General features: G+C 42.5%; 7 protein-coding genes and 2 long non-coding RNA genes across 13 annotated transcripts; 3 read left to right on the top strand and 6 right to left on the bottom strand.

Annotated features, from left to right (window-relative positions):
• The first annotated feature begins 4,382 nt into the window (after positions 1-4,382).
• noto (notochord homeobox) lies at positions 4,383-5,430 on the top strand. The gene is made up of 3 exons (XM_048971683.1): positions 4,383-4,740; positions 4,866-5,047; positions 5,217-5,430. Exons 1-3 carry the CDS (start codon positions 4,383-4,385, stop codon positions 5,418-5,420), a joined length of 744 nt encoding a protein of 247 aa, XP_048827640.1. The 3' UTR covers positions 5,421-5,430.
• Positions 5,431-20,960: 15,530 nt separating this feature from the next.
• Positions 20,961-27,150, top strand: LOC125704810 (homeobox protein EMX1-like). The gene is made up of 3 exons (XM_048970853.1): positions 20,961-21,429; positions 23,984-24,168; positions 26,022-27,150. Exons 1-3 carry the CDS (start codon positions 21,084-21,086, stop codon positions 26,187-26,189), a joined length of 699 nt encoding a protein of 232 aa, XP_048826810.1. The 5' UTR covers positions 20,961-21,083; the 3' UTR covers positions 26,190-27,150.
• Positions 27,151-27,231: 81 nt separating this feature from the next.
• LOC125704809 (sideroflexin-5-like) lies at positions 27,232-48,186 on the bottom strand. Its single transcript, XM_048970852.1, has 14 exons — positions 48,032-48,186; positions 46,928-46,996; positions 45,333-45,410; positions 44,901-44,927; positions 44,193-44,247; positions 42,891-42,916; positions 42,715-42,768; positions 42,012-42,068; positions 40,419-40,484; positions 38,861-38,951; positions 37,358-37,473; positions 34,031-34,116; positions 30,690-30,807; positions 27,232-28,896 (listed from the first exon to the last, which is right to left on the bottom strand). Exons 1-14 carry the CDS (start codon positions 48,086-48,088, stop codon positions 28,819-28,821), a joined length of 978 nt encoding a protein of 325 aa, XP_048826809.1. The 5' UTR covers positions 48,089-48,186; the 3' UTR covers positions 27,232-28,818.
• LOC125704812 (uncharacterized) lies at positions 31,952-34,024 on the bottom strand. Its single transcript, XR_007381255.1, has 2 exons — positions 33,451-34,024; positions 31,952-33,370 (listed from the first exon to the last, which is right to left on the bottom strand). It is a non-coding gene; the product is annotated as an uncharacterized LOC125704812 (long non-coding RNA).
• On the top strand, positions 40,149-41,889 carry LOC125704811 (uncharacterized). 2 transcript variants are annotated; one of them, XR_007381253.1, is made up of 8 exons: positions 40,149-40,255; positions 40,667-40,730; positions 40,795-40,954; positions 41,211-41,306; positions 41,403-41,466; positions 41,531-41,626; positions 41,691-41,754; positions 41,819-41,889. It is a non-coding gene; the product is annotated as an uncharacterized LOC125704811 (long non-coding RNA). The 2 variants fall into 2 exon arrangements; XR_007381254.1 differs by lacking the exons at positions 40,149-40,255; positions 41,691-41,754 and having other exon boundaries at positions 40,723-40,794; positions 40,827-40,954.
• A 1,392-nt stretch (positions 48,187-49,578) lies between the features above and the next one.
• Positions 49,579-84,261, bottom strand: LOC125705046 (rab11 family-interacting protein 5-like). 2 transcript variants are annotated; one of them, XM_048971363.1, is made up of 6 exons: positions 83,128-84,261; positions 63,855-64,354; positions 62,526-63,141; positions 57,013-59,838; positions 53,332-53,488; positions 49,579-52,425 (listed from the first exon to the last, which is right to left on the bottom strand). In XM_048971363.1, the coding sequence occupies exons 1-6, from the start codon at positions 83,502-83,504 to the stop codon at positions 52,174-52,176; spliced, it is 4,728 nt and encodes a 1,575-aa protein (XP_048827320.1). In that variant the 5' UTR covers positions 83,505-84,261; the 3' UTR covers positions 49,579-52,173. The 2 variants fall into 2 exon arrangements, with proteins under 2 accessions (XP_048827320.1, XP_048827321.1); XM_048971364.1 differs by lacking the exon at positions 57,013-59,838.
• Positions 84,262-88,427: 4,166 nt separating this feature from the next.
• LOC125705275 (uncharacterized) lies at positions 88,428-92,801 on the bottom strand. The gene is made up of 3 exons (XM_048971738.1): positions 92,732-92,801; positions 90,338-90,487; positions 88,428-89,846 (listed from the first exon to the last, which is right to left on the bottom strand). The coding sequence occupies exons 1-3, from the start codon at positions 92,771-92,773 to the stop codon at positions 89,055-89,057; spliced, it is 984 nt and encodes a 327-aa protein (XP_048827695.1). The 5' UTR covers positions 92,774-92,801; the 3' UTR covers positions 88,428-89,054.
• A 913-nt stretch (positions 92,802-93,714) lies between these two features.
• On the bottom strand, positions 93,715-103,719 carry LOC125705276 (PACRG-like protein). 3 transcript variants are annotated; one of them, XM_048971740.1, is made up of 8 exons: positions 103,677-103,719; positions 103,053-103,182; positions 102,653-102,720; positions 100,422-100,512; positions 99,720-99,854; positions 96,899-97,006; positions 95,559-95,639; positions 93,715-95,325 (listed from the first exon to the last, which is right to left on the bottom strand). In XM_048971740.1, the coding sequence occupies exons 2-8, from the start codon at positions 103,158-103,160 to the stop codon at positions 95,269-95,271; spliced, it is 648 nt and encodes a 215-aa protein (XP_048827697.1). In that variant the 5' UTR covers positions 103,161-103,182; positions 103,677-103,719; the 3' UTR covers positions 93,715-95,268. The 3 variants fall into 3 exon arrangements, with proteins under 3 accessions (XP_048827697.1, XP_048827696.1, XP_048827698.1); XM_048971739.1 differs by having other exon boundaries at positions 103,053-103,221; positions 103,677-103,717; XM_048971741.1 differs by lacking the exon at positions 103,677-103,719 and having other exon boundaries at positions 100,849-102,720; positions 103,053-103,133.
• Positions 103,720-106,868: 3,149 nt separating this feature from the next.
• On the bottom strand, positions 106,869-120,408 carry LOC125705102 (butyrophilin subfamily 3 member A3-like). Its single transcript, XM_048971458.1, has 7 exons — positions 120,229-120,408; positions 119,626-119,736; positions 115,117-115,182; positions 113,131-113,181; positions 108,848-108,874; positions 108,508-108,561; positions 106,869-108,256 (listed from the first exon to the last, which is right to left on the bottom strand). The coding sequence occupies exons 1-7, from the start codon at positions 120,353-120,355 to the stop codon at positions 107,730-107,732; spliced, it is 963 nt and encodes a 320-aa protein (XP_048827415.1). The 5' UTR covers positions 120,356-120,408; the 3' UTR covers positions 106,869-107,729.
• Positions 120,409-144,179: the final 23,771 nt, after the last annotated feature.

Here is a 144,179-nt window from a genome sequence, read left to right on the forward strand (position 1 = left end):
ACCCAGCTAGGTATAAGTGAAACTATGCTTTCCCAGGTATACAAATCCAGTATGCATAGAATGCAGCGTTACTATCCAAAGGGATTTGCCGGTCACCGTCTTAATATTTCTAGAGTTTTGTAACCATCTGGTGACCTGCAGTCTATTACACCCAGTGTCTCATTCAGATTTAATAATAGGTCAACTGGACTTTTCATAAAAAGAACATAACCTTAAGTAAACATTTTGTATAAGTAGATGGGCTGATTAACACATAGTAAAGAAGTAATGGATAGTAATATAATTTTACCACTTAAGCTACATACTTAATTATGGGCAGACATGCCCCAACAAGTGGAAACCGAAGCATGGGTACGTTCACACGTCCTCTCAAAATCTCCCCCAGTTATGCCCCCATTTCCATAAAATACATTTGCACAAAACATTCAGGAGTGTATTTGGGCCAGACAGTAAATAAATGCTTTCATATGCCTCATTTCTTAGTCAAAGTGACTGGAAAGGCCTATCAGTTGTCATTGTCCCACTGATGATTGCCATGGCAACCAGGTAATGGGGACCAAAGAATCCACAAGCCTAAACAGGGTGTGGTGTTCAAAGCCATCAGCTGAGTCCCTCATTAGTGGCATGTGGCTATTAATAAGAAAAGAAAAGTCTGAGAGACCTGATAAAACAGTGGATCAGGTGAAGACAGTCCTTTCATATGGATCACAATTATGCAGCCATAACATGACAAGCAATCACATTGGTATTGCAGATGAGGTACTTGTCACCTACGCCTGTTTGTCCTGTGCAGAGTTATGGGAATCCAGAGCCAATCCCAGTAGCTACGGGTGCAAGGTGGGAAATAGCTCAGGTTGGGGTGCCAACCCATCTCAGGGTGCACACACCATTCACACACATATATACACCTATTGACAGCTGGATTACTGCAGCTCACGTCAGCATGTTTTGGACTGTGGGGGGTGGGGGACCTGAGAACCTAGAAGAACCCCCCCCCCCCCGTCCACACACACACACACACACAATAGCACAGGGAGTTTCAGTTTGGAGAGTAGTTTCAATCATTAACGTGAGGATATTATAATGACCATATACTCCATAAGCTGATATGGGAGATTGATTGGTGGATGGATGGATGGATGGATGGATGGATGGATGGATGGATGGATAATTGAGAACATTGATTTACTGATTTACAGTACTCTGGGGGTAGTCAGACACCTAAACCTAGGGCCAAAATCTTACTTTTAAATATTTTCTTGACATATTAAGCATAATAGTTTTAAGAGATTATCATCCGTCCGTCTTCTAACCACAAATCCTGCTCAGGATTGTATGTTTTTGGGTCCCTGATTTACCGGTGCGAGTCTCATAACACCTGCAGGACACTAGGCCACAGTGAAACCACATACTCGATGGACTGGTAAGGTTACCATGCTTCCTTGTTCATCTGTGGGAATCATGTGACTCCAGGAAATGACCCAAATATTTATGATCTGCATGCTTTCGGTGCTGGTCGCCATGCTAGAGGCCAAAGGAGGTATTTGTCAGCAAACTTTAAATATTGTCACATTGATTAATTTTGAATTTTGCCCCCCAAAATAAGGAAGGTGTCTCCCCTTATTTACAGGCAAAATACAAGCAACAGAAATTAGTTTAATATTCACTTCTTATTTACTGGATTTAATTTATTACTATTGGTACACTTATAGAATCAACCATAGACATAGTGTTTACCCAGGTTCATTTATTTTGTAACAACCTATTTTAAATTTTGTATAATTAACCTGGGATAAAACATGTAATGAACTAAAACAAACAAGTGGATGGGATAAAACAGTTACATTCTTAAAATTGCTAAGGAGATATAGGGAAAAGCATTTAGTATTCTAGCATTTAGAGCATTTAATGCCGTGTTAGTGCATCCAGCAATAACCAGCACCATCTTAAAAGTTTGTGTATTTGAGGCAGACTGCTGAGCAGCGTATCTCACCGTATGAAGAACATCCTAGTCGCCTTCATTGTCGCCGTTATCCTGTCCCTCCACCTGCATGCTCTCTCACTACAGCTCCCGATCGTCCAACTCACCCTGCAGGGTCGTTCACAAGACCCAAGCTGTAAAAGAAAGTACTGTTGTTGTCCTTAATTATGTGACAATTATTTGAATATTTCCTAAAGTATCACCTCTCAGCCGAAGTTTCACTTAGTGAAACAGAAATGTGTCAATATATGATAAACGGAAATCGTGACAATCGACTGCATCCAAATCTAAGTAATACTGATCTCAATACTAACATGATTTTTCAAAGTATAGTTTTCTGATGTCCAGACAGAAAATATCATGTTAACACTTCTGTAGCAGGTATTCACAATCTGTGTAGACCAATGGGCGGAGACAGCAGCATGTCTCTTTACGGTCTAAACCTCTTTTGCAATAGGCTGCCTTCGTCTTCTTTCCAGTTGTGAGAAATCCGCTAGCAAACTTCAGGACGGGAGGGGTGAATGGGAGTGAGATACGGGTGGTCGTACTCAGAAGTCCTGTCTTTGTTTGGACACTCCCGACCGCTATGTTTGTCCTGTCCATTAAGCATTCTGGTGTCAAGGAAAGGCCCATAATTAGAAAAGTCCGAGAGTCAAAAGAGAATCGCTGTTCCCGAGGCTGTTTGAACGTGTTTTAACAGTCATTTAAAGACCTAGCCTGGCTCTTTTTCAAACACCACTTCCAAATGATGGAAATGAGGTTGGCAAAGTTTGCAGAGCTGGCCATAATCTCGATTGAAAGCGAGGACGCGTCACCCCCTCGCACTGTCAGCAAGCAGACCGAGTCCTTTAAACACACCGCTGCGCGTTTCATCTTTTCCGCTTCGAGACTAATTACCATCTAATCATGGAAAATCACTTATGATTATAGGCTATTTATACAGGCCTTCTCTATATACTCAACGTGGTTTACAGATAAATATTCGTTGATGCCATTAGCCTATTTATGTGATTGCATATTAGGCTCGTAACATGATAATGCATATTGTTTAGGCCACTTCACGCACTAGTTTAGCGCTGCGAAACTCAAGTCTCATTTTCTATTGTTCTATACAATACAGACTGTAATGTACGGCATGAGACTCCCCACCACCCCAATATGCAGTGAACGAGCATTGCATGTTACTTGTTAATACAAAACTTTTTTCAATGAACTGGTTCCTTCGCTTGAGCTCAGTGTAACAATGCGCTTGTTAGCAGTTAATAAAATCAGTAATGTCCCCCTCTCATCAAGAGCAGGCCGTCGGATTTGACGCCTGGACGAGTCTTCGTTTTCTCCATTTTCTGCCAACACGGCAGATGTTAAAGAAACACTGTCAACAAGGCTCTACTTTCAAAGTCATCAGCGAGAGGAGGAGCGGCTGACCAGCCTGTTGACTTTAGTACACCCCACATGCCTCCTAATACACCCCCACGGAATTTAGCGTGCAGTTTAAGGATTATTTCAATTCAATAATAATAACAAAAAACTTGGTGCAAGCGCGTATGGAAAATTTACGGATGGATGGACTACTGTGAAACGAATCCATATATACGTGTAAAGTACATTACATTTCACGTGTAGTTCTACGCTTCTCTGTGTTGTATAAATGGATGATTGACGGACAGGTTTTATATTATCCTGTCTAAAATAATAGCCTACTATAGTCTGTGTCACTTTAAGGCTAATATAATGATGAAATACAAAAATGTGTTTTTCCGTGTTAGTAACCTATTGCATGAAACAAGTGAATAAAACAACCTCGTATTAAATGTTCTAAGTATTTGTTGTACTTTTGTAATTTGTATCTAGTTTTTGTCTACTTAAAATAGACCCATATTATAAATTCGCTCTTACAGTTTTTAGTGTATCATCCCATAGTGACCGAGTTTATTTGTTCCGCTGTTTGAATAGCATCTGCCGGCTTGCTTTGAGATTTAGGGCACGATATTACATAATTGCGCAACATCAAGGTTCCCTCAGCGGTAATGATTGCTTTTGGAGTTAAGATCCTTTCAAGAATTTGTACAAACCTCTCCCTCTGCCCCTATAGCCTTTCTGCGTCTTAGCTTCCTCCAGTAACTTGTCATGGAAAGGGCCATTAGAACATTGACAAGCCCAGCGTGTCACTAGTCAATCAATTAATTGGATCCCTTGTTGGGCCGGTCGTTTTCCTCATCGGCTACTTAGGAAGACAAAGGCGCAGCGGGGGTGGTTTGACACCTCTGAACTGAGTCTGGGTATAAAATGGGGCACCGGTCTTGGCAGAGAACTAGTCTAAGTTTCCTTGCAGTGGGCGAACACCTGAAATCCTTCAGAAAATACGCCTCTTTCTGAAGACTTTTGTGACGCATTTGAAGACATGGAAATCTCCGCCAGCGCCTTTGGAAATTACGGCTACAGCTGGCGCCCGTACGGCACCATCTATCCAGACTGCGCCAGCAGACAGTGCGCTGCCCCCACCAAGCCAAACAACGGGAAATCCTTCACCATCGACGCTATCCTTGGGAAGCCTGAGCAACCCGCAAATGGACAGGCGAACCCCTTGCGCAGCGGAGGATACCCGCCTGTTGCTTCTCCTTTGGCGCATCAAGGACAGATGTGTTCACCGCTGGCACAATACGTCTACACGCCGCACATCGTGCACTCTCAGCCCGGCTATCCTGCTTACTGCTCGCCATTCCAATACCAAGCTTTTCGTGGAAGTCTTTACGCCCAAGGTATACATGTTATCTTGATTATTTTCTCTTTTTTCACTTCACCGGAAATACTGTCCCATTATTATTAACTTAGTGAATCATAACACCATTCGTATAAACTGGATGATTTTCTATTCTCTCCTCAGAAACCCCATCAAAGAACAGCCTGCAGCCCCTTAAGCACAGAGGAGGGAAGTCGAAAAGGATGCGTACCAGCTTTACCAACGAGCAGCTCTCCCGTCTGGAGAAGGAGTTCGCCCGTCAGCAGTACATGGTGGGATCGGAAAGATTCGTTCTAGCCTCATCGCTGCAGCTTACCGAGGCTCAGGTAAACATCTTGATATTATGTTTTGCAAACACTTAGAATCTCTTTAATATAGGTGTGTGAAATGGCTTTAGGGATAAATGTTTTTAAATTGCATGAACGTTTGATGTTGAATTGGAAAAGGTTAACCCGTTTATAAATCTGATGTTTATGACATTTGTTTCCGTTGCAGGTTAAAGTCTGGTTTCAAAACAGACGCATCAAGTTCCGGAAGCAGAGTTTGGATCAGCAGCATGCGAAACTTGCCAAGCTGGGTCTGGCGGCCCCGCAGAGCAGCAAGAGCTCCCGAAGTCGTGAGGAAGAGGGTGAAGAAGATGAAGAAGAAGTCAGATTATCTGAGGAATCTGACGTGGACATTGAGGGGTCTGATCAATGAAGCAGCCCATATAGACCTTTAAACTCCCTTAACTGAATACGAACAACTGTATATAGACTATCGTACATAATTGTACATAATGTATAGTAACCTATTTCTATTTGTATGCATATTTAAAATAAATATATATATTTTCACCAAATTAAATCGTTTCTGTCGTTGTAATTGTACTTAAAACGCCAATCAATTGTACAGGCAAATATACTTTTACGTTCAAAGTGGGGGCAATAGAATTTCATCGGCGGAATAATACCTGTGCTGCGCAGGCGCGTACGGCTAATACGACATCCAAGCATTATTTATGGAAGTGGGCCTATAATTCATGTGACCAAACGTCCTATAATTTCGATGAGGATTTTAATGATAGTGATTAGTACTGATGCTTCCTGTCTCATCTTAAACAAACCAACATTTATAATGAGTGGTTCTAATTAGCCTAAGTATTATTCACAGTTTTTGCAGTTAAAATATTCCATCGGGAAATAACGAAAAATGTCTCTGATTAAAATGCCATGGTACTGTGAGCAACAATGAACAAATATTTCGCCTTTAATAATATGTCAGGTCTGTCCCGTAATTTACAGAAGATTTTATTTAAATAAAAAGCGAAAGTTAGGCGATGTGTATTCGATAAAAGCATTTGGTCTGTAATAAAGTCAAACAGGTCAAAAAAAGGAAGTGAACATTTTGCCCATCCAGACTATTATATAAATTAGAAAAAATGGTAGCCCTTTGTCGGACAAATGCTACTGTAGCTTAAGAGAATTTTTCTATTAAAGCAAGACATTACCACGACTTGCACAATGACATAATTTTGGAAAAAATGGTACTTTGAGATGTCAGCCATTTCCGATAAAAAAATCATGAAATAGGATTAGTATAGGCTACTTTTTCTTCGTTCTGCGTTATTTTTTCACATTAACCATCCATCCATTTCTATCCGCTATTTTATTTTGATGATTCCTGCAGTTACAATAGGCCTACCTACTAAAAAAAAACGAAGACGATTTTTTTGTTAACACTAATCATCACTAAAGCATAATGGGTGAGAGTTTAGTGATTACTGAAAAAGCTGACACTGGTTGGATCAGGACTATGCTATCAATTAGCTGATTTAATAATTAACGAACAACTTGGCCTTGCTTCAAAGGCTTCAGACTTATTTCTACTTACATGTTACGGTAATCTATTTCCCGATTACAGTAGACGATAATGCTTGGGAAGATGACTGTTTTCCTAGATTTGACTTTTACCCTCCCCGTCCTAATAAATAGAATAAAATTTGTATACGTACAATCCCAAACAAGATCGATCATCAAGTTTTAATATGTTCCACCATGCGATTATAATTTGTTATTATTTGACAATAAATCCACTTAAACGTTCCTTTGAAGAAAGAAACGGTAACAAAAGTTAGGAAAACAATCTCATGCGCCTCAACACAGCAGTACTAATCCGATTTAGTCCCTGATTCGCCTCATTAACCCGAACAGTGGACCCATCTCTTACCCGACAGAGCACAGTCTTTCGGGGTTGCGTTACTTTCGGGGGATAATACAATCGATACCGGAAGGTAAGTCACGGTTCTGCAATCTGCAGTCTTACAGCAATGTAATTATCCATTAATACATTTTTTTTATTTTTGCTGTTTGTCTTTTATTAGGCACCTAACTTAAAAGTCACAGACAAATATTTAACAGAGAAACAATTAACTCATGATCGTAATGCAAACTTTCATTAAGATTTTTATGTTTCAGTTGAATTTGTAAAAAATGCTCACTCAGTCTTTCTACTTATAGTTAGGCCTGTTGTTTCAGTGTTGCAGGTTATTTTTTTACCAGCATTCTTCTGGCTATTTGTTTGATTACTTCTCATACAACAAACTCGTTGTTATGATGTTAAAACTAAAATTCGTTCTTGCTTTTATTACAACTAAAATGGCTGACACCCTTTTTGCAAGAGTCCCACAAAACTTAGATACAAATGTGGTAGTTTATAGATATCACTTTATGTATCACTTTATGGAATCACTTTATGTAATTACTTTATATATTATTTTATGGAATTACTTTATGGAATCACTTCATGAAAAGTTCTAGAAAATCTTGAACAGGCAGAGATTCATTTATTATTTAATTGACTATCTACACCCAGATTTCTGTTATCTTTCTATCCAGGTTCCAAAGTGAAACACTGTTTAAAGCAGGGATATGCACAGGCTGAAACCATTTACATTAACATTTATTTCTTGAGCAAATGCTTTAGTCCAAAGCGATGTGCAATTGAGAATGAAGGGTCAGCTAGTGCCAGGAGAAGCTGAGGCTAAGGGCTGTGCTCAAGGACACAACAGTACAATCACTCTGCTAATGAACGACCTTCCGATCGTGACCACAGGACCTAACAAAACTGAACAAAGTGCGGCAGCCTGAGACAGCAGATGTACTATGTCTGTGGAATAAAAGACAACGAGATGTCTGAAACAATCACCTGCACTTGTATAGCGTTTGAAGTTTAAAGGATGATTACTGGTCGAACAGCATGATATATCCCTCCACCAAAAGCCCCTGGCTTAGACCACTGGTGGCAGTGTTGCTCTGGGCTACCATGGATAATCTGGGATACCCTGAGCCAGAGACGCCCGGCCGAGCAGCAGCGTATAATGTGGTTACAGTGGCCATCCGTGTGTCTCTGCCCACTCGGTCTGTAGGGACCGCCCACTCCGGGTTCAGTGCTGATCTGATCTCTGTGCAGGAAAAGCTGGGATCTCTGCTAACATATTAAAAGCTAATGTCCTTTTCCAGCAACAATGTGCCACCTGGGGACTTGGCAGACGGGGGCTGAATGGGGGGGGATTGGCGGAAGGAGATTCAAGGACTAAGAACATGTGAGTCCATCTGATATCAGTAGGAGAAGCGAAGAGAGGGGCATCCCGCCTGTCAGTGGAAACAGCAATGGCAGAGAGCCCCAGGGCTACGATCAGCAGGGGAATCTGCCAGAGGTCCTGCAGAGAGCCCAGCAGCATCTCAATAACATCACAGTTTCCATCAATTTACAAGAAAAAGATTAACTTTTCATCACCTCACCATATAATTTGAGGAGGATCCGATGCTGTAGCATTCCCAGCTACTTCATTCATTCAGTTTTGAGAATAATTATTTTCTCTTTGAAAAGGTGGATTACAATAATCCTATTATAATTATTGTGTTATAAAGTACAACTAAGGACAGAGACAGGGACATGGAATAAGACACCAAGTAAAATGGGACTATTTGACCTCAAAGACATATTTACATAATTATTCAATCTTAAAAGGAATGGCTGGGGGAAATCCACATGGTTTTATCCAGAAAGAGGCTGCATGCATGTATGGCCAAAACAATCAAATTATAATAAGCAAATGAAATCTATGGGGTCGCATGGTGGTGATTAGTACTGTCGCCTCACACCTCTGTGCCCAGGGTTTGAGTCTTCACTATGGTTCCACGTTCTCCCCGTGTCATTGTGGGGTTTCCTCCGGGTATGCCGGTTTCCCCCCACAGTCCAAAGACATGCTGAGGTTAATTGGAGTTACCAAATTGCCCAGGTGTGAATGTGTGAGTGAGTGATGTGTGAGTGTGCCCTGCCATAGATTGGTGCCCTGTCCTGGGTTGTTCCCTGCCTTGCTCCTGTAGCCCCCAGGACAGGCTCCAGGTGCCCCGTGACCTTGAATAGGGAAAGTGGTTACAGAAAATGGACGGAAGTAAAGGGAGCCTGAAATACATAGGAATGGTATCAAAATCACTTATTTCTCAAGAAGAGGGAAACAGCCAAATGTTTGCCTGTCTCCACTATTGTTTAGCTGGGTAATTAAAACAGAGGCTTTGGGTTTTAGTACAAGGGATGCAGCAAACCCCCTTCAGAGGGCAACTCTGATGTGATCAGCCTGGCTTTTCCCCGGCCAACCATAATCCCATTGTAGAGTGGAGCCATGTACCCTGCAGGCTTGTGGGAAGAGGCTGGGAACACAGGGGGCGCGTCCAGGGCCACCCCAATTAGTAAGAGGGAAGCAGATACTGAGTCTCCATCAGCTTAACCCTGCCTATGAATTAGGCTGCACCATAATCACATTGGGCCAGCGTTACATCTTCATTAGTCAGCCATGTCGCAGGAATGCCTAGCTTTGATCACCGTCACTAATGCAGCCGGTGTGCAGTCTGCAGACACATCAGGATAAGGGCATGGCTCCAGCTGTATCTGGAACGGATAGGTACAGAACTCATTGTGGAGACGGAGAATCCTGGAGGACTGAGTCAGCTTCTTAGGGGCATGATTATGACACTGTCAGTATTTCAGCCAAATACAACTCATTGCGGAAGTGTAAAAGTGCGTTGAGGTTTGTTTAGTAATATTGCATGTTTAAGTTCTCTTATTCACGTCGTATTTTTTTGGGGAAGGGGGCGGGCATAATTACCCTCATTAATATTAATGCACTTAATATTTGCAGGGTGAAAAAGTTGCCGTTCAAAGGCGAAATTAGGAATAGTTCACACGAAAAAATGGTTTTGAGATAAGTACTACTCACTATTAATATAGTCTATTGTGCGTACAGTCATCACAATGCACATATGAATTTGGATGCAATAGTTCAAATCCATTTTCAGTTTTTACCATTTTTACTTTTTATTCATTCTTGTGTGTGTGTGTGTGTGTGTGTGTGTGTGTGTGTGTGTGTGTGTGTGTGTGTGTGGCGGGGGGACATACACCCTTCATGTTATGACTTCTTTGTAATCTCACATCTTTCTCGATGTGTCGCATATCAGGATTTAGAAAGTCAAGGGATCGATTGATCAACGTATCAATGGCGCGATAACTGTTCTGAAGTAATTATATATCAGAACACTTACCACTTATTGCAGTTTAAGAATTTTAAATACAGAATGATACACGTTTTTCTTCTTTCTAGTGTAAACGCAACCGCTCATTTAAAAAACCCCAACTAACATTCGTCAGAGACAATTTGACGAACTATTTAAAAATCGAGGCGATCATATTCTAAATAGATTTTTAGGAGTAGCCTAGTTTTCACGTCAGCTTGCCTACAGGTGGAAATACAATTTTAAACTTCTACAGAAGACACTTCCGCTACAATCTTCTTCAACTTTTGGGAGAAAAAGAGCGTAAATTCTGCCTCGTATCAAATGGAAATTGGGGCCCGGGGTGCGATCAGAGAGGTTAGGTGTGAGAATTCACATGGAGCTAACATGTTTAAAAACTGCATGTGGTCCAACGGTAGCTGTTGGGCAATCCAGCAGGAAAAATGTGGGTCATTTTGTCTTGGGATTTTTTAGGGTAGGCTATTGTAAAATTCCCCTGGTGCATTTTGTTTGTGGTCCATGGGCGCGCAGTTCATCTAATAGTCATTAACATCCATTAGAATCGTTTGAAGTGGTGGAACTCCTTTGTCCCTTTGCAAAAGGTTTAATATGAAATACAATGACTTCTGACGCCAGGACAAGATGAGTAAAACGAGCCTGACAGAGGCCACCGTGTGGAATAGCCCCTCAATGGTAATGGAGAATTCCAATCAATTCGTTTTAACGCGTTTTTCAGGAAATAGGATGGTTCCTGTTGCCTCGGGAATTCAAAAGGGACCTGATAGTTTATTTGAAGGACCCATACGAGCCAAGTGCCATCTGTAAACAGAAGTTTTAAGGGGGATTTTCAAGTGGAGGATCTGTAGCGGAGTTGCAGTTTTCGCTGTTTACTTCTCCACAACAAGTCACATCTGCCGTCTCATACATTCACAAATCACATAGGAAATGGTCCAAAGATCTTAGTAAACTAACCCAAAATATGCCAGCCCAACGTCAAAATCACTCCGCTGACGTGATGAGAGAAAAGGATTTAAACTTCGCGATGTGATGGTGAGGTGATGGTGAGAAGTCCCTCATTCTCACACGACTGGCGTGAAAACAGGAAAGTGCTACTTTTACCATCTCATTCTGACGGGGTGAAAACTTCCAGGTTTTTAAGCGAAAAGGATTAGCTGAACACACTTACGTCCCGAGAAACAAAATAGTCAATTAGTTTATTTATGAATGTCACCCGAACGTTACCCATAAAACTGCATCTTCACCTGTCTCAGCCCGCAGGATGATTTTATTTTCATTGTACTTTCTGGTTAGTTTTTGGGAAGCGGATGAAAAATAAAATCGTATGGTTATGTAACAAAGGATATTCGTAATTAATTGATATACCACAGCAATTACTAACAACCCATTAAAGAGCATTTTATCGTATTATGTCTTAAGTAGCCTACGAAATCATTCACATGCTTTAAGTATAAATAGAATGTATGAAACATTTGAGTTTCATATTGTAGCCGCATATTGAGCATTAATATTGCTGGTTCCCATAAAAAGAAAAAAAGACAAACGGGCTGAACTGGTTTTAAGGATTTTCTTTTACACGAGACAAACAAAAGAGAAAAAACGTTCAGTATAGTTCAGTATAATTGTTAAGTATAATTTGATATATATTTTTCCGTTTCATACGCATCAGTCGAAATGGTAATTTGTAAGTAGATTATAAAGAATTTGCCGCAACATTTTGAATTAATCCTGCTCGACGGAAACACCGGCACACATCTGATGCTCCATTTAAATTGCATAGTTAAATGCAATTTGTTCTTTATGTTTGGGTGGCGGGGGGGGGGGGGGGGGGGGGGGCACAGCGAATCTGTTGTGCGAATTGACGTTGCGCTTCACACACAGTGTTACTTGTAGCCTACTTTCTATTTACATTAATCAAAAGAGCCACTATTAACGCTTCCGATAATGTACCACCAAATGTGATGAATTCATTCATTCATTATTGTTTTTATTAAGCATATTATTATTATTATTATTATTATTATTATTATTATTATTATTATTATCAGCAACAACAAAACAACAACAATAATAGTAGTAATAATAATAACAACGAAGTAGTAGTATTCACGCAAATATTAAAGTATCAGATGCTATTGCTTATGCTACATTAATAACAGCAGATGTCTGCAGCCAGTGGCGCTGCTAAGGCTTACCGTTAAGGGCATGAGCCCCAGTTCTTTTCAGTAGTATATTTAGCCGAATATTTTTGTATCAGAAAGTTAATTTTGTGTCATCCAGTTATAGTACATATTATTTAAGTGCTGCAGAGCGGAACCGTATAGATATCAAGAGTATTACAGCACACAGGCCTATTTTATGCCGAGGAGCTCAGGCGACACAACCTATATATGACAGCCAAAGAACAAGCCTGCCTTGTCGGATATTAAACGAAGACGATGTTTCTCCATCCTAGTCATGCCTTTCCCGTTTTATTTCTTTCCTCGCTAAATGTCGATAATTTATAAGCACAGAGACAATATTTTAAAAACACTAATCTTTGAATTATGAGGTATCGGTTATGTCTATATAAGTCCAATTTAATAAGCAAAAATGGGCAAAATTAGCCTGGATTGATTTTTAAACATGTTGATATATACTGCCGGAGCTCAGAAGTGTGTGTTGCGTGAGTATATTTTACGGTGGTTTTTTAAAGTTCCTCAGGCTCTGCCGATCACACAGTGATGGAAACAAGATGCTTTTGTAATTCACATTAGTAGGATTAGGGTTAGTTAGAAGATCAGAAGAATGGAACTTTTACAGTAAAATCATTTCAACCACAGTAAAGCAGTTATTGCGATAACTGTCATGATTTAGTTGATCACAATTGAATTGTGAAATTACAAATAAATATACTTGAAAGGTGAAATGTCCAGAAGTGAATCATACAACTTATACATTTCACAGTAGACAGAGTGTGTTATTTTGATGCTTTAATACGTTGATTTAATGGAGGGAAATAAAAGTGAACATTGTGAAGCAGAGCTGGAACGAGCAGGAGGGTTAGGGTTGTGGGGGTTAAGGTTGTTATAGTTAGCGTTAGCATTTTTCCCATAGAAGTGAATGAGTGGCCCCCATAAGGATAGCTATACCCAACTGTGTGTGTGTGTGTGTGTGTGTGTGTGTGTGTGTGTGTGTGTGTGTGTGTGTGGCCATATATATATTGCATTGTAGGGACCAAATATCCCTACAATGTGACAAAACTCTGTTAGCTTGAGATTGTGGGGGCAAAATTTATCTTATAAATCTCTGTGAAAGCAATAAAAAGATTAAAAATGTCAAAAGTATTTTGCTTGGTTACTAATGGCTGTTATAACCATGGTTGTTTGTTTAAGGGTATGGTTGTTTAAGGGTTATGGCCATAAAAATGAATGGGGAGTCCCCACACAGATATGAATGCAATCATATGTGTGAGTGACTGAGAGAGAGAGACAAGGAGAGACTAATGTTTACAATTTTATTATTGATATGGTACTTGTAAGTGGTATAGACTGTAAATATTCTTTTCAAAATGGTTCGATATGGGATTTGTAGATCTATCTCGGACTCCAGTACAAGGGTCAGAGAAAAGCCCTAGATATTATGGGATGTGCCCCAAATGTTTTTAGAAGCTAGAAATGCCTTGGACTGCAACTAACATTATAACATTATTATAAAAAGGCAGTGTTAATTCATTTAAACGGATTACGAACCTATTAATCACCACTTATTGCCCAATAAAAAGCTAGTGCCTCTTGTTCACTTTCTAATATTGAATTTTTATGGCTCTCAGGGGTGTCAGTGAAGAGCATGAACATTAATTCTTAAAAGAGAAACCCTTTTAGCTTCAAATGTCAGCTTAAATTTTAGCGTAAGCAGCGCAGCATCTTTCACGTTAACGGTGCATCATCAAAGCCCAGCAAGTTTGGCCACCGCTGCACAGGCTGTGCCTAGTAGCCCTCAGAGGGGAGATACAAGACTGATTCCTGCTCATCCCCTTCCCCCGACCGCCCATCTGAACAGGTCCTGAGGGGCCAGGGAGCGGCTCCCACGAAGTGAGGTGCCCAGGAGACCATCGGGCCAGCTGTCATCACAGGCGCCTAGCCCAGCTTTCTGTTTGCACACATTTCCCCAGGTGTTGGGTCATTCTTAGCTGTGCAAACAGGAAGCGTGTGAAGGTCCACACAGCCATAGCAGTCCCCCTCAGCACCGACATACTGCCCGCACCTGACAGACACTGATGGATCTAGAAGCTCATGCCAGATAATAAAAACTGTCCAGTCGGAGGAGAAGCAAGAGCATCACTAGAGATTTTGTAGCCCCATGAAAACATGTCATTGGGGCCAACAACCGAGTAATGTTCCAAGTTTTTTAGGGCTCCAGGAATCATCCTAACTCCCCCCCCCTTGTGGTGCTCCTGAGGGGAGGTAAGTGACATTCCTAATGGACAATCCATAAATTTGGCTTAAATTACTTGGCTAAGGAAAACAAAATGCTTTGTGAAGTCCTTAATCTCCATATTTGTTGACTGTTTTTGCTTTCCCTGTAGATCTGAAGAGTAAACCCCAATTACACACCGTTTTCCACTTGCCTGTGTAATGCTAGACTAGATAAATCACATTTTCACTAATGATGATGTTTGTTTTAGTGATTCTTTTAAAATAATTTGATATACAAGTTACAGTCGCTCCTCCACTTACAAACAAAGAGGACTGTAAGTCCAAATTGTGTTCCTTGGGCTCATGGGCATCGTTAGGCCTATTTAGGGTGGGCGTCAGCCCCCCCCCCCCCCCCCAAAAAAAAAAATATGATCCCAAGCCCTCCCTAAAAATATTTATCATACTATTTTTAAATTTTATATCCGTACATTTCGTACAAGGTATCACTGAGAGCAGGTACGCACTTAACAAATAGAAGCAAGACTACGAATTGAAATTAACAATAATATTGTAAGACCAGCTATCATTATTTAATTAAAATGATGTACTGACTGTTTAAGCTGCTATAGGTAGACGCGGGCATTAGGACCCAGGCGGAAGCTACATGTCGCTGCTTGTTAGCGAATAGCAACATTTATCCGCAGTTCAACAGAAAGAAGCGGCCAGATAATTATTAATTGTAAGACTAAATCCTCATTTGGGAAACTAAATCTTTGAGAAATATTCATGCTTCTTTTGTTCTGTCAGATTTTACTAGGAAATAAATTACCAGTGAATAAACTAATGATTGTACCACATCATTATGTTATCTTCTGTTCTGTGTTGGTAGTCTGTCTTCAGTTGCATAGAGAAATGGTTAATCAGTGGTAAAAACAAGCAAAAAGAAAGAGGAGTTGTGAAACTACATATTATATTATGTTTTACATTTAATATTATTAAATGCATTGTTGGATGTATTTGCTGGCATATTTTTAATAACAGAACGCCAACATGTAGGCTGTTAAAAAAATCTCATGGACTCATTTAGACTGTAATTAAAAAAAAAAAAAAAGATATACATCCTAAAGACTAAGGAGACCAAAGACAGAGAATCTTCCAGAGAAGCATGTGAAATAACGTGAACCAGATAACAGCATAATTTCTGTACATGAAATAATAAAATTAAAGAAGCCTGTTTAGGTTTGGTGAAAAATGTTCAACCCTCTATACGCACTAATTCGTTCTTACAACCCTGGGGGCTACACGCCCCATGTCTTCCAATCAGAGTGACGTCACTGCTCCCGTTTCCTGTCCGCAACATCATTTTTTTTCTGCGCGCCAGTTCCGCCCAGTACGACTTCTGGCCTCTACTCCCACCGCGCAGCGTAGTGTGCGTACTCCCAGCACCCTAGTTCGTTATACTTGCGTATCCCCTTAAAATGATGCTGAATAACGACTTACGAACATTTCAAGTTACGAGCGGCCGTTCGGAACGTAACTCATTCGTAAGTAGAGGAGCGTCCGTACACAGATATGGGAGAATTCAGTGACAAACTCATTTAATGACTTTGTGTAATTAAAATCAAAGGAATATCTGTGATTGGAATCTTATCGAGGCTTAGTTATCATTGTTTTAAAACGAAATGTTCTTTGTTGAACGCCGTTTCAAACTAAGTTGTTCAAATATTAATAAGACAATACCGCAATAAAAATAGCGCATTGAATATGGACAGTTTTCCATGACAGGTATAGCAAGCAAAATAATATTATACTTATTCCCCAAGGTTTCTTCCTTCTAGGGAGTTTTTCCTTGCCACTGCAGGATCTGGCTTGCTCCCCCGGGGGGGGGGGGGGGGGGGGGCTTTAAAGCGCTGTAAAGTGCTTTGAGACAAATGTAATATCGTGAAAACGCGCTATACAATTTTTTAAAAAGAAGACAGGAGGCAAGAGTTAAGCGGGAAGTTATGTTCTCTTAAGATTAGTTTTGCTTCCTTTTACTTGCATAGCAGACTAGACGTTTACGTGAAGTTGTTCTGGTTGTGTACATTATCCAAATGCACCACTTGCCTGCTTATAATAACGTTTCGCTTGGGCTGCAATGAGAAGTAGATACCGTGTGCTTGATTTTGTGGGAGTTTTTGATTGACATGTATGTAATACAGCTCACGGATGGACTGTTATCAGCTGTAATACTGTAATGCCACATAGGTTGTTCTGGACAAATAACTATTCAACAAGCTAGCCTTAGAAATTCTGCATGTCTTGTATTTACCCAATCAGTACATATCTTTGTGCAATAGCTACACCGATAACACCACATCGTTAGGTCTATATGTAGCTAATTTCCATTTGGTTTACGCCTATAATCAGAAAAAGACTGACTCACAGAATTAATAACTACTTGTATTTCTATTACCGTAAATTAAATTATATTTAAGTTTTACTGGAACTATGGCGACATCGTGTGGACAGTTTAAGTATTGTCAAAAACAACGAACATACTTATAAAAGCGACCACGGCGCCGCTAGAGATTTTGGAAGACATGAAATCACATCATATTGGGCCCTCAATCTAGAGCAATCGAATTATGTACAAGATTTTTTTTAATCATCCTAATTACCGTGCATTAGTTACGTACTGCCACATGTTCGTTAATCACTAATTATTCTATACTGTTTGTTCATGATTTGTACTTGAATAATAACTGAGTTACTAAGTTACTTGTGCCCTGAAGTGAAGTGATATTCGTATCAAACCATGATATGTAATACCAAATGAATACCAAAAATTATATGTAATATAATACACATAATATACAATATTATCAGAGCAAATTACGTCTAAAATAATATTTTAACTCGCATTAATTTAAAAACCATACATTAAAAGCACAACTGCTTATTAGCCTTTTTTTGAGGATAAAAGAGGGTTTTTTTTTACTCTTATTTGACTATCCCTGCCGCCCCCTGGAGGATGGGCTCCCCCTTTGAGTCTGGTCCCTCCCAAGGTTTCTTCCTTCTTGGGAGTTTTTCCTTGCCACTGTCGCCTTTGGCTTACTCACTGGGGGCTTTGGGCGAGGATACTGTAAAGCGCTTTGAGACAATGTAATGTTGTGATAATGCGCTATATAAAAGTAAATTTGTTGTTGTTGTAATTCAGTTCCCTGGCTGTACCTAGATAATTCAGTTAAATTGTATATGTCGGGTGGCAGAAAAGGCAAGCAAAGGTGGATGCAAATGCGAAAAAGCACTATGCATGGTGTCGGAGCTGTTATGATGTGGAAATTGCTATTAATCCTACACCCCTACCATTACCGTAAATGGGCTTTGTTACTTAGTGTTTTGTTTACTATATAGGCACAGTACTCAGAATTGTCTAGTATGATCTTTTGAAATATTATATTCTTGAACAGGGCTTGTCAATCCTGTAGAGAACACAAGTGGCTGCCTAGAGCTCCAACTTCTGAAGGATGCTTATGGGAGCCAATTTCATGGGCTGAGACAAAATGGACTTGGCTGGCCCTTGAAGTACTCACATCCTCTGCAGTGCTGGGACAGAACAGCTAAGTAATATATGGGAAGGGAGAAGGTATCAAGAATGCTTTAGTCACCAAAAAAAAAAATACACACATATAAACAACATTGTAAGTGAAGTGGGCCGTCACACGATTACTCACGATTAATGTGGCTGAGACGCAGTTGGCAACGAAGCTTGCCATATTCGAAAATTAAAACCTCTATCCATATTCCAGGCATTAATTCTGGTCAGAGTCGTGGGGGATAATTAACCCCGATGTGTTAATATGTTACACACCCTCAAAAGGCAGTGTAGTGGAAAAACACTGACTATTAGTTTAAAAAGTATTTTATTTGAGCAATAATTAGTTGTGTCTGGGTAACTCATTATCAGATTTATTGTTCCGGTCACCGAGTAATGTTACTCATTAAAAGGGCCACAATGAAGATTAAAGAAACACATATGCACTGAAAAGTAGGACAATTACAAATATAAATGTCCGTCTAGAAACAAGAAAACAACAGTTTCGATTACCTATACCGTTTTTTTTAATTATCTGGGCCCGGTTTATCGAAGCTTTTTAATACTACGTCGTTCATAAGTTCTATCTTTTAACATAGAACTGTACATCCATCAAGCGTCCTTAGGCATGTAGTCCAAATTTTTGTTGTTTTTAGTCTTGCCTTTTTTCTGGGGTGGAATGGCGGCGCAGGGCTATAGCACGTTGCTTCACACCTCTTGGACCAGGGTGCAGTGTTCATGTCGTCCCCGTGTGTTAAAGTGAAGTGGAGTTAGCAAAGGAATTCTGTCGTTTTCTTTTGGAAAGCTGATCAGTACTTTCAACTGATACGCTCTTCTATAAAAACGTTTTAATGAGACAAGGAAGCTACTATTCCTTTTCTTTTGATGAAATGTCGGATATGCCGGCAGAAGCTATAAACCTATAAAATGCAGAGTAATCATCATTAGGGGGCGCTATAACATAGCTCTGAACGTAGGTTCCATGCATCTCTTCAAAATCATTTGAGGGTTATGACTTTGACGTGGAACGTCAAAAAAATTAGTAAGTGGAATAATAAATTACTGTGCTAGAAGGTAAATGTTTTTCTTGAAGATTTAATTGTACAAGCAAGGAGATGGATACGCATGGCAACTTACTATTGTGAGTCTATGGTTAACTGGCCTTTTTTTCAGGATTTGGATAAAGCTACACTTTAACGAGACCATACGCTTTTTATAAAAACTGTTTAGCTGAAGGTGTAGTTTTAAAGTATGTCAAAGATTTCGTTTCCCTTGACTTACTGCAGCTGGGTTTAACGGTCTTGGGATAAAAAGTTCCAGGATTCAAGAAACAAGTCGTGGTCTACAAAGGAAACTCACCAAAAGCATAAACTGCTCCTGATCGTCTAGCAGTTAGGATTTGGTGATCTCCCCGCAGTCTAGCTTTCATTACAGTTCATTATTTTTTTGTTATTGCATTAATGTTAGCATTTAATAAAGAAAACAAAGAACACCTATACCACTGCACAAAATCACAGAGCAAGCGCGAGGCCGTCTTCCCAGTTTTACTTCTTATTATTTGTCTGATTTTAAACAATTTGAACTCATTTCAGCGCCACCAAATACTTTTGTTGGGATTTTGCTGTGAAAACCGAGACTTGCTCCTACGATCGAAATACTGAATAGGTTCCAAAGATTTCAACAGCGTGACATGATATCTGTTCATTGCTAAGGGATGTTTGGCTCTTTTGGGAGAAATATCACCTTTCTGTCTTTCTCTCTCACTTTTGTGTGCCGATGAACACTGATTTGCATGGCGTCCTGTCTGGTCAGCAATAGCAATAGCTGTCTATCTGTAGCTGTGTATGCATTTTGTAGAGACACTGGTGTGCCTGTACCTGTAACTGTTTAGTGTCCCGCGTCCTGTTGAGGGACTTTGGCGTATCCTTTGTCTTGCCGTATTGTAACATTGTATTGTAACAAGAGATTATACCTTTGTTTCTTACTGCAGTCTATTATTGACAGAATTGTTAAATAGTCTCTAATGCAGTGCCAGATTTGAAATCGCAGGCAGTAGACAATTTCAATGCCACCTGAGAGTTAGGAGCATTGAATGATAACTGTGGTATGATATGCAGACTCCATACACAAAAGCAAAGATGGCATTCCAGCCCCCAACCCTGGAGGTGAGGCAACAGGATGATGATAATGATGATGATGATGATGATGATGTTGATTGTTGTTGTTGCATGTTGGCTCAGTGGGTAGTGCTGTCAGTGTTGCGTATATGTCCCGTGATGGATTGGCATCTCGTTCATAACGTACCCCAACCTCGTACCCTATATGCTGCTTGGCATATGCTACATCAGTCTCATCCCACCTCCAACCCACGATCACGTACATGACAACCGTTTGAAAAATGAATGGAGAGTAAATGTTAAAAGCTACCACTAAATCTTAGCACATTCTCATTCCGGAAAGAACTGCTATTTTGGACAGAAGTCGTTGTTAAGTCATTAATGTAAAGCGCCGGCAAAGGCATTGGCTGCTGCAGACGCTGACTGGGAAGCTTCCCAAAGCACCGTGTGCCTGATCCACCCTTTCAGACAGGTATCGGTATCCAATCAGAGAGACTCTGCCAGGTGTCACTCGGCTCTCGCTCTCATTCCCGTCACTTCGTTGACCTTCCTGCAGATCGTAACACGTGTCGGCTTCTAATTGTCTTTAATGCTCTAACCATTTTCCACCCACCGTTTTCTGTATGAATCATTTGCTTTAAAATGCACTGAGGAGTGCACGAGGAAGCACTAACTTTTCCCTAGGACTTTTCAAAACGACAATGTTTCCGTCGGGTGGGAAGCGCTGCTTCACTATAGAGTCTTTAGTGTCTAAGGAGTCTCCAAAGCCGACTGAGAACCACATGCTGCCACCCGTTTTAAATTATCCCAGCTCGACAGAGGCCTTCGTGAACAGACTCCAAAGTCCAGCGGGTATTTCGTTAAACCCGAGCCCGGAATTTATCTACCCCGAGACGCTGAACTATCCATCACTTACAGTACACCCTCACCAGCTAGGGGGGCCACACATCCAGCACCCTGTCCCGTTCTTCGGAGTACAGCAACGCGACCAACTCAGTTTCTATCCATGGGTCATACGGAACAGATATTTCGGCCACAGAGTTCAAGGTAACGGCAAACCTCACCAGTCACCTTCTTTTTGACTTTGCATTATAATATTTTTTTATGATATACCATGTCCCATGAATTGCATTAGGCGCCGTAGTTGGAATAATATAGTAGTCGATAGTAAAATGCGGGTAAATCACATTTGATTAATGACAGGAATACCGAGATTGCTACAAAAAGAGTCGGAAATATAGAAATAAACTAAACGGCTATACCGTTGACATCTTTACGTAAAAAGTAAAAATGTTTTGAATAAAAGTGACAGGTTGAATTATAATTACAACTTAACAGTGTTACTTGTCTAAACAAGTTTAGGTGCAACGGTTGCTATACTTAAGAATTTACGTTAAAATCTGAAACTTGAAGATGCTTTTGAATAATGTATTCTGACGCAACCTAACTGAGAACATAATACGTTTCATTCGAAAGAAAGGGTTACTTTTATATTGTTTCGATGCATATAACTCATGGATAGCACCTGAAAAATAACTTTATTTAACTATATTTTTAATTTATGTTTTATACAACAAGCTAATGTTAATTCTGAACAGGTATCTGCGCGATCGTGCAAACTTCCTCATCGCGCTTTTGCCCGCTTTATCGAAAAAAACAGCAAAGTGTTATTGTGTTATTTCATAAAAGAGTTATAATCATTAATTATCAGTAGCGAATTTCACACATGTGAACAATTCGCCCGCAGTCATGCCTGCTCCGGAAACGAGCTGATGCAAGTTATAGATAAAAGGACTTTTGCCAAAAGCAGCGATGAAACAGTGCGATTAGCTTCAGTATCGTGGTAAGATCATGAGTATTTTATAAGGCACTTGCAGCAATCACACACGAACCCCCCATTCTTGAATTCAATCTGGCGGATAAAAATAAGATTGGGTCAATTATAGTTTATTAGAATTGATAAACATCTTATTTAATTCGGGAGGGTTCCCCTTCATTATGATTAAGAAAAACAGTTACGTGTACGAAACTGTATAATTGTTGTATTGTATTTCATTCAACCCTTTTTAAAATTCCATTGGAATTGTGTCAAATAGCTGGGGAACACGTTAAATAGGTTAAATAAATCAAAATGCACTTGGCAAATAATTGTAATGCGGTCAATAATTTATTTTCTTTGGTCATATTTACCTGATTTAGATCGAGTCAGTGGCCTTCTATCTTACTGCTTCGATTAATAATAAATTATCAAGTTGTGATGGTTTTCACATATTTTTGTTTCTTTTGGATTTCCTTTATTATTCTACGCTTTATTTAAACAACATACATCAATTTACATCACATAATAGACACGTACAAATTAGGCTAATTACTGCAAATTGGTTATTTTGTGCAGCATCGTGATATTCTAATCATTAATTTTATAATGGTCGAGCAGAAATACAAGGTGTAATATAGTATAATGCTTTAATCTCCGCTCTGTTCATTAAGATGTAGTGAAGCGGAGAAAGCAGGGTTGGGAAATAGTTGGTTATTTTCTCTCTGCATAGTCAATTTGTAAAGAAAATATTGTCTTTCCCGAAGACGGGGGTATTTCGCCTTTAATTACTCCACATTCCTACCCTCGCTGATTTACAACTGCTATTCGAATATAAATTACCTCGGATGGAGAAACTGGTTGAGCTTATCCTTTACAGCACGTTTTTCGCAGACAATTACTTTATACACTGAACCCTGTATATTTTACGGAATTTATCCGGTATCACAGAATCTGGTAACCTGCACTTCGTAAAATGTTCATAATAGAAATATTTGATTACAAATTAAAGAAACTAAAACTATATTAAGTGTTTTTATAGGCCTATAAAAGCGTTTTTATGTTTTGTAAAAAAGATTTTATATTTTGTAACCAAAATATTGCACGATTATGTTGAAATGAACGTTTTAAACATAAATTGATTTCGCCTTCAAACGTAACTGTAAACTTCACTCAGAAAGTCTAAATTTTCTAAAATTTAAATTTACATTTATTTTTTTAATTGGAAATCGTTGTTTTTGGTTTTATTTTACGTTGTAACATGTAAAATGACGTCTACGCTGAAGACAAATTCAAGGTTTTTGTATATTCATATTTCCATAATTATGCTGCATCGACCGATTATAGACATAGTGCAATTTGGCATAACGGTGAAACAACCTCAGAAATCAGCTTTTATTTTTTTAAATAATAATAATAAATGTGATGTTATTTTGGGATAACGAATGGGCAGTCATTGGTCGGTGTATGACGCAAATTGAGCACACTGGAAATTATTAGTACTACTGAGGAGTACAGAAAAGTTTCGTATCTGAACAGCAAGAGAAAGTGGACAATATTTTCGCCTAAACTGGATCGAAGTTACTCATTATTGTGACCTATATGTTGTGAACTATCTGATGGTAATCTCGGGTAATATATAATCCCCTTGATAATTTGGGAATTATGGGAGCATCGCTCAACCTGTTTCTAGTAGATTAATCGCCAAAAGGACGCCTTTCCCACGAGTGCAGGTGGGCGTATCCACGGCAACCCTCGCGACTGGTGCTGTGATTGTGTTCCCAGGAAACTGCGTCTCCCAAGACAGTCTACTTCTGCACGGACCCTTCTCAAGGAAACCCAAGCGAATCCGGACCGCCTTCTCCCCATCACAGCTCATGCAGTTAGAGAGGGCTTTTGAGAAGAACCACTACGTGGTGGGGACTGAGAGGAAGCAGTTAGCCAACAATCTCAGCCTATCTGAAACTCAGGTAACGTTACGCACAAAATGGCAATAAAATAATGTGGAACATGTATCTTATCTGACCTACAACACAGTTTGTCGGTCACCCCAGCTGTTCCTGGGAATCAACATTCTTCTTATAATCTGCTTTAATGTTTAATTGCTAGCGCAATATTTGTTTTTGCATTGGAGGTTTAGTGGCATTTTTATAGTTATTTTAAACACATTATGAATGCATATTTGAGTGAAGTAACATAAAGCCGGTTATAATAAAGGGGCAACTAACGAACTTACTGCAAATGATCTTACAATGGCACCATTCCAGAGTCACCCAGTCAAAATACTGAATATGCACATTTAATTTTCGTACGATAGATCAATAGGCATTCAACATAAGGCAGAGCAAAAGGCAATGTCTTCCCTAGAGTACTTTGCTGACGATGTCAAGCAGGGGATTTGGATGCCATGACATATGATAAAAGCCCGAGATCATCAATAACAGTTTCTCAGCCGAAGCAGGAAAGATTCCGTCTGTAAAGATACAAACAATTGTCTGCTGCCTGCACTCATCTAAAATTCACATGCATGTGACTCAAAATCTGTTTCTACATTATACTAATTTTATCGTGTTAGCCTCTATTACGGAGTCCGTTTATCCACTCTTAGGATTTCTGTTCATCACGGTGGGATACTTGTATTAAAAAAAAATCAGAAAATATCAAAGTGGAAAAGGCTGAAAGATAAATTATGGACAAGTTATTGACAGAATATATAGGACTGAACTATAGGACTGGATGTAAACTATAATGAGTATGACAAAAGCATAGGTTAATTCTTATAGTGACTTTCATGATGAAGGAATTATTCTAAATATTCGCTAATGACCGAATTACAGGAAGATTGGGTAAAACTCGGAGTTAAAGGAGAAATGGAGGTGAAATGGAGGGCGTGCAGTGAGTCACTTTTTCCTCACCCAATGGGCTTTCATGCAAACCCTGGCAAATACAAAACAACAGTAACCTAGAAAGATAACTAGAATCCATTGAGAGGCTGCTTTCCAGGATTTCAAAACTATAAACAATGCAGTATAAGCTCACAGTATAGCGGTCTCGCGATCACAGTCTAGAAATTTGCATAATTTAATATGCCAATAAGGTCGGGTTAAATTTTGCCGTAAGGGAAACAACAAAGATTTAAATATATTACAGAAACAATAATAATAAAGAAAAAAACAATATACTTTTCAGTAAAATCTATTGTTAGGTGCAATAGTTTGAAAATTATTTGTTAATTTTTTAGTGCATTTTAAAAATGCAGTTGAAAATCATGAAGAAATATCCGATGCTTACTAATGATAATTATCTTCTAATATGTATAATGTCTACTAAGTATCTTATATCAGTCTCATATCAAACAGTGTTTTAAAATATACAATGCAGAGCTACAGCAAATATCAGAAAAATTTGGCGAAGTTTTATGGTTTATACTGACTTGTATGATTGGCTGACGGCGTAGTTGTTGGGAAACTGCATAGTATGTACATTACTATATTCGATTATGGATTAACTGATCTAGTTACACGAGTACCTGCATGCCAAACATTAGCACCCTATTTTTTCTCTCTCATGAATACGTGATACATTAGACTCATCTTAGCTGCTTCAGTGTAGTTTTAATTACTTTAAACCAAAGAGACCCATAGTGTTTTATACTGTTTAAAAGCCTGCGACCTGTTCTATGACCTGGAAAGGATCCAGACCCATTACCTTAAATACTCTCACCTTAGCGTGCTCCAGATGAACACTGTGTAACACACACAGCCCCCCACCTCAGATGTAGGGGGGTGGAAGAGCTTCAGCACTCTGTTCTCAACACCTCCAGGTGAAGGTCTGGTTTCAGAACAGACGGACAAAGCACAAGCGACAGAAGATGGAGGAGGAGGGTCTGAGTGGACAGGAGAAGAACAAGTCCAGCCACCATATCAGCATGTGGAGACTCGCCACCGGGCAGGACAGCCAGAGCCTCATAAACGTTACGTCGGATGACTAGCCCAGCCACTCCCTCACTGCAGTCTCCGCCTCATTCACCTTATTTATTTCATAAATATAAAGACCAATGTTTCCAAATCCAGTGCTCGGGGACCCACAGACAATCCATATTTTTATTCCCTGGGAGGGAACAAAAATGTGGACTGTCTGGCAGGGAGCTGGGAAGGAGCAGAAACGTGGACTGTCTATGGGTTCCTGAGGACCAGCTGGAAAACACTGGTATAAATGTATGCGAATATGTCTGAGCATCCCTGAATTGTTGGGGGTTGTTCAGAAATCTTTCACTATGTGTGGGCAGCCCCCTTATTTCGTGAAGATTTTTAATTTTACAACTACTTCAGTTGCTTTGGCTAGAAAATCCACATATTAATGGTCTAGTGACACAAATTTAACTGATGATGTAAAATGGCATTCAGCCAATAAAGATGTTCATAAACGACAAGGCTCGGATTAAATGGGTGATTTCACAGATAGCTATGGAAGAACATTGTATACAAGGGTCAGTGCACGTTGTACTTGAGAAGGACTCCTGAATTAAAGTGTGAGATGGTTCTCCTTGGGATTAACACTGGTGAGTGTTGGTGTGCATTTGACCCAGACATGGTCATCTGTACTCTGAACCAGGTCAGTCCGAGATAGATGCTGAAGAACGCAACACATCCTCAGAATGGGAAGACAGACATTCAGACAGGTTCTTGAGAGACCCTGAGTTAGCACCAGCTCTCCAGGCAGTTTGCTTAAGTCTGGATTAGCCGCCTGTTTTGATTTTGAACCTTGGTTGTTTTGAAGTCTTCATTTGGCATAAAAGGATGTCTACTTCCTGATTATTTCATACCAGTCTGAGTCATCAGTGTTCGATTTGAAAGGTACTCTAATGTTACCATATCAACCACTCAAGCTCTAAGAGACTGAAATACTGCAGCAATTATGTAAACCTTTAGATTTAATAAACAACTGAAAATATAAAAGATACAGAAAAAATATCCATGACCCTTGCCAGGGGTAAACAACTGGAAAGTGGATGGACGCACAGACACAAAGGATTGGTGTACAAATATATTGCTTCACATTAGTACATTTTAAGACAGTGGTCAAAGTTAGCCAGATGCAGTTTTCCTCAGTTTTTAGCCACCAGAAAAAAAAATCAGTTAAAGTCATTAAAAACAAGTTAACTGCTATGATAAGATTAGAGCAAAATATCATTAACAGTTATTTGGTATGTATCACTGCATAACAAGTTCAGTATTTGTGAACGAAGCACAATGTTATGCACAATAAAGCAGGGTACCCACTTAATGTTCTGTCCTTTCTTTGTGTCCATGGATACTAAATTAGTCCTCTGCGATGTGTGAGCAAAACAGAAAACTTAAGTCTGACACAAAGTCTCTTACCCTGTTTGTCACTCCTCACTCTAAGTATCACGAAGCGTCAACAATGATCACGGTAAGAAGGCGAATTAAAAGAACCACAAGCTTGGAGAACTGGAATGCTATGTGGTTATAGCATGCTTTCTTTCACCATACAAAATTAAGACTGTTTACAGAAACAAACCATACTACCGACGAATAGTGATTTGCAGATCTTAAAAGAAAGAATTTTGAACAGAGACACAAATTGCCTAGCTGGACAAATCGATTAGTGCAGAAAAGCTATACCTGCCCAACTAGCTGATCCTAATGATGGTTAATGAATCAACTGAGAAAGACCCATTTCGACCTGGTTAGTGTGAGGTTATCCCTTAATTGCTACCCTGGACTATTCAGCATGTCTGAATAAGGGAATACATTATAGAAAACATGTATTCTTAAAAAGTAAGGATCTTCTCAGTGTGTAAGTTCCAGTCATTGATCTTTAGACTTTTAAAGTGCATTAGTGTGTATAATTTTACCTGAACACCGGTTAGAGAGAGAGAGATACCAGGCAGTGGTGGACACAAATCGGGAAGGAGCTACTGGAGCAGGCTGAAGAGGTTGAACTTAAAGCTGGAAGCCTGAGTCTAAGCTCCATCACAGAAGGTATTGCTACGCTGGCTTGTTGTTTTAGCACAGAGCTTGTGGGTGACTGCCACCGTTTCAGTGTACCTACCTGACCCTGCAGCTGCGTTCCTTCTTGCATAGCTGTCGGTAAAGGTGCAACTTTGACTTCTGGGTGAGGTTTTCCATGTTGGGTACGGACATGAGGGAAATCCACCAAGAAACAGCAGTATGTTAACCATCTCTCAACAGGACGTCTCTAAACTCCCTACACAACTTTTCGAACCAATAAGGGGGTTGATATGTTAATTGGCTTCCTCGTGTTATGGACCTATTTGAGGCCATATTGGATATTCAAGCCCGCCCACTCACCTGATTTCCATTCTAGTTTGTGCTGCATCCAAGTGTCAACCTAAGAAAGCCCAAAGAATTCTGTGTATCGCCTCCCTGCTCCGAATGAACTCTCACTGCTCAGTGCTGCATGAAATAAGCGTACTACTGTACGGCCAGCTGTGTTAGTCCGCGTCTCCGTTTAAAAGGCTTTACACTCTAAGTACCTGAACCCAATGGAGGCTAACTGGCTAATACTGAAGAAGTGCATACAACAAAGGAACTGGGCTTTGTTCCGTCTCTTCTGTTCCCCCTTCTTTCCACTGGCTACAGGCCCTTGTTGTAGGTCACCACCTTGCAGTCCGTTGCCAGGCCAATCTCAGGCTCCAGTTGGGACACCTCAATCTATACATTTTAACAAAAACAAAAAAAAAAGATTAAAGCTATTAACTTGAAGAATAAAAAAAAAAAAAACCTACTGGTGCTCCAGAAAACATCTTCAGCATGTACCACTGGAATCCTGGAGCTGTCTATGTGTAATTGAACATATCCATCCATCCATCCATCCATCCATCCATCCATTCATTACCATCTGCTTATCCGGGGTTCGGGTCGTGGGGGCAGCAATATCAGGAGACATATCCAGATCTCCCTCTCCCCAACTACCTCTACCAGCTCTTCGGGGGAGATGCCAAGGCGTCCCCAGGCCAACCAAGAGATATAATCCCTCCAGGGTGTCCTGTGTCTGCCCCGGGGCCTCCTCCCTGTAGGACATGCATGGAAAAACCTCTCCGGGTAGCCGCCCAGGAGGCATCTGCACCAGGTGTCCAAACCACCTCAACTGGCTCCTTTTGACATGGAGAAGCAGCAGTTCTACTCTGAGACGCTCCTGGATATCCGAACTTCTCACCCTATCTCTAAGGGAGAGCCCAGACAACATGCGGAGAAACCTCACTTTGGCCGCCTGTATCCACGATCTCATTCTTTCGGTCATAGCTCATGACCATAGGTGAGGGTAGGGACGAAGATGGACCAATAGATTGAGAGCTTTGCTTTCCGACTTAGTTCTTTCTTAGCCAGGACGAACCGGTTAAGCGCCTGCAAAACTGCAGACACCGGTCCGATCCATCTGTCCAGCTCTCGATCTCGCCTACCCTCGCTCGTGAACGACACCCTGAGATACTTTAACTACTTCACTTGGGGCAGTACCTCCTCCCTGACCTGAAGAGAGCCAAAATGAAATTTTGGAATAGTTGGGGAGTGGCAGAGAATTGAGAAAAACTCTAGAGAATGGTAGGTAGTAAGGCCAAGGTGAAAAGGTCTTTAAATCGATGATCTATATCACGGGTCACACTCATGGACAAAGCCCCTTCTCACTATGCCGATCTCAGAGTATCTTTCCACTGGTGCACGGTCATGTGTCAGGGTGTGTGTGTCAGGGTGTGTATCTGAGGAAACTCATTACCTGCCACAATCTAATGGAGGGAATGAGGGTGTAAATTAGCACTGATTGTGGGTGTAAATTACTTCTCTTGATTGGGGAAGAATGCACATCAAAGAAAGCCCCATCTGTCAAGTCCCCCAAAGTCCCTGAGGGGAAGGGGGGGGGGGGTGTGGCCCAAGATACCAACCCAGCTGCAGAACCACAATAAGTCCTGGGCAACATGAAGTGTATAATTAATGCAACATCTACTCTGGACAGACAAGCAAATTCACCAGTTTTTCTTAGGGTCTGCACAATCTGGAAGTACGTAGGATTATTAACAATGGGGCATAATTGCACTGCTAGTTGTAGTGGACCAAACTAGTTAGTTTTACACAGAGACGAAGTCCCATATTGCCATGTTGACAATGTTTGTGCAAATAATACAGGTACAGATAAGGCGATCAGCACTCGCAAAGTGCGTTTCCTGTGCACTCTGGGCCAAAATATGGGACAAAGATGAATGTTGTGCAGGTTGGGTTTGACCCATGTTTTTTTGTTCAGGAGCATACATGGAAAACACTCTAGTGGTTGGGATATACACGCACTGTTCCTGTATCTGGGCTATACAGTACACACATGCATCACAGTTGTAGTATACTGAAGAGTACACACACATCATACTTCATTATATGCACACATACTGCATGGTAGATATGGTATTAGTCTTACTCTGCCAATTGAAGGCAGGAAGCTTAAGTATCCATAGCAGTACCTGGGACATCTGAGGGAAGAGGCTGATGGCTAGAGGCAGGGCCAGGCCAAAGGCAGCCAAGCACACCAAGCTGTGGACGGGGAGCACCAGCCGCTTATGGGTCTGAAGGAGAGGAAGCCTGGGCGAGACACGGGGAGACATAGATCACTAAGCATAAATGAGACCAGAGCTCTGGTTACCGAAGACCTGAAAACACAGTCACTGATATGGACTGGAGATATACGAGTAGGACAGGAAATAGACACAGACACATGTGCAAGTCTTAACATGGCTAAAAATCCTGGACACAGATGCTGGCCTCATGCACAAATGTGACCAAGGGTAAACAGTTCCATTCCAATAATGGAAGCTATGGTCCAAATAAAAATACCTGGATTCAAATAATCTGAGGGATAGCCAACATGTACTTAGGAGAGGTAGATCCTGTTTAACGAATTTACTTGAGTTCTTTGAGGAAACTACAAGAGAAATTGATCACAAAAAGGCCTACGATGTGATCTACTTAGATTTCCAGAAGGCCTTTGATGTTGTCACCCACAAACGGCTCTTGATCAAAAATATATATAATATATAATAATATAAAAAAAATATGCAGTTTAGGAAATAAATGTGAAAGCAGCAAAAACCTGTAGTGGGTAAAGACTTTTGACACACACACACACACACACACACACACACACACACACACACACACACACACACACACACACACACACACCTCCCTCAAATCGCTCTCTGTAAGATGGAGAAAGCTGGCTGCGAAGGGCAGCCACCTGTAGCAACACCCAGGGAGCTGGGGGTTAAGGTTTGAGGCAGGGCCTTGAACCGTAGATGGGCTGACACTGGCTGCATAGCGGCACAGAGGCTTAGCCCACTGAACCACACACCACCCCCATGCGCTCAACGGGCTAAGAGTATGTATATATAATGTCCTTGTGAAGAGAATCATACAAACTGTCCAGTTCATTGCATTGCATTGCATTGTAAGGTATTCACCAGACAAATGACTTTGGCACACTGGCTACAAATGTGGACTTGCAAACGGATGGTTCCTGGTTCAAGCCTCAGGAAGGTGCTGCTGTTGAACCTTTCAAAGGTACTTAACATGAACCCTGTCAATTACACATCTAGTGAACATGTGGTTGAAAAGTTTCTTAAGAACATAAAGTTACAAAAGAGAGGAGGCCATTCGGCCCATCAAGCTCGTTTGGGGGAGAATCTAGCTAATAATCTAAAGTTGGCTGGATTTAGTCAATTTCAGATTTGAAGGAATCTAGGATTTTAGCTTGCACTACCAATTCAGACAGACTATTCCATACTCAACAAACACGGAGAAGTTCTTCCTCAGATCCTAACTAAAGTCTTACCTAACTAATTTCTTAGTGTCCTTTGCTTGAGGCTGAACATCCATCCATCCATCCATTTTCCACACCGCTTATCCTATTGGGTCGCGGGGGGTCCGGAGCCTATCCCGGAATCAATGGGCACGAGGCAGGGAACAACCCAGGATGGGGGGCCAGCCCATCGCAGGGCACACTCACACACCATTCACTCACACATGCACACCTACGGGCAATTCAGCAACTCCAATTAGCCTCAGCATGTTTTTGGACTGTGGGGGGAAACCGGAGTACCCGGAGGAAACCCCACGACGACACGGGGAGAACATGCAAACTCCGCACACATGTGACCCAGGCGGAGACTCGAACCCAGGTCCCAGAGGTGTGAGGCGACAGTGCTAACCACTGCACCACCATGCCGCCCCCTGAGGCTGAACATATTCTTTTATAAATAAACTCATACGTTTTGTATTTATTAGCTGTGGGAAATTAGAGAAAATCATAAAACCAATAACTTCAGACATGAGTGACTTTGTAATTTTAGAGTATGAGTAGCTGTGTCAGTGTGAGTGTGTGTGTGTGTGTGTGTGTGTGTGTGTGTGTGTGTGAGAGAGAGAGGCAGAGAGGCCAGAGTGCTCAGCGGGGCAGGTGAAGATTGCCAGCATCCTTGGCACCTAATGGAGGGGAGCTGTTGCTTAATGATGGAGCTAATTAACACATATGAGGACAGGGCCTAATTGGGGTCCCCATAAACACGGGAGGGAGAGTACGACGGCCTGACCATATCCACCGATTCTAATCAGAAAGTGTCCTGGGCTTCTGACAGAGATGGAGAAACAGCAGGTAAGTCGGATCTGCGATGAGGTCACTGGATTCGCTCAGAAACCCAAAATGTGAGCATGAGCGACATGGCAATCAGCTGGCAGCGTTTCGATACGCACAATCATGAGAAGGTCCAGGATCAGAGGAAAGCTTGACATGGACGACCAAAGGAAGACCAAAGGTAATCTCTCGTCAGAATACATTTCTATTATTATTACATTATTATTTTTTTTTTATCTTGGTCTCTTTTCGCTGGAACTCGAAAATTGCCTAATGAACACAACTATAATTCAATAGCCCTGTCACCCAGAGTCAGAGCTTCGACCTAAGTACCAGAGCCCGTCACCCAGAGTCAGAGCCTTGACCTAAGTACCAGAGCCCGTCACCCAGAGTCAGAGCCTTGACCTAAGTACCAGAGCCCGTCACCCAGAGTCAGAGCCTCGACCTAAGTACCAGAGCCCATCACCCACAGCCAGAGCCCCAGCCTAAGTACCAGAGCCCGTCACCCAGAGACCCGACCTAAGTACCAGAGCCCGTCACCCACAGCCAGAGCCCCGGCCTAAGTACCAGAGCCCGTCACCCACAGCCAGAGCCCCGACCTAAGTACCAGAGCCCGTCACCCACAGCCAGAGCCCCGACCTAAGTACCAGAGCCCGTCACCCACAGCCAGAGCCCCCTCACCACACAGACTTCACCCAGCATGAGAGACCCCTTGACCAACTCTAGAACCCCCTCACCTGTCTGCATCAATTGTACCTTAATAATACAGCAGCTGCAGAAACCATACAAGCTGTGAAGAGATGCAAGGTGATATCAGAGCAGCAGGCCCCCATTTTTCCCCTGTACCTCTTGCCTGGGAGGGGGCAGTCTTGCTGCAGAATCTATGGAGCAGTTTAAGTTTGGCTTCACAGAATGCAGGTGAGACTGAACAGGCCAAATGAACCTGGGGAGCAGACTAAGAATGGGGAGGCCTAGTGCTCCGCAGGGGTACAGTGAAGCACTGTACCTACAGACACGTGGGTACAGCCCAGTGGACACTACCACTGCTAACCAGCCTAACTTAGGACGTACTTGGGCTTCGCAGATTAGTCAATTTCCTTACAATCTTCCAAACTGAGTGTGAGTGTGCCTCCTGTGGATCAGAACAGGAAGTGGGAGACGACCTTGGGCGAAACCTACTTCTCCAAGAAGGCCATTATGATGGGTGGGAACACCAGGATTGGCATAGGGAGGACCACTCGCGTCAGGGCCGTCTCCATTAATGCCTGAACAAAAAAAACACACATTGCAAAGGAGCATTTTTACACGTCATAAAAGTGAATATTTCGGAAGATAAACAGCTGTTCACCTTGTACAGCTGGACTGCTGTTTGTGGTTTTGTAAGGAAAAAGAGAGACACACTTAGATACAGCCTGTCACTAACTAATGAGCACCACCTGACTGATTTGTACCTTGTATGTGCATGTTTGGGCAGCAATACACCACATCCAACTTTCTGGCACTGCACAGCTTGATTTTTCATTCTGCCATTTTACAGTAAACCATGTTGCCTAGATGAAGAACAAACTACACCAGCTGCTTTACCGTTTAGTGAGAAATGGTGTTCATAATTCCACTGAATGAAAACAAATCTCTTTTCCTAGTGTGTCGGTTTAAGTGTTCACCCTTTGGTTCCAGTTATCTATTTCTAATCTATTTTCTTAATGTTAAAAAATGTTAAAATATTAATTTATATTTCCATCAGTTGAAATTGCTGCTTTCTGGTGGTATAGTATCTTACAATACTTGTAGTTTTGGTTCATTCTGGGCTGAAATATAATGTTTAGTGTATTTTGCGTTGGTTGCAGCTATATTTTTATCACTCCAAATGAGTGGAATCAGGAAAAAAGTAACATACATGTCTGTAGTTATTTGTTTTATTGGCATAATCTACTGACTCTGCTGCAGCATACTGGCAGCTGTTAGGGACATATACAGTTACCCCACAATGGCTACCTAACAAGATAGAAAAATACACATGCAGACAGCTGCAGGCGCTATGCAGAACTTATGTTAGTAAGGGAACATGAAATAATCCAAAATCTGAATATCTGGCTTTTCATTTCCAAGTCTCCTAGGTAGAAACAGATGGACATTTCTCATCCATCCTTTTTCTGTACATTCTGTACCTGCTTGTCCAATGCAGAGATGCAGGGACTCCAGAAGCTAGAGGCTGTGGGTGCAAGGCAGGAAACAACCCAGGATGGGGCGCCAACCCATCGCAGGGCATGAGGCAGGAAACAACCCAGGATGGGGCGCCAACCCATCGCAGGGCATGAGGCAGGAAACAACCCAGGATGGGGCGCCAACCCATCGCAGGGCATGAGGCAGGAAACAACCCAGGATGGGGAGCCAACCCATCGCAGGGCACGAGGCAGGGAACAACCCAGGATGGGGAGCCAACCCATCGCAGGGCATGAAGCAGGGAACAACCCAGGATGGGGCGCCAACCCATCGCAGGGCACGAGGCAGGGAACAACCCAGGATGGGGAGCCAACCCATCGCAGGGCATGAAGCAGGGAACAACCCAGGATGGGGAGCCAACCCATCACAGGGCACGAGGCAGGGAACAACCCAGGATGGGGCGCCAACCCATCGCAGGGCACGAGGCAGGGAACAACCCAGGATGGGGAGCCAACCCATCGCAGGGCACGAGGCAGGGAACAACCCAGGATGGGGAGCCAACCCATCGCAGGGCATGAAGCAGGGAACAACCCAGGATGGGGAGCCAACCCATCACAGGGCACGAGGCAGGGAACAACCCAGGATGGGGAGCCAACCCATCGCAGGGCATGAAGCAGGGAACAACCCAGGATGGGGCGCCAACCCATCACAGGGCACGAGGCAGGAAACAACCCAGGATGGGGCGCCAACCCATCGCAGGGCATGAGGCAGGAAACAACCCAGGATGGGGCGCCAACCCATCGCAGGGCATGAGGCAGGAAACAACCCAGGATGGGGCGCCAACCCATCGCAGGGCATGAGGCAGGAAACAACCCAGGATGGGGAGCCAACCCATCGCAGGGCACGAGGCAGGGAACAACCCAGGATGGGGAGCCAACCCATCGCAGGGCATGAAGCAGGGAACAACCCAGGATGGGGCGCCAACCCATCGCAGGGCACGAGGCAGGGAACAACCCAGGATGGGGAGCCAACCCATCGCAGGGCATGAAGCAGGGAACAACCCAGGATGGGGAGCCAACCCATCACAGGGCACGAGGCAGGGAACAACCCAGGATGGGGCGCCAACCCATCACAGGGCACGAGGCAGGGAACAACCCAGGATGGGGAGCCAACCCATCACAGGGCACGAGGCAGGGAACAACCCAGGATGGGGAGCCAACCCATCGCAGGGCATGAAGCAGGGAACAACCCAGGATGGGGAGCCAACCCATCACAGGGCACGAGGCAGGAAACAACCCAGGATGGGGCGCCAACCCATCGCAGGGCATGAGGCAGGAAACAACCCAGGATGGGGCGCCAACCCATCGCAGGGCATGAGGCAGGAAACAACCCAGGATGGGGCGCCAACCCATCGCAGGGCATGAAGCAGGAAACAACCCAGGATGGGGCGCCAACCCATCGCAGGGCACGAGGCAGGGAACAACCCAGGATGGGGAGCCAACCCATCGCAGGGCACGAGGCAGGGAACAACCCAGGATGGGGAGCCAACCCATCGCAGGGCACAAGGCAGGGAACAACCCAGGATGGGGAGCCAACCCATCGCAGGGCACGAGGCAGGGAACAACCCAGGATGGGGAGCCAACCCATCGCAGGGTACGAGTCAGGGAACAACCCAGGATGGGGAGCCAATCCATCGAAGGGCACACTCACACACCACCTCTCTCCCTCACACACACCTATGGGCAATTTTTTTTTAATCTCCAATTCACCTTACCATGTCTTTGGACTGTGGGGGGAAACCAGTGTATCCTGAGGAAAGCCCACGATGACGCAGGGAGACTCGACACACACACACACACACAGATTGGAACCCAGGTCACAGAGGTGTAAGGCGACACTGTGCCACTGCGCTGCCCTGCATTTTCATTGCAGATCATTATTAATATCGGGGCTGATGTATTCATTAAAGAAGTCCTAACATTTAAATGTCTTCAAATTCAGAACTTGAATGAAACCTAATGATCAGGTGCAGGGTAACATGAGCCTGATGTCGTGAACAGAAAGGATAATGCGATTGTCTGTCACCTAAAGGAGAACTTGGTAAAATGTGCTGGAGGGGAAGGTCCCTTGGTGAATTTTGCAGTGAGCCCCCCCCCTGCCATGATGGCCTGCTGCTTCCTCGGCCACTGAGTGAAACGAAGCGCCACAAATCAGGTACTATCATAAAATAGGCCGCAAAGTGTAACACTGTCCATACAAGGTACGTGTGAGGTACAAATCGGGCAGATGGTGCGGATCAGGCAGTCGCGCAGTCCCCTGGGTGTTGCTGGGGGCACCACTCACGTGCTTGGCTGCGATTCTGGATGTCCCCACCACGTTGCCGCTGCTGTCCAACACGTCGATGCCCTCCTTTAGCTCGGTGTGCCTCATCAGCCCCACGTTGCAGATATTAGCACTGGCTGTGGAAAAGAGAAGGGTCACCAAGACAGGCTGATGGGGGGGGGGTGTGGAGCAATACGAGGGAGTGCAGGGGGGAACAAGCACTGCCCAGAAAGGAGCAGAGGGGCAATAAAAAAGGCTATAGGGAACTGGGGGGTAATAAAGATGAATAGGGAGAAATAGAGGGGTAATAACTACTTGCTGTACTGGGGAGAGGTATGGAGGAGGAGACACGGCATGCAGACAACTTGGCAGGATGTGACATCACAGGATATGATGCAAAGGCAGATTTCTTATACTCTCTAAATGCCATGTTATGTTAGGAACATATGCAAACCTGATAGACACCTAGAGAGTAAGATTAGTAAGACGGGGCTGTTAGGGAGGCTGGACTGAAGAACACGGAGGGGGGGGGAAGAGGTTCCATGAGGAAAAACCACATTCTGTAGTGTCTGGTGTTTCTGGACTGGTGGCTTTCACATGCTTGAAATGAATTTTAAAGTTTTTTTATGGCGGCTGCTGTGAGGTACTCAACCACGTCTGAGTCATTCAAAAAGAAAAACACACAGGAGATGCAGTAAATGTTAATAAAATAAGTGCACAGCTTTCAACTGCTATGATAATACTGACAACACTGATTCCAGACTCTGATTCCAGGTTTTCTAACAAACAGAGTCCTGTTCTGTCTGATGAAAATCATTCCCCATCAATCTTCATGCAAAAATGAGGCACTGAAAAACAAATCCTGTTCTTCGCTTAATGCACCTAATCTGTTGTTTTAGCCCTTTAATGTGAGATAAAAGGTACTAATACAGACTAGTACAAATAAACAAGGGGAAAAAACAAACAATTATAGCTGAGCTAGTAACCACAGCGGGGTAATTAGGCAGGTCGTTTGCTGCCTCCCTGACCTAACGACGTGATGATTACCAGAAAGGCCTGGGGAGAGGGAAACCTGCTTATTTTATTAAGAGGACGGCAAACAATTTAATTACAGCCGAGCAGCCGGGGATGGTGTCCTGGGGAGACACCTGTAACCCCACCTGGGGGAGGACAGGAGCAAGAGGGAGTCCCATGGAACGATAAAAGGGAAGAAAAAATAATGAATGAAATGTCTGTAACACAGGAGGCTAACTGAGAATGCAGGTGCACCGGTTACATGGACTAACAACTGACAGAACATTAACTGACCAAACTGATATAAGTCTAACACTGAGAACTAATACATCTGTAGCACCAGAAGATAGCTGATGAAACACAGAAAGCCAACTGGCAGAGTCAGTGGAACTAACACAGAGTGACAGCTAACAGAAACCTACACGGCGACATGTAGCTCACGATCCTTGGTCACCAGTGACAAAGCTGGTGGGTTGGGTTGGGGGCATGGGGGGGGGGGGGGGTACATACCCACAGCTGGAAAGGGGACCAGACGCTGGACCATCACTCGTGTGGCTGGGCTGAACCTGGCAGCTCTCTCAATCAGCATGTTCAGGCCCACCTAGGAAGCACAAACGTACAATCGCTGCCTTAGCTGCTGAACACAACAGCTGATCAACAGGAGCCTGGATACAACCAAGCACTGGTTTGTTGGTCTGTCAAATCTGTATTTCCTGCTGTGTTTTCATGTATTGAATAAAATACAGGCAGCCCAGTGCCCGATTCAAATGGTATACTATACTACTATATATTATACTACAAAGGAGTATTTATTCAAAATAACTGTGCAGAAAACTACCACGAAATAATACTCATTATCAATGAATGGAATGCTAAACAAATCCGCCAATCACGAGGCTATAAGTATATAAGTTTTCTAAGTACACAGTACAGTCTTCACACACATAAGGAAGCAGGCTGGACAGTGTGAAGATCTGCACATGTCCAATCCCGGCCATTTCTCTCCACAAATGAAACATCTCATTTCCACGCACCACTCTAACCCCGTTGCCCGTTTCCCCTCAGCTGGGTTTACATAAAGAGAGCTAAGGAGCCCAAAACTACCTGATCCTGTCAGTAGGTGGCGTAACTGCTGACAGTAGTGGGATAAACCGGGGTGAAAGAGCAGGCAGACAGAGGCAAAGACGAAGACCATGTCCTGCCATCCGCCATCATGGGAGCCGAGCTCCAAGTCACAAAAGGGTTGGCGGTTGTTATGACAACTAGCGCAGCAGGAAGTGAGGCCAGCTTTGCGGCAATCAAAAATAAACGTCACCTTGGGAGCAGCTCGTGTGGAAAACATGAAAAAAATCCTTTCCTGGTATCTTCCTATCCATGTCTCTTAGTTTTTTTTATTCCTTATACATTTTTTTTTTTTTTTTTTTTAAAGTAACACACACAATTCTATGCTAGTTGCCCACATATGCAATATGTTGCCCACATATTGCCCCATTCTGCCTTCATCACCCTTCTAGTGTGTATCCGAAATGCTCCGATTATGTCAAACCCCAGCAGAACTTTTCCGAGATCCCACCTTAACGCCCTGCATGGCAAATCCAACCAGTGGGTGACCACACTCCAATTAAACTTGGCTTCGTCGTAAAAGACTTCCAGGCTTGACCATCACCCATAGCCAGATTCCCAGAGATACCCTCATTACCTTCCTGGGGCAGGGGGCTGAGGGGTGAGTGGGGAGGTTGTTTTTAATTAGTCTTTGGCCCGGGAGGCTGAACAACACCAGGCATTTCTTCGCCCTGTGGGTCTAACAGCCCCCATGGTGAGCAGCTAATTAGTTCCCTCTGGCTAAGCGCTGTGATCAATGGAAGTCTGCGGGCTAGCTCGGACATGCCCCCCCAAGGAGGGGGGGTGGGAGGGTCACAATGGCTCCACCTGTGAAAGTGGAGAGGAGGTGGCACCCAGAACACCCTGACTGCCCCCCTGCCCCCAAACAGCCACCTGCCATCTCTCTCTTCACCTGTCACCCTCTATTGAATAACACCTTAAAGAAAACCAGCTTGTGAGGACTCACCGCAATGGAGACAGCACTGCTTACTGCACCTATATAGCCTTGGAGAAACTTGGAAGCTGGAGTGGGCTTAGGAGGACAACACAAGACACAGACAGACATCAAAGAGAGTCTGATCACATGTTCAACAGCTGAGTGAGAGTGGTCTACTCAGTAACCATGAACATGTGAGAGGAGCATCACTGAATGATAGAAACTATGGCCATGACCATGAGAGAGGTGGTCTACTAAGGGCCATGACTGTGGGAGAGGTGGTCTATATAGGGCCATGACCGTGGGAGAGGTGGTCTATGTAGGGCCATGACCCTGGGAGAGGTGGTCTATATAGGGCCATGACCGTGGGAGAGGTGGTCTATATAGGGCCATGACCGTGGGAGAGGTGGTCTATGAAGGGCCATGACCCTGGGAGAGGTGGTCTATGTAGGGCCATGACCCTGGGAGAGGTGGTCTATGTAGGGCCATGACCCTGGGAGAGGTGGTCTATGAAGGGCCATAACCCTGGGAGAGGTGGTCTATGAAGGGCCATGACCGTGGGAGAGGTGGTCTATGTAAGGCCATGACCCTGGGAGAGGTGGTCTATGAAGGGCCATGACCCTGGGAGAGGTGGTCTATGAAGGGCCATGACCCTGGGAGAGGTGGTCTATGAAGGGCCATGACCCTGGGAGAGGTGGTCTATGAAGGGCCATGACCCTGGGAGAGGTGGTCTATGTAGGGCCATGACCGTGGGAGAGGTGGTCTATGTAAGGCCATGACCCTGGGAGAGGTGGTCTATGAAGGGCCATGACCCTGGGAGAGGTGGTCTATGAAGGGCCATGACCGTGGGAGAGGTGGTCTATGTAAGGCCATGACCCTGGGAGAGGTGGTCTATGAAGGGCCATGACCCTGGGAGAGGTGGTCTATGAAGGGCCATGACCGTGGGAGAGGTGGTCTATGAAGGGCCATGACAATGGGAGAGGTGGTCTATGAAGGGCCATAACCCTGGGAGAGGTGGTCTATGAAGGGCCATGACCCTGGGAGAGGTGGTCTATGAAGGGCCATGACAATGGGAGAGGTGGTCTATGAAGGGCCATGACAATGGGAGAGGTGGTCTATGAAGGGCCATAACCCTGGGAGAGGTGGTCTATGAAGGGCCATGACCCTGGGAGAGGTGGTCTATGAAGGGCCATGACCCTGGGAGAGGTGGTCTATGAAGGGCCATGACCCTGGGAGAGGTGGTCTATGAAGGGCCATGACAATGGGAGAGGTGGTCTATGAAGGGCCATAACCCTGGGAGAGGTGGTCTATGAAGGGCCATGACCCTGGGAGAGGTGGTCTATGAAGGGCCATGACCCTGGGAGAGGTGGTCTATGAAGGGCCATGACCCTGGGAGAGGTGGTCTATGTAGGGCCATGACCCTGGGAGAGGTGGTCTATGTAGGGCCATGACCCTGGGAGAGGTGGTCTATGTAGGGCCATGACCCTGGGAGAGGTGGTCTATGAAGGGCCATGAGCCTTGGAGAGGTGGTCTACTGAAATGCCATGGACCTGGGAAAGGTCTACTGAAGGGTCATGACCATATGTGAGGTGTCAAATTAAATGATGGTAACAATTCCCATACCTTAGTGGCATTCCTGTTAGAGTAGTTCACGCAAGCGTTGTGACTCTGGTTTAACCACTAAGGAGAAATGGAAACCGGTTTTCTTGGTTAGTACCTAACCACTTATGTTGGGTAGCAAGTTTGCTGTTTTTGACTTCTTCAACCAAAGACGAAAGAAATGGCCATTTGTTACTTATGATAAGTGATAATATGGATATTTTACCAATACTGTAATTGAATAAAAAAAAACACACACACACACATATCACACTGTCAAGCAGTAGTGGAGACCCCTGACAAATTACATGCATGGCTAGACTGGAATATGGAGAACGAGAGTGTAACAGGATACTCAACATAACAAAACAAGTCACTGCGATGTCGAGCCACCTGAGAATATGGTTTTAATAATTCCACTTATACGTAAGAATAACAGCCGAACAGATATATTCGCTACCTACGTGCAGTCAACCATTTTAATGCTATCAGACACTTAGCTCACAGCTTTGGTAGGAAATGAAAGCAGACGTAAGATTTATTCCACTGTAAACATTAGTATGACGTGTGTACAAAGACCTAAGCCCTTGTTTTTTTCCTCTGGGTTTTTTTTTTCCAGAGACAAGACATGAACCCAGGTGTGACAAGGATGCTATTAGATAATTACAACTGACACCTGACACCATATTTGGACTGAGCTTAACAGCCAGCACAGATGACAGTCTACCTGCCAGAAGACTGTGGACCCGAGCGTCTGGTTTGGCAGGAGCAGACCCACAACCTGCAGGAAACCAAGAGGAAGTGATGTCACTAGGGCCAAGACACCGACTGGCTACTAGCATATGGATAAAAACATATCAACAGCATTCGGACAACAATGCAGTATTACAATGCAAAGCTTACTATTGGCGTTCCAAAAGGCACATAACCTGTGAAGGCCAAAATAAAAAGCAAAAATTTCGCTTTAATTAAAAATGAATGCAACTTTGTACATTGAAACAACAGCCCTGGTCACTTACTCTCAGGATATTTGTCATGGACACATGGTAAAGCAAAACAAACCAGCCCTGAAACACGCAATTAAGCAGATATACGGAGACAAAGGCTAAATTATGTCAAATTAAAAAATCATTTATATGTTCGTTTACTGGGTACAGTTACCCAACACTTTTTCATTCATTGCTATAATTATTTAAACATGGTTCTAGTAAACAGCAAAGAAATATGAGGAAGGAGCCTACAGTTAGGCAGGTGACTCACAGAGGCACAAACCTCTCAGAACCTGCAATCTCTAAAAGACTCATGAAAACACACTGATCATTTAAACCGGGATACTGCTGCCCTCCAATGAAAGGGCCGTGACCATGGCAACTGACCTACAATGACAATCACAGACATCGCTGCCCCAGTGTTTGGCCATAAATCAGAAGTGAAAGATGCCAGCACCGAGTGTCACAAAGTTCCTAATCAGCTGTATACCTTCTAAATGGGCTGTAAAACAAACTGTCTGAACATTTGGACAAAACATAAGAATATCACGAGCATGAAATTGAATGAAAAACTACCTAATATTTGCATAACTAACTTCCTTTTCTCCTTCTTACCATCCATCCATCCATCCATTTTCCAAACCGCTTATCTTACTGGGTCACGGGGGGTCCGGAGCCTATCACGGAAGCAATGGGCACGAGGCAGGGAACAACCCAGGATGAGGGGCCAGCCCATCGCAGGGCACACTCACGCACCATTCACTCACACATGCGCACCTATGGGTAATTTAGCAACTCCAATTACCCTCAGCATGTTTTTTGGACTGTGGGGGGGAAACCCCACGACGACATGGGGAGAATATGCAAACTCCGCACACATGTAACCCAGGCGGAGACTTGAACCCGGGTCCCAGAGGTGTGAGGCAACAGTGCTAACCACTGCACCACCATGCCGCCCCATCCTCCTTACTATTCCATCTAAATATTTTTTACATATTTAAATACAGGCCTGTTTATTATCTGCTCCAAATAACAAGGCCACAGAACATCACTGTCCTTTGGCCGATTTGAAAATGTATTTTTGTGGTGAAATGGAGCCCTCTTATTTGGGTCTGTGAGTGAGGTTTCATTGGCTCTGATGACAAAACAAATCCACCAATTAGGAAGCCGACAGACCCCACATTGATAGGAATAAGCTTGCGACCAGCTGGCGTACCTGACATCCGAAACGGCATGAAGATCTTCTCCCCAGTGTCGGGGTGGATGATGGCCTGTAATTAGCAGGATAACAGACTCACTGGCGTAGCAGAAATTTCTCATGGCGACCAGAGGGACATGCTAGGTGTCGTCATTAGCCAAGCTAGCCTCCAGATCTAAGAGAATAACACGCAGTACGGCCCCACAGGCTCTGAGGTACTGCATAACCGTTAACCATTAACAACTAACATGTAGCCCTGGTGAAAGGTGGCCCCCCCCGTCCCAGGAATGAGGAACAGGATGTTCACACTGAACTCGTGAACTTGTTGCTAACGACCAGGGCAGTGCAGATGTTCAGAGTTCAGCCGCGATGTCGCAGAATTAATTATGACCTGCAATTTCACTGGCTTACCTTTTATCTTTTAATCATTAGTAATGCATCTTAAGTGTCAATAACCTTATCTGGATTTGCATTCCCACAATCATCTCTCTGTCAATATTTCAAAAAAGATTTCTCTTTTGGAGGTAACCGCACATATGAATAAGACCTTCTCTGCAATGAGCTCTTGGTCTCTGACAATGTCAGGAAGGGTATTACAGAGATACTACAATGGTCTCAGGGGGCAAAACTCCACGTACAGGGGGTTCTAATGTCAATGCGGTGGACAAAAATGGACTTTAGCTCCAAACCAGCTGATGCTTGAGTAGTTTTCATTCATTCTCTTACCTGCTTTATCTTCTGAGCTTCCCAGAGCTGGGGAGACAAAGTCAACCAAGATGAATCACACTTAATAGCATTTAATAGCAGCTCCAGTTCATGTTAAACATGCTACATGAAAAACAAAGTGGCAGAAACCTGGGACTAATGACAGCAAAGCAGCCTCAGTCAGTGAGACGTTTGGGGAATGTCTAAGTAAAGAGGCCCCACCCATGTGACCTTCTCCTACACTGTCCTGTAAGCCCCTAACCCCTCAGAGTTCCACCTGAGGACACTGGAATTTAACCAGATGGGAGGAAATTGCCTCCTCCACTCTTTAACATCAAAAACATCACCACTCCCCCCCCTCCCCCACAGCCCAACACCCCTACTCGCCTCAAGCAAGGTGCTTACAAGTTAGTCCATCCTTATCTGTGAGTGTCTGCTTAATGCCATTCTCACCTGCTCATTTGACACTCCGGGTGGAAGAGTGCCGTGCTTAAAGTCATCCAGCAGCTTCATGCACTCTTTCAGACGAGTCTAAAGAGACAAACCAGTTTAGAGAGACTCTTAAATCACCGAGGACACCATGGCACGCACACTCCCCATTTGTACAGATGGGTCGTAGGATTATTAAACAGAGGCACACTCTGATGAACAAAGAATAACTAACCAACCAACTAACCAATTAACCAACCAACCAAATCAGCCAACCAACAAACCGAAGCATTTAAAAGAAATAATAAACTCATTCAGGGTTTTTTCCCCCCATATAAACTGAGCTCTTCATTTGTATTCCAGTAAAGTTCACATTCTTATTCTGCATGAATACTTAAGCACCTCACTGACCTAATTATGTCACTCTGCCTTCTGTGAGGAGAACTGTGTTGTTTTCCCGGCTATCATGTTTTGCTCGAAAGAAAGCGATAAACCGCAAACATTTCGACCCTGCCCCATACCAAGAACCTCTCCACACCAGCTGTGCTGGAGATCACCTTCAACCAGCCATCATGACACATTTTGGGTTAAATACCACACCTTCAAAGAGCCCAGAAAAGTCTTTAAAAAGGATTCTTTTATAGGCGGAAGCACTCAAGTCCAATACTTCAGCCCTGTTGCGACTGAAATTTGGCCGACTGATAATAAATTGAAGAACAAAAAGCTTTAGAAACCTAGTACCTTTAGTAATGTACAGCTCTAAAACCAGCTATGGAGAATGTAACTCTACTTCATGCCAGTTAAATTTTATGCCCTCAGAAAGAGCACAAATGCCCATACGAAGGTGGCACTAGATACACAGTCCAGAAATACGCTAGGCTGCTGTCGTTGAATTTCTCTGAGTATGACTGCATGTCCTGTGATGGACTGGCATCCCATCCAGGGTATACACCAGCCTTTTGTTCTATACTCCATGGAACAGGCTCCTCCCAAGCAATCCTCAGGATAAGTGGCTGGGTGGATGTGTTCAAATGAAGATGAACGCACAAGTAAGCGACACCCTCTAAGCACCACAGTCAGTAAAGGGCTCCATCACACTTGTGTTCATAGGCCTCAGGTCAAAGAGGTGGGCAGTGATTTATTCCTTGATCTCACCACTTTATATAAAATATTTATCAGAAATAATTTATTCTTATGGATCTAGATACCTGCACAGCATGCAGATCATGACATGAAGTCTCCAACAGCAACAGCCCCCAGCTCAGGGGTCAGAGGTCAGGGATAGGGCCCTCTCAGCCTATCGTGTGCAGAATTTTCATTTTCCTACTTTAATCGGTTGATTTATTTGTTATGAAAGATTAGGATTTTCATTAAAATGTTACAACTGAAATGCATCACGAGCTGGATCACTCTGCAGATACCAAGAAACATCTGTAGAAAGTGCAGTGACTTCTCAAAAATGCTGTGGCATGTCTGTCAACTCAACCTGTTTCTCCAACTCAACTTCCAAATATGATTGGTTGGCTTGGGTGCCTTAAGTCACACTATCATAATACGGACTTATTAAGGTTGTTGTAATTGGTAAGCAGGTAGGCCAGATCTGAGATGTTCTTTTGTACCTCAGACACAAACAGAGTCCGAGGATCGATCACATCCAGGAAGTGTCTCAGTCGCCCAGAAAAGGTTTTCTGTATGGGGGACAAAAAAAGCATTTTCAGGTCACTGCGTTGGAATAGCACAAGTGTAGAGGTTTGGGAATCAAGGGAATTTCACCAATACAAGCCCAAAATAAACAATTTAACATCTGAACACACATGAATATCAGATTTATTAATAGCCTAAAATAAGTTGAAGATTATAAATTATAAAAATGCAGAGGTTAAAGTGACTGGAGCAGACCGGTTGTTTCAGCTGTGTATCGGCACCAACACTATAAACCCTATACAGTGTGACAAGTGAGTGGGTACTGGTACCAATCCAATGATCTGAACGTAGAATTGGCACCAACCACGTCATCTGAACTCAGCATGACAGGTGTGTATCAGTACACATACCTTCTATTCTCATATCACAAATCTCTCCAAAATCTGAAATATACAAGAAGGCGACGAAATGCTTGTAGAGTGTAAAGTCTGGCACAAGAATGGTGTCGAAATGAACAAAGACGGATTAAGCGCGGTTCGCTCCTGCAGTCATCACATCATCCCAGTGCTAGTAACGGGGACAATCAGCAAGGACGGATTCGCTGGGAAACACCTGACCAAGCCGGGCGGATGTTTATGGTGTCCTCTGCGCTTTAGAATTAAATGCATGCAATAGCGCAGATCACAAAGTAAAAATTACGCTTTTGAATGAGATGATGACAATTAACAATGTAACATACGTCATTTATCGATGACTTCGTTCAAAAATATATATGTAAATAAGAAAATCCCCGGACAGCTCCGTTTTCTGGAAAAAAATGGATGAAAACTAATTTTCTTTCCGCAATCGAAGAGTTTACTCGTTATTTCCTTAAAAGGAGAAAGGGACATGGCCGAAGTCGCACACAACTTTATGAAAAACACGGTGCTTTTGACGATCGTGTGAAAAGCCATCCACAAAAATAATGCTAACGCTGTCGTTCTCGGTCCCAGAAAAAGTACCATAAGCGCAGCTAGCTAGCTCTGATTATACAGCACATTGTGCGATGCTTAGGAAAACAATAAGATAAAATCTTTTACCTGGTTATATTGCGACTTTCCTAGCTGAAATGCGGGACAAACTGCAGACTCCGCCATGACACCAAAGAAGTATTATTTATTAATGAATCATACGACAAAACGGGATTTTAAAGAGGGAGCAAAGTAGTCTTTCACTCCTCTGCGAAAGTTCTGGGGTAAATGTATCGCAGTGTTTCATGGGAAATGTAGTTAATTTCATTAGTGGTCGTGGAAGGGACAAATTCTTTTGACGGGTAAAACAACTACACATCCCATAACACGGAGGAATTACTTTTCTCATGGCGTGTTGGGAAATGTAGTTCAATTTGCGCCTGGATTTCTCTTGGTTTGGTTTATGTAGTCTGGTAAAGATTTTACACTAGACATTGAAAAATTCTTATTATTACATAATGTAGATTTATAATGTACAGCTTTGTAGCTGAAATTAAATGTCGCTTATTTATATATTGTTATTCTAGGTTTCTCACATGTTTATAACACCACTTCGAAGCATTCCCCAGTATGTAATGATATTATTTTGTTGCTAATTTTATAATAGTTATGCAATAATTATGTTTATAATTTGTTTAACAACGATCATTTGAAACCCTTGAGATAGGGAATAATTAAACGATGCCAACGTAATAATTATCTCATTAGCAGAATGAGAGAGGGAGAGAGCGACTCCTACGAGATATAAGCAAAACGACATCTAATTGCGGACAACTGTAACTAGGATAGATGTGTTGAGCTATAAGCCAAACTGCCCTACTTAAAACAATAATAACATTCCTACAGCAATAACGATATAAATAGAGCACTATGGGTATTTCCTAGTGTGACACTATAAATCTATGAATCAGAACACATACGTGCATTTGGTTTCCAAATAGATGTTAATTACTGTTAATTATCTGTTATTGTCATGAAGCTATGAAGTGGTGCCCCGCTACCCTTTCCTTTATTACTGCATTTATACATGGTAAAAAAAAAAACATATTTTGGATTATACATAAACAAGTTAATTTTCATGTCATGTTGAACGATTTAACAATATCGAGCTTTTAAATAACTTCTAATCAAGGGTTTCGATTCAGTTTCTAGAATTGTATCTGCTGTGAATAGATGTATTTAACCTGAACATTTTTGAAAACAAAAATCCGGTTTAATAAATAAGCTAAAGATTTTTAAGTACAAGAAATAGAACCGAGATATGAGCGGACCATCAGATTAATTATAGGGGTAATATTGCCCTCTGCTGGTAGAAATGTGAATGGTAGATTTTTTTTTCTAGGACAGTGGGATTTGCCGCATAATGGGCGTTACAAAAACCAACGTAGATTTGCGGTCTTAGAAGTGTTTTAAAGCAATAAAAATATGTTATAATGTAATATTACTGTTCAGTTAATTTTCAATTACTACTTGCTAAATTAACAGGACGTAACACATCGAGAAACTAAGCTTGAATTCAATGCAGTTTGAAATAATTCTTTAAAATGTCAACGTGTGAGTGCATATCTTATGCATGTTATATACGAATGCTCAAAGAAGACCACACACACCTGCAGTGAAATAGCAATGCTTTATTTTACATTACACAGTGCATAAGTTCAGCACGTTTGTGTACGTTGTCCTTATACTGGCAAAGCTGCACAGGACTGCAGTGGAGACAAGGCTAGACTGTAAGGGCTATGGGGACACAAACAGCAAATATTTCACAAGATTTAAATTGAAACCAAAGTATGAATATGTGAGGTGTTGACACCAGTGCAAAGAACAATCATCTTCAAGCGTTATATTCCAGATCATCCCCAGTATCCTACACCAGAAGTCAAGAAGGTGCCGATATTAAATAAGAACTGCTGTTCGGAGTTTATTTCATTAAATAAATGAAATTGACCATACATACTGTTATACTCAGAGAGTAGCTATAATATTGACTAAAACTGAAATTAGGCCTATAATACAGACCCTAAAAGACTGAGAATTACTGTTGTATGAAAAATATAACTGCACAGTTGGAAAGCAACTAAACAGTCAGTTTGACATTCAAAGTACAGCAGACGTGTTCTCTGAAGGACAGCAGAATGGAAACCTTTCCATGATGAAGATGTTTCAGCATTAATAGTTATAGTATTGTATATGGTACTTCAAATAAACGCTTTATTTTTTTTACTTTAAAACGTAGGACTTACATGGAGAAGCCAGTGACAGGAAAACGAAGCTGTAAAAACAGGCTGTGGAATAAGCATAGCCGTGATTATCGCACAGCTGTGAGTAACACTGTGCTCATGACCATTCAAGCACGCTTAATGTATCCTGGAAGACTTTCTACTGTGTTATAATGGGGAATGCTAAAAAGCTGGCGGTATTAATAATGACAAAAACGATCTTGGTCTTGCTTTAATTGTATTGAATTCACCCTGAAGGCATTTAATCAGATCAGGGTTTGTGGCTCTTTTTTACTCGCTGTGGCATTTCCAAGTCATTCACTGCAAAACAAAATATTTCCTCCACACTTGGGGAGCAATGTATTGACTTTTTGTGGGACGGTATTTTCTTTTTATTTTCATTCAGTATTTAAACGTACAATGTATTGATACAATTAATGCTATATAATCATGAAAGGAATAAAGAAAAAAACATTAAAATATGAAATAGGGAAAAAAACTAAAGGATCATTTTCACAACTGTAAACGGCAACTGGTTCATTCATGTACATTGCTTGGGCAAGAAAAAAAACTGAATAATTTTAAAATATTTTAGACACACAGCTAGAACGCTGGCTCCAAACGTAAGTGGAGACCTATGCAAGAAGAGAACCAGGGTCTACTTGGTGTTCTACGTGAAACGCAGGAGCTGTCAGAGCAAACAGAAACCCTTCCACGCAGTTAAACCAGTAGAAAAAGGCGAAGTGGCTGTGATCCTAGACCCTCTGAGAGCTATTTGGTCTCTGACTCATTTGGACTACTGTTGGAGCCAGTTCTGGAAAAGGCTTTCGTGAAACAGTATCTGGCATGTGTTATAATACTGTGCAGAACCAGTACATATAACAGCAAGAAGGTGCAAGGGGCAGAATTTATTAAGTTCATCTCTCGTAGTATTTTCACACAGATTCTTCTTCATTTAAGGATTACCTTCCTGTTTCACAATTTGTGACATGTGTTTGTTTGGCATTTCATGGGTATTGATGGAACACCTACATACCTCCTAATTTAAAATACTATCTTCAGAAACATGGCTGTGTTTTTTCTTGAAAGCATAGCTTGGCTCAGGGATGGTTTCAACAAACAAAACTCAGTCAGGTGGTACATATTTGCATCGAACCATTCTTAAACATTAAGTACTGAAAAAAAAAAAAAACTGCGAACTGGGCTAGTAAGGCAGTGCTCGGCACTGGCCCTCACAGCGTAGTTCATGCTCTGATACGCCCTGGTGACAGCACTCCATAAAGGATCAGATGTCAGGATCATATCTAATTCCTTGGCACTTCTCCAGCATCTCAGAGCTACAAAAAACCAAAAAAAAAAGCGACCTAAAGCTTAGGCTTAGCTGGGGCTCTGATGGCTTATCTACGCTCACTGTGAGCTAACTCTAACCCTAACCCTCCCTACACGTGACCGGGCCCGGCGGGCTCTGGGGCTCCCCGTATAGCGTGACAGGTCTTTGTTAGGCATGTGTGTCAGAGAGCCGGAAGCTGACGATGGCTGATGGGGCATCACATAAGCAGCTGAGAAGACAACGGCAAGGTAGGTCACAACCTAAGAGTAGGCTACACAGGCTGGATACATACAACCACTTGGGCCCCTGCTCTCAAATCCTGTCCTGCTGCTCTAGAAGCAAGCAAAGCAAAATGGCTCGAGAAACCCCATCTGAGGTAGCAACTTTCGTCACACGAAACAGCACCCCACCCCTCCCACCCCTGGAACTGAAGACTATGCATCGAACCTGGAGCCGTGCGGGTGCCCCAAACCCCTCCGTTCAAGCCCGACTCTCACTTGGGAACAGCTCCGTGGACATTAAGCATGCAGGCATGGCATTTACTGGCTTTGCAGTTGCATGGCAGTATAGGCGTGAGTAGACATGGAGCCTTCTGGTCGGGTCCGTGATACCGGGGCCTGCCAGCAGGGGGCCTCGGCCTGCCGCAATCCCGCCTGCGCCCGTCACTTGTACCTGGAGCGCACCTGCAAGAGCGCAGGTGTCTGCTCCATGATGCGCACCAGCAGCCGGTCGATGTAGTCCTCCAGGTCGCGCACCTGCATCTTCATCTTCTTCAGCTCCACTTCGCGCTTGTCCAGCAGCGCCCCCTGCTTCTCCAGCTCCGCTTTCTGCTTCTCCAGCTCCGCCTCCTTCTGCAGCAGTAGAGCGACCAGCTCGCTGTGTGTCAGGTGCTGATACTGGGCAGGGCTGTCGGGCTGGACGGGGGGGGAGGGGGGGGCAGCATGTGAAGGTACAGCAAGCATGTCACGTGTGTCAGTCTTTGATTTAGCCTTTTTATTAGCCCGCCTTTCTAACAAACATTAGTGCAGCATTCAGAATATCTCACTGATGAGAACTTAATTCCTTTGTGAGGAACCAGTATATATGCATATGAAGATGCATTTGGACACTGAATGGAGAGCAGGCCTACAGGGACACACACCATCTATACTGAGTACTGATGTCATTGGGTCCCCCCAGATTTAATTAGCCAGTTGATGGTTTATGTCCGGCATTCCTGACTTCTCAAAGCAAAGCTTCTAACACCCAAAAGCATACAACCGATCCCCATTCATGTATCTATTCTTACACAGATTTACCACAAGCTGAAAAACAAAACCATTCTCAAACTGGAGATCTTTAGTATACTGGTTCTATGGTTCATCGGTATTTTCAGGTTGTTAAGAGTGATGACATGTTAAGTATGATGACAGTCGTGCGTTAAACTAAAACTATATGATTATAACTATATAAGTAAAACTACAGCTGCCTTGAGCCACAGAAACAATAATAGAGACAAAGTGAATAGCTGATTATATTGAGATTACAGACGCTCCACAGGTTACGATGAGGTTGTGCTCCAATAAACCAAAATATCGTAAGAGGAAAATGTATTTTAATACAGTACACCTAAGCTAACGACCATCGTTGCCCATCTTAGCCTACCTTAACCATTCATACAATGCTTACATCTGCCAACAGCTGGGCAACATCATTAACACAAAGCCTGTTTCATAATGAAGTGCTGAATATCTCATATAGTTTACTGAATAATCATTCCCATCGTAACACAGACCCGGGAAGCGTCTGTATCCCGTTTTCCTGGCAATGTGCCAGCCTACCTTGCTCCGGTCAGCTTCCGTCTCACTCTGTGAGGCGGCCCACCTGGGATGGATGGTCGATCTTAGCTTCTCCAAGCCGCTCACTAAGACCGAACGACCCTCTGTCTTTTTCTCCCCCTGCTGCACTGTTGCAGTTAGGGGTTTCACTGGATGGGGGCTGTAGAGAGATAATCAGGTGGGGTGGGGGGTAAAACTCACTGAGGGATTTAGATAGGGCTGCGTGAACCACAGACATATACCCAGACAATTCATTTTTTACGAATCAGCTTCTTTCCACATCATTTTCCACTGAAAATCATTACAGCTCAACATGGGATTCCACGTCATTTATGTAGCCGCAACAAAGAAGAAAAAACCTCTGTATCCCAGGAGACAGCATTTGTCTCAAAGCACATTTAAAAGCCACACTTAAAGGGTATTTACAGGATAGGGTAACCATTAAATAAGGATGTTTGGAAAAAAACTGCATTTTTCCTTCAAACAAGAAAATTTTGTTTCTTCAGTTAAATCTTAAAAACATATTATTGCTTGTCCCAAATTAACATTATTCACAAGGAAATATGAAATACTTTTACAAAAAAAAGTTAGAGGTTTGTTTAGTTATAAATCCATATTAGTATGACTAATATTACATATTACCAAGAAGCCCACTGGTAGCTGTTCCTCCATATTTGAGTTCCCCTAAACATTTATCACACATACTTAAATGCTTGGCACCGTGCCAACCTGACACAGGTAAAATTCTACGTTCCAGCCGAGTTATGATCAGGAAGTAACTCAGGGATAGGCTGTCTGTCAGCAGAGCTAGAGCGGTCTTCAGGAGGAGAAGCTCCTCTTGGGATAGGAGATATGCTCCAAACACTCCGAAAATGTTACCGGAGGTGTTAACAGGTGCCCCAAGCATCTCCAGCGACCCCAAAAGGCTCAATGGGAAACAGGGAACGTGTTAGCAAAGGTCTCCTGCCTGCTAATCGGACTGGGCATCCCGTCACCCAAAAGCAGCTTCTCACGGCGGCCCTAAGGAGACGCGTCTGTGACCCAGGAAGCAGAGCATGGATACAACCACCAACATCAAGGTCCACTAGGGAGATGGTGGTGTGTGAAGGTGGGAGAGGGGAACCATTTGAGGGGAGGCAGGTCTGCGTGTGGTGGTATGGCAGGCCACCTCCAGGAGCTCTCCAATGCAGGCAAAATCTCACCCTTCATGTACGTGCCGGTAATGAGGTTCAAATACCTTGTAGAAAAATGACAGTGTCTAAGAGTGGGATGCCAATCTCTTTACCCAGCAGTGACATTTAAAAAACATCAGAAAAAAAGCCTAAATTCCTGACCTAAAATGACTAATTGAGAGTTTGTTCTTATCACGGCGTGTAGTTAGAGTATGGAATAGTCTTCCTGCTAGTGTAGCGCAAGCTAAAACCCTGGGCTCCTTTAAATCAGAGCTAGATAAGATTTTAACAACTCTGAGCTATTAGTTAAGTTCTCCCCAAATGAGCTTGATGGGCCGAATGGCCTCCTCTCGTTTGTAAATTTATTACGTTCTTATCAGGAGAATGACAACTAGAAGGATGTCAGACTGTATAACGCATTTTGCTTATTACTTAAAAACATGACTGCTGGCCTGTAGACGTTTGCTAGCTCACTTTAACCTTGTTGCTGATGCAGTTGTCATGGCCCCCAGGTTCTGTCTGTCCTTCATTATCATCTCACATCTCTCTCCATAACCTTGCACCCTCATTCCTTTCCAGTAGCTTCCACACAATTCCTCCATTTTGTTTGCTGGGTAACGGAAAGTGGAACACTGGCTATATGTCACAGTTTGAGCCTCTCATGGGTATTAACAGTGCAATTATGTAAAAAAAAAGAGTTCTGAAACTATGGGGGCAGATTCTACCATGATTTACCATTCCAAGAAACTATGGATACCTTGCTGTCGTCCAATTCGGCTCCTTTAAATAAGTGTAACCACTGTAATTTCTCAAGATGGTTTGGAGACAGGATCATACCCAGTCATTAGCAGCATGAGAAGCTCAGACCGACCAAAGTGGAGATTTATGCCATTTTACATCAGACACCAGCTTCTTGAAAAATGCAGGTCGCGCTGCTATGAACATTGTTCTAAAATAAGTGAACAACAGTATTCCTCTATTCATCAGTTCACCTTCATTCCGCACCACCATCAGAAAAACAGTTCACAATATCAGTCCTATCAGCACCTGCAAAGGTCCTTTTAAAACATTTTTATAACAGTTTGAAAGATCAATCTATATTTATTGTTATCTGAAATAGAGAGATATTCAGGTTTAGTTTCAGGTTCCTAGTAGATTTATATTTATTTCTATAGGTTTATATGTATTTTGATATGTTTGGTTCCCCACAACAACAGTATTGTGCATCGTAGCAGTGGATGGCCGCTTTGGATGGATGGAAACGGGACGAGATTGCAGGAAGAAACTGCTGAATCACTGCAGAGAGTAGAATGTAGAACCACTGGATCAGAGCACAATGTAATGTTAGGGACACAACTAGTACAACAGGAAACCTAACAGACTAGAAACAACTGACAATTACACGAGGAACGGGCAAACCGTTCAACAAGATCCCAGGCATGGATCAGGAACCAAGGATTAACTATGGAGACAATAATGATCAGCCTTGATCTGAGGAAAGGTGCTTCAAGACTAAGCGTGAAGCAGAGCTCTGCATGCAGTCTAAACAGAATTCCAATGAGGCCTGATTAGTGGGCATCTCATATTCATATCAACGGGAGTTTGCTCTTCATTGCAACTCGAGGTTGCCCTCTTGTGGCCAGGGAGAAAAAAAATATTTTTCACTTAAATTCAGACATTGCTTGCACGTCTTTCACTGACAGACTGAAGAAAAACAAAATCTGTATTTTAAAATTTACAAAAAATACAGAACAATGTGTGTGCTTGCGTGAGGCGTACCCAAGCACTGTAATTCTATTAGCATTGCTAGCATTGCTGCTAAACGCCCTTTATACCACCTGATAATTGCCACATATACTGCAACAAAATAAAACACCTTTTTAAGTATCATAATGATGCAATGTAATCTGTGTACTTCATTCTTCCTTCATTCAATTGACTTTTTAATTTAATTTCAGAGTCAGTTCTTGTTAACAAATAAAAAATGAAGGGAAACAACATAAACTTAAGAATTCGCTAGAAAGCCAAGGCTTGATAAACCACTCATACTAATAAACCTGCTATAATTATTGCAAGTGAATCTTAGGGTTAGTGAAATAACTCATTTATATAAATATGCAATCGGTTGTTATATTATTATGGTAGAAACTGCTCTACGTAGGTTTAATTAGGGTTATATTAAGGTTATAGGCTTATTTAATTGCTGTTGAGTGTTTTACACTAAATACCATAGCTGGAAATACAGTATATTCATTCAGCTCTGCAGCCTGCCATGCTGTTTAAGGTCATTTGTTAGTGAAGTGTTTAAAAACATTTTATTCAAGCCAATAAGATTAACGCTTTACTTCCAGTGAGGGCCCCTCCTCCCCCTCTGTACAGTGATATCCCCTGCAGCTGTAATACACTGATATTACTATAGCATAACATGAGGTGTACAGGTAAAATGAGTGGGATGGGCCCGCCACCAATGAGGGAGTGTTGGACTGTCTTCTAAGCTAGATGTTTGTCTCACCTGCTCTCATGACGGGACAGGATGCTGGAGGCCGGCTGTGTCTCCTCGGGCAAAACCGTGTGCGCTGCACCAATCAGTGGTAGGACAGTGGAGAAGGGGGCGGCGACCTTGGCGGTCCCTTCTGATGGCCTCACAGTCATGAGGGGCAAGATGGGAGAGGGGAAAAGGGCAGGCTGGGAATTAGTTTTAGCTACTGGGGAGGAGGTACAGGAAGCCTGGTGGGTACGGGCATGCAGAAGATCTCCAGAAGGAAAGTCATCTTTGAGGTTTCTACAGTCGGGGGCTAATTTGGCGTGAAGGTCTTTAAAGCTATTCTCCTTTGTGGTCTCTGAAAGAGGCTGCTCCATTGGAGTACATTCTTCATGGTCGTGTTTTGACTGGTCTTGGGAGACAGTTGAGGCAAGACTCAACGTAACAGGTGAAGAACACTCGTCTCTCTGCTGCTCGAGAGGCGACTGTAAAGGAACCTTCCTTCCAAGGGCTTCATTTCCATCCCTTGCAGCAGTCATCATCTGGCTTCTGAGACAATGCTCATCAGGATATGACCCTCTGGCATGTAATTCCTTGCTTTGCAATGTATCCTTATCTTCTATCACAGGGTGACTGCTGAACAGACTGGGTGGTGCATGGATCTCTTCTCCTTTCCATATCACAGTGGCTTTGGAGGGTCTGTTTGAAATTTGGAGCTCATTAGTAGAATCATCCGTTGTTCCAGATGAAGGCTCTTCTGGAGGAGGTATAGCCGTAGCATTCAAAGGCACCATCTCATTGCAAGTGTCCTTTCTTGAGGAGTTTTCAAATTCCTCATTTGTTGTTGCCTCAGAGAACCCATGTTCACTGGCAGTATTAAGGTTAACTACAAAGAAATCAGAGTTCACAGGAGCTGGCGGATTTGTTTCAGAGCAATCAAAGATTAAAGTGTTAGCAACATTTAAATTATTTCCAAAAACGTCTTTAGCATTTCCTTTAAAAGTGTTATTATAATGCATAATTGGCGAAGTTGATTCATTGAGGTTCATGTCAGTGTGCTGAAAGTCAAGCACCGAACATTGAAGTTTGTTATCTGGATTGACTTCAGCTCTTGAGGTCAGGCTGGGTGCTCTTTCGAAGCTTGATTCCTTTTCAGTTGCCCTTGTCAAATTGCATGCCGGCTGGAATTTATCCGCGGGAGGTAACACAAGGTTATTTGTGAGTTTCATAGGTTTTACAGAAACAGACAAATCTGGCTCCACAACAGATATTTCTGCAGCATTTCTGTAAATTTCTGATCTAAATTCAAGAGAAATGCTTTCAAGAGCACTAGATTCTGCAAAAGAACTTGAAGGTTTGGAGTAACTTTCAGTACTGATGGTCCCAGGAACACTGGCCACTATATTTTGGTAATTATTGTTAACTTCCTTTGTTTTGGGAACACCTTCAAGATCTGTAGTGGGATCTTGTAAGGCCAGGCAAAGTGAGTTGGTCATTGTATTGGTTCTTGGATAAACAGTGGCAATTTTAGAAGTTTTCTTGCAAGCAATATCTGTGATAACATCCAAGTCTTTAAAGCTAGCTTCTAAGAGTTTGTGAGATTGGATTCCGCCAACGTCATCTGATTTATTTGTTGCCATTTCAGTGACAAAATGGCTCAGTGTGTCACTCTGGAGTTCAGGTGTATTTATGGTAAGCTCTAAAGCTGAAATAGTTTTATCTTTCTTGGATTCTTCAGCAAAACCAGGACTACTAACACTTAAAGGTTTCTCAGATTCTCCCTCAAAGGCTTCAGACTTAAAGTTATTGAGATCATCCAAGTTACTTTCAGAAATACATTTGTCCTCTGATGAGGATTTCTTGTTTTCAGCTTTACTTCCAGTTGTCTCCAGACTACTGTTGTGGTGTCCAGTGGACCCTCTAGTGCTGTTGTTCGGTAAATTCGAAGGGGATGGACTACTTCTTGCATCTCCCTCTGTGAATAATTCTGTATCTGATGTGGGCTGCTGGGAAGGAGAGGTCATCATTCTCCCATAATCCGCCCCCTTCTGGTGCAGCATGGATGCTACATCTGTCTGGAACAACAAGCGTGCCTCTTTTTTCACTGCCAGCTCCTCAGCTCGGTCCAACCAGCTGTCTGGTCGCACCTCTTTGACGGGCCTGCGTGGGGGCAGCGGTGGAGCTTTCCCATCAGGCTCAAGGTCCGCAGACGTCTCCTCCTTAATGCAACATGTTGGTCTGCTTCGAGGGAGACTATTTGTTCTGTGAGGGGACAACGCTTTGGATGGCGAATGAGGGGTTGGGTCTTTCTGTGACCTCAGCCTGCTGGCAGCAAAGGCCTCAAATGAGTCGTCCCACTCTGCAGACATGGAGCGCGTGGCAGGCAAGCTGGGGGACAAGTTTGCTGCTAAACCAGGAGATCTTGGGAGAAGTTCAGGTAGGGATTGCTGTCTGCAGACACCTATGGGACGGTCCCTCTTGGAGGCAATATTTTCCTGCAGGGCTTGAGTGTTATTGTTGGAAGGACAGGTACTAGACCAGTTGGGGGGAGGTGCAGAAGGCCAGAGGGGAGAATTGGGGGGGCAGGGAGCAGGCGATACACTTTTAAGAGCCTGGTCAGCTATAAGCTCCTCAAAGAAAGGGTTATACTGTAGACGGGTAAAGAAGGGGTTTGAAGGAGATATTGGAGGGGTAGCTGGTGAAGGGGTGAAAGGGTTAGCATGGCGGGGGCTGCCCAGGGCAGTTGGGCTGGGGGCAAGAGCAGGACTAGGACTGGAGGAAAGGTGATTGGGGGAGTGAGGTGAGAGGTGAAAGGGTGCATCTGTGTTGGTTTCTACCTTAGGAGACACTTCCGGGCTGTGGAGGGAAGGCACAAATAGTCCTCTTAGTTAGTTCAGAGCCACGGACAAGCAACCAGCTTAGAGAAGGTCTGCAGTAAGTAAGGGGCGACAACACGACGGCCCCAGGTAGACAGGTTAAATATGTCTCTCTGAAACAGAAAATATCAGTACGGCTTTGTTACTTAGCTTACTGATCACTGATGTGGTGCATCTCTGCTTTTCAGCTTTCTTTGTGCATTATTTTTTGAGTAGGCTGATTAATTTTTAAAGGATTCATTCCATATTGCGCGGTGGGTGTTGATAAGAAGCATACAAACTCTGAGTTTAGTATAACAGAAACATTTTATTAGCTGCATTTGTTGTGGTTCTAGATAGGTAAGCTCTAATCAATACTGAAATATTGAAGGAGTTCGCAGTAAAAGATACAAGTCTATTTAATATGTTTGTTTTGAGGTAAGTCACGCTGTTTTAGATTCAGGTTTACAGTAAGCAACAAGAGGTCATCTTCAATTTCAAGCATTTAGCTGTATTTAAAGTGAAAAAATGAAATGTTAAAACTGACACTGCAGTAAAGATTACGGAGCTAAAAGAAGGGACAGGCATGACAAAGCCATTCCAAGGCAAAGGATTCCAATCCCCAAAAATGTTTTCAAGCGACCAAAGAGATAAGTGACTTTTTTTCAGTCATATTTCATCAGTCTTCATTTTACGATCTAATAAGGGAGGCAAATGCTCCCAGGCAACACATATCTTTTAAACTTGAGTGAAATCATTTGCGCTTAGTTTAATGCTTCAAATTTAATATTTCCAGAAATGTCAAATTTGTTTAAACATGATCACAGTGATGAGGCCTGGTACTGTGAAATTAAGAGATGGTTTAAAACACCATGTGAGAAAGATGTCTGGATCTGAAAGCAGCATGCAGAGATGATTTCAATGCACCAAATTAGCAAAAACGAAAACCCAAAGCCTCTTAAAGTTAGCAGTTTTCTGCGTGATCCAGGTTTGTGTCTCCTAGGTATGAGTCCAGAACCATGCAAACATACCATTAACGATGCCTAGCTGGGTATTATTAAAAACAGTATATTCTCACAGATAAAACAGCCAGCTGAACTGAAGACAGAGACAAGATCAGGAAATAGATAAGAATGCAGAACCTAGCCTCAGAATCTCCATAGAATCTCACTGAAGATTTTTTTTAAATAGCACAGAAGGAGACACTCTTTCATGTTCCAATTTTAATTTAGTGTTTTTGTTAGTAGTAACCAAATATCCCGACACCTACGATCACTTACAAAGAAAAGCAGAACTCTAATGACCTGGGAACCAACCCCTAGATTACTACTGTGTTTGGAACAAAGGGACTGGAATCGGACCCACATGAAATATCTGACAACATAAACAATGAAAGTCTCCATTCCGCATGGAAAATATTCAAAACTTGCTGCAGTACAGCATAGTTCCCAAAATGATCGCAATAAAAATATTCCTGAATCAGGAAACATTAGTTTGTCCGACCCCATCTGCAGTACTGCTAAAATTCTGCTGTATGCGGAAGCTGGTACTGTTTAGGATGGAACTGTGTTATGTCCCAGAACACAGGGCACTTCCTCAACACCATCACTTACACCCTGCAGTCATTACCTATACAGTACATTAGGAGCCAAGCGCAATTATCCATGTATGTGGTTACCATACACAGGTATCTGACGTATTTTAGTTTAAACATAAAACTCAGTGGGTGATTAGAGTTCCCAGCATACTCCAGGGGCTTCCCAGCATGCACCGGGGGCTTCCCAGCATGCTCTGGGGGCTTCCCAGCATGCTGTCACAGGACATAGGGTTCGGTAAAACCACAAAAAGAATGCAAGTGAGCAATTATGGAATAAGAGATAATCAAGCCAGGCCCTAATGCTGAACAACCCCACAATCAAAGCACATGTTTTGAACCGCGATGCAGGCCTGTGAAAGAGCTCTGCCACAACACCCCCATCTACAAAATAAATAAATCATCAGATCCTTGTTCTTATTAAGAAAGGTGCACCATTTTAACGTATTCTGGCCAGTAGGTGCAGTCTTCTTTACACGGAAAACTTTGCGGATAATTTTACCTGGGAATGACTGCCTCATGGGCATTTGACTGGGAAAGTTTCTATCAGGAACGACTGGCTCACTTTCAGGATGTTGCCCTCTTAAGGGGAACACATAGATTCGGTGTTTAATCCACGCATGCATTGGTCCTGATCCAGGATGTCCCTTCTGATAGTGTCCTACTTACAGTTGGCATTAAAGGTAAATGTAGTAAACTGTCATTATTAGCAGCAATTAATAATTAAAAAATGAAGATACAGTTTATAACGCTAAAAATTGAAAAATAACTTTTGGCAAGCTAAATTTAATATCCATATTGTGTACTTAGTGTACTTACCTTACTAATTTAATATTAATACCCAGTCTATCCAGTCTGTTCCTAGCGTTGGTGTGTAAAGACCAATGTATCAATCACCTGTTTATCCATTTATCTGGTTTAACCTCAATATGAAGCCTCTATAATCCTATGATGTTTTACAGTATCTAGCTTTGCATCTCTGGCCTTTATATTAATGGCCTATTTACTCACCTTAAGGTCCGCTACTGGTTAAAAGGATTTACCCCAGAAGTGGATACTTTTAAAAACCCAGGACAGGAAGGGCAAACACTTACCTTGGTTTGTTCTGTGGGTCCTTGGTTCCAAACCAGCCCCTGTGTCTCTCTTCGGTAGTGGGGCCACTTGGGTTCGGCTGGCTCTTGCCCAAGTCTATTCCCTTCCCAGTGGAATCGCTCTTGCCCTGGGAGAACAGGTTTTTTTTCGGTTTCTTTTCCTCACTAGCAGCTTCTGGCTTTACCACTGGGGCTGCAGGGGCCACCTGCCCCAGGACCTGGTCCTCCAGGCCCCCGACTGGCTGCTTTGGTGCGGGGGCCACGATGGACTTCTCCTCCTTTCCACCTCTGTCGAAAGACCAGCGCCTGACAGCCCCCACGGCCCTGGCGGGGTCCTCGCTGCGGCGAGTGAGATTCTGGAGCGAGCGGGAGAGGGGCGAGCACTTGTCCAGCAGGCCCAGCCGAGTCTGCAGGACGCTGACGCTGCGGGGCACGGCCGGCTCGCCTCCGTAAATGTGGCTCCCGTTGATGCACAGCGTGGAGCGTGAGAGCACTGCGCTCTGTACTTTCAGGTTCTCCACGGCACGGGGCCAGGGCAGGAAGGCTGTCACCTTGCTGGCCTCATCACTGAATGCCCTCTTGTGGGTCATCAGCAGCGGGGAGGGCTGTGTAGTGTGCACTGGGAGGGCAGACGAGAGCAGGAGGAGGACTACATCACACCATTCACATTCCTACGGTTTGTGCTTCCCTTTCCATATCAGGACATGCTTATCTTAAAAGCATACAAGTACAGGCAGTTGCCAGATTAAGAATGGCCGACTTACAGACTCATACTTACAAAGAGACTGTCAAAAGCCTATTATGTTACAAATTCAGGTTTAATACAATGGTTCGCAATAACGAATGTACACACTATTTTGTGATGCTCATGAAAACATTATGTGGCAACAGTTTATCAAATTGAGCTACAGCTCAGTGCCACATATAATTTAATATACTTTGATAATAATAATAAGAACAACAATAATAATAATTATTATTATTATTACTATGAACCGTATTATAATTTTTCCGACTTACCTGCAAATAGACTTAGGAAATGGATCTCTTTTGAAAACTGGGGACTGCCTGTACATCAATATTATAAAAATGTCATGCATTGTGAGCCACTAAGCACTACGAATCACTTCTAGCTTATAACCCAGACTTACAGGCCTTCCTTAATATACACAAGTACTTCATAATAAATAGTGTTACGCTTTGATGCTACTACTATGAAAGTGTTCGAGTAAAATGCTGCTGTTTTAGTAGCCAAGGCGGTATAGAACAAACTATGTGTGAATCACTAACTACAGCTTACAAAATCCTGCATGCTTAAGAGCAGGTCCTCACCAGGGCTGTTATCTGCCGTCAGGTTGCTGCTGTTGCTGGGGGAGTTGGAGAGGTCAGACACCACCATGCTGATACCGGCCGTGGGACTCAGGCTGCCGCCGGGTGAGGACAACGTGCTGCCCTCGGAGGTCAGGGACGTGCTGGAGCGTGTGTCTGAAGTCTTCCGCAACTTCCCCTTCCCAAAGAAGCCCTTTATCTTGCCCTTTCGAGTCAAGGCCCCCTCCTCGGCATCCTCGTCATCACCGCCATCACCCGTGAGGCGCCCCGAGCCCGAAAGGGCGGCATATCCTCTGGGCACGATGGCAGAGTTTGTCTCGGCGTCCCCCCTCTTCTTGCCCTTGACGCGGTCCTTCAGCTTGCCCAAGGCGGATCGCGGCTTGTCCTTCATGGAAAGGTCGTACATGCTGGCCGTCAGGTTGTTGCGGGTGAACTGGACGGTCACCTGGACCTCACCCCGTTCCTTCTCACGCTTCCCTGACTTGGAGTGCAGCTTATACCACCTGGGCCAATGCAAGAAGTGACAGTCAGTTTGTCATCCAGTCACAACACCTGTTACTCCCCAGCCAATAACTAAACCCCTAGGTCCCATTTCACATTCCTTAACTGAATTTTAGACTCTGAGGCTGGATTTGCAATATAGCTTTCAGAGTTAAACTCTGAAACTAGATCTACATCTGCAAGTTTGTGTCTGACACTCAGGCCAAGGCGGGGAAACATGATGAATCCCAGTTGATCACAGGACGAATACACATATACACTAGGGACAACTTCGGATGCCAGTCACCTACCTGCACGTCTCTGGACTGCAAGAGACAACTTATGTACTGGGAGAAAACCCACATGACATTGCGAGCGCATGCAAACTCCAAAAATATCAAAAGTATGCGGTGAGCAAGGAGGCACAAGAGACCAGCGTACAGGCAAATACTCCTTGAGAGGGAATGTTTATATAGATGAAAATATACAAAAGTAATGGGAGGAAGTAGTTCCCTCAGGGCAGTAATCCTCTTAGATTTATGAGTATAGAGAACGCTCCCTCTTAGGAGGGGCTTTAAGTCTTTCTAGGGACGACCGTCCTCCTGTTGTCCTGGCGGCAATTATTAGACACCAGCTAGCTATGTCTGGCTGCCACTCCTTTTGGCTAAAGGTGAGGAAACCTGTAACTGTACTGTGTGGTACTGGTTGCCCCCAGTGGACCATCACATTATAACCCCCTGAGCAGCATGTTGAGCCACCAAGCAAGATGCACAAGGGAAGGAGGACACATGGAGCATGGATGGAGGCAAACCCTCCATGGCAGCCCACAGACAGTGCATGTAGAAGGAGCCATCTTCATTTCCATGGACTGTTCTAGCATAGAGCTGCATTGTAGAAGTGAACTGTTGGAGGGTGAGGAACCAGCTGGTCATTTGGGTGTTGGTGACCTCTAAGGGTGAAGGGCTGCCCAAGGTACCTCAACTCTTGAATGGCCCATTTGATGCCTAGAGCCTCACAATCCATGCCAGTATAACTTTGGTAGGACTGAGCTTCCAAGAGATGAACAACATTGGGTTTTCCTCACCCTGAATTCCTCAGAGTGGACAGATAACAAGCTGATGTCTGAAGCTTCCATGTACAGCCTGGACAGCTCAAAATCTGGGGTAGAATGGCCCGGTTCAGTGGTGAGGGTCCCTTTTATTGGCTCAAAGGAAAGTTCAGCTTCCTCAGTTTACTGGCCATGGTTGAGTTGTTTCTTCCAAAGCTCAGAATGGGGTTGCTGTGGAGGAAAGGTCTGGAACAAAGGAAAGACCCCAGGACAGTCCCAGCAATGCCAATACCTGGTTCTTCATGACAGAGTCAGGGAAAACCCAGATAGCTTGGACCTTCATTTTGAGTCAGATGCTGAGCAGTGGCAGATACTCTGACAAGTACAGCATGGCTGAGTGACACTGTAGAGACTCGATGCAGGACATTTAATCAATCCTTTATTTTCCATTTGCACAAGTACAGGTACTTTGGGATTCTTCTCTTCACCAAACCCGTCTTGCTCTCCATAGCTTAGAGGTCACAGTGCAGGACCAGCCAACGTGCGGCCGCCGGAGCTGGGGGTTAAGGGCCTTGCTGAACGGTCCTCAGACATGTGACTGTTCTGCTGAGGCCGGGACTCAAACTGCTGATATCAGGCACAGGCCAGGTTCCACCCTGATTGATAGGCTCCTCCCCCAAAATGAGCTCAAAATGTATGCTGTGGCACTAGGGACACTCCTCACATTGCCAAGTACCGGGGGGGAGGGAATTATAGAGGACTAACTGGGCAAGGGTAAGGTTGCCAAAATCCAAGCAAGGTTGACACAAGGTAACCCTGTACCCAAAGCCTGCAGATTAGGGGGTGAAGCAGTTTACCCTGGTGTACGCAGCTAGTCATCCAGGCTTTAAGGCCTGCCCACAACCTGAGTTTCACAAGGAATGGGCTCATCCCACAGAAAGAGGTGGTTCCAGATCACCTGAGACTCCATAAATTGGTTAACTTCAGGTCCTGGTCATAGGGGTAAGTCTTGGGTGTGTTGTTGCTAGGCTCCTGTTGGTTTGTCAGGCCCAGGCTTCAGGAGCCGGAGCAATGCAATGACTAAGACTAACGACTTAATGGTATCAAGCATTTCAGCAGAGACTGGAGGGTCGTCAGAATGGCACAACTCAATGTGGGGGAGGGTGTATAGGAACGAGGCCAGAGCTACCTTTTCACCACTGTATTGCAGTGTGTGGCACTGCACCTGAAGCCAGCAGTGGGCCAGCCACACCAGCTGCCAGGCAGACTCTCAGCGTTCCCTATCAGCAGGGTGCACAAACACAGTGAGGTACACCTCAATGTCATCCTCAGCAAGGGGCAGAGACAGACTAGACATTTTGGGAGATTGTACACAAACTGGCAATGACATCTTGGTCCCATGTAAGGGACATCTGCACTAGTTTCTGCACCACATTGGCTATTTGGGTACTTGCTGGCTCACAGGTTGCATGCAGCATCTTGTCCTATCTGCATCTGCTATCAGAGTGGCGTGCAAAGAGGGATTGGAGACAAAGGTGCGGGCAGATACCCCTCGAGGAGCAATTAAAACTGTATATTAAAATGATTTAAAATATTCAGAAGTGTTAATTAGGAGGCAGTTGTCGCTTCAGGGGAGCTTTCCTCTGATTCTTCTTTGCCAGTTCCTTTCTCCTGAGTTCCTGTGTAACACTGACTTAAATCCTTAATAGGGATCCCCGTTCTGCCCCTTACTGGGGCAACTATTGGCCACCACCCATGTCATGTTGGTGCTTCTTTAGGTAGATACTGAGAAAACCAAAGTCACCAACAGAATGTGTGGTGTTGGGCGCCCCCTATTGGTGCTTGGCCAATTTCTAGAGGACTGTCACATCCATCCATCCATCCATTTTCCAAGCCGCTTATCCTACTGGGTCGCGGGGGGTCCGGAGCCTATGGGCACGAGGCAGACTGTCACATAAGATTTCAAATAAAAGACAAGTTTGTCTCAACGTTTCTGCCATATTTCAAGAAAAAAAATGACATACAGCTTTCTGGATGTTTTGATGCCATCTGTTTATCCTGATGCTGTTGCTGCCGAGTGGGACAGTGTTTCACCCACATTTTGTGCAAGACAGAGTGTAGGCTGTAGGCAGTCTATTTTTGTTTGAATCCTTCCTGTGTTTCGAACTCCTACCCATTCTAACATTTATTTATATTCCTGCGCACTGTACACACAAATTACCTGCAGTTGTAATAGTTGTAATAAAACCATAAATTGCCCAAAAATACTGTGTTTTAAAGTCCAGATATTATGCTCAACTATAAATGCTGCTAAAATATAATCAGGCAGGAACAGTATGTCACTCTTTCAGCAGTCCAGTGAAATGCTGTTGTGTGGTTTTACCAGTTTTTACTGAAGGAGAGACGCACACTAAAGGGGAGTTTCTTGCCCCCGCAAAAGTTGGTGCCCTAAGTGGTCGCCTCTGCCACCGAATGGACTGATTGGCCCTAATTATAAGGTTGGGGTAAAGGGGGGGGTTGTCTTCTGCAGGGATATTAAGTGCCAGGCCAAACAGGCTTTAGTGCAACAGGTTTCCCAACTTTCACTGTAAAAAGATGCAATGGGCAGTCATTTCTGGTCCAGGTGATTCCTTAAATTGTCAGAAGCCTGCAGAGCCAAACCCTCCCTCTGCTCCTGGGCTAAGACCCTGACACAGAGTGATTCTTGAAGCCTAAATCCTCAAAAAGAGGCCACCTTAAACAGCCTACTAGCTTTTCAATATCACTTTGAAACACAACACATAGATAAATCCACCCAATCTCCTGATCCTACTATCCTCTCTACCTATTTAGAACATCTGAAATTATTACCTTTAGCCTGCTGCAAGTTCAAGGTGCTTTCTGGGAAGAGCATGGATGTGAGTTGGTACCTCAAACTCTAAATTGTGTCTTTCTAACATAGAGTAGAATCATAAAATCATCCCACCAATTCCTTGCATTTTGGGACATCCTCCCTCCAGCTTCCATCCATGTAACAATCACCCTCACAGCTGCATCAGAACCAGAACCCTCTGTACTGTAGGTTCCTCCTGACTACACAGATTTACCAGATATGCTCTTAATTTTGGGTGTCTTGGTGTGCAGTGGTTGGCTGTTAGTTCTCTTAATGATACCATTTAACTGAAATCTAAAATGGAATGTAAGCAATGTATCGAGACTATCTGATGCTCACTACACAGTGAATCGCAGGGCCTCTGTCATATTCTACCAAATCCATTAAAGCCATTAAACTGATGTGTCTGAACGAGAGGTGTAGATCACTGGCCCCAAGGAGATTCAATCTGATCTCAATTATTGAGGGAACAATTCTATGTATCCGAAATCTTTCATTTGTAACACAATTCGATTTCATTAATCAATTATTTAACCTCAATTGAAACCTTTTTTAACTTAGTTGAAAACTACTGAACTAGAAAAACACAACAGGAAAGTGCTATAGGCAAGCCAGTAATTGGTGAATGATTCGATAAAATCCTTCATCCTTCACTATGTAAAACGGCTGATCGTCCAACGCAGTCATCTCCATTATTTTAGTAGCCGTGTCTTTAGCTCTGATGCTGCTAACTTTGCATGTTATTGAAGTAAATATCAGCCAAGAATGACCAACTGAACCAATGCAGATATCATGATTTTTGAAGAATTTCGACTGGCACTGATATGTTAACCAATGCATCTTGCATCTCTAAGGCTGAGACGTTTCACATAGCAAGCTAGTTAGCTACCTCAGATTCTTGACCATGGCTACAGTAGCTAACAAAAAAACTGACTTTGTTGCGTTACAAAACAGTGTTGTTGAGCAAAGTTTTAACTATGAGAGATCATTCTGTGCTACAAAACAGTGGTGAGCTTCTGAAACGTGGCACTTCCTTTAATAATATTAATGAACTTTTCCTGCCATCCTGCATTTTGGAAATTCGCACAACTTAGAAGTTGGAAAATCTTTAAGAAAAAGATTCTGACATTACAGACTCAGTCGAATTACCAGCATAGTAATCAATTCATCACGATGCATCGACGCATCTTTGCACCCTGGGCCTCAGCCACTCTGCTTCCAGCATAGCTCACCAGACAACTTTCACTAAGAGGAATTATGGTCTCTGCTTATATTCCTCATAAAAATGCCACTTTTTTATGCCTGTTATGGTTCTTGACTGAATACAGAGTCTACCATTTTATGTATTGCAATAAGTTATGATGTCTCATTTTATCTCTCAAGACAAAAGATAGTCATTTAGCTAAAGAACCACACAGAAGCATAACACATAAATCTCACTTTTTAAAGAAAATCCAAGGTTCAGATTCCCTATTTGTGGATGAGCTTGATACCTTTTGATATGTTGATATGTTTTGGGGACCCTTCAAAATAATAGAAACTGCAAGAGATTTTATGCTAAACATTCCATTGTTCCAGAGGATTCTATTCTATAGGATCCAGAGGATGTCTATTCAGAAACAAATGGCAGCATGTATGGGGCTGAACTGAACTGATCTTCTCACCCTTACTCGCAAAACAAAAGGCCGTCGTGATTCTTTTGATCATCATTAATGGTGCTAGACATCCGAAAGATGAGAAAGAGAGAAAAGCTTTACGAGAAACACGTGGAGATGTTCAGCGGAAGATATCTAAAGGTCCAAGGATTCATTGCAAAGAGAGAATCCTATTTTTAGAAACTAATAAGAGACAACCACCCTGCAGAACTATCAGCTATCTATTTATTCATTACATTCTTTCAAAAGTGTGACTTGATAACGGATCATTTAGGAAGCATTCCGCATCATAATGACCAGTGCTTTTCATGAAGGCCAGTCTTCAGAGCTTCATATATTTCACCAGTTATAGCAGTTTTATGAAAACCAAGCAAAACTCTAGAGTACAGTAACATTCTGTATGATTTAACACAATTGAGCGAAAACCTGCAGAGTTCAAGCTGTTCAGAGCTAAGCAGCTTGTCCCACTAGATTGGGTAACAGCTTGGGAAAGGTTAAGGACTGCTTCACACTGTTCTCAGTTTTCAGGAGAGGTCAGAAGTGTAGAACAGCACTCTATATGGCCCAGAGACAGCCATAATGTGGAATCCCCATGAGAGTCAATGGGCCCACATCATGCAACATAAATCGCTGACATACTGTCGATATATTCACTTGAAATATCAGCTGTCAAATGGTCAGCAGAAACCAATAAATAATAATAGACATTTCCAAGTTCTCAGGGACTATTTCAGCATATTTCTAACCTGTTCATAGAGTGACAAAGCAACGGGAGACATAAAGTACATAAATAGAGGGGAGAAGATCAGGTACCCATGCTGCCACTGACTTGATATTCAAATTTGTAAAATTTTGACAATTTCTGAAAAATCAGATTTGCGGTTTTCCTGAGGACAAAAAGTCATTATCTGGAGAGAAATGATAAACCCGACATCATTTTAGAGGAGACTTTCCCTTTAAAACTACAGAGCAGAAGCAAACACAAGTTTCAAAGCTAAGGGCTGCACCCCACATGCTAACACCCATGTGGCCATTTCTGCGGGCTGAATATTCTTGGCAATCCACACCTTGGTGCTCATCACCCACAGTCTAGCTAGTGTTCTTTGCTGCCTGACTGCAGATGACGACAGTGTTCAAAAAAGAACTAGGATTATAACAGCGTACGGCTAGGTCACCATACCTCTCTCAAATCTGGAATGCAATACACCCCCTGTATACGTAATTTTAGTATGGAAAGTAAGATATCTTTCAGTTTCCTCTTTAATTGGTTGTTTTCAGATAAATATGAAATCTAGTCAGTAAAATGTTGGTCATGAATACAATCTGAATCCTATGTTTAGAGGAGAAAACATTACTGAAAAAAATGATACATTTGAAATGACGGTTCTGAGGTCAGGATTGGCTGCCAGCCAGATAGCTGAGCAATGATGTCACCAGCATGCCTGCGTGTGCCACTCCCTCATTACATGCAGGCGCTCACCCCAGTTAGTGGGGTTTCTCCACCACAGGAAGGAGCTGCTTCCAGAGGGAGGCCAAGGAATAACAATGGGATTAAACACGCATTGTTACTACGTTCCACAAAGTCCCGTGGAGTTTTCGTCCGGGACTGCTGGACGGAGGACTGCTGAAATCGGGCACTAAACATTGGCATCTCTCACCAGCATGAGAAGCCAATCAGCGGGCCGCAGTGCTGACCGATGAATCAGCAACTGGATCCCTAACGTACTGCAGAACTCACCGCAAGTGCACTCTCACAAGCTGCAAACATCTTTAAGATCCAGAAAGGAACACTGTACATGGATCTGATCGCAAAGTATGCTGCCTGAACAGCAGGATATACTCTGCCCACCGCAGCAGAGGGCCTCGTGTGAAAATGATGGCAGGCAGCACCAGTAAAGGGATGATGAAACAAGACAGATCTTTGTTGCAGAGGCAGCTTCTTCAAAGTTCCTGCTAGCGCAGCTCAGCCCCGTGTCCAGGGGGCCTCGGGCACTTTTCAGAGCCCCGCGTGATCTGGCCGTGTGGCCGGCCCGGCCCAGAAACGCTCCCGCTGCATCTCTCCTTCAGGAACAACAGGCGCTCTTGAGTGGGCCGGGTGGATTCTCGGCACTGACCCAAGCCAGCTGAGAGAGAAGCGGCAGGGGAATTAGAGCCAGATGTGCAGTGCTGGGTTACCATCCCAGCCTTACAATACTCCCAGGACAGCAGTAAGTTTTAACTGACGCATTTCTCTTCGAGAACCTCTACCAGCCTCAAACTGAGTCAGGTGGAACCACTAGAGGCAGAAGGGAGAGACTCATTCCTCCGAACGCAGAGGGGAACCTCTGTACCTGCTTACTTGTGATGAGGCTTCCTTGCCGCTAGGACATAAATCAAAGTGACAGAATAATTTATATGACAAGATAGTGTGTGGTCTTGTGAGTTCCTTGTAGTGTCCATGCAAAAGTGAGCCATGGAACTCTAGTGTTTCTATGACTTTACATTCAGATAATGAAGTTTTAAAACATTCATTCACTAGTTAAACAAATGGTAAATAGGATTTGAAGGCTTCAGTCTTCCTCACAGATAAGCAGAAACCAAGAGTTTTAAAAAATAATCCACTACAAACATACACACACACAAATACTAGGGCTGCTTGATTATGGCTAAAATCATAATCACGATTGTTTTGGTCAATATTGAGATCACAATTATTCAAAATGACTACTTACTGACCTTGGAAATATTACACATTTATTGACTGTTTAAAAAAACTTAGCTTTTTTAACAGCAGATTTCCTTGAACTTTAAATATCATTTAACAAGGAAACAAATAAAAAGGCGTTGAAGAGAGGCGTGCTGGATTTAAACACAGAAGCATTACTGTGAAATGAAATCATTTTCATCATCATTTCAATTATTTTGTTTTGAAGATTGTCGGAAGCCAAAATTGTAACTGAAATTAATAACTGATCTTAATACATACAGTCACACACACACAAACCATGGAGCCCAGAGAGGTATAAATGTTGTGTATTCAACAATCCATCTCTACCATTGTCACCCTAATACTTCCCTTGCCGTACCAGTCCTTGAATAGCTGCCTCTCTGAAGCTCAGTCTTTCCCTCTCCTGTCTGACAGACCGACATCATGCGGAGAACTGACATGATGACTAGCAAAGTGTGAACAACTAGAAACTCATCAGCAGATGCTTCAGTTCAACTCACAGTGTATCATGCATACAGCTGAGCGCAAGGTGGAGAGGGAATGTTTAGGACACAATCAAGAGGGACTCCAAGGCTGCAGTGAAGGCTAAACCCAGTTTACTGACAGGACGTCAGCTGTGTCTACTGCACAGCAGAATGCCCAGCACATGGAGGAGTTCAGGTACACCATGTCAGTCCCAGAGAGTCTTGCATGTAAACACAGTGCATTGCAGAGCCACTGTCATCTCTACCATCTCCAAAACAGGAACTATGTGACCTACACCAGTCATTTGGAGCTCATTAGCCACTTACATAAACCAAAGGGGATGTTTGGTGGGGGAGGTGGGTAATCAGATGTAAACCCCGGTAGCACGAGCTCCTAATCTGTACCATTTAGGAGTCTCAGAAACCACCAACAGCACCTTCCCAGAATCTACGCTTGACAGACACACTTATACAGTCCTTGGGAAACTGTACAGATCATATAGGAGGATCTCACAGAGAAAAACAGGGGTAAACAATTCATTCATTGTTTAAAGAAAGCTAAGGCTTCTCCTAGCCAAATCAAAATGATGGACATCTTGGGAAAATTAGGGTTGGGATAAGAGCATGGATAGATAATCACATCCTCTTGGCATGCTGCACGAAACCTCCGTAAATAGGAGGGGAGAAATTTCAAATTCCAAACAGGAAGAGACTCACCTACCCCTCTGCCCACTGGTATTTCAAAACACTACAGCTTCTACAGGGAGAAGTAGACTGGTTTAGTGATGCAACTGCCATTTTATAAAGCAACCTAGGATAGGCTTTGGAAATCTGAAAGGAAATGCAAAAAATAACATTACACAGGAAAGGAAAAGGCCTTTCAAACCATATAAATAATGCTCATCTACTGTAATGGACTGTTTGGCAACCTTTTAAAATGAGCACTGGTCATAAATTTTTATGATTTTTAAAAAACCTTATGTAAATACGTCAGAAGAACTCAGTTTGCTTAAATCAAAACAAGATAATTCCTGAGGTGAACATGTGGTTTGTATGTAGTGACAATGGTTTATTTTTGGTCAGTTTTTTGTGAGACTGGAGTGTGGGAGCGCATTGTGAAATGGTGAAAGGACGCATACAGATCTCGCAATAAAACTAAATGTCAGAATTAGAATTTAGAAATGAGTCATGCAGGAAATCTTTATAAGCATATGCACGAGTAGAACAATATTCTTGGGAGCTGAATTCAACAACATAAAATTTAACTTTAAATTTAACCGGTTAGGGAAATAAATGCCTATACGAATGCGTACTGGAGGGGTCCAGCATCTGAGACAGAGATTCATACAGACCAATAAAAGGCAATTTCTTGAGACATCAATTCATCAAAACCATATGTTCCTGGACTGTGAGAAAACAGCCACACAAACACAGAGAGAACATGCAGAACGCAAACTCGGCACTGGAAAGAAAAAGCTCTGAAAGTAATCGCTGGCAAGTTAAGAACTGCCATTTTGTTTTAATAAACGAACGTGGATGTAATGTACTGCATGGAAACGATATCCAATATTTTGTTTTTTGACAAGATTTTTAAATGAAGAGGTAGATCACAGAGCCACTCTGGTACTATAACTCTGCAGAATCACAGAAATGTAAACATACCGCATGTGTAACTTGTTAAATCTGTGAGTGTTAAATGATTCTCACTGTTTTGCAGAACTCTGCACGTGCTTCTCAGAGATTATCATTCAGAAAATGCTGTGCGTGAGCCATTCAAAATAAATCTCCACGAAAAACAAAGATACTTGTGACACCACAAAAAACAAACAACTATGAATATCGTGTCTTTTTCACAGGAAGTTGTGGTTCAGCAAAAAAACAGTATATTCAGGTGCACAAATAAAAGTACATTTTCCAAAACATTTTCCAATTGGCTGCATTTAAATACTTAAAGCTCTGGGAGATGCTTGCTGAACATTCCGCAGAGATAAATAAAGAACTTGTTGTTAATAGCCTTACATTATTACGTTAAATGCACCAAAAATGTACCAATGGACCATGGGCCTTTATTATAACAGAGAGACAGACAACAGATTTACTGTGTGGAAAAAACCTACCACATCCGATTAATCAAATTTAAAATGCCAAAAACATACCATTCAATACAAAACTACCACCAATATAACATGTCTTTGTTAACTGTTTCAACCCTGCTTTTGCAGAATATGGTGATTTTAAAATTGATCTACCAGGCAAGGAAGATGCATGAACCATCTTCTCAATACACTGTCCTGTGGTAACCCAGGATGCAGAGCAGTGCTAACCTTCACAGTGTAAATAATTCATATTCAGATCGAGATTCAACTAGGTTTGTCATTTGGACATATCCAGTAATGCTGTTAGAGTCTCAGAGACCGAAACCCTGCTGCTCTGTCCTCTACCTCCTTTATTTATTTTACAGACATATTGACAATGAGTAGAAACCCCAGCACTTAAGCTAAGGTTCCCCAATTCCCATCCTGGAGGGTCGGAATCCAACACATTTTGCAGATTTCCCTGTTCAGACACACCTACTCAGCCTGGTAATTAACCGTGTAAGATGTGTTTGAGCAGGGAGATCTGCAAACTGTGTTGGATTCTGGCCCTCCAGGCCCAGAATTGGGGAAATGCCCTAAGTTATATGCAAATGTGAACCACGTGCATATCAAGATCTCCACAAAGTTGGCAAATAACGTTCTTTCTGTAATGTTAACGTTATTTCCACGTTTGACATATTAACATAGGTTTTGTCAGTATGCTAAAATTATTACCTAAACATCATTTTAATGCATTTTACAAATATTGCTTTATAATAAAACATTATTTTCTAAAAGTCTTATAAGTATTTACCATGAATGTGGCATCTGGCCTTGAACCCATGATCTTTAGATCTAGATTATCTACTGTCCTCCCACACCCTTCCGTTAGCTTGGTATTATTAGTCATAGTTGTAGCGGGATAGCATTGGGATAGTAGGATGGTAGTGGAATAACGTTCTGGGAACATCAAGAAAACTGGACGCTTTGATCATTTCCATAACTGAACCATAACGTTCGGAAAACGTTACTGGAATGAAAAATTGTTATTGAGGCTGGTACCATGCAGTGAAGCCCCATTGCAACACGGTGAAGAAACAAGCATAGAGTGTAGGTCACGGAGACATGCAGGGAGCTTGTGGTCACTTCTCTCAAGGTTGCTCCCCTGTCCTGTAATCAGGCAAATGACACGGGACCTTAAGCACTTAGATCTTAAGATGCAGGGGCATTTTGACTCATGGGCAATTAGCCTTCTAAACAATTACACAATTAACACTCTGACACTTTATGCTGCAGGGTCCTCAAAGCACTTCATGAGTGTTTAAAAGCTAAGTGTTTCTTTATCTTGGTGTCACGAATTTATTGTCAGCTGCTGTAAGGATTTCATTCAACTGAGTACCCATAATGATAAATGAACCTTCAACCCTGGACCACTGAGTACAATTCTACTAACAGAAAAGAGATATATGCAGAACAATGGCTGAAGGGCCCTCTTCGTATATGTGGGTCTATTATATGCGTCATACATTATGTAGAATAACACCTGAATGATGCTTTCTACTTCACAGTTTGTCAGGACAGTCAAGAGAACTCAGCAATTCAAAATTCAGTTTCTGCAATAAAACATCTGCTTACCAAGTAATAGTAAACATTTGCATTCAATGGCAGCTAAATTTCCCACATGCAATTAAGCAAAACCTTTTCTGAATGGTGAGCAAAAGAAGAATTTCTGAAAATCCCATAACTCCCTGGATCCTAACTCTCCATTCAGCCACCTCCTACCGCTTCAGACAAGAGTTGTATTCCACCAGCAGTTCATCAACCAAGACCAAAACTGTGACACAAACATTCAAAAGTGCAAGTCGCAATACTCCCCCAACCTGTAGGGAGAACAGAGAGTACTGAGAGAAAACCGCACAACAACACAGGGAGAATGTCTACACACACACACATATGTAGGGTATACCTATCCTTATGGGGCCCGCTCATTTACTTCTATGGGAAAAATGCTAATGCTAACTATGACAACCTTAACCCCCACCCTGCCTTAACCATAACCATAAGTTATAAGTTAGTTTTTGCATTTTTAACTTTTTCATAGCAGTCACTGATTTTTATAAAATAGAATTTTCCCTTATGGGGACCAGGAAATCGGTCCCCATAAGGGAAAAAAACGGATATTGTGTCCCCATAAGGATAGGTATACCCGCTCGCTCGCACACACACACACACACACACACACACAAACCATGGCCCCAGAGGTGAGGCAACAGTGCTAACCACTGTACCACCATACCAGCCTGAAAATTAATTTTTCATTTCAAAATTAACACTACAACAAATCTCAAAATTATTCCATAAAAGTTAGTTGAAGTGGAAAATTTTACAAATATTACACATTACATTTATTTTATTGTCTTCCAACTGCATGTGTCACGTGACCATTTTGGTGATCATGCCTGCAGCAAAAGCTCGGCCAGTTTCATTAGCTCAACATGGAAAACAAGCCTCTTCAGTGTGTCAAATTGTTGGTGATTAATAGCCTAAAACCCAAGAAAATGTTTCCTCATTTTTTATCTTTCACCCCCCCCCCCCCCCCAAAAAAAAATAACCAAGGTAGGAACAAAACTGTGCTTCCAGAATCAAGGTCTGAACCAGACAATTTAAACTGTGCTGTTTTCAAGTAACATCCAGTGGGTCACTGGCAGCCCATACGTCTGTACCTGCACCACTTCCTCCAGCTGCCGTTGTCCCACTGATATCAGAGGCAAGCATTTCCAACAAACCTGGTTATTACTTTTCAAGGACCTTTCTAAAAACAGGTGATTTCTCAAACAGCCTATATTAGCTCAAAAGATATTAAAGCACTTGCCACAACCTGAAGGACATCTATGGGCAAGCAAGGAAACTGATGAGAGAGAGACTGAATCATGAATGTAACTCAGGAGGCAACAGTTACCCGGTCATCTTGGGTAAGCTGAATCAAAAGGGGAAACTGCCAGGTCGATCCCAGGAGGTGATCCAGACCTCAAACAGAAGTTAGGCCTGCAGGCTGGAGTGCAAAGCATAGCTACAGAGAGCTACTCCATTAGGAACTTCATCAACCTAAACTGTGTACCCTTACAGTGAGGATCTACTGCTCAAAGTATTGATACATTATCAGGTCTTGTCTAGTTAAGATCCTTTTTTTAATCCAGCAGATACTTTTCTCCAAAACAACTCACAAGTGAGGAAAGTTTGAGGTCACAGAGCTGGGTCAGCCAGTGTCCAGCATCCCTTTGGGTTGAGAGTTACTCAATCACCCAACCACAATATAATCCTTCAGCCAGCCGCAGGAATTGAATCCACAACCTTCCATTGACACAGATTCATAATCCACTGATCTACTCATCACCCATGGAGACAGTATAGACGGCATTCTGCAAGTTCTATCTTCTCATTAGCTCTGCGAGCTTCCCAACAGCATGTTCATACCTGTGACAGACCATAGAATGTTGTGATTTTGCAATGATGAACAGACCTATGTTATATGAGGACCGGAGGATGATCACCCTTAGCACCCTCAGGGTACAACAGTATGGCTAGACACAGCAAGCTTCTCAGACTGGAGCTTTCCATTGCTGTGACACCTAACCTACATTATATTCCTCACAGTTACAAATTGATTGCAGGTAAATGGAGGAGCTTGTTCCCTGACCTTGTCCATGCCCCCACCCCCATCCCCCACTTCTCAGCTAACAATTCTTCCCAGATACATGCCTGCAACAATGTAGGATCATAGTACTCCTGCTATTGTTGGGTGGAAACTCAAGCTCTTTCTGGCAGAACCCTCCAACTTGTTTCCTATACAAACTTCTTTGTTAGCCATTTTGCAAACCGGCTTTGATGGTCAGAGTAAAAGCCTCCAGCTACTAAGAGCAAAAATGAGCAAGATTACACTAGCATGCCAGCATCCCTTTTCCAATCTTATTACAGTGTATACATCAAGACTAGTGCTGTCAGGCAGTACCAAGAGTTTGTGGGAAAATACTACTTCACTGTTTCAATGCCTGGAAAAACAAACACCAGTATTAGCTTCATGAAATATCCAAATATAGCTACACTCAGAATGTAATTAATTAAATTATATGTACATTCATTAGCAAAAAGAACCTTGAATTTCATTTTACTCAATCAAATAGAAATGATTCACCTTTCAGTGATGTATAGCAGAAAAACACATTAACTTTCTTACATTTATTCTACTGCCACCAAGTCCTTGCTAGCACGCTTTGCTTAGCACGATTCCCCCCGACTCAATCTGTACCTGCCGCGAACAAGACGACAGCCCGCGACTCGACGCCTCCCTTTTCATGACTCTCAGCAGCATTGTCAGCGACCCCACAGATTCAGAAACCGCTTTGTTCTCCATCCTCACATTACCTTGCTTGCTTGCTATTCTTGGCTAAGTCTCAGGCAGCCAATCTGAGTGGTCTACAGCATGCAGGGCAATGTTATAGAGATGCCAGGGATCATTATCCTGTTTCAACAGAACACAGACTAAAGCAACACCATCAGTCTGAGACTGGAGCCTCTTCATGGCTGACCTTGCCTATCACCATACAGGCCTGGCCAGGCTTCCATGACGATTGTTTAATTTGGCACATTCTCCCCGCTCAGTCAGACACCTACAAAGTAAGATGAGTCAAAACCATTTATTTATTTTTTTATTTCACTGGATTACATTCATCAAAACACTTGCAGGAAGAAATACGAAACCCACCATACAAGCTAGGGAGCTATTTTATTTGAACAACATGCATATATGCATCTGTTCATAATTAAACAGTTGTGCACCCAATAAGAAAGCGCACAGTAGAATGCAGATTACAGTAACCAAGGATGGAATCGTCCAAGAACAGGGGAGAAATAAATTGGCAGAATCCAAAAAGGGAAAATGATACAATAGTAGCATTCAGGAACAAAGGGCCGTAACACAATGGTAGAATCCCAAAGTGAGGAACAGTACGAGGGCCAAATCCAGTTAAGAAGGGAATGGTACAATAGTAGAATCCAGGAAAGAGGAGAATGGTACAATGATTCTATTCTCAACGCAGCTTGATTCAATCATAACAAATCTACTAATCGAGCTGTTTTGCATATGAGAACCGGCAGCTAGTTGCTTTCTTTTAAGAGACACAAATTTGGAAGCAATAATTATATTATAACTAAGTAATAGGATATCAATCTCCCTTTTATCAAATACACTAATTCATTCAATGTTTCCAAACCCAGTACTCAGGGACCCCCAGAGAGTCAAGTTTTTGCTCCCTCCCAGGTCCTGTTCAACCCTTACTGTAAGGGTAGAGGAAGGAGCAAATTGTGGACTGTCTGGGGGTCCCTGAGGACCCGGTTGGGAAACAATTTATTAATTTAAATGACAGCATGACTAAAACAACTACTGGAGGGGCGAGGCATGATAAAACAGCCACTTCATACTCACCTGACACTAACAATTATCATGAGGAATGCAGGCAGGTCTCTATGCATCATTACATGTATATTAAATGCTCTGACTGTTGTTTCTTCCATGTCAATTGGTTGGAAAGGATGGTCACTCAATTCTTCCACAGGAAGGCAACAACAAACATATAGCCTAAACCACAAAGAACTGCCTTTCCATGAAAATAATGTGCAATCCAGCACAGCAAAGGCAGGGAATGAATAAATGCTGGCAAATCAGGTTGCTTTGCATGCAAAGATCTGGACATAAACATTGACTGAGAGCTGGACTTAACCTAATTTGGTTCAGTGTATTTTCTAAGCTTGATGAATGAATAAAATAAGCTTTCCAACCCAAACTCTGGATTTAAGCTGAGATGTTGCTGGAAAAGTCTCTCCACATGCCCGCTCATTCTTCTTAGCACCACGCCAGACTCGCGCAAGTCAGTCCCGTAACGAAACGTGTGTGCAACTGGGCAAGAATAACAAATGTAACGAATGTGAGCAACATAATTACAGTTAACTGCATTTAGACTGATATTTAAAAATCAATTTTTAACTCTTGTGGCAATCTAAAAATCCCCACCTTAAAGAAACGCAATTTGGAACTGAATCGATTGTCCCCCACCCTCAGCTCTGGCCTTCACAGGACTGTGTCAACCAAACAGCAAAGGCAGCTCTGCCTGAAATAACAAGACACGTTCAAAGACACTGTACACTCTATAAAATACTGTTAAGCTTATAACGCTCAGTCATCATGGGCCATTGTTTATCCTCATAAAGGTCAATGGTAATTAATGAGCCTCCATATTCATTCTAGTCCTTCACTTTAAATGTATTGGCTGCACACAGTTTATTGAAAAATATAATAATGGTGCATTAATTCAATTACATTAGTGCTCTGTACAGTAAAACACTGACTGTCGCTTCAGTGGGGTAAAGAGAGTGCCAAGGTTCCAGAAGCGTCTGTAAACCACTGCATCTAAACTCCTAATATTACCCTCACTGCATTGATTAGACGAGAGAGGATCCAAACATGGAGGTACCAGGTTCCATTCTGCAATCCAAACCCACTTTCCGAAGCACAGGGGAACCGGTGTTCTGACGAGTTGAACTACCTATGGAGACGTGCTATCGAGCCTTTCTGCGCATGTGCAGTTCCACCGTTTCGGGATTAGGTTTAGGTTTTAGGGGTTAGAGTTAGGGTTTTAGGCGGGTTTTTGGGGGTAAAGGTTAGGGTAAGTGTTTTAGTGGTAAGAGCTCGGGTTAGGGCTATGGATTAATTAGCACTACGGTAGCCCAACTGGACAAAGTAGCTCAACTCGTCAGAACACCGGTAACAGGACAGGAAGGAAACCAAATGCAAATCATATTCCTAAAGCTGTAGTGCAAACACAGTCCGATTGTCAGAAGAAGTCAATCCATCAGGCAGAGGTCACACGTAGAAACAGGCTAGTCATAAATCAAACCAAACATTCACTACGGTAAAGGCATTTAATACTTTTCAAGCAGTCAACTGACAAACCAGACACTTTTAATACATGTCTCCCACCAGGCTGATGATCTAAAGCAGTGCTTTTCAAACCAGTCATCATTTTTTGCCCTCCCCCAGCTTCCAAGACATCTGTACTGGGTATTTGGTTCTCTTGATTGTTTGGTTCAGGCCGGCTGGGAGCTGGGAGAGAGCAAACATGTGGACCGTCTGGGGTCCTACAGGACTGGGCTGGGAAACATTGACCTAAAAGTATGAATAGGGTCTGAATGGAGGCTGTGTTTAATGCAGGAGTGACATGTTTAAAACAATTTCCTAAGTGACCCAGAACCTCACCTGTCAGTGGAAACAAACAAGCAAACAAATACAATTAAGTTAAATTTTTGTGCAATAACAATAATAATAAAAACATGCAATTTTTTTTCTTGAGGTAATCCTGTGATGTCACCATCTGTAACAACATCACAATCTAATAACACCATCTGTGACATAAACCCAGTTTAATACAGCGCTAATTTATAATTACGACACCTAAGTTACTACTGAAATAAGCGTTTGTCCGGGGGGGGGGGGGGGGGGGGTTAAATGCTGAGGGCGTGTCTGAGAACGATGAAGACCCTGCAACTGACGATGATGGTTATAATAATAATAATAATAATAATAATAAAAACAACAATAATAATAATAATAATAATAATTATTATTATTATTATTATTAATCATCCTTATTATAATTTATTATTATTGTAACTTTGACTGCGTTGTATATTGAATATATTAAATATATGCTCAATGTCTCCTACGGATCGTTTCGTTAAATTAATGCAATCCCATGCAACTGTAGTCATTATTATCGGTTACAACTATGACTTTACCCCATTTCAGATTAATGTATGACTCACAACTCAACTTGCTCACCATCGCCTTCGGGGTATGTGACAGTCATGTAACAATCCGGCAGTGAACGCGAATTAAGAAAGACTGGAAGTAAGTGAAACATACTCGTTTTTCGGATATATCCTCTCCTGGAAGACTTTATCCAACGGGATAACCGTTTGCCCAAGAAACACATCGAGTCCGATCAAAGCCCGGTGCATCAGCGTCAGGACCAGGTCGCCGCTCCCCGGCGGATAGGCGCTGCGTCCCTTCGGCTCCAGCACCCCGGGGAGCAGCTCGAAAATGCATTCTTCATTCCACTCCGGGGATGTCGTTTTCTCGACTACGGCCGTAGTGAATTTCTCCTTTCCGACTTGTATAATGGTGTAGACGTCGCTTGTCCCATGCTTGCCCTTCGCTCTCAGTCCCCTGCCTCGGAGAACCGTCACCTGGACGTGAGTGGGCACCCACCTCTGCTCACTGTCAATGTTTACCAGCGACATCTCATCAGATATTCAAAGCAAGCATGCGATCGCGATACACAGCGTCCAGGTTACGACAGTCCGCGGACAATGAGCTATATTTATATATTAAAAATCTGTTTAGTCACCGATTTAGTTTCCAGAGCGAAGCTAGCCTGCAGGATGGCTATTGCGCATTATGCTGTTTCTCTCGCCGAAAGTTGTCCTCTGCGATCTCCGCTAGTCGCCCTTAGTGTTTCAAGCTATCGAGGCTCCAAACGTTCCCGGCGAGACCCGTTTCGTAGCCCCCGCCCTGCAGAACCAGCCCAGAACCAGCCGGGCGGATAAATGCAGCCCAAGCCCGAGCCGACGTCACTCCGGGAGGAAGCGTCCCCGGCCCCACGCTACGCCGCCTGCCCTCCAACTTCGCAGCCCGGAGCTTTGCTGACTTATTTAAAATGCCTCGTTTTCGTTACTTCCATCGCATCCCCGGCTTGTTTTTACTAAAACGTCCGATAGGATCGTTTCCTATTCCAGATGCTTTCAGATGACTGTCTGATTGTCGACTTAGCCGCTGTTAATAAAAGGCATTTTCTGAAGTCGTACTGCGGGGTTACGGAGAAAAGCTGCTCCGGGATGACATAACATTGCAGATGCCGTGATCAACTGTATTCAGTCCCTAGAAAAAATGAAATTATTTGCAGTTAGCTATAAAAAATTTCATTTATATATTAAAGGATATGTATTTATTTCCTATGCAGTTTTGGGAGCTGAGACGACGCGTGTTCGATGTTGCCCAGATGGGTAGTGCGGCTGGATTGAGTAGCGCATGAGTACAAGTTACGAGCCGAAACAACCCGCAAGGGTGCGGCTCTGGCTGGGAAACCTGACCGTGAAGCTGCCCTGTATCATGTCCCACGCGATGCATTAATCAATAACGAGTTACAATTAAACATAATTACTATCTGTGGACGGGATTGTGAAGACGGCATAATGAGAGGAGGGAGTTAATGTTAAAAAAAAGAAACCTCTTAACGTGCGGCATTCATTAGAGGCAAATTAATTGTCTTAGAATGTTGCATCTCAATCATCAACATAAGTCCTCATGATGATGAAAAACTCTAAATTATTGTATTTTTGTCCTGGTCTTTTTTTATGACAGTGAACAGGATTTGAAAACGTAGCCTTAAAACCAAAATGATGGAGTAAGTCCTGGAAACATCCCCGCTGCGCTATCTGTAGGCCTGTGCGTTATCCGTCTGTGTGTGATGTGCATTTAGTCACGATAACCGTGTAATAATCCCACCAAATATACCAGTTGTGAGAAAATCCCAGTGACACTCACACATGTAGATATAAAAATGTTTGTATAAAAAATTATTCCTGCACTCTTGCACTACTTCCTCTTACTTAATGCTGATTTTGCACACTATAGATATGGCGATTATAATCTATGCCTATTGTCTGTAATACGTGCTGTCTCCGTTTTACCTCTCAAACTTGTGTCTCTCACTACCATTCTTTTCCCATAGTATGGAGTTAAGCAACCTGCCATTTCACTGTACAATGTACTCAGTATAACTGTGTATGTGAGAAATATAATTTAGAAACTTTATTTACTTTTGAATTACACTATGTAAGGAGTCTAAACTAAGGTGAAATCCGAATGGGGAGCCCATAACCAAAGGGTGGGGTGCGGTAGGGCACTCACACATACGCTCAAAGTAATTCCGCCCAGAATTATTACATTTTTAGGTTCTTGTGCCTGGGATCGGCTCCAGGCCCCCGTGACCCTCAGCAGAAGAAGCGGTCAGAAGATGGCTGGATAGAATACTTCTATTTATATACGTCTGTTTATCCATGGAAAAAAATATCCTGAGGTGAACCGCTGTCTAAAGAGTAACTGAAAAGTTTAGAATATGAATATCAGGGTTTGTCTATAGCAGCAATGCAGCAAGGCAGTCAATTAGAGGCTTTGCTGTGCTGAGTACCGCACAGTTAAGAAATGGCCTACATCTGCAAAAGCAAGAGGGCGTGACTGTCGATGAAGTGTAGCATTCATTTCATCAATGCGTTCAAAGAAATACATATAAGAGTAAAACCTGAGTAGATCTTGGGGGTGTCTCTAATGTGATATTTTCACCTCATAAGACATGACATAGAGCATCCTGGGACCAAACACTACAAGCGTACTGAGCATGAAATACATCTCACATCTCTGTGTCCCTACTTTTATCACAATAATAAAGGTGAGATACAAAATGTCCTTTTAAACATTAATCAGAAATACTCACCAGCAATTGTCACACGTTTATGTGTGTGTGTGTAATATATATGATGTAACATTTAAATGTCACCCTCGGTCGTGCACAAACCCAATAAAAAGGCCAGCACAGAGTAGATATGGCTCATTTGAGAGCATCGTAGACCCCCACTCCCCCCATGGTCTCCTGCTGCAGATAGACGGCAGGCAGCCAAGCGGCCGGCAGTGGCGGAGGGGGAGGGACGGTGCTGGGCTGTTCTGCTGAAAGCTCTCCACTGCAGAGGTGCAGTGTGCGGGCTCCGGCGAGGCAGTTAGGCGTTAGCCATCGTTCCGTAGCACAGTGTTGTGCCATTTCTATCTCAAGGCTCTACATGTTTCAGCAGAGAAAAGCCGTCAGTGAACCTTGCACCAGTATCTTACTCAATTCAACTCAAATTGATGTAAATGTTTAAAAATTAACAGCATGGGGGCATTTTAAAAATGTTTTTCAGTGCTAATTTTATAAAAGTGCAACATAGAACAGAATTTTTTTTTTTTTTTTTTAACCAAACAGAAAATTATTATTAGCGTTGTTATTGTTATTGTTGTTGAAATGACAAATTATGGCTGGTTTAACATTTAAAGGAATGACTGATGAGCATTGCTTTACACTGGTGACCACAGTAATCCTAGCATCTAGGGCAGAATTGTCAAATCACAGTCCTCAGGTTCCCTGCACTGAAGCCTCTGTGGCCAATCAGAATCCTTAATTATTAAACTAACTACCTGGGAGAACTGAAAAAAAGGACTGGATTTGGAATTGTGGTCCAGATTTGAAGAGCCTTGATCTAGACTGATTGAATTACCATTATAGTCAGTTAAATTGATCTTTAAATGGAAAAACTGGTCAGACACAGGGTTTGGCACTTAAAGTAAAAATAAGTGCATCACAACTCTTATCCATGTTGTTGGGCATGGGGGCTGCCTTGGGCCGGCGTTGATTTCACACAGTCTCGGGCTCACCAGACATGCAAACCAAATCTAATCCAGCTGGAGCATATGCTGCAAACAGCCCCAAAGCCTAACACAGGGGTGTGCCTTAACATTTGGCAAATTAGTGTGTATCCTACAGTCGGCGCTGCTTAGCAAATTGTGCTACACCTGCAACTGCCAGAAGGACAGTATGGCTTATAGCTAAGCTAAAGGCAAAGCCATTATCCTACAGATCAATACAGTGACTGGAATCAGATCAGGGATCGGATGCAATGCCTGTACCTGACAGAGAGGTTTTCCCAGTTGGGTTTCATTACCTCTGCTTTACAGTGGATGGAATCAGAGAGATCTCTGCATCTGGAGGAGACGTTGACTGTTAATAATCCAAGCAATGGATCTAAGCTTTCAGCTACACCTTAACCCCTAAATAGGCTAATATGTTTAATGTATGTAAAGTGGATAGGACCACACAGTATATTAAGCTGTGATTTATGTCACACACATTAAAGACTCTGATTCCATGTCACCAATGGCTGTCCTATTTTAAACAAAGTGTATAACCCCCCCATCCCCCAAAGCTGTAAGTTAAGTTATACTCATTACATGAATACACTTTCCTTCTTCCACAAATACAAAAAAAAAATTATGTTATTATGTCATTTAAGCAAGAGTAATTAGAAAATATTTTGCACAATGTTCTCATAATATTTGGGAGCGGGATAAGGGTAGCTTTGCATCAGGGTAATTTCACAAAGATGTTCAATTATTTCGTCATCATATTAAAAATGCAGTGGCTGACGTCCTGCGTCTGGCTTTTGTTAGTCGACAAACAAGCTGCAAGCTGTGGATTCTCATCATAAGGTTTAATAGTGAGGTCTCTGGCGTGCGGAGATCTCTGTGTGAAAGGGGAAGGCAGAGAGCGCTGCCGGGTTTGGCTGGTTGAGTGCGGCATGCTGGGTGTTAGTCACACTGGGGTTTGTGATGGAGGGCGGGGGGCCGGAGAGTCCCTCATTAAGCAGGATGCCAAGTCACAGGACAGCATCAGTTGACCAGCGATCCCATGGTCTTCTTCTAAAAGAAGCCAGAGCCTCTGGCCCATTAGTGTGTCCGATGGAATCTCACATAATTTTTTGGGTATCTCCTATTTTCGCCATGTTTTACTATATCCAGTTATGCAGAATTACTGAAGTATTCATATCTCCTTTATGTTTCACGTTGATTTAGCATGTTTTGGAGCCCCCTGCTGCATTTCATGGAAAACTGCAGCCACAATGAAAACTCTCCCTTGGCGGTTAAACACAGGCTAATATCGACCCCTGCTGTATATTATAGGACACTGCAGCCACATTTTCATACTTAAAGATTTTCCACCTACTTATTTCACTGCAATGCATTCCACATACATGCAGAAATTTCAAGTTAGCAAAAACGGAATGAAATAACTGTTGCAAGTGCACAAGTAATACATGACACTAACACTTTCGATTTGCACAAAAGAAACATTGGTGTCCATAGGCATTGCGATGTACTGTGATTTAGCTGGTATGGGACAACATGTGATTCAAAATAACGTTCAGCTAAAAGGCTGGACCATAACTAGACAGCTAGACTATCCACACACACACACACACACTCACATATATACAATGTACATGTGTATGTGTGTGTGTGTGTGAGAGAGAGAGAGAGAGAGAGAGAGAGAAAGAGAGAAATTAAGAGACCACTCTATATTTTGATTCACAAATGCATTTTCAAATCCTGTTTTTTCATGTTTCTGCTGGAACCAGCCAGGTAAAGGGCAGAAGCGACTTCCTAAAGCCAGAGATGACCGTTAACTAACAAACAGAATTAGTTCATGCAAGAAAGATAAATAACACACTAACAGTTATCCAATTTCATCAATACTAATCATTACAAATCATGCGTTCCTGGTAGTTTCTGTTCTCACTTAAAACCTTTACATACAGATTATTCAGTAGCATAACACAATCAAAGATACAGCCCCCCACAATAAATTTTAATTTACAAAGATTCCAGGACATTTACAAATTTTACATGATCGATGTAAAAATAAACTGGCAAACTATTTTAAAACCTTTTGTCTGAAATAATAAAAGTATAAATAATATCCTGTGGGTCACCCATCCATTTTCTGTAACTGCTTGCTCTATTCAGGGTCATTGGGAATCCAGAGACACACATGGAACCCTGAAAGAGACTTGAACCGTAACCCCAAAGGTAGAAGGCAACAGTGCTAACCGATATCAGAGTATAAGATATCAGATGTTGTGAAAATTGTAATATTTATAAAGGATAGTTGTGTGGTTAATCTGTTAATAGGATTTTTGGTTTTCAAACTAGATTGCAATTGGTGGCTGTTTCTGGTTCCGAATAGATGAGTTTGCATTTCGCTTCTGAGGACATGCTGGTTTGGTAACCATAGAGTTGGAGAGCTTCTCTGTTCTACCTGTTGACCCTGGGTCACTCATCTCAAACTTGAGACTCTGCGAGCTACTGATAGTCCCCTGCCCAGAGTCTCTGGAGCTGTCTGGAGAGCAAGCACCAAGCGAGTCACCATTACTCATTTGCATGCTGCTGAGAACAGAAGACAAAGGGTAGTTGTTGGGGTCAGAGCGGTACCTAGACTGCTTGGCTCTTTTCAGAGATGCTTGGTCTACTCGGGTAAAGCAGATGCAGCTGGCAGAGGAGTATCGTGGAATATCGTAGATGTCCTCGTCAGCCATGCCTCGGATAAGACTGTCGATCCCACAGGACCTCATGTGCATGTACGGGGAGTTTGGGTCATCATCTGTGGTCAAGTCGATGGTGGACATGTCCTCCTTGGGCAGGCCCTGGGATACGTTGCCTTCTTTAGCCCTTCTGGACATGGTGTATGCATAGTCAGGAGGGGATAGTTGTCGAAACAGGCTAGGATTCGAGCCCTGCATGCCGGAATAGTGCTCTGACAGCTGGCTTGATTCCTGCTTCTCTGTGTTTGGGAGTTTGATGGACGAAGGCCGTGTTGGTGTCTGATTGGTGTGATCTGGGCTCTCTTTGTTCATCTCATTGTTCTCCTGAAAAGGCTTAGACGCATTTTGCGTGATGTGATGGTCAGTGACAGTTTCATTCTTTGCAAACTTCATCCTGATCTGCAGAAAAACATTTGCATTTTATTTTTCTGGATTTATTTAACACATCCTTTGTCCAAAGCATCGTGGGAATCAGAGAGCAGGGTTAGCCAGACCCTGAAGCCATTGGGGTTAAGAACCTTGCTCAAGGACCTAATAGTGAAATCAATTTGCCAGCCTTGGAATTTCAACCAGCAACCTTCTCATCTCAAGTACAAGATCCTAACCCACAAAACAACACACAACTGCAACTGATTTAAAGAAGTATACTGTAAAAAATAAATGTTTGCATACTTTATTACTGTATTAAATAATGCAAATTGCACATTTGGAAAAGTCAACCTTAAGTTGGACTGGCACTCCACCAAGCTTCAGCTCTACCATCCCCCGTGAGGTTGGAAGATGAATAAATGGAATTTTAAATTGGAATGTATGATGAATTGAATAACCAAAAAGGGAGGTAACCTCTGGATGTAATTTTTCCATCTGCTAAGATAATTTAAGTGACTTACCTGACTAACTTTGTTGAACAGTATGCAAATTCCTATTATAGTTGCAATGCAGAGTGTAGCATTGACCACGACTAAAGCAAGGACAGAAACCTCAAGAAGAGTAACTCCCTCGAGAGAGGAGGAGTTGTATGTTTGGCCACGAGCTGTATCCTAAAACAGAACACAAGACAGTACATCAGCAGAGCAGGCAGTAGAATTACCGCAGTTACCACCAACGGGACAAAACTGATCGCAAGACATTATTTGGGTTTCAGAGGAAAACAGTCAAATCAACAGTTGTACCACTGATATGCTATTCAGTTCAGGACCCTTTTGTGCTGGAAACAGCTCAGGGAACAAAGACTGTTGTCTAGCTGTGTGTCTAAGAGCAGATTTTATTTGTGTGTAAAAACATTTAGAAAAGAAACACGGTTCAGATTATCCCAGAAACAGTTCATAAGGACGTTCCCCTTGGTGACCTTAACCTAGCAGTTTATCCAGTGCAACTCATGACCAATGGTGTAGGAGTATGATACTGCAATTTCATTATTTTTATGCAGAGATCTATTTCTTGGGGGAGGGGGGGACAGGAGTGAATGAAGTCAAATTAAATATTGGCAGGTACGCGTCCCCCTCCATTCCCCTGGTTCCAAAGCCCCTGCCCACCACACTTTGCGAAGATGTAGCCTTTACAGGGTGGATGTCCCAGGCCAGAGTGAGTCGAAGTTTTGAGTCGATTCAGTCTCCTTTTCATAAGTCCCCATTATATAAACCAGACTGGGTGGTATGTGCCTCCCTTCTGTGTGTGTGGAGTTTGCTTGATTTCCTGATGTTATGCGGTTATCCTGCATGTATGTAGGGTGCCACGTGTGATCCAAAGACGTCCTGTTAGCTAAACTGGCATCTCTAAATTGGCCACAGTGCCATGCGTGTGCCCTGTAACGGACTGGTATTTGTTCCCCAGCATCGTGCCCTGTGCTGCCTGGGATGGTCTGCCCCTCATCCACCGCTACTCCTTTGATTTTATCCCAGTCAACAGTCACGTTAATCCTGTAACCCAAACCAAGCACAAATTTCACCCTCACATACTTGTGTCACATGTTTCAGTGAATCCTCCCAGAAATTAAACCAAAAAAAATAACCTAATTCTATAGAAGACCTGTGTGCCTTCCAGCAGAACACACACAACAATTAAGGTATCTGCAGTATCTGCTTGAGAAGATGAATTACATGGTATAATCAGAACATATGGGTCAAGCCATATCTGTGAGTCTGTGAGGCTGCTTATCAAATATCAGCTTAATGTGAAAAATATCATTGATATCATTTGTTTTTCCTGGAACATTCATAACCTATTGTTCTACCAGTGACGCAAATAGCAGTAAATTATGTGAATAAATGAGCAGCTCTTAGTTCCCCCTGTTTGTCATCTGATTTGCCCAGCGATTTGTGCCTTCAGGTGAGCTGAGCAGCTGCTATAAGCACAATGGCCTTTAGGACTGGGAAGTTTTTACAGGTCACTGCGGTCCAAGTTCCCCTAAAGCTCCATACTAAGTGATGAAAATTCAGTCTATGCTGACAAATCTGCACAAACACATTAATAGCATACATGTCTATGAGGTGTAAATACAATCAGTGACCACTTTAATAGGTACACTTATTAGCATGCTTTCCTGTTAGCTAAACGTATTTGGTCGCTCTCCTCTGCCGTCCCTCTGCCACAGAATTTCCACTGACCATTTGCTTTAAACTCCAGGCACTGCAGTGTGCAGGAAATCCCAGGAGGCTGATCCCTGGTGCTGGAACCACCACATCTGACACCGACAATCACACCACTTTCCAAATCTTCGATCACACATCTTACCCTAACAGTAACAGCCTTGACCCTGGCTGTGTGCTGTCTGCATTTATTTGCAGCCACATGATTCACTGCTTGGGGGAACAAGCTGTTTGCATCCACAGACAAATGTTGGCAACGTGTGGCTCAGTGGGCTAAGCCTGTGTGCTTGTAATCAGAAGGTCGCCAGTTTGAACCCAGCCTCGGCACATCGATTAGTGAAATCCTTAACCCCCAGCTCCCTAACAGGTGGCTGAGCTTCACAGCCAGCTTACACTATAAATTTCCCCAGAGGGATCAATGAAGTATCTAATCCACTGGGTATAGTTTTTAATTGGTATCTATGAATTGCCTGTAGAACTTATGTGTGTGTCCTGCAGTGGGCTGGCTTGCCATTTGGCTGTCCCCTGCATTACCACCACAGATAAACATAAAGAATTACCAGGAATCTTTCTACAAGAGACTGGTGTCTAACTGCACAACATAAATTATATACACATAACACATTATATATCACATAATTACAACTTCATGCTAAACCAATAGACTAGCATATTGTCAGATGGAAAGACACATACCTTTAAAAGAACACAGAAAAAGAGAAGTATGAAGCTCTCCATTCTTCTCTGACAAGTGAAAGGCAAAGAGGCAGTGGGTGGATTTACAGGAAACCTTCTTTTATATGTGCCTGGAAACAGGAACCTAAAGACAGCAGGTGCGCTGCAGTGTGTTTTAAAAGAGCCCATATTATCCTTAATGTTCCCCACCTTTCTGTAAAGTGGTATACAACTCCTGTTCATAAATACTGTACCACTGTAATCTAACCATCATACTATAGCAGTCACAGACCCTCTAGCATCTCCCTCCATGAGAAGAATAAAATAATGTGGAATCACTGATTTCTCCTGGATGGTCTTAAGAGTGTAAGAAGTTTCTTCCCATAAGAGATATAATCAGTTTTATTGTTTAGCATTATTTTATTAGTCTTTATAGGGGAATCATTATAAAACGCAATTTATGGGCACCCAGGACACACATTATTTGTAAATTGACATTATTACCGTGTTCTGCTAAAACATCTTATAGATGTGATGTGTATGTGTAAGAGGTACTTGAGAACTTGAGGTGTGGACTTAGTCTGGCAGTGCAGGCAGACGCCGCCAGGCATCTGTAATCATTCCGGGTCATGTAAATAAAAGGTTAGACATGTTTACATTAGATATTAGACACAGGATGATCCCTGCTTCATGGGTAGGGCTATAATGGCACATGTATCTGTTGTGTACCATTCGGTTACATCACTTTTGGTTCGCAACGGACAATGAAATGAATACATTTCTTGACATGGGTGAAACCTGAATTCACAAGTATGGAAAATATTATGCTAATTGCGGTGGTGAGTTAGTCACTGAGTCATATGAAATTGGCTGTTTGGGAACATCTTGGTTCCCCAATAAATTACACCAACACTGGAGAGAGAGAGTAGTTGATAAGACGTAGACCGACACCTATATAAGTTATAGAACACAAGATTTGTCTGTTTATTTTTCCAAACACCAACAAAATATAAACAGAATACATACGACCATTAAATATGTGATTGATTGAAATGTATATCTTTAAGACAAGTTTCTATATATATTGACATATATTTTTACACTACATACTGAAATGATGAACTTCACAACTGAGAGCAGCAGAAGACAAATTTTGCCAGTGTATATGTTTAAAAACATTGCATTACCACAGGGTACTAGCATCTTTCATAAGAAGAGTAGTGAAATATTAAAAATAATACAGCTAACTAGCTGCTATAGCAAAATACCACTGACTCACTATTTTTTCCTTTTCTTACTTTTAGTGTTTCCTTCCCGGGACCCCAGATTATTTTGGCCGTTTAATTTTCTTGCCAATTTTTTTTTTGTACAATAAATAAACCACAATAAATGTGACCATTGGTTTTGCAACAGCAGATAAGGGAGAAATACTACGTAAATATGAATATCTTCTCATGAATAAGAAAAAAACAAATAAATAAAAAAATAGGCCTAATAAAAGTAAAACCATACTTTGGTTTGCATAGCATCTTTCATAGAAGGTAAAGTGATCTATTGGGATTTATAAATAAATAAATTTTGTCATGATGTGTTAGGAAAGTTGAAGATTTTTTTGTCAATGCATTAGTTTATATGTTTCAATAAAGCAATAAAATTCTGCACAAAACTGATGTACAGTAGGAATAGCTGATGAAAGTTTCTGTTTAAGAATATAAAATTTAGCCAGCAGAAAAGACTAGGGGCGGCATGGTGGTGCAGTGATTAGTACTATTGCCTCATGCCTCTAGGACCCGGGTTTGAGTCTCCGCCTGGGTTACATGTGCGTGGAGTTTGCATGTTCTCCCCATGTCCCCCCATCCTGGGTTGTTCCCTGCCTCATGCCCATTGCTTCCGGGATAGGCTCCGGACCCCCCACGACCCAGTAGGATAAGCAGTTTGGAAAATGAATGGATGGATGGATATTTTTTACAACGTGCAAATAAGTGTTTTGTTATTCAGATACATTGACTTCAGACACATTGTCTTTGCTGTTCCTAATTGTTTGAATTTACATTTCTATTAAGAAATAATCTAAACAAAACTATTTGATTTTCCATGATGTACAAAACTGCACCAAACTTTGAACCCAACAGACTTAGACTCATTTTGCAGGCCATGAAAAATTGTGCTGTGTGCCAGATGTGTCCCGCTGGCCTTGAGTTTAACATATGCACACCTGACAGGTATGAATATCATCAGTCCGCATATTGTGTATACAGCATCTTTACATTTGTGAAACATGGTGGAAAAATATAACTGAATGGAAAATTAAAATCACTGCAAAAATGTCAAATAGGCCATTTAGAGCAGTATTTCTCAACTTGGTCTTTGGAGACCTTCAAACAGTCTGTTTTTGCTCCCTCCTAGCTCCTGGGAGCCAAACTGTGGACTATCTGGCAGGGGCTGGGAGGGAGCAAAAACAGTGAACTGAGAGACACTGATTAGGACAATAAGTATAGTAGCTGGGACTTCCCGGTATTCAGAAAGATTCACAAAGGTGCTCAGGTATTCTGGTATCTTCAGGAATAAATTGAGCTGTATGTTGGTACCTTGGACTTTATAATTGGCAGGCTCTCCTAAAATCAGGACAACACCAGGTAAGAAAAACTTATATACAAGCAGAGGAGAGAACTACATATTTACTGTCCATTTCATACATGGAGAAAATACTCCAGACAATAGACTTTTTGCATTCCTTATAAAGCAAAGTTTCTATATTCATTTACATCTGTCCAATCACATATATAGAGTGTATAGAGTCTGAATTGTTAAACACGCAGAAAGGCTTCCAGAGGAATATGTGACACACCTTGCCTCCATTTCTCTCCAGTGTCTGCAGGGCCAAGGTCACCTTCTCTCTGTATTTCTTCTGCATGTATTTCTTTGAGATCTGAAAAGTTATTCATTACACACAAAATCTGCCAAAGCTGACTGAATATCAGGTCATAAATTTTATAGAGTAACATCCTTTGTAACATTGTATGCTGGTTTGGTCATCATACCTTAAGAAGGACATTGCTACCTTGGAAAAGGTACAATGTAGGGCTACGAAAATGACTCCTGGTCTTAGAGGAATGTCTTATGAGGAGAGGTTAGCTGAGCTGAAGCTGTTTAGCCTCGAGCAAACGAGACTAAGGGGGGACATGATCCAGGTATATAAAATTCTAACGGGTCTGGATGCTATTCAGCAAAATGGTCATTTCAATATTAGTTTAATTACTAGAACTTGTGGCTATAAGTGTAAATTAGCGGGAGAACATTTTAAAATGAATTTGAGGAAGCACTTCTTTACACAGTGTATAGATAAAGTATGGAATAGTCTTCCTGCTAGCGGAGTGCAAGCTAAAACCTTGAGTTCCTTTGAATCAGAGCTAGATAAGATTTTAACAACTCTGAGCTATTAGTTAAGTTCTCCCCAAACGAGCTTGATGGGCCGAATGGCCTCCTCTCGTTTGTAAATTTCTTATATCCTGAAATACTATATCAATATTGTTAAAATGCACCCTCACTCAATAGAATTCTATTAGGATGGTAAGCAAGGGAGGAGTGACAATCCATATGTAGCCTGGTAGTGAATTGAAGGGGTTTTATTACTGAAGTAAGCCATACACAAACCACGAGGGGTCAGAGCAGGAGGCAGAGAGGAGCAACTAGGAGGGTCATGGGCTAACCTAACATGGGGAGCAGCTCGGGTGAGACCATAATGAGGAACACAAATTACCGTGAGTGGGAACAGACATGCACGACCAACACTAACTGCTACAGCAGTAACAATGACCAAACTAGGAAACAACACAAAGGCAGGTACTAATATACCAGGGTAATGAGGATCAGATGAGGGACAGGTACGAGTGATTTGGAGCAAGAGAGAAACAGAGAGAAATGGGAACACAGCAGGAATGACAGACACGGATCATGACAAATTCATAATTCAATTAAAGCACTATTCTCAAAGCCTGAATTAAAAGCGTCTACCTTTCTTTTAATCCCATATGGTACAAAATATAGCAAACAGCACCTTTTCCAGCATACACAGAGACCAAAATTAGTGTGATTTGTTTGGCATAACATGCTAATTCCTAACATTTCGCTAAAATACCTGTGCTGTGATCTCTACCCACTGATGAATTGGATTGTGTGACTACTTACACAGGTAAGCACATGCTTGAGGTGGCCATTGAGCTCACGTCGGGCTGTGCCACTGAGCTGTACGAGACCATCTAGCCCTCTCTCAAAGACTTCGGTGTCTGCATGGGCCTGAGAGAAGACACAATACTACTGCAGTTACGAAGGCCTTCCACATTGCTCTCATCAGAAGATGTAATTGAATCTCCTTTTGCAAAAATTATAATATATATGGCAGGGGTGGGGAGAGCTGCTGTGGGTGCAGGTTTTTGGGATGACCAACCAATAACAGTGGGTTGGCAGGACTGGAGTTGAGAACCACTGCTTTATTATTGGTTGATTGATCGGTCACCCCAAAAACATACACCCAGAGCGGCTCTCCATGGATCAGGTTTGCCTTCCCTGACGTAAAGCGTAGAATGTACACAACTGAACTGAACAGAATATAACTGTTTAAAATATCAGAATGATCCTATGCATTGTCAATATCCCATGCCACTCTAACATTTTACAGAACACCATTGGGTCTGTGCTCAGCAAATTATAAAGATCAAATAATTAGCATCACTATATGCTAACAAACTATATTCACACATTTCTTTTAACTGCCATACATAAAAAAGGTTTCTTGGAATATATCTATCACAACTGGGTAGAGAAATTTCATTCTGCTATCCATTTATACAACAGAATACACCTGAGTGATTGAAGGTTAAAATGACAATTTCAGTAAAGGGTCAGCACACGGTAGAGTGCAGTAGAGGCCAAGGTGATGCATGACACTAACAAAAAGTCTAATAGCGATCAGTGTTGTCAGGAGCACACTTATGGTAGAATAGTACAGACAAATAATCAAAGGAGATCCCCCCTTTACCTCGGTACAGCTTGAGTAAGGAGAGTTTGGTACATGGCACTGATGTACCATGACTCCCATACACTGTTGTTCCTTCTTTTGAATATTAAATCCCACATACTTAAAAGGTGGTAAAACAGGCTGATTCAAAAATCATAGGTTGTTATAGAACAGTCTTAACTACACCCCCCAAAATTAAGACATACCAGTTCACTTCTAACCCCAACGTTCCTGCACAACCTGCAGTATATATTTTCTCTCTCAATGGGCATGCATGCAGTCTCCATAAAGACACCCAGTGAGGGAAGAAATGTATACCAACAGCCACTGATATAAGATTATTTATTACTAGTAGGCTAAGAAGTTGAGTCCTATTCAGGGGCATGTTTTCCAAAAGACCCGATTATCAACTTACATACGCTACATGGACAAAAAGCCATTACACCTACAGGAACTTTTATGACATCACATTCTAAATCCATAGGCATCAATATGGAGTTGGTTCACTCTGTGCAGCTGTAACTCTTCTGAGGAGGCATTCCACAAGATTTTGGAGTGCATTTGTGGGAATTTTACCTATTCATAGAGCAGAGCATTTGTGAACTGAGACAATGCTGTTGGGTGTGAAGGTCTGGCTTAAAATCTCTGTTTTAGTTCTTCTCAAAGGTGTTCAGTGGAGTTGGGGTCAGGGCTCAAGGCAGGCCAGTGAAGTTCTTCCATACCAAACTCACAGGGATGGGAACAAGTAATTCCTTGGCAAATCTGAGTCAAGTCTCGAGTCCAAACATTGTAGTCCAAGTCAAGTCTTGAGTCATTTACCCTCAAGTCCAAGTCATTCCATCATTTTTGTTGACAAGTCATCAAATTTCCTGACTCGAGTCCAAGTCAAGTTGTGAGTCATGCAACTTGAATCCCTACCTATGTCGGGGTTTTTTTTTTACCTTTAGTGATTAAAACTTAGTGCAGCAAAAACTACAATGCACTGTAGTGGGTTTAAGTCCTTCATAGTCAGAGTGTGTCCATTCTGTCGCAACTGTCCTCACTGTTTTTATGTTCATGTATATGCAGGAAGTCATGCATCTTCCCAACAATCTCAGAAGACCTTGCATCCAGCCAATTGGAAATGCAGACAGCAGAGAATTAGTAAACACAGAAATGGTCAAATTGACTTTATGGCAACCAAAGGGGGATTACAATCTCAAGTCATAGGATCCAAGTCAGGTTCCAGTCTTGAGTCGTTGAGCTCAAGTCCAAGTCTTTCTATCAGTTTCGCCAAGTCACAAGTCAAATTTGTGACTAGAGTTCAAGTTGAATTACAAGTCAGCGACCTCAACCTCTGCCAACTTACCCAACCATGTCTTTATGGACATTGCTTTGTGCAATGGAGCATAGACATGTGGGAATAGAAAAGGACCTTCCTCAAACTGTTCCTTCAAAGTTGTAAGCATAGAATTGTCCAAAATGTCTTGGTATGCTGAAGAATTAAGTTCCCTTCACCATGGAACTAAGGGGCCAAGCCCAGCGCCTGGAAAAACAACCCCATACCATTACCCCTCCACAATCAAACTTTACAGTTTGCACAATGCATTCTGGCTGGTAATGTTCTCCTGGCATCAGCCAAACCTTGACTCTTGGCATTGCACTTGGTGATGTCAGGCTTGCATGCAGCTACTTGGCTATGGAAGACCATTACAGGAAGCTCCCGGTACACAGTTTTAATGCTGGGGTAAATGCCAGAGGAAGTTTAGAACTCTGCAATTACTGAGTGAACAGAGCCTGGCAACTTTTTACCTACTACAAGCCTCAGCGACCCTGCTCTGTAACTTTACGTAGTCTGGTAATTCGTGGCTGAATTTCTGTTGTTCCTAAACACTTCTATGTTACAGTGATACCACATAAATTTGACCATGGAATATATCGTCAGAAAGAAATTTCACAAACTGACCTTTTGTGGTTTTTAGAATATTTACACACAGTAGGCATATACATTACCAGAGCTGCTCTAAGGGCAGGAACCACCTTCGGAAGGAGTGGCCTGATTTTCTCACTGGCGCCCTCTACCAGGAGTAACTCTCTGAAACCCTCTCTGGACACAAATGTGTAAGGGTATTTGGTTTCTCTCAAACCCTGGAAAAGCACAAAGAATGCCTAAGGTAACTATGGGGGAAACTACCCCATACTGTACATGGTATGGCTGTACCCTGTGTGTTCATCAACAACAACTATGAAGTGATTATATATATATATATATATATATATATATATATATATATATATATATATATATATATATATATATAACCATGATTAACATGGAAATAATTTCCTAAATCTTCATTTAGGTGCAAGTGAAATTATTTAAAATGCAAAAGCAAACAATTTATCAAGCAAAGCAATAAAACCAAACAAACCCTTGCATTATACCAAAAGGACAAGCTGTAAGAATCTAAAAATCACAGAGCTATTTAATGAGAAGTAACCCCACAATTTCATTGAAGAGGAAACATAAAAGGTAATAGGTGGAACTACGTGTGTTGCTCAGTCTAATAGTGTTAAACAATACTTTTGTCCCCATCTTGGGACAGTTTATGGCTGTTTTTACTGAAATCGGGCACATCCTATAACAGCAGATATTTCCCTTAGCTATGACTCTGCTCACAGGTCAAGCTGAAGGCGCAATTTACAACATCTTACCTCAGCAAGGATCACAAGCAGTGGGTCAAAGGCAATGGATTCTGGAGGAGTTTCCCAGTGTAACTTGTGTTTAACGGATCCATGGACCAATCTTAAACATTTACAACAGTACAAAGAAGTCAAACCATCAGCACTCCTTTCTAAATGACCAGCAGTGCAGGCAGTTTGAAGCTGCCTTGCGACAATTCATAAGGGCCTATTACACCTAATAATGGAACAGAATAGCATTTAGCGATACCATCCCATTCTGTCCAATTTGGCAGCAATAACAGAATTGAGACAATACATACGAAAAAAGTGCAATTTCAGTAGTTTCTCTTGATAATAATATCAGGATGGGAAGGAGAAAAAAAATACCATCAGATTATTCAATTTTTGATACATCAGACTGTTAAAGCAAGTAAAATTAATTAGGAACAATAATCACATTGTTACACGTCTTGCATAACGTTGCTTGATCTGAACTATCGCTAACGTGCTGTTTCCTTTCATGTACCGTCTTCAGTCCTGTCACGACCGCTGTAAAATAAGCGGGCGATCGCTCGGGCAAGCGAGCAAGCCGCAAGCAGGCAGGCAGAATACGAGGCAAAAGAAGGGGTTTAATCGGAAACTGGGGATCAGGAAACATCACACGTCAACTAACATCAATGACAGACAAAGGACTCAGGTAAGACACAGACTGAAATACACAGGACTGATCAAAGTAACTAGACACAGCTGTATACAATCGGGGAAGAACACGTGGGTAATCAGGGGGGCGTGGCACACAGGAGGAGCCGACGAGCAGGTCATGACAAGTCCAGTGAAGGATTATATATATATAATCACACACACACACACACACACACACACACACACACACACACACACACACACACACACACACACACACACACACACACACAGTTTTGCAATTGCAGCAAATAGGGATTGTAGATCATGTTTTTTTACACTTTTTCTCGATTGCTTTGGAGCATTTCTCAAATGACAGTTAACATTTGCAAGTGTAATCCCCACACCATAATGTCACTTCTGCACAACAGAACGTCATTTCTCATTGCTTCACACAAATTTACAATTTTTTAGTAATACATGCAAATAGTTTTGTTCAATTGTCATCACTTGGCACAATTTTCATTTGCTTTAGTCTAGTTAGTTAAAATAGATTATGTCGTTTCCAAATGTGATTATTTTACAACCAAAACAACATGAATGTGACCATTATGTTAGCCACCACATGCAAAATAGTTAACCAAACTTTCAAAACGATTTTAAAATATATTCTATCAATTGCAGCGATACGCCTTGTATTTTGGTTCCTACAGTAGATGATTTTGTTGTTCTTGTATTTTGCTGTTTTTGTGTTATACAGTGCTGTGCAATTTTTTGGTTTGCTGTTGTACTGTGTCTTAATATCTGCAGTAGTAACATGAGCATGTGATTGCTTTCTCTTGCCAGTGAATTTGACATACCGCAATGTTGAAACTGGTGTCGTTCATATGAATAAGTAAAATGACCAGTCATTAACAATGAGAAAGTGGGAACCGACTATCATTCAGCATTGTGGAGCTCGGTAGCTTTCTTACACTGACATACCGACCATATGTCCAAGCTTTTTGAGTCTCAGGGTTAGAACGATGCAGATTGTACTTTTCATTGTGGTGGCACTGATTAAATTCATCGGTGGAATTATTTGCCTTTGAAACATTAGTTAATCGTTTTGGGTTGTAGCGGACATTAATAACACTCTCCATGACAGTTTAAGGTTAAGTATATTACGAGCATTATTCACCATAGTTAGAGTTCGGGGTGGGTCATTTTATCGTACTTCAGGCGTCATACAGGGACGCAGCAGATAATGTGTGCTGGGTGAGTGCGGTCTCTTTAAGTGCCGGGTGTTTCGGTGGGGTAGGGGGACATCTTAAAAAGTTACGTCAGTTGTTGGTTAATGAATGAGACTGAAGTGCGTCCTCGCTTATGAGAAATTGTCCGACTTTTTCTTCCAGTTTCTACAGTGCCAGGCGTTTTCAACGAAACCTTAGTGTTGTACTATTTGCATGAACTGTTTTGAGAAATGCTCTTATAACCTTGAGAGTGTTAGGAAATAATCGAGAAGAACTGTAATAAAAAACTGATAAACGGTTCTATAAAACACCTTTACTGTCCCCTCTTGAAGCCTTTATTATCAGCGCACTACAAATACGGAAGTCGACACTTTACACTCACTCTACCTGCAAGGTATACCTCCTTTGGCGTAGACTGCAGCAAACGGCGACTGCGCCTTTCGGGGGCTGCTGAACTGTAAGAAAATGGAAAAGTGCATAGTGTCGGTGTCTGGTGCTCACGTTTAGAAATGAACTTTTACAATTAAATCACCAATATAGTTCTTTCTCGAGACGTTATGTCAAGTTGTTGTTTACATTAACAGCATCATAATAATGATGATTATGATTTGATGATAGATAGATAGATAGATAGATAGATAGATAGATAGATAGATAGATAGATAGATAGATAGATAGATAGATAGATAGATATTTCGTTGTATGCAGAGGCAAAAGGAACACAAAGTGCACAGATACAAATACATACTACTAATAATAATAATGATGTGAGGAGTGGACGACTCACGGGATCTGCTGTGCTCGGGGTGAGCCGGTCGCTGATCCTGCTTTGCGGCTGCCGAGCAGCGCAGCTTTCTGTGGCCGGGGCAGAGCGCACGCCGGGCGACGCCGACATGACCTCGGGGTGTGGATATCGGCTTCGGAAAGCAGGCAAACCCCATGAAGCATCTGCATGACTTTATTCATTATATTTTAATTATGCTTTCAAAGGCCTTCATTAGCACATTTACTCATTTACCTGAAGATCAAGTTAACTGTATAATAGTAAGAATAATTATAATTATTAAAGATTATCGTATAGAAGTAATAAAATCATTTAAATTTACTTCCAGATATCTGTACAGTTATCATCGACATCCCCTACTTGTATTTGTCGTTACCGTACAAATAATCATCAGCTAATAGTTCTATTATATTCTTTTATTCTATATATCACAGGTTCATATTCTATATATATTTCTTTTATTTGTGAAAATTCACGATATCCTGCTTCAAACGTCATTGCGAACGGTATAAATCAGCATCACGAATGATAGCGGACAATTACTTTAATGTCACTACGAAATACACCGCTATGTAATTTTTGTTTTAGTGTAATATTTTGTTTTTATAAGCAAGTTAAGCAAGTTACCTTTTCTCCAAGACGTAAACAACTAGTTGCTAGGATACTGTGCTACGGCGTCGCAAGAGGGCACTTTTCTCTTTGACCGCGTCTCGCGTTTTTCAATGATATCACAGTCCATCCGTCCTCTAACTGCTTGTCTCGGTCAGGGTCATTTTTTAGATGATGGTTCTGTGAAAGCATAGCGTGCAAGGCCTACAACCTGGACAGGATGCCAGTCCATCACAAGGCACATACTCACATACACAATCATTCGTTATGGACCAGTTAGCTTAACTTTGGACAGTGGAAACTGGAGTACCCAGAGGAAAACTGCACAACATGGGAAGAACATGAAAACATGCAAAAACATGCATCACTTCAGGGTGTTTCTACAAACATGACAGTAAATTCAGATTGCTCCAGTGACCCCATATGGAAAAGTTTTTAAAAATAACTTGTGTGTTATTTGTGTGATAACACATGATTCTTGTGTGTTTTACCCGAATCATATAAGCTCTTTATATGACACTCAAAATAAATATACAATGCATATTAACTTAACATGACATTAGACATATATTTCCTTTATTCATGTAAAATACAATCAAAATGAATGTTTAGTCAATGAATGAACTCGTATGAATCATGAACAGTGGTTCCACACAAGTAGACAGTATTTTGAAAAGGAAACATTTTTTTCTGCTAATGTATTCATGAGAACGTAACATAATTGACTTAATCTCACTGAATTTTCTCATGTCTAATTAAACCAACTGAATGTGGAGAGATAAGCATCTTTCATAAGAATAATATACAAATATATGTTTATTTAGAAACAACAAACAATAAAAATGTATTTCCTACTAAAGCCACGCGTTATCAGATATGGTAAAATGTAAAGGTAATGTAAAAGTTCATATTTTTCCTGTAGTATTTTTCCTTGAGTGCCTCACATGTGAAGTGTGTTTTTTCCTATGAATGTAACCATAATCATACAAGAAAGTCAAATCATACAAAAAAGTCACTTGTCATATATAATTGAAATAAGAAAAATGCTTGATATCCTTATATGAACCCTGCTGTTTTTTTCATATGGGACCTGCACAGTTCCCAGATCTCAACCCAATAAAGCACATTTGGGACCATGTGTGGGTGCCATGGTGGTGCAGTGATTAGTGCTGCTGCCTCACAGCGAGAAGGTTCTGGGTTCGGTTGGATGTAGGACCTTCCTGTGTGGAGTTCGTGTGGGCTTCCTCCGGGGTCCACAGTCCAAAAGCGACTCTAAGTTGGCCCTGGGAGTGTGTATATGCTGCGGTGTTTTGGCAACTGCCCAGGACTGGTTCCTGCCTGTGCTCATTGTTCCTGGGATAGGCTCTGGTCCACCCCCCCCCCCATGACCCCTGTTGGGATTAAGTGGTTACAGTGATGAATGGATGGAATTGGGTACAATAGGATGTGTGCTAAGTATTCATCTTTCTGAATCAACACCCTATAGGGTTGGGTATCATTTGAGTTTTTTTGTAAAACTGTTCACACAGTACCAATGCCAAAATGCCTAAACAGGTACTTAAAAACCACACACACACAATGAAGGTCGACGAAATTAAAGAACAGCTGTTTTATTTTTAAGGCAAATTTGAACTTAGAATCCATTTTCCAAACCGCTTATTCTACTGGGTCACGGGGGGGGTCCAGAGCCTATCCTAGAAGCAATGGGCACGAGGCAGGGAATAACCCAGGATAGTGGGCCAGCCCATCGCAGGGCACATTCACACATCATTCACTCACACATGCACTCCTATGGGCAATTTAGTAACTCCAATTAGCCTCAGCATGTTTTTGGACTGTGGGGGGGAAACCGGAGTACCCGGAGGAAACCCCACAAGGACATGGGGAGAACATGCAAACTCCACATACATGTGATCCAGGCGGAGACTCGAACCCGGGTTCCAGAGGTGTGATGCAACAGTGCTAACCACTGCACCACCATGCCGCCCCCTGAACTTAGCATTGAATCACATATTAACATCTTAAATATATAAATATTACTAAGTATATAAATGTAGCTAGGCAATGTAACTGTGTTTAATGTAGCTATTAGCTAACGGTAGGCATTTGCTGACATAAGTACAAGTGAAATGTTAACTAGTGACAGCATGTGAAGTGCAGTGATGCATCTTTTACCTGAGTACCAGAAGGCAAATATTAACAGTTCAGGCATTTAAGGGACAGTAAAATGGGGAACCGAAATCTGCATTGCATTTCTGACGCAGTGCCTGGTCCACACTGACTGGCACCGGGTTTATGTATCCACACCTATATCCTGACATTAAATAGTTGTACGTAGTAAAGTAATCACTGAATGTCCGTCAGATATTCACAAAATTCGGGACATTTTCATCAGGAGTCAGAATATTTTGCCTGTAAGTAGAAGCATGTGGCTAGATCCACACAGAGTGTAGTATGAGGACCAGGAGAGGGAGACCAAAGTAAAAACAATGAATGAAATTTAATCCAATATAGAATTTTAAAGTAACAACAATAAAAACAATGAAAAAAAAATGAGACAAGATTTTCATCAGTGAAATATTTACTGTGAAGCATAAGAAGCATTCTAAAGACTACATGTTGTTACAATGACAACTGACAACAATGTATTCCCCAGACTGCCCTATCACCCGGTCATGATCTGCCTCCATCTTGTCCTCGTTTGGCCAGAAGAGGTCAGTGGTCACCCCATAATCACCTTATTCCCAGCCCTCATGTCTTGCCTCATCACACCTATTTCTTGTCTGCCAATCCTGTTCCCTGTATAGGTGTGCTCCCCCGTTTCCCAGCTCGGTCACTGTCATGTGCCATTTTCCATCGTTCCCTGTGCTGTTCCCAGTGTGAGTATTCCTTGTATTTCCGCGTTGGTCAGGCCTCCCTCTTAGGTGCTATTAGTTTCTTTTTTCTTGCAATTTTTTCCTTATTCTGCAGATTCCAGTGCAAAACGCAAAAGTAACTCAAAATATTTTAGCTTAAATTGCTTTTTTTAAACAAGCCCTACCTTTTTGAAACTAAAAGGAAAAATAAGACAAATCAGAATGTTATTAATGTATAAATGATATATAAGACTGAAAACAAGTTAAGATGTCACTGTTCTTATTTATTCTCTTTCAGGGATATACATTTACAAAAAAGGTGTGTTTAAACTATTTCCTTTTTGCAGGTTTTTTCTTAGTCTTCAGACTCCAGCGCAAAATGCAAAAAACAACATCTCAAAGCAAAACTGAAATTATTCCTGCTGCGCCTCTTTGCATTGACATTAATAAATGATTTCATGCCACGGTGCATTGTTACACCTGTACAATGTGACCGGCAGAGTGATCCCAAAACCATATGTAGTTCACATCTGGGAAGTATAGTTATACAAAATGTAGAAATTAGCACAGCAAGACTCAATACACCACAGATGGATAAACTTGTATTTAAAGGGAGCATAATTATGGCAAACAAGCATCAGGTATTACTCACTGATAACAGGTTCTGCTGGAGTGGTATCTCTCTGCTGCCATCAAGTGGTGAAACTGAACCACGACACACTTCGCGATAGATGCTAAAACACAAGTCTTTGGTCCTTGTACCCCAATAATCATTTGTATAAAGGCTGGTACTCTTCAATAACCTTCATTAAACTTAAAAATTAATAAGTCAACAAACTCTTACATTTAATATAGAATGACATAACAAACCCAAGGAATCATTTTGTAAGAGCAGACATAAAGAATTACTGCAAAAAAAAGATATTTGAAATAAATATGCAACCAACCTGTGATTGTATTTAAAATCAAATATTTAAAATTAAATATCTGTATCCACTAAAATCACCTGATCACTATTAACAGGCAGGTGATCTTTGGTAGATTCAAGTAGAGATAGTATGTACCGTATGCAATCATTATAATCTCCCAGTTCAGTTAATGCTGTTGGCACTGGCAAAACATTTAGAAAAACAAATATCACAGAAAAAAACAAGAGCAATATTATATCAAATGGACAGTTATTAATCCTTGTCTGTGTGTAAACTGCTGTTTCAGATCAGTCTGTGTGACTGACAGGAGAAATGATCAGGGGACCTGATGTCATACTGTTACAGGGATTAACAGCTGGATAGAGTTTCTCACTGAAGCTGTAACCAGTAAAAGAGTAGATATGGGACCTGGTGCCCACATTGTAAAAGGAAACCTGCCCCTTGTCATAGTCCACATACACCCCCACATTGTTAGGGGGCTCGTTCAGAGAGAGGGAGGTGGGGGGGGTTGTAGAAACATTGCACACATTCTTCTCGATTATGAACATCAGGAAGCCACTCTCTGAAGTTACAGTATACTTCATCTTTTCAACAGACTCTTTCACAAATCCAACTGAAAAGCAGTCCCTTGTCCCAACCTGAACCTCATAGTAATGTCTCCCTGAAGAGAAACTCTCTTTTCCCTGGATCCCGTACCAATTACTGAACCTCAATGGGCTGCCAGGTAGGAGGCCACCACTGAATCTCACTTGTTTGCCGTCCTCAGAAACAGTAAGATTACGATGTGCTGTTCTGGGGTCCAGAATGACATTAGCTGCAAATAATAAATATAAGTGTTACTTTAGGTTCCTTCATAGATCACCCTGCAACAGAGAGGACACAGTAGACAGTACAGTATGGCACATCTATGAATGATTCCTTTATGCTTTAAGCTGATTGAACAAATTTAGCTGTCGAAGCATCTCAATTAAATAATACATTCATACATTTACAAAATTTTCTGACTTATTTTTCTAATATGAATGTTAGTTACCTAAAAAAAACCCTGAATCAACTCAGTCCTACCTGCTGCTTTACGGATCCACTTCCACACTTCTTGTCGGACAATTCCTTGTTTATCTAAACAGATTCCATTAATGACGTCAGATTGCAGGCTCACTCTCGTTCAAAATTATTAAATGTGCAACGTCTTTTCATATATGATTCCCTCCTTTTTCCTAATATAGTGAGGTTTCAACATTTATTCATCTAAAGAAGTCTATACAGCTCATTTTCCTTTAATCCTCTCAGTAGAATAATGCAAGCAGTATATTTTGAAACTGGGGAAAAAATGTAGAAAGTGGCTTTCAAGTGAGTGAAAACCAATCAGAAGTTACATTAAGATAACATTTGAAAAAAAACTTACTTGTCCATTTAGCAAAACCATCCTCAGCTGAAATAAAAAATCAAGTGTGAAAAAATGTATTTTGTCAAGAGAAAAACAACTGAAGTCTGATATTTGAAATATTGTTTACATTGTATGAATAACCTACATTTCAACAAAAGGGCAAAAAATGACACATTACAGTATGTGACCAAACACAAATCTAATATGTTCACAATAACAATCATTACAAACACATCATCATAGCAATCATAGAAAGCATTACGACATTCAGCCTCCTCGTGCTGCTACCTGTCTTATTCTCTTTGATCTACCACACTTTATGGGTGTGATATGGAAAATGGGAAATAAATTTAAATAGATTTTTTGGGAGTTAGCAATGGTGTTATGTGGAACAAGTTGATATAATGAAAACACAACCCTTGTCCATAAATAATTATCTTGTACAAGGTTATAGCGAGCCTGATCCACACGCATTACAAGATTTGGCGACATTTCTTACTCTGAGATCATAAGTGAACAGTTATTATTGCAATATTAATGCTGTTAATCCATCCATCCATTTTCCAAACCACTTATCCTACTGGGTCGCGGGGGGTCCAGAGCCTATCCCGGAAGCTATGGGCACGAGGCAGGGAACAAACCAGGAGGGGGGGCTAGCCCATTGCAGGGCACACTCACACACAATTCACTCACACATGCACACCTACAGGCAATTTAGCAGCTCCAATTAGCCTCAGCATGTTTTTGGACTGTGGGGGGAAACCGGAGTACTCGAAAGAAACCCCACGACGACGTGGAGAGAACATGCAAACTCCGCACACATGTAACCCAGGCAGAGACTTGAACCCGGGTCTCAGAGGTATGAGGCAACAGTGCTAACCACTGCACCACCATGCCACCCATAATGTTGTTAATGCCATTGTTATTTTTGCACTGACACTGCTTGGTAATTCAGCTACTACACTATGACAGCTCAGATGACGGTACAGTTTTAGCATTTACTACCCCTTATTCATTTTATTTTAATTTATTGTATTTTGTAAATTCATTGTTCTTATTGCACTGTACTGTGATGAACTTGTCGTCATTTTATAATCTGCAAAGCGGGCATGCAAGTCAAGGTAACAATTTTGATGAATGCCACATTTATAAGAATCTATGAACACATTCATAGCATATTATAATACATTCATAAAGCATTATAAACACAGATATAAATATTTAGGAAAAACCTAACATATTTTAGCCTTGATTATTATGCATTTTGACTGCCTTATGAAGCTTAATGCACGTCCTGTGCAGGATGTCTGGCTTCAACCTTAGGTATCGGTCACAGGCATCAAATTCCAGTCCTGGGGGGCCAGAGCCCTGAACATTTTTGGGTTTCCCCTCATTTAAAACACCTGATTCAACTCCTTGTACTAATTACCACACCGCTCTTGAGGTGAATCATTTATGGTGGATCAGGGAAAGAACTAAGCTACACAGGGCTCCGGCCCTCCAGCACTGCAGTTTGACACCCCTGGTATAGGGTGAGGAGCTCGGAGCACTGGAAGGGGTGGATTGGGCATCTGTTTAGGATGCACCCTGGGAAAGTGCTTCACTTATGTCCAACTGGGAGAACACCCTGGGGCAGATCCAAGACACACTGGGGAGATCATATCTACACACATGATTATACCCCTGGAGGAGGTGGAGGAGATGGATGGAGAGAGGGAGATATGGGCATCTCTGCTCAGATTGCCCCTGTGCCCTGGGCCTGAATAGCAGTAAAAAATGGATTTTTTACTAATACAGTTTATGTACTCTGAATGCCACACACAAAAGAAATAAGATATAGAATGAGAAAATGAGAAATGAGAAAAGAATATAGAATGGCAAATAAAGACACCAAAGTAGGCAGACGACATGGCCACCATGATCGGCCTCAAAAGTGGGAGCGACAGGAGGTCAGAGAGGTGCTGGAGTGGTGCAAGGTCCACAATATGATTCTCAGCATCAACAAGAGAAACAAGATGTTTGTGTGCTTCAGAAGAACGTGGGGGGAGTAAAGCCCTCTATACATCAGTGGCTCTGCTGTCAGCAGACCTCTACGTGCTGAGTATCTCCCCTGGAACCAGCATATTTATCCTCCCTGGCCAAGAAGGTCCAGCAGTGACCATATCTCCTTTCGGCACTTGATACAAATGAGGCTGCTTCTTCTCATCCTGTCCACCTTCTACAGAGGCACCAGTAACTGTGTCCTTGCAAACTGCATCATGGCCTGGTTTGGGTCCTGCAATGCCTCAGACCACCAGTCCCTCCAGCAAGAATTTTCGACTGATGAACAGTTTGGCAACTCTCAGTCTAAGGCTAATAACTCAAGACTCAGAACTCTGAAACTACACCTATTCATTTACTGCAGACTCTGCTTCCATACCACAGCCATTTGCCGGTTCTCAGCTATTTTTTTGATGTTTCTGTTTTCTCGCACTCATTGGTTATTTTCTAAACTTGGCTGTTTGATAACTTAAGCCCTCTTCCTTTGCTACTCCTCTCTGACTGCATCTGTGGTGAGTGAGCTTTTCCCCATTGTTTCATTGCTGTTGCCAGTTTTGGGTTGGCTAACGTGCCATTGTCTGTTTAGCATGGTGTTGTTACTTGGCATCTTGTCTTGAGTACTGTTGGTATCTTGAGTTTCATTACTCATTTTACTCTGCAGTCTGGAATTTTGCTGCATTTGTATGGTTTTTACTATGATCAGTATAACCAACTTTTTCCTTTTTCTTTATGTTTCAAGCAGATAAATATACAAACGTCAATTAGATGGTAATTACATGAATACGAGGTAATGAAACGGACAGTGTCGCTATTCGCTTTATTTTTAGAGTCAATAGAATTCAGTACAGCTGTTTCAAATGCTCTTCAAATTACAGTACTGAGCAAATTAAATAACGGAACTGTAATTCAAATACACTATAATACAGTACAGTACTATCCATAAAATATAAAAATATAAGATATTGTTATATAAAATAGATTTGCTGCTGCATCTTATTTGTTTATTTTTTGCTTTGATGAGTCTATATTTGTCGCTGAGAGAAAATGTCTTTCTTTTTCCCGTCATGTTTCCTGTGCATGCAGCATTAGCCTCAGGTAGCTAGCCAGAAGTAGCCAGGTTACCACAAGGCAAAGTAGATCTATCAAAGTAAAGCTAAAAAAAATGAATTACCATAGTTAAATTTTATACATAACAACATATGGAAAAAAGGCCCAAAATTTACACTGTAAGAGGACAACTTGATTACTATATGCAAATTTAAACTGTAATCGTACAGGAATTCTGTCCCAAGTTTTTTGATCGATATGAGAGGTCAATCACCATAACCATGATCAGTGTAAGCAATTTCCACTGTATTTATTTCACAGTTTTAGAATGATGCTTCTTATATATGAGTGTTAAGGTATGTAAAATGCATCCAGACATTTTTTCCCAAAGTAGTATTTTCTGTTTTGTTGTTAAAAAAAAAAGAGACAGAGACTATAATGGATTTGTACTGGCAGATATAGAAATTTAAATATCAGAAAATGATTAACCCAAAACAGTGTTCCAGGACACAAACATGGTAAATGTCCAAAATAACTCACGACGGATTGGGCTACTTGGCTTGCAGCCACATGCTCAGCCCATTGAGCCACATGGTGGGGAAACTAAGAGGAAATTAACTGGGGTAAACCTTGGGGAACAAAAGGAACAGAATAGGATGACTGGCGACACCCTCTGGCCATACAGGGAAGCAACTGGCAGAACAGGATAAGATGGGGACCATCCATCCATTTTCCAAACCGCTTATCCTATTGGGTCGCGGGGGGTCCGGAGCCTATCCCGGAATCAATGGGCACGAGGCAGGGAACAACCCAGGATGGGGGGCCAGCCCATCGCAGGGCACACTCACACACCATACACTCACACATGCACACCTACGGGCAATTCAGCAACTCCAATTAGCCTCAGCATGTTTTTGGACCGTGGGGGGAAACCGGAGTACCCGGAGGAAACCCCACGACGACACGGGGAGAACATGCAAACTCCGCACACATGTGACCCAGGCGGAGACTCGAACCCGGGTCCCAGAGGTGTGAAGCGACAGTGCTAACCACTGCACCACCATGCCGCCCCAAGATGGGGACCAATCCTTACAATATGGTTTTTCACATACAACTGGATTTTGTCAGCCAAATTTAGCAATTGACTTTTAGAGAAAGATCCATTGAAACACAAACAATGTGTGAAGGAATAGGTGAAGGTTAATAACACTTACCAATGATCAGTAGCTCCTTCACCTCATTCTGCAGGTTCGATATCTGTTGGGCTATTATACAGTATAGTAATATTGTTACCAAACTGATTTGGGTACAAGGAAAATGCTTCACAGATATTTCACACTGATTAGTGCACATCTATGAACAGACAACTCATAAAACACAGGTTTGAGTTTTCTCTGTTCTTGGTCTCCAGCTGCTTGTTCTTGTCTTCTAGGCGTGCTTGTATTTCTGCCAGACAAGTATTGAGAATAATACATACTGACTGCAAATGCACATGTGTTTGTATATAACATATCATTTGTGGTTATTCTTTATAGCTCCTTCCGCAGATTCTACAGGCCAGTGCCCATATTTATAAAGTGTCTCATAATCAGTCCTAAGAATCATGCTAAGTGTCTCAGGTAGGAGTTGGAGTTCACGTGTGAGAGAAAGTGATGTCACAATTTGAAGACCCCAAGCAGACAAACTGCATTAATGGAGGCATTTTGTAGTCCCCCTTTGAAATTTCGGTGAAGTTATTTAGTTCTCTGCGGCGATTTCAGTGGATAGCACGTGATATCTTCTTGTAGATGGAATTTATGTACTAGATTCATGATTTTCCCACTAAATCATCATTTTCTGATTCTCCCGCTAAATAAATAGCATACAGATAAAGTATAAGAACTGTAATGAACAAAACCTGTTACTACCATTAAAAATAATAGTGCATAGTATAGTAATGTATACTACAAAGAATTCTGGGAAACCAAGGGGTGTTGCTTTTGTTGACCAACATTACGGCTGAAAAACTAAATATAAAACTGATTTCTTCATCGTGGTGTCAGAGTTTTAGAGCTTTAAACTTGCACCTGCTTTTGAGAATACCTCCCTGCATGGGATTCTCACTTGAAGATGTATTTAGGGATTACTAATTAATGTGTACCAGTAATAATAATTGAAATGTGTCAATTCAACACCAGTGACTGTAAGTGAGTGACAGCCGGTTTTCCAGATTTTTGTATGGGAATTTTAATTAATATTTCAAAATTTGCATATGCCTATATTACACTGTGTCGCTTACAGTCACTGGTGATGAATGGACACAGTGCAGTTAACAAATATATATGAAAATACACAATCTGGAAGTTAAATGGTGTGTATTGTTCCCCATAGTTTAATGCTTAAAGCCTACTTTCCTGGACACGTCTGTGTCATTTGGTTTTATACTAATTAGTCCATGAATTCTGTCCTTTGTACTGAGAACTGACACAACACCGTTATTAATGGTAACGTAAAACTATTGCAAGATCTTGCAAAAGAACTCATTATTTTTACTTCTTCATTGATTTTTGTCTACTTCCATGTCTCCTTAGGTGTTCCGTAAAAGTGCATTAGGTGCAAGATAGCAAATATTGCATCACTGTCAAGCTGCTATCTTTTTGTAAGATCTGTGCTGTCCAATGTTTCCAACTTGTTCCTCCTCTCCTAGAATGTGCATGCCAGTCTTCGCCGGAACGTCATCATCTGGCTGCTCCTAGCAGGATAAGACAGCTCAGGAGCTCCCCTATATCCTGCTACAGTTGGGAGAACTTTCCTAGGCTGAATAAATAATGAATTTAATGCTCCTACTGCTACTCTTAAAAGTCGGACCAAAATCGCGTCACTTGGGACCGATTTCCTACTCTGGGACGCATTATAAAAACGGGCACAGATGTTTCTTGGACTAGATGACAAAAGTAAAACTTCCTTCTTCAAATCACTGTGACACTGTTTTTATAATGAGGATTTCACCACTAGGAAAATACTTCGTAAGTGTGTAGGATGGATTAGTGCACTTGTAGGTACAGATAACCTGTAAATATTTACTCCGATTTGAGATTCCCTTGTTCTCAGTCTCTGGCAGGTTGTTCTTGTCTTCCAGTTGTGTCTGTATTTCTGATAGATGAGTACTCAGACAAGTAAATATTAGAAGTATGTTTACAGTATCCGGCAGTAATGCTCACCCGAGATATTGATTGAGGTTGTCCATTGTAGATCCAGTTCATTCTGCAGGGCTGATTTTTGTAGGACTAGAAAACCAAAAGAAATTTTAAATGTAATTTTTACTATCCAGCAGTGGTGGGCACATTTAAATGAAAAGTTACCTTCCATAACTGCTAATCTGCTAACAAAGTTTAATTTTGTTACACTTAACCAATAAATTAATTAAAAATTTCATGGAAGCTAACGGTAACCACTACAACTAACTTTTACTAACTTTTATATTATGAATTTAACTTTGGTTTGACTTTTTCCCTCTGAAACCCTTAAAAACATACCCAGAGAGACAAAATTTTAACCTGTTTAACAATTAAGTCCCATCTGTGGGACTAGAGTGATTACCAGGGGATATTTAGGATTTACCCAGTTGTGTATTGTTGGATTCTGTACAGACTCCAGAATAAACCCACATTGATTTTTTTTCCATGATATTCCATTTGTGAGATATAAACATATAAGACTAGTGGTACAGCCTAGACAGTCTACTTTGGAAGAACTTGACTGACCTGCATAGAGCCCTGACCTCAACCTCAACCTCAACACCTTTGGGATGAGCCAGGCCTTCTCGTCCAACATGAGTGCCTGACCACACAAATGCTCTACTGGAAGAATGGCCAAAAATTCCCATAAAAACACTCCTTAACCTTGTGGACCGCCTTTCTCGAAGAGTTGAAGCTGTTATAGCTGCAAAGGGTGGGCCAACTCCATATTAAAGCCTATGCATTAAGAATTGGATGTCAAAGTTCATGTGTGTGTAAAGGCAGGTGTCCCAATACTTTTGGCAATATAGTATATTCAGCAGCCAACTTAACATGCCTATTACTGTACTCCTCACCCTAGACATTACTAATCCATAGCTTATTAATGCGACAATGTCTAATGGCAAACAGGCAGTATGTAAAATAAGTGTGTGTAAATCAATTTTAATATCAGCCTATGGCTGGGTGATATGGAAAAATATTCAATCATGTTTTTTCTTGTAGTGTAGTGTCGGCAGGAGTCAGCATATCCTGACATGCTCACGGGCAATGTAAATAGCCCCTCTCAATAATTGTAAATAGCCCTTGTATTGTTGTTATGGTTATATTTGCCTTCCCAATCGTGGTGTGTTTTTTTACCTGTGTCTTGTGTGTACCCTGTCTGATCCTCGCGTGTTCTTAGCTTGTATAACTCTCCCACCGTGTGTGCGCCTTACAGTTTGGCGTCTGACCTTGTGTTTCTGCTGGGTGTATTTGGCTCTGGTGCCCGTTGACTGTCTGTTACAGTGCAGTTCAGGATAATAATAGAGTGTTCTCTTCCAGCAAGCAAGTCTCATGATGCCTCGCTCTGCCAAATGCTACAATATCAAACTCTATCATCCATCCATCCATTCATTTTCCAAACCGCTTATCCTGCTGGGTCGCGGGGGGTCCGGAGCCTATCCTGGAAGCAATGGGCACGAGGCAGAGAACAACCCAGGATGGGGGGCCAGCCCATCGCAGGGCACACTCACACACCATTCACTCACACATGCACTCCTATGGGCAATTTAACAAGTACGATTAGCCTCAGCATGTTTTTGGACTGTGGGGGGAAACCGGAGTACCCGGAGGAAACCCCACGACGACATGGGGAGAATGTGCAAACTCCACACACATGTAACCCAGGCGGAGACTCGAACCCGGGTCCCAGAGGTGTGAGGCAACAGTGCTGACCACTGCACCACCATGCTGCCCCTGCCAAGCTACAGTTTAAGCTAAAATTAAAATAAAATTGCTTCCTCTTTTGGACCGAGTGGTGAGTGACTTCATTGAAGCGAGGTGAAAATTGTCCGGTGTGGGGAGCGATAACAAGCGGAGCGGTCTGCAGTAGCTGGGGGGGAGGCAGCAGCTTACCGCTCGTGTGCAATGAGCAGAAATTCTCTTCACTCAGCTTCGCTCACATGCTCTGGTTGCACTGGTCTTAGCACACTCTCACATGTCAAAAATCATGTCGCTACCACTGTTCTGCTAAAACACAGCGCAATATGGGGCGCCGTTTGTAAAGGTACTAAACATTTTTGTACTTGCCACTTTTTCAACATTTAGTGCATTTTTCTGACACTTAGCTAGAAGTCAATGGTGTGAATCATCAGGTTTTTTTGCTGTGTAGATTATGTTCAAAATTGTTTATCATATGTAAATATACAGTCAGGTCTATAAATATTGGGACATCGACACAATTCTAATCTTTTTGGCTCTATACACCACCACAATGGATTTGAAATGAAACGAACAAGATATGTTTTAACTAGAGACGTTCAGCTTTAATTTGAGGGTACTTACATACAAATCAGTCGAACGGTGTAGGAATTTCAGCAGTTTGCATATCTGCCACCCACTTTTTACGGGACCAAAAGTAATGGGACAATTGGCTGCCCAGCTGTTCCATGGCCAAGTGTGTGTCATTCCCTCATTATCTAATTTACGAGGAGCAGATAAAAGGTCTAGAGTTCATTTCAAGTGTGCCATTTGCATTTGGAATCCGTTGCTGTCAACTCTCAATATGAGATGCAAAGACCTATCACTATCAGTGAAGCAAGCCATCATTAGGCTGAAAAATAAAAATAAACCCATCAGAGAGATAGCAAATACATTAGGTGTAGCCAAATCAACTGTTTGGAACATTCTTAAAAAGAAAGATCGCACCGGTGAGCTCAGCAACACCAAAAGAGTTGCAAGACCACGGAAAACAACTGTGGTGGATGACCGAAGAAATCTTTCCCTGGTGAAGAAAAACCCCTTCAGAGCAGTTGGCCAGATCAAGAACACTCTCCAGGAAGTAGGTGTATGTGTGTCAAGGTCAACAATCAAGAGAAGACTTCACCAGAGTGAATACAGAGGGTTCAACTAAAGATGTAAACCATTGGTGAGCCTCAAAAACAGGAAGGCCAGATTAGAGTTTGCCAAACAACATCTAAAAAAGCCTTTACAGTTCTGGAACAACATCCTATGGACAGATGAGACAAAGATCAACTTGTACCAGAGTGATGGGAAGAGAAGAGTATGGAGAAGGAAAGGAACTGCTCACGATCCAAAACATACCACATCATCAGTGAAGTATGGTGGTGGTAGTGTCATGGCGTGGGCATGTATGGCTGCCACTGGAACTGGTTCCCTTGTATTTATTGATGATGTGCCTGCTGACAAAAGCAGCAGGATGAATTCTGAAGTGTTTCGGGCAATATTATCTGCTCATATTCAGCCAAATGCTTCAGAACTCATTGGACGGTGCTTCATAGTGCAGATGGACAATGACCTGAAGCATATTGCGAAAGCAACCAAAGAGTTTTTTAAGGCAAAGAAGTGGAATATTATGCAATGGCCAAGTCAATCACCTGACCTGAATCCGATTGAGCATGTATTTCACTTGCTAAAGACAAAACTGAAGGGGAAATGCCCCAAGAACAAGCAGGAAAGAAGACAGTTGCAGTAGAGGCCTGGCAGAGCATCACTAGGGAGGTAACCCAGCGTTTGATGATGCCTGTGCATTCCGGACTTCAGGCTGTAATTGACTGCAAAGGATTTGCAACCAAGTATTAAAAAGTGAAAGTTTGATTTATGATTGTTAATTTGTCCCATTACTTTTGGTCCCTTAAAAAGTGGGTGGCAGATATACAAACTGCTGTAATTCCTACACCGTTCACCTAATTTGTATGTAAATACCCTAAAATTAAAGCTGAAAGTCTGCAGTTAAAGCACATCTTGTTCTTTCCATTTCAAATCCATTGAGGTGGTGTATAGAGCCAAAAAGATTAGAATTGTGTCGATGTCCCAATATTTATGGACCTGACTGTAAATGGTATGTCTATATATAAATATGAAATGTCCATCCATCCATTTTCCAAACCACTTATCCTACTGGGTTGCAGGGGGTCCAGAGCCTATCCTGGGAGCAATGGGCACGAGGCAGGGAATAACCCAGGATGGGGGGCCAGCCCATCGCAGGGCACACTCACACACCATTCACTCACACATGCACGACTATGGGCAATTTAGCAAGTCCAATTACATACAAATCAGGTGAACGGTGTTTTTGGAATGTGGGGGGAAACCGGAGAACCTAGAGGAAACCCCACGACGACGTGGGGAGAACATGCAAATTCTGCACACATGTGACCCAGGCAGAGACTCGAACCCGGGTCCCAGAGGTGTGAGGCAACAGTGCTAACCAATATTATTTTTAAAACTAAAGAAAACAAAATACTCTCTCAAAGGATCAAATAAAAATTTCACTAAAAATTGGGTACCCATGATTTCCCATTTTGAAAAAATGAAAACCCTCCTTCCAAATTAATTAAGGTAATGAATAAAAAATTAAATATATCTGATTTAAAATACACACGAATACACAAACAGATTATTATCTTCTAATACTCCTCCATTTACCCTAGAGCTAAAGCCTACTGCAGTATAATTGACAGTGTTTGCACTTTAATCACTTAAACTACTTACACAGGACACTCAGTCTAGCGATGAGAATGATCAGTGTGATGATCCACAGAGAGATGAACACTGCCGATGTCCTCTTATACAGAGTCTCTAGGCCAGAAGTGCTTTGTGGTTCTGAGGGTTTAAAATAAAGCAATTATTAGCATTCCAGGTCACATTTCCATGCAGTCCTATTCAGACTGATAAGATCAATTCTTGCGCATATCTTGATGGCTTTTCTCAAATTAATTGAAATTTATATTAAAAGTCTAGTGTTCACTGTCAGCATAACAGAAACAGAGTGACACTGCGCCTCAATGATGACATTCATTTAGCAGACGCTATTGTTTAAAGCAAAGTACAAATGAGGCAGAAAGTGCATTCAAGGAGCCAATTAGCCAGAAGTAAATGAAGGCAGATGATGGTGATGATGTTACATCCAGTAGTTTCAGCAACAGATCAATTAAAGACTCAAAGCTTTAGCAGATGAATCCTTTTGTCAGTACAGGCCTAATTTACGGTCAACACCAAAGCTGTTTACTTATAGCTGATAATTTGTGCACTAACAAAACACTTTAAAAATGCTACTGATACATGCAACGTATGAATAGCATCAGTTACTCTCACCACGGTCTGGCTGAATACTGCCTCTTCCAACAGGAGTAAACTGCTTTCCTGATCCAGATAAATTAACTGAATGTTGCGAATGATCAGTTGTGAGAGTCAGCTCGATGTTCTCATATAGGGTATCCATTTCTGCTAAAAGTAGAAGTAAGAACAGATAAAGCTAAGAGAATTCAATCACACATTATGGGCAGCCTAGAGACACTAGTTCATATAACAGGAAACACTGGTCATGCGGCTAGTGGTGGTGGTTTGGGGAGGGACTCACACAGATACAGAGAGAACATGCATGGTCCACATGCAAAGAGGAAGCATGAGAATCAAATCTGGTTGAAAGGCAGCTGTTTCATTCCAGTTCTTATACATACCTAGTGTTACATACGATTGTGAAAGTACAATATTACACATTATATAATATTGGGGCATGGTATCAATTGATCATCCAAAGGCAACTTTCTAAATAATAAATAATAATTTGTTGCAGAAAGGCCAGGAACACACTGCAGTTATTCACTGCAGAAGTTGGTCATCATATGACATTCAATCAATTAATCCACTACAAGTGTGCCAAGGAAGTTATGTTTAAAGTTTTCAGCTTTCCAGTAAGTGTATATTTGTTCAGAAACACGTTTTATGAAGAACATATACAAATAAACATAATACAATGAAAAGTACAAGAATGTCCTTTGTTCCTGATGTCAGAGAGGACGCTTTGAGCTAGGGCAGGATTTGTAAACTTATATTTCAATTAAAAGGACCTGTATTGCACTTAAGCACTGAGTTCTTGCTGTGTGCTGATTGGTCAGTTTCTTACAATCGCGCATGCATCACTAATGTTAATGTGAAACAGTCAGATAAGTCTCTTAATCAATTAAACAACCCTGTTAAAGCACAAAAAGAACAGACCCATATAGCCGAACACATGAGCCTTTCAGATGTAGTTTGTAAAACCTGAAGTAGCTGAAAGTGTCCTCCCTGACATGGATTATCTGCTCACCCTAATCGTGTGGTTAGAGGAACAAAACAATTAGTCCTAAATTTCTCCTCAGGGCCATCCCATGCATTCCATGTATTTCCTAAATTTCATCATCAGCTCATTTAATTCATTAATTACTGAACTAACTTCATGAAGCATTAATTACTCAAATAAGCTGTAGAAGTGGGTGTACATGGGGATATTGGATACTAACTACAAATTCTGGGTTGACTTTAGCAGTTTTAAAATGGTTGATCTGATATTTCTATTGATCTCTATTGAGAACTGTTAGGTTGAAGAAACTGTTATTAATCATTTTGTTATCATTCCTGTATGATTAGCTATGAGTGTAAATATATATTACATATATAGTATATATAGTATAAATAGTATATACATTATTTTGTCTTCTTCTAACCTCATAGTCTAGATTATATTAATAATAGTATTTAGCTTGCACGTTCCCTGAGTATGTGCTCAACAGCTGTACACTTAGGTAAAAAACTTTTCTTGTTCTCACCTCCCTATTCTGCATGACTCTTGTGCCTCCCACTGACTATAAATAAAGGAGCCAAGGGGAATCACCCTTTGTAACACATTCTGCTGTAGTTTGCATTGCAGAGAGTGTGGGTACCCTTGCAAGTAAAAACTGTAACCTGTGTGTGTCTCATAAAAGGTGGAGTTGGGGTGGAAACCCCGGGCGCTTTCCCCAACAAGAACTCAATACCAATACAAGCATATCTCAGTTTCCTTTGGCTGCCAAAGACCTCTGCACAGTTCTGTATATGCATTTAATGCTAGAAGTACTAGCAGGCCTTACTATTAGTACTGTGTGTGTTTCCTGTACACTAAGTGGCCGCTTTAAAAAGTACAACAACCCCTAAGTAGCTGAGGTATAGCCCCTTCTTATAAGATTAACAAGTTGTGTGTGAGAGAAGCATTTTTTCTTCTACTGAGCTGCCGCATTTGTGGTTTTCCTGTTAGCTATAGCAAGTGTGGGGGATCTGAAATGGCCAGCAGGAGTGGTCACATGACACTGGTAATTGCATAGCATATGCAATCATATGAGCCAGGAAATTATAAAAATTGAGGGGTAACAAGCCTAACATAGGGCAGGTGAAACTAATAATTAAATCAAGCGACTGGGAGGGGAAAACTAAGACACTGACAGAAACAAGGAAATAGAATCTAACACTGGGAATGACAGACCGGTAGAAACAGAATCAAGGGCATAAAGGCAAAAAAAAAACGAATACAAAACAAAACACAGGTACTAGAAAACTGATACAATTAAAACACAAGGGAACCAAATCTACAAAAACAGAGGAAGCAGGACTTGAACATGCGACAGAAGGGTTCATAAGCAGCTATATCTGCAACTCGTTGAGTCGTGTGGCCAACAGGGAGCAGGGGAGAAGACAAAGACTGACAGGAGGGACAGGATGGCCAGCGACACCTGCTGGCGAAACGGGGAAGGGACACGAAAGAATTGGATACCTGGAGCTGACCCTGACAGCTACTGGACGTGGGTTGCCCCCCCTTTCCTGTGGGGTGATTGCTAGAAGCGTATGACTCTTCATGGAGGACACAGAGGTGGAATTTTATCATTTGACGTGATCCTCTACGAGCTGCTGAGCTACAGATGTTGAGGCTCAGCATTGGAACGCTTTTTCCCTCTCCTGGAGTTACGGGGGCATTAAGCGTTGCTGCAAAGGGCCAGACCAGCCACTGTTTTATGGTTATTTGATAGGGCTTTTGATTTGTTTTTTTCTTTTATTGGTTGCCCTGGTTGCTGCTATGGGTCAAGTTATATGATAGTAATTTAGTCTTTTTGTGGTGGATACCGGTTGCTCCCCTCCCCTTATGTTTGTACATGAGATCTTTCCGTCCAAGGCCGGATCCACACAGGCTTTTGCTGCTCGCTGCTGGGGTGCCACACTGAGGGGGCATTGCATCGGTGGGTGTTTGTAATTTTCACATTGAGTTGTGTCTTACAGTGGTATTTATGTATGTTATGCGTGTAGTGCTTGTAGTGTTGCATGCCTGTGTGGTGTTGGGCTTTGCTGAGCTATATGGAAGGACATTAGGACAAAGTGCAACAAGAGATGAGATGGTGCAATATGGGGAGGGAAACAATAAATATGTAACAAATATATTCATGGTGCATACATGTGTACAGCATAGGCAAAATTCAACAACCATTGATAAAAGAGCAAATAAATATGTAGACAGTTTACAGTAGTGTGTAAGCTGGGTGGCACAGAGGTACAGTGGTTAGCACTGTTGCCTCACACCTCTGGGACCCTGGTTTAAATCTCTGCCATAGCTCTAAGTGTGTGGAGTTTGCACAGTACGTTCTCTCTGTGTTGTTGTGGGGTTTCCTCTGGGTTCTCCGTTTTCCCTCCACAGTCCAAAAACATGATGAGGCTAATTGGAGTTGCTAAATTGCCCGTAGGTGTGCATGTGTGCGTGACTGGTGTGTAAGTGTGCCCTGCGATGGGCTGGATCCCCATCCTGGGTAGTTCCTGCCTTGTGCACATAGCCTATAGGATAAGCTCCAGCCCACCCCATGACCCAATAAGGTTACAGAAACTGGATGGATGTATATACACAAGCGTGTGAACTTCTCAATCTTTCTTGGTAAGGGGCCGGTTGAACAAAACACCTTAAGTTTTTCCCTTAAGTATAACACTTAAGGTTTAATTTCTTCTTAGTTAAGGGATTTATTTAAGGCTGTTTCACAGAACCTCTTAAAAGGTTTCCTTAGTTAAGGAAAAACATTAAGGGATTTACAACATTGAAAGACGTTTTACAGCAGTAAAATGGTCCCGTTTCCATGGAGACCGTTCAAACACTTGCACTTGCGCCTGCTTGTGATTCCCTTTATCGTCTCACAAAGTTACTCACAAAGTCAAAAAAATGGGAGAAAAGAAGACAAGAAAGCCAAATTGGTCAGAGGAGAAAAATATGACTTTTAGAGGAATGCAATAAAAGAAAGAACATACTAAAAAGTAAATTTGATCTGCAAATAACAGCAAACAGAAGGAAACTGCAATGAAAATTAATTCAAGAAATCTGGTGAAAAGGTCCATCCAAGAGGTCCAGAAAATGACAACTTATATGTTATATGTGCCTGGGTCACATGTATGTGGAGTTTGCATGTTCTCCCCATGTCGTCGTGGGGTTTCCTCCGGGTACTCCGGTTTCCCCCCACAGTCCAAAAACATGCTGAGGCTAATTGGAGCTGCTAAATTGCCCATAGGAGTACATGTGTGAGTGAATGGTGTGTGAATGTGCCCTGCGATGGGCTGGCCCCCCATCCTGGGTTGTTCCCTGCCTCGTGCTCATTGCTTCTGGGGTAGGCTTTGGACCCCCCGCGACCCAGTAGGATAAGCGGTTTGGAAAATGGATGGATGGATGGAATTCTAAGTTCAAATTTGCCTTAAAAATAAAACAGCTGTTCTTTAATGTCGTCGACCTTCGTTTTGTGTGTGTGGTTTTTAAGTACCTGTTAAATCATCAAATCCTTTACTTCCATTATTATTCTGAATTCACAATTACCAGCATGACCGATATTTCACGCTGTAAGGCTGTACGCTGTAAACAATGGCTGCTATTGGAATAATACATAGGCTAAAAACGGGAATTAGAAACCTGTATGTTGAAAAGGTGAAAACGTTGTATCCGGGGTACGTAGTAACGAGGTTCGACTGTATATGGGTTTATCCCCTGCGTCATGCATTTTCATGCATGAATATGCAGGCGTAAAAAGAAATCTTTTACTTATTTTATTTTCTCAGACTTAATATAAACACAAGGTCTATTAAACATGTAAATAAACTAAATAAATAATTAAGATATAAAAATTTTGCAAAATAATGTGTGTCCTTTAATTTGATGTCCTGGGTGTCATTGATAGTAAAACTGACATTTTGAAAGTACAAAAAGTGGTACATAAGTACTTCATAGGTCCAAGTTCACAGGACGAAGAGGCCGTTGAAATGAGGTTCTTAGTCAGAATCACCTCATTCTATAAGTTATACATTTACATTTAGGTTTTTTTTTACATGGTTCATTTAATTGTGCCATTGGTGTTACATGATTTTATGCTCTTGGAAAACAAATTTATAACAAAAAAATGTAATGGGATAATACATTGATGTTAGTGTCTTTTAATGATTGACAGGTCAAGGGGCTATTAATGCCATCTTGTAAAATGCACTTTTTATGCAAGTTTGTCATTGGCATTATTATCACTGATGTTACATGTCAAGCAGTATATTAGGCAAGTGGACCATAGATTTTTTTGGAAGCAGGAAAAAAGGCAAGGGCACAGATCTGAGTGACTGACAAGCAATTCTGCAAAAAAAAGGTTTGATTTGAACATCCATGTTATAAGGTCACCCATATTCAATTTTAATTATTTAAACTCAATAATTTGTCATTTTATATTAAATTCTACGGTGGTCCAGATGGCTCACATACTGTAATACAGAAGCCACAATACGAATACAAAAACCACAATGGAAGTGCAGCGGCCCATCTATATTATTGGTCTAGGATTCCCGGTACTATTGTTGCTGGCAGACAGGTGGCCATTTGGAAATGGAAAAACTAGACATTATCTATTTTCTCACACTGGTTGACATTTACTTCACCTTTATTATACAAAACATGTATATGAAATGGTGCATTATGGATGTATATAATTGTAAATGGTGTGTTTACTGGGAGCATATGAAGTTAATAAATTTGATTTATTGGAAACTATCAAGACCCCTTGCCATTCTTCCTATTATTACCAATTTCTGTGTTATTTCTATGTTCTGGTCAGCCTGCTTTAATGCAACTGAATTCTCTCAATTTTGTGTTTGCAAAGAGGCTATGCAGAGCATGGAAAACATTGTGCTAATTGTGGCTTCCCAATAAATTACGCCAACACCAGACACAGGGCGTAGTTAATAAGACTGTCTGTTCACCCCGTTAAACTGAATTTTGATATTTTTCTGGAAATGCATCTAACATGCTGACTCATTTTACACAACATCGTTTGAATGTGTGCTTTTTCCATTAAAATCAGACCAGGCTAAAAAAGTAAGAAAAGTTTATTACAGTATGTGAATTATTATATACAAACTCTACTATATTATACATTATACATACAAACTATTATATTATAAATTCCATTATTCACAAAAGTCTCAGGATTCATGGTGTCCTGATCTCGGTCACTTCAGCTTAGGGTGCTTTTCCACCGCACACAGTATGATACTTTCGCTTTTCCATTGCCTTCTGGTCGAGTACCAGTACTGAAAGTGCCAAACCAGCTGGGGTACTTCTTTGGTACTTTTGGGTGGGACTGGCAAACATATTTGCTGTTGATTGCTTATGCAAGTAGCCTGCCGCTAAAACACAAAATACAACCGGCATCTTTGGAAACACACAGCGAACAGCGAGAAACAAAATAAAAAACAGCAGAAACAAAAATATTAAAAAAAAGTAAAATTGAAGGATGGACAAACACAGGCTTTAATCGCCATATGGTCAGATTAACAGATCCAGCAGGATTAAGATGGCACGACTCGAAATAAAAAAGTATTTGCCATAATATCAAGCCTCTTGGAAGAAATGGGACACACGCGAAACACCCAACAATGCCGCTTGAAAATAAAAAAACTTAAGCAGGACTACAGGAAAGTGAAAGATCATAATATGTTTAAATACAGCGAAAGAAATACCGCACCACGCTCTGTGATGTCAGTCAGGGGCGGGCACTGATGATGTCATTTGGCACTGGTACCAGTTTTTATGCCAGCGGAAAAACCAACACAAAAGAAGTACCATACTTTTGGCACATTATGAAAGTACCGAAAGTACGGTACCTGGTGCGGTGGAAAAGCGCCCTTAGATGTTGTCCAGGTCATATCGTCCCTCTGTGCGATACAGTCTACTGGGAGTCAGGGAAATACTGCTGGCCATTGCTTCACTTTGCTCTCCCTCCTTCAGTTCCTCATAACGCCTCATTGACTCTTAATATGAGCTCCAGACACCTGCGTAGATGGTGCACAAGGAAAGGCAGTTATACGGTGGGGGTTCGATGCAGCCTACAGCCTTTTGGGGGAACAAGCCCAGAAGCCTTGGTGGTCTGTGCCTGAAGGATAAGCGAGGTACTCACATCGTGATGTTGCTTATGTCCTTCGCTACTTCAAGGGGGTTTGTGGTGTCAGGAGGGCGAAATATGGAGGGGGCAAACACTATGGCCAGCGAATGTAGTGACATCCTGTTTTGGCCTTCCTCACTGGCCACCCTGAGAAGGAGAAGATTGTCAGAGGTCAGGCAAGGCAGAGGTGGAGTCCAGCTTTCAATTCAATTCAATGTGAAGGATATCTGGGAAGTGAGCAAGGGCTGCCGTCCCACCTGATTAAGTGGAAAAGTACTCTCTCCAACATATCAATGTTGTCTGGAGGGAGCATGTCCAGCACTTGGTAGAGGCTCCTCAGTTGATCTGACTTTTCTTTCAGTTCTGGGGTGGGGGTGGAGATATGTTTCATTTCATCATTTGGTACTGGATAGGAGAACTGACCTCCCTGCCCCATACAGAAGCAGTCAGGCCTTACCCATGGCATGCAGGAAGCCACTGTATTGGCTGAACGTTGATAGCGGTTCAGGCAGAATCCGGAGCCATTCACTGACTACGCCGGTGAGGGAATGAATGGGAAAATCCTCCAAGCATACCGCTGTTGGGTCTGGATGGTGCACAGAACCAGCATTGTTATGGATACTGAAATGAGCAGCCCAGCTCTGAGAGAGCCTTCCCAGAAGGGGAAGCAGTGCCAGCTGACTCACCTTTCTCCAGCTGTTGGCGCAGCTCCCTCATTTTGATGGCACTACCAGGCTTACGGTAAATGCCCTCAGTGTGGAGGCCATGCAGCTCTATATGGTCCAACAGCTGGTTAATGGTCTCCTTCTTCATGGCCTGCAATACACGAAGATGCAAGTGCAATCATATGTGTGGAACATGTAGGTCGTATACCTGTGTGAAGTTCCCCCCCATATGTTTCAGATTTCAACGAAACTGGTCTCAATCGTATATGTCGCGTTTGTGCCGGATTGTGCTGTTAAAGTTATCCTTTGTGCTGCTGTAGTTTCTGAGATACAAATGTTTGTTTATATGGTCACGCTGGACATAGACTTATTCAGATACCGCCTTTCACAAGTTTACCTTTCTCTTCTGGACTTCTTTATGGGGATGCTTCTTCTGAAGCTTCCGGAAAAAACTACACTTTGCAAAACGACAAGAAGATGATGACAAACCCATGATTTCCACAACAACAAACCGCTAGTGATAACCGTTCAGAGTTGCACAAGATTTATAAAAAAATATGTACTGCGATTCGGAACTCATAACTGGCATATCATTGGTTGTACTCAAGCACAAGGTTATTTGCTGACTGGTCAAAGAAAATGCAAATATACACAGTATATCTTGATATATCGCAACTGGTTTGGGTGTTCTACGCGCTTTATTTCGGGATGGTGCAATCATTAGTGCTCATTAGTAAGGATAAATAGAAGTCCAAAAATTCTGGGACACCGCTTCAAATGCTCATTTTGTCTCCTTTATTAAACCATACATGTATATGATATGGCGCATTATGGATGTGTATAATTTTAAATGGTGTGTTTACATATCAAGTTAATACGTACGTTTGATTTATTGGAAACTGTCAAGATCCTTTGTCATTCTTCCTGTTATTCCTGATTTCTATGTTATTTCAATGTTCTGGTCAGCTTGCTTGAATGTAACTGAATTGTCAATCGCACAGAGCAGGGCTGCCCAAATATTTAGCACACAAACATGTCAGAATCTAAACGATCAAAAACGTTTAGTTTTTATTCAGAGTGGGATTTTTATTTACTCAAATTTGAAGTCCATATGTCATATGCAATGCGAGCGTGGCTTTACCGAAGAAGGGCAGTTTGGAGCGGCATTTCAAAACGGTGCACAAAAGCTCCCCGCTAAAACAGCCATACGTCGCCGGAAAGTGCCAGAACTGAAAAGTCAGTCAGCAGCACGGCAGTCAATTTTTACCCAGCTGCATCTTCCAAGTGGCAGCGATCCGGCGAAGGTAGAGAAATATATTTATTTACACTTTTACAATTAGTATGGAATATTGTTTAGCACGGCGCCATGGTGGTGCGGTGGTTAGCACTGTTGCCTCACACCTCTGGGACCCAGGTTACATGTGAGAACTTTGCATGTTCTCCCCGTGTCATCGTGGGGTGTCCTCCGGGTACTCCAGTTTCCCCCTACAGTCCAAAGACATGCTGAGGTTAATTGATGTTACTAAATTAACCAAAGGTGTGCACGTGTGATTGCGCTAGTCCCCCATCCTGGGTTGTTCCTCGACTCTTGCCCGTAGCTTCCAGGATAGGTTCTTGCCCCCCCCCTCCCCCTGACCCAAAAGGATAAGCGGTTTGGAAAATGGATGGATGGAATGTAATCATTCTGACTCTATTAAGAAGTTGATGTAAACCGTGTAGAGCACCTTAGCACCTGTTAGAAGTTTCTGTATCTGTTAGGTATCTTATACATTTGATGTATAAATGAATATGTACTTTATTAGTGCTGCAGCTTATCACTATGTTGAACGATAGATATATTATTAGCCGTCTAGCGTGCCACAAGCAGAAGCTGCCAAGGTTTGCTACTGAAGGAAGGGATTCGCCTGAGTTAACCAAAAGTTCACGGCTGGGTATTTAAAAATACCGAGTAGAGATGGTCGCACCACCATTATGTTCAGCTGAGGGATCAAACAGTAAAAGATGATTGGCAAAGTTATCAGCTAGAGGTGGGGATCAAGGGAGAAAACGTGGTGAATGGTTGAAGAAATGATGATGCTTAAATGACATGAAAATATATAAAAGTTAGTGTAAAACAGTATTGGACACACTCCTGCAGGGTGTCAGCCTTGGTTGTAACCTCGCTGTTACAAAAGAGACAGAATCTGAAGATCTACACAAGCAGCTCCTGACTCCTGATTGGTGGGGGAAACCGCACAACAAAACCACAACATAATTTGGCGTCACGTACAGGATCGGAGAAGAGACCCAGGGAGGCGAGCATATTAAAGGTGGCAGCACCGAACCCATTCTAGTTTTATGATTATATTAGATCGTTATATGTACACAGACTGGACTCAGGGACGGATTATGGACCGGGCCAGCGGGGCCGCTGCCCAGAGGCCCTTGGGGTGCAAGGGGCCAATGGGGCCCCTAGCCCAAAACAATTTGCAACGCTTATCAACAATGTATTTTCGTTTGTCTATTTTAGAGGGCCTACATTCTTTGATCCTCTGCCTACAAGGGCCCCTGACCCTATAGGGAGGGCGTTTGGCTGCCAAGGGCCCTTGAATTGTGGTGGTTGTGGTGGTGGTGCTGGTAGTGGTGGGAGGGGGGGGGCCCTCGCGAACGTTTTGCCCAGGGACCAACACAACCCACAATCCGTCCCTGACTGGACTGCATGTAAATTGATGTGTGGATCGCAGACTGCTCAGAGAAATATTCCTGTATTTTTGTTGGACATTTGACTGCTAATGTACTGTACAAAATATCTATGTTAAACTTTAATAGAGAGAAGTTCAAAATATAAAAAGCTCGTGAATACTTCCTTCTGCGTCTCTATCAATTCACCTCCTACCAATTTAGACCCTACAGTTTTTATTACTGAAACAACTATTTCTGCACATTTAATGCTCAACTTATCTTCTAATTGTACACACTCTTCCTGTTTTGACCCAAATCCATGTATGTTCATTCTAATGCTCTCCATTCTCCCCAATAAGGATAGAGGGAGGATTTCCCATCTTTGGAGATAATTCTTTATTTCACATAGTAATTTACCATAATTAGTTTTGTATAAGTATCATATACCAGGATCCCTATGTATCTAAAGCCATAACTGTGGAATTGAATTTTAGTATTTGCGAGCTTTAATGCAAAAACATTCTCTATAGTATACGTGTGGGTAGGTTACTATAAAATTTGGAGAAATCTTAAACTTAAAGCAACAGTAAGGTGTAGTGATTAGGGAGTTCAGTGTAGGACTAAACATGCAAGGGAAGAAGTAGATAATTAGTGAAACTTTTGACTGGGCTGGAGATCTGAGGAGTCATACATAGATGTATGGCACAGCAGATATTTTTGTCTGCTTTTCAGGTGGTTGACGTGACATATTTTCCGACGCGAGCTTTCTGTCCGCTGGTGGGAGTGTGCTCACCTATGTGCATCGGGGCAGACCTCTGCCATGCGCGATACAGAGAGTAGAGGAGAATTGTAAATGCGCGACCATGTAGAGACAAAAACGACAAGCTTTTGTGTAAATAAGATAAATAGCATAAGGCTATTTAGTTTGTTTAATAAAAGGACAATGTATAGACTTGTTCTATAGGAAAAGTAACCTTGACAACATAAGAAATTTACAAACGAGAGGAGGCCATTCGGCCCATCAAGCTCATTTGGGGAGAACTTAACTAATAGCTCAGAGTTGATAAAACCTTATCTAGCTCTGATTTAAAGGAACCCAGGGTTTTAGCCTGCACTACACTAACAGGAAGACTATTCCATACTCTAACTACATGCTGTATAAAGAAGTGCTTCCTCAAATCCAGTTTAAAATGTTGTTCTGCTAATTTCCACTTATGGCCACGAGTTCTAGTATTTTAACTAATACTGAAATAGCCATTTGGCTGAGCAGCATCCAGACCTGTTAGAATCTTATATACCTACATCATGTCCCCCCTTAGTCTCCTTTGCTCGAGGCTAAACAGATTCAGCTCAGCTAACCTCTCCTCATAAGACATTCCTCTAAGACCAGGAATCATTCTCGTAGCCCTACATTGCACCTTTTCCAAGGCAGCAATGTCCTTCTTAAGGTATGGTGACCAAACCTGCACACAATATTCTAGGTGGGGTCGTACCAAGGAATTATATAATCGTAGCATCACCTCCCTTGACTTAAACTCCACACACCTAGAGATGTAACCCGACATTCTATTGGCCTTTTTTATTGCTTCCCCACACTGGCGAGAGTGGGACATGGAAGCATCAACATACATACCGAGATCTTTCTCGTAATCAGCTACCTTTATTTCAGTGGAACCCATAAAATATCTGTACTTTATATTTCTGCTATATTTCTGGATGCGGCAGCGTGTGAGGAGATGGAGACTCTGATAAAGTATCATAAGGCTAATAAGAACACAGAAAGGCGTAACAAGAAAAGGAGTGAGCAACTGGAGGTTCTGAGGTTATGGCAAAGGGAGAGGCCTGGAGAAAAGAGCAGAAAGTGAGAGAGTGATGAGTGAGAATCAGGCAGGAGTCAAAGGTGAAACAGAGCAGGAGGAGTTACGACTTCCTCTGTATCAGGGACTGTATCTGTTAATAGAAGGGCCACCTCTGATATATAAGGGCCACTTTCCAGTAATAGAGAGCAAGATAAAGTTCAGAGGGGAAGAAACAAAAGGATGAAGCAATTAGGGAACAGACAGAGTCAGCAAGTTGTTTATATGGGTCCAGGAAAGTGAGCGACCTGCAGCATCAGGCCATGAAGAAAGGACTGCAAGGGAGTGGATTATAACAGAAGGCCAGGCATGTGGGTTTGAGAAAAAAGGGAGTGATATAAAGGTCGGGTACGGAGCAAGTGGTAGTGATGCAGAAGGACTGATGCATCTGATGGACAGCCCTAACCCTCCATGTAGAGGATGGAGTCAGTGTCAGGAGGAGATAGAAACGGGGAGTGAGGAAGGAGTAGAGGAGGATAATGTAGATCATAGAACAGCGGGAGGCAGGAGGGCTGTGAGACCCCCCATAGGGACACTCTGATGCTCCCCCTGGTGGTGAAAGGAGCACAGACACAGTGTGTGCCATGGGCAGAACAGTCCTGGCAGACGGGGTTTGAAAGTGGATGAAAGTATTTGAGGAGGAAACTATGGGACGGCTCTTGGTGATGGGGGACATAAAGGCGGTTCAGGCTCGTGTCCTGGGGGTAGACGGAATGGAGAGAATGCTGGCAGTGGTGACAGGGACTCCTGTGCTAACCACCGTGACTGAGTGTGGCTGAAATGAAGGTGGAGCCCATAAAGGAGGGGGGAGCCCAGCTGCCTATCTGCAAGCCCAAGAAAAGTGGTGGAGCACTGAGACAGAGCAGGACCCACAGGATTCGGTGTTCAGAGGTCTGTACCGGAGGGCACTGCAGGACACGCTCCCGAAGCCAGTGAGAAGCAGGCTAAGGCAAGTAGTGGGGCTTATTACTATCCTGAGGAGCAGCTGATCCACGCTATTGACTTGTACAGAGAGGAGGAGGACTCTGCTGAAGAGCATGAGAGGGAGCTGACGAAGAAATTGAGTCAGTCACTGCCAAAAAAACAAGGACACTAATTGGCCATCGGTCCCTAATTGGAACAGAGTGAGTAGATACAATGGAATGGGGTTTCCTCAGAGGGCACCCATTTACTCACAAATTTGATTATCCTAGACCCTGGGGAGACTGGGGAACAGGCTGATTCAGCTGGTGTGCTGGAGCTGTGATCAGCCAGGACACACCTGTCCAACCTGCATGTTCCAGAATCTTGTTTAGTAGAAGTTCAGATAGGGGACAAAAAACCTTCTGTGACAAAGTTTGTTGTCAAGCAGGGATAGTATAGCTTATACGGATTAGAAGATGTTACTGGAAAGGTTTAGGAAATCCTAGAAGAGTTGGGACCATTTATACAGGAATAATATAGCAATGTTCTAAACTGGAAATAGGATAAATATAGTTGTTAGTTGCGATACGAGATTTCAGTGATCCTGGAGTGAGGGATGAGTGGGATCGGCTGATAGATCCACTGCCTGGCAGAGAGAAAGATGGGATGCGCATGACGGCAGACTGGATAATATTAGGCCCTGAGGGAGTAGCCATTCAGATACGGAGGACAGGAGTAGTGGGAGAATGGTACAACACACCAGAGGAGGAGCCCCCCTTAGCAGTGGTTTTTAATCAGCCCATGCTGGATCTGGGAGAAATGATGGGGCGAGCAAAGCAGGTGGTTTGGGTGCCGACAGAACATGAAGGAGTGCAGGCAGCGGCAGGAGAGAAGCTGGTAAGGAGTCAGTCGAGTGCAGAGAGTGTAGGAGATTTCAGAGGTTTGTGGTTGTGGAGCATGATAGGAGTGCAGTGTGAAGGGAAATAAAGGACAGAGGAATGTTGGCAGGTGATGGAAGTGCCTGAGCAGGTGTGGTTCCGCTTTGGAACCCTGCTCCTCCCATCTGTGTTAAACCTTCCCCTTCTCAGTCTCTTATTTCTGGCCAGACGTGAGATCTTCATGGTTTATCCAGTGTGCAAGTGTTTTTCCCCTCCTTGTGTTCCTCTCTTCCTGTGTACCGATCTCTGCATCGCCTCCTAGGCTCTGAGTCATGGCTGGAGCGCTTACTGCCATCCACTATACGATCAGTCGACCTGGATTACCGACTGCGACTGCCGTCTCAGCCCTCTGACAGCCGACGCTGGTCGCTGGACCCCTGGTTACAGAGGATGGATGGATGGATGGATGGATGGATGGATTCGAGCTTAGATTTGACATATAAACATCGCAGCAGTTCCCAGGCAAGAGCTGGACATATTTGTTTTTCAGCTTGGAGTTGTCTGGTTTTAAACGATTACCTTCACATTGAAGCAGTTTTACTTGTTTTTAGTAAAAGCAAGAAATATAAGCTTTGTGCGTCTGTACTCTGGTCTTACTCCCTGCACACATTGATGGCACAGAAGGACAGTCACTGCAGTCACCTATTCTCACAGACTGCCTTTCTCCTTTAAGTGCTGATAATGCAGAAGAAGATGGATCATTTGCTTGCTTGCTTAATAACCACCAGCACCGATATTGCAGAATGAATGAGACTGAAGTGGATGGAAGGTCACGTCATTCTGTCTGCAGTGAAAGAAATAATAGCAGGAGTTGGAATTGATTATAATTATGGAGAAAATGGCTGGCTCTGGTGAGAAAGCTGTGGAAATTTGTACCAATTCACATCAGGGACGGCATAAAGGGTTGTTTCACATATTTGTGCAAGGAAGGTAAGTACACTATATTAACTTTGAATATTTTTAATTAAAATGTTATGTACAGTATAACACTGCACCTTTTAACACGTTGCATGTCTGGCAGTGAAGGTCACATTCAGTTTGCTGAATGTATTCTCTGTCTTAAATGGTCGGCCTATTTTTCCTTCTGCTGGATGATGTACCCAGTTTTCCAATAAACAAAGAGTATAATGAACAAGTTGATGTTCCGTGTGTCTGATTCCTGTACCTGTTTGGCAAAGCAGTATATAGTTACTGCCTACATTTTTGGCTGTGCACGTGTGATTTTAATGAGAATATTACATTTTTATATATTTTTTTCAGCAATAATTGAGTTTATCCTTGTGTATTTAAGGTTTTGGTAATTCATGATTACAAAATCAGATTTGGTGTCATTCTACGAATACAACAAGATTGTATTTGTGCAGTGTGCAGTTACCAGGTTACAAATAAATAAGTAAACGAATAAATAAATGTGACATCAGAAGAGATGTACAATGACAGTAAAATGTATGATAGTAATGGAATGTGAAAAATGTGTGTGCGTATAAGTCTCCACATGTATAAAGCGGCTGTATACCATAAGGAAAAGGAGCAATGGATGAATTACATCAAGTGCTTACTGTCCAAAGTGACAATGAGTCATGTACAGCGTAAGATAAATATTAAATGAGTTAACCCTTCGAACTCCACAAACGCAAAATGCATTTTGTGTTTTTTGCATCCATTAATCTGAAGCTCTTAACTTTGGATATGCATAATGCACAGACCCATCATATGTCTTTATCATCATATGTCAAATTATGTCAAATCATATGTCAAATTGCCAAATGGATGCAAAATCAAAGATAGGCTATTAATTTCTGCCTGGCACTAACCACGTATTCCTCTGTCACGTCACCGGTGGGAAGTAGGACCCGAATGCAAGCTGTAGGGCAGAATCCCCTTCGTGGGGAGTTTTATTGAGAGGCAGGTTTGGGCACAGAGATGCAAACAGACACGGACTCAACTGGAGAAGATAGGACTGGGCACTTTACCAGACTAAGGAATGGGAAAACACAAGGAAACTGATAGTGACTCACAGAAGGGGAGGAACATGGGGTGAGACTAATAGACACCAAGCGTGGCTCATCAGGGAGGAGAACTGGAGGGTAAGGTTGACTAAATGGGCAGGACATGACAGTAAACCCCCCCCTCCCAATCCTGTGCCCTCCAGGTGCAAGGGCATCATTAAGGGGACACAAAGACCAGGGCAAACCCAAGGACAGCAGGGGAGACAAATCCCCAGGACAACTCATGACAGGCCAGGTAATCCAACAGGGATGCCGACTATGGACCAAAAGGCAGACAGTGGGTGTCAGTGGGTGTTAGGAGAAAGCGCCGTAGCTTTCACTCCTACAATCTCCTGTGTGAGGAAGCGCCGCAGCTTACTACTCACACACTTCCACTTTTAGGACCCAGGAATAACGAGACAGCACACGTCTTTCTGTTTTACTTGCGCAAGGGTGCCCACTTCAGGTGCAACAGACAGTATCTGCGCCTCTGTTGAGTGTCACACCGGACAGTCCCTTGGCTTCTTTATTTATAGGGTAGGGGAGGGGTTACATGGGTCTTGTCTTTAACTAGTCAATGCTGTGTGAGGCCTCCGTGAAACAGGGTTAATACAAAGCATTACATTTCTCAAGGTGGGCCCCCTGCTATGTTGACAGAATCTGTTTCCTTTCTCAAGGTCTCTTATTCCTGCGTCACAATCTGGTAGGCCCCTGTGAGGACATCTTGTCTGCAACCCTTTCTGGGCCATGGGTTAGTTGTTATGGGTTGCACGTACACATATAGGAGGATAATAATATGATAAAATACACAGATACACTCTAACATTCCCTCCTGTTTATCATGTTAATTATACATTTGCTTGTGAACAGACAGGAGCAAGGGTGTTGCGCCAGTATGCTTCAGGATCGGGCCATGCCGTTGAGGATTTCGGCTCGTCCGTCATGGTGCGTCATGCATCCACCCCTGCTCCTCTTCATCTGCATCTGTTTCCATGTTTTGGGTGAGGGACAAAAACATATTCTCCTGGGCTCGGAAAGCAGAGCTCAGGGCAGAATTAATCATTATACGAAAACAAGGTATCACTGTGATACAACAACAGAAGAACATCACAAAGAATGCAAAAAATGGTATACTCAATTTGAGTAATATGGACCACCAAGACCCGGTAGTGAACCAGGACATCCAATAGTCGTTCTGCGTCCTTGTGTCGGTGGTCATAGCAATTTGCAAGTCCTTCAGCCTTTGCATTGCCTTAGTCATGTTGGGTGAATGCACATGGTCAGGAATGTATGTACAACAGGTTTGGTTCAACAGCACGCACACTCCTCCTTGTGCTGCAGTGAGGAGATCTAGCACCATGCGATTCTCTATCACCATTTGCCTTTGTAGCAGTTAGTCAAATTCTTATTGGATACCACATCATATACATATCGATACCAATAGTTCTGTAGGAATGGATGGGTTTCGTCTCCTTTTATGCTAGTGAGGTGCACTCCGTCCGGAGTCCACCTTTTCTTCTCCTGCACCTCAGTGTCTGGTACCAGCCATAGAATCAATATTACCATAAGACAGAAAAGACTTCCTAATATTCCCTTAGCCCACCACGGACACCCTACCAGAGCCATCCTAAAGGAGTACAGTTCAGCTGTTTTCTTCACCGGGTTGAGACAACGAAAACCTATTGTTTCTTCGTGCCTTTGTAGCGGACTTCCACTGTTACTCCGCGAATGAGGCGTCTGGTAAGGGTTGAATGAGCTTACAGTGGCTCTTGTGGATCCAGGAAGGTCTTTCCGCGATTTTCAAGGCTGTTGGTGTCGTCAGGAGGACTTGGTATGGCCCGTCCCACCGAGGTGAGGTCCAGTCTTTCCTTTGTAGTACTCTTATCAGCACCCAATCCCCAGGCTTCACCGTCTCCTGTAAAGTAGACACAGACGCTTCTGGCAGATTACCAGGGTGCTGGGTGTTTTGTTTGGAGATCAGCTTACGCATCCAATCGGCAAGTGTGTGTTCATGAGCCGCCTTTCCTACATCAGTTGCTTCCCCCAGCAACGGAAACGGTCTTCCGTGCACGATTTCAAAAGGGGTTAACCCATTCGCTGTGGGTGTTATTCTCATCCACAGTTTTACTAATGCTAAGCATTCTGGCCACGGTCTGCCTGTTTCTTCCATAGTTTTTCTCAATCTATTTTTTACTGTCCCGTTTGTTCTTTCCACCAAACCTGCACTTTGCGGATGATATGCACAGTGATTTTTTTAATACAAAACCCAATGTTTGTGAGCATAAATCTAGCACCTTGTTCACAAAATGCGATCCGTTATCTGACCGTATTACTTCCGGTATTCCATATGTGGGGAAGAAATGGGACACCAGACACTTGGCCACTGTGACTGCATCACAGTGTTTTACTGGGTATATCTCCACCCACTTTGAAAAAGTGTCTATTATCACTAGGCAGTATTTCACTCCCTGTGACCATGTTAATTCCACAAAGTCCATATGTATTGCCTGAAACGGTTGTGTAGGGTTAGGGAATTGGCCTCGTTTGGGTCTTAGATTGCCCTGCGCATTATGTTTACAACATATAAGGCATGCTCTACAGTAGTTTTTTGCAAAATTGGAAAAATTTATAGTGTAAAAATGTTGTTGTAATATATGTACCATCCCTCCTGTTGAGACATGGGTTACCCCATGACTCACAACCGCGGCGGTTTTATACAGGCTGCGGGGTAAGATAGGTTTTCCGTCTAACTTGAATAGGTCTTTCTCTTGTGTGGCTCCTCGCGAAATCCACTTGTCTTTCTCTGACGTAGGAGCTTGTTGTTGTGCATCATATAGTACATCTTGTTCTATAAGGAATAACCCCTTCTCTGTTTTTTCTGGCGTTTGCTGGGCTGCTGCCTTTGCGGCTTGGTCAGCAAACGCATTGCCTTTCGTTTCCTCTGAATTATCAGTCTGGTGTGCTTTGCATTTACATAACGCGAGTGTCTTTGGTTTTTGTACAACGTCTAACAATCGAAGTAGAAGTGCTGCGTGTGTCAAGGTTGTTCCTTGAGAACTTTTAACCCTCTGTTTTTCCACACTGCTGCGTGGTGGTGCACTGCAGAGAACACGTATTGACTGTCCGTATATATTGTAATCTCCTGTCCTTCATGTATTTCACAGGCTCTGATTACAGCATATAATTCTGCTGCTTGGGCTGAGCATGTGGATGGTAAGGCTCCTGCCTCAATTACTTTGTCTTTAGTCACAACTGCGTATCCAACCTTATTTTCCCCGTATCTGTCTTTGGCTGCAGAGCCATCGACAAATAAGGTTATGGCGCTTGGAATTGGAGTTAGTGCAATGTCAGCGCGAGGTTTTGTCTGTTCCTGTATTTCAGTTTTGCATACGCCACTATTTGATCTCCTCGGGCTACGAATGTTGCTTCTGGTTTAGTTTTTTTTTAGCTTTCTGAGCGTGTTGGGCATACTCAACGGCTTTCTGCACTGTACCTGTGTTTTGATGGACCCAGTATTTATCAATATACTTCTTTAATTCAGGTTTTAACCCTGCTAGGAAAGCCCGTTTTAATTGTTGTTGGTACACCCCGTTCTCGTCCTCCCCATGAGGAATCCCAGAGTTTGTCCTGAACAACGGGCGTACCCTGTCCAAGAAATCCTCTGGCTCTTCGCCTTCCTTTTGCTTACATTGGGCTATTCTCCCATAATCAACTCGTCTTGTAAATGTTGTTTCTAGTCTCTGTCTCAAGTCGCCCAATGCTAGTTGTAATTGTGGGTCATCGTGACCGAGGGGCAAATTGTTTGCTCCTTGTCCAGTAAAGTCTCCAGCCACCCGGCCCCATTTATGATTAAGTAATTGTCTAAAACAGCGGAATAGCTCTCTTCCATTCAAGTGAAAACTGGCCTGTAACTCAGTCATAGCGGACCAGAATTCAGGCACTCCATCCTCTATGGGTGGGATGCCTTTCAGAGCGGCTGCCCTATCTTCTGCTGTCCAGGGGCGGTATACTAATATTGTGGCTGGTGGGGCCTGGCCCTCTTCACCTGGGGCTGTACGGGGATTTGCAACCTCTACCATGGGAGCAAGCAATTCGGATTCATCTTCGGACTCCGATCGGTGCCATTGTGTTTTTTTATTCTCGGGATTTATTCGCATTCGTAAATGCGGGTCTGTCGCTCTCGTTTGGTGTGGCCTTGCACTCCCTCCTTCAGCTCCCCGCACAGCAGGAAGTGGGAGGTCTGGCATGTTATGATATGGTGGGGGTTGCTGTAGTACTGGTGGGCCGTCCGCTGGTGTCTGCGGGGGAGCAGACGGCGGTGTTTCCTCGTCTATGTTAACAAGGGCCGCTTGCAGCGTCTCCTTTTTCTTTTCCTGTTTCTTTTTCCTGGCCATATCTCGAAGTTTGCTTTGTTCTAACCATGCGTTAGATAAGACATATTCTCGCCTTTTCTGCACAATATCTTTGGTCGTACAGCGGCTCGACATCATTTCTAATTTCAATTCTGTTTGTAATTTCAGAATACCCTCTGTATTCAGAGTTCCTGAAAACCCATGCTTTTTTCGCCACTTTTGGTTGCTTATTATTCCTGCCCCCTCCTTATATTTTTCCATGAATTTCTCATCACCCGCCAATTCTACCTTGCTTTGACTTTGTCCCATTATTGTATATACAAAAAATAATAACCCCTAAGTGCAAATCCCTGGCATGAGACCTCGGGAGGACACTGGCACGGCCTTCTACTGTCCTCTAAAGAGACAGCGGTGTCAGTTTTCAGGGGTGAAACCCGTCCTTTTTCCCTTGGTCACCAGTATGTTGTTGCACCTAGGCCGGGTGTATGGGGCCGCTACTGCCCTCTCAACTCACACCCGCTTTCCCTGCTGCAGCGTCGTGCTTCTCACCTGGTCCTTCCTCTATGACGAAGTGGCTCTAGTTCTTGTCCGGGGACCCGTCAGGCGCCAGCCCAGCCGCCCGGGAACAGTTCTAACCACCGGCCTGTGGCGAATTCACGTCGCAGGTCTTTCACTCACTCCCTATGAGCGAGACTGTCGACAGCTTTCGGTGTCGTTCGTCGGCGGACTGGTTGGCGCCCTCTGGTATCTCTCTCCGGATCCGGCTCGAAGGACCAATTTATGTTAGGAGAAAGCGCCGTAGCTTTCACTCCTACAATCTCCTGTGTGAGGAAGCGCCGCAGCTTACTACTCACACACTTCCACTTTTAGGACCCAGGAATAACGAGACAGCACACGTCTTTCTGTTTTACTTGCGCAAGGGTGCCCACTTCAGGTGCAACAGACAGTATCTGCGCCTCTGTTGAGTGTCACACCGGACAGTCCCTTGGCTTCTTTATTTATAGGGTAGGGGAGGGGTTACATGGGTCTTGTCTTTAACTAGTCAATGCTGTGTGAGGCCTCCGTGAAACAGGGTTAATACAAAGCATTACATTTCTCAAGGTGGGCCCCCTGCTATGTTGACAGAATCTGTTTCCTTTCTCAAGGTCTCTTATTCCTGCGTCACAATCTGGTAGGCCCCTGTGAGGACATCTTGTCTGCAACCCTTTCTGGGCCATGGGTTAGTTGTTAAGGGTTGCACGTACACATATAGGAGGATAATAATATGATAAAATACACAGATACACTCTAACAGTGGGTAAGCGGGAACAAAGGAAACAGGAGACAAAAGGGAGGGATTGGGCATCAAATGGACCAAAGATGGCACAGGGACAGACAGGGCAGAAAAGCAATGGAACCAGTGCAATAATAGGGCCAGGAGAGGGAGCCAAGGGGAACCTAAAGTGGGAAGCAAGAGTAACTGGAGTGGGGGCTGGAACAGTGAAATCAGGCTAAGAGGTGAAACCAGGGAGAGCCATGGGGAGGCAAGACTACAGACCAAAGACTGAGGTATTAAGAGGAGCAAGACACTAGGTGCATGGGAGGTGAAGTGAACAGTTCAGGGCCTTTGTTGAGTAGTAACAATAATTTAACAAACATCGTGGCAAAGGGATCACTTTGATCTATGGCAGAGGTGCAGTGTTTGCTGGAAATTTGGGCTGACAAGAGTATCCAAGAACAACTGGATGCAACATACAAAATGACTGAGGTATCTGGTAAAAAAAATCTTCATATACATGCAGCACAATGAAATGTTGCAAATTCAATAAATCTATAACAGGGCCATGTGGTATCGCAACCAAAATGACACCAAAATGACTGTTCAAGCTGCTCACTGTGACAAGTTCTGGGGTTTGACCCATGGCTCAGGGCCTTGTTCCTCATCTTCATGCGCTGGTAGACGTAGTCGGGGAAGGGTTTGTCTGAGATGAAGTGTCCAGTTCCTTGTTGCATGGACAGGTTAGCACCTTGGAAAGCGATCTTTCCCTGGCTGATGACCACCAACGGCCCCCCTCGACATTCCATGCCCTCAAAGATGTTGTGCCCCACAGCCTGAATCGGGGTAGAAGAGGGAAAGCGAATCCTTAAACAAAAGGCATCTTCCATCCAGCAAGCCATCACCCATCTCACTGACTGCTGTGTCTTGGTCGTGATGGTCTTCATCTTGTCAAGGTCCTAGATAACTATGTTGGCATCGGAGCCCACTGCTATCCGGCATTTTCGGGGGAACAGATTGAAGACATTGGCAGTATTGGTGCTGGTCATGGCCACAAACTGGTTTTCATCCATCTTGCCCACAGCCTAAAAGTGAAACGTGAGGGAAGGTGGGTAAGATATAAAAGTAAATCTGCTGGCTACGTGCTTAGTACAGTTGGGAAGATGTTTTAAGCCATTGGCTTCATAAGCAACAGGCAGTTCTCATGTAGCAAATTTTCACATGTTAGTATTGCAACTATTTAAGCTTCCATGTCACAAAATACTTTAACCACTATCACCACTATTGCTCCTGAATATTATTTCATTCAGCTGACCACACCCTTGTCCCACACGAAGGACATCGCTCCTCTACCCCTTTGGTGCCTTCAGGAATGAGTGTGAAGTTGTCCTTCCCAATGGCCTTCTGGGAAGTGCTGTAACCACAGTGGGAGCTGCCCATTGAATGGAGGTCCCCACTGCTGGGTGCAGCACAGCACAGCGTAAACACAGGAGGTAAGTATTACCAGCAGGACGACAGCACAACGTGAAACAGCTTCAGCAGCACATCCACCTACCGAGACGGAGCAAAAAAGGCTGAAGGTTATTCCCACTTTCAGAGAGGCCCAGATTCACTCCACCCATAAGTCCAGGGCTGTCATGTTAACTACATATTTAATTACTGTCAGATTATTGCACTTTCTGGATTTTTAAAAATGCATTACATTCCTCAGAACAATAATCAGCTACTCTGCCTTTCCTTAGTAAATAAAACACATGAGCTGCTTTCACCACTGGAAAGCCAGCAGGCAGGATTCCCCTGGCTGCAGCGTGTGACCCCTGTGTGACAATGGGCTGTAACAGGGTTCCCACTTTTTTTAAGGAATCATTTCCAGAGTTTTCTCTGGAAATTCATGACAGGATCTGGTCATACAGTCATACACTTTAGACACAGGTTTAACGGCATTTTAAGTTCTCCTTGATTATGCATGGACTTAATGTCACCGATATGCTAAATTACATAAAGGCAGGACCAATTAATGCACTGATGTATAGTGGGATTGTTTGACCTCTTTTTCTTACACACGGTTTTAAACTGCAAAACTCTTTTAAAGAAATATATGCTTCTTGAATTGTGGAAAACTATCCAAACATTGGCATATACTGAGCAATTCCATAATATTCAGTATAGAGCTGTTGATCACACCATGAAATAGGCTACC

This window comes from Brienomyrus brachyistius, chromosome 12 (genome assembly GCF_023856365.1).
Source record: "Brienomyrus brachyistius isolate T26 chromosome 12, BBRACH_0.4, whole genome shotgun sequence".
Lineage (NCBI taxonomy): Eukaryota > Metazoa > Chordata > Actinopteri > Osteoglossiformes > Mormyridae > Brienomyrus > Brienomyrus brachyistius.

What these genes read in the sequence shown, in the direction of transcription:
- noto (XM_048971683.1), top strand. Translation starts at nt 4,383, where the DNA reads ATGGAAATCTCCGCCAGCGCCTTTGGAAATTACGGCTACAGCTGGCGC. An exon ending in TGGAAGTCTTTACGCCCAAG is followed by an intron (nt 4,741 to 4,865) that starts GTATACATGTTA and finishes TTCTCTCCTCAG; the next exon opens with AAACCCCATCAAAGAACAGC. An exon ending in TGCAGCTTACCGAGGCTCAG is followed by an intron (nt 5,048 to 5,216) that starts GTAAACATCTTG and finishes TTTCCGTTGCAG; the next exon opens with GTTAAAGTCTGGTTTCAAAA.
- LOC125705275 (XM_048971738.1), bottom strand. Translation starts at nt 92,773, where the DNA reads ATGGAGAGCTTCATACTTCTCTTTTTCTGTGTTCTTTTAAAG. An exon ending in TTTTCTGTGTTCTTTTAAAG is followed by an intron (nt 90,488 to 92,731) that starts GTATGTGTCTTT and finishes GTTCTGTTTTAG; the next exon opens with GATACAGCTCGTGGCCAAAC. An exon ending in TGTTCAACAAAGTTAGTCAG is followed by an intron (nt 89,847 to 90,337) that starts GTAAGTCACTTA and finishes GTTTTTCTGCAG; the next exon opens with ATCAGGATGAAGTTTGCAAA.
- LOC125705046 (XM_048971363.1), bottom strand. Translation starts at nt 83,504, where the DNA reads ATGTCGCTGGTAAACATTGACAGTGAGCAGAGGTGGGTGCCCACTCAC. An exon ending in GACGGCAGATAACAGCCCTG is followed by an intron (nt 63,142 to 63,854) that starts GTGAGGACCTGC and finishes CTGCCCTCCCAG; the next exon opens with TGCACACTACACAGCCCTCC. An exon ending in GACCCACAGAACAAACCAAG is followed by an intron (nt 59,839 to 62,525) that starts GTAAGTGTTTGC and finishes TTCCCTCCACAG; the next exon opens with CCCGGAAGTGTCTCCTAAGG.
- LOC125705102 (XM_048971458.1), bottom strand. Translation starts at nt 120,355, where the DNA reads ATGGATACCCTATATGAGAACATCGAGCTGACTCTCACAACTGATCAT. An exon ending in AACCTCAATCAATATCTCGG is followed by an intron (nt 113,182 to 115,116) that starts GTGAGCATTACT and finishes ACTGTATAATAG; the next exon opens with CCCAACAGATATCGAACCTG. An exon ending in GTGGATCCGTAAAGCAGCAG is followed by an intron (nt 108,257 to 108,507) that starts GTAGGACTGAGT and finishes TATTATTTGCAG; the next exon opens with CTAATGTCATTCTGGACCCC.
- LOC125705276 (XM_048971740.1), bottom strand. Translation starts at nt 103,160, where the DNA reads ATGTCGGCGTCGCCCGGCGTGCGCTCTGCCCCGGCCACAGAAAGCTGC. An exon ending in CCCCGAGCACAGCAGATCCC is followed by an intron (nt 102,721 to 103,052) that starts GTGAGTCGTCCA and finishes ATTTTCTTACAG; the next exon opens with TTCAGCAGCCCCCGAAAGGC. An exon ending in TGGAGAGAAATGGAGGCAAG is followed by an intron (nt 95,326 to 95,558) that starts GTGTGTCACATA and finishes TCCTGATTTTAG; the next exon opens with GAGAGCCTGCCAATTATAAA.
- LOC125704810 (XM_048970853.1), top strand. Translation starts at nt 21,084, where the DNA reads ATGTTTCCGTCGGGTGGGAAGCGCTGCTTCACTATAGAGTCTTTAGTG. An exon ending in TTTCGGCCACAGAGTTCAAG is followed by an intron (nt 21,430 to 23,983) that starts GTAACGGCAAAC and finishes TTGTGTTCCCAG; the next exon opens with GAAACTGCGTCTCCCAAGAC. An exon ending in TCAGCCTATCTGAAACTCAG is followed by an intron (nt 24,169 to 26,021) that starts GTAACGTTACGC and finishes CAACACCTCCAG; the next exon opens with GTGAAGGTCTGGTTTCAGAA.
- LOC125704809 (XM_048970852.1), bottom strand. Translation starts at nt 48,088, where the DNA reads ATGGCGGAGTCTGCAGTTTGTCCCGCATTTCAGCTAGGAAAGTCGCAA. An exon ending in GGTCCACAGTCTTCTGGCAG is followed by an intron (nt 42,069 to 42,714) that starts GTAGACTGTCAT and finishes ATTTCTCCTTAG; the next exon opens with TGGTTAAACCAGAGTCACAA. An exon ending in CCAGAATCGCAGCCAAGCAC is followed by an intron (nt 34,117 to 37,357) that starts GTGAGTGGTGCC and finishes TTTTTTGTTCAG; the next exon opens with GCATTAATGGAGACGGCCCT.